Source organism: Pipistrellus kuhlii, unplaced genomic scaffold (genome assembly GCF_014108245.1).
Source record: "Pipistrellus kuhlii isolate mPipKuh1 unplaced genomic scaffold, mPipKuh1.p scaffold_m20_p_31, whole genome shotgun sequence".
Lineage (NCBI taxonomy): Eukaryota > Metazoa > Chordata > Mammalia > Chiroptera > Vespertilionidae > Pipistrellus > Pipistrellus kuhlii.
In genome coordinates, this window is record NW_023425531.1 from 340,463 (window position 1) to 481,179 (window position 140,717).

General features: G+C 52.5%; 6 protein-coding genes and 1 pseudogene across 18 annotated transcripts in view; 3 read left to right on the top strand and 4 right to left on the bottom strand.

Annotated features, from left to right (window-relative positions):
- Nucleotides 1–8,779, top strand: part of LOC118731488 (acyl-coenzyme A synthetase ACSM2B, mitochondrial-like) — a 21,763-nt gene extending 12,984 nt beyond the window's left edge. For 3 of the 4 annotated variants that reach the window (XM_045589329.1, XM_036460113.2, XM_045589328.1), the window contains 5 exons: nt 266–367; nt 3,570–3,697; nt 3,808–3,907; nt 4,952–5,071; nt 7,756–8,779. In XM_045589329.1, coding sequence (XP_045445285.1) covers nt 266–367; nt 3,570–3,697; nt 3,808–3,907; nt 4,952–5,071; nt 7,756–7,860 — 555 coding nt within the window. In that variant the 3' untranslated portion in view covers nt 7,861–8,779. Of the gene's footprint in view, nt 1–265; nt 368–3,569; nt 3,698–3,806; nt 3,908–4,951; nt 5,072–7,755 lie in introns of all 4 variants that reach the window. The other variant, XM_045589327.1, reaches the window with a different exon arrangement.
- A 16,711-nt stretch (nt 8,780–25,490) lies between these two features.
- On the top strand, nt 25,491–54,284 carry LOC118731509 (acyl-coenzyme A synthetase ACSM4, mitochondrial). The gene is made up of 14 exons (XM_045589326.1): nt 25,491–25,520; nt 32,147–32,386; nt 33,958–34,168; nt 39,475–39,682; nt 43,306–43,449; nt 44,101–44,257; nt 46,824–46,903; nt 47,879–48,002; nt 48,955–49,035; nt 49,151–49,252; nt 49,648–49,775; nt 49,848–49,947; nt 52,078–52,197; nt 54,131–54,284. Exons 2-14 carry the CDS (start codon nt 32,189–32,191, stop codon nt 54,215–54,217), a joined length of 1,740 nt encoding a protein of 579 aa, XP_045445282.1. The 5' UTR covers nt 25,491–25,520; nt 32,147–32,188; the 3' UTR covers nt 54,218–54,284.
- LOC118731680 lies at nt 44,532–44,630 on the bottom strand (annotated as a pseudogene).
- Nucleotides 54,285–55,355: 1,071 nt separating the features above from the next.
- THUMPD1 (THUMP domain containing 1) lies at nt 55,356–92,070 on the bottom strand. 2 transcript variants are annotated; one of them, XM_036460115.2, is made up of 6 exons: nt 92,046–92,070; nt 70,409–70,642; nt 68,929–69,103; nt 67,804–68,052; nt 56,282–56,704; nt 55,356–55,695 (listed from the first exon to the last, which is right to left on the bottom strand). In XM_036460115.2, exons 2-5 carry the CDS (start codon nt 70,634–70,636, stop codon nt 56,304–56,306), a joined length of 1,053 nt encoding a protein of 350 aa, XP_036316008.1. In that variant the 5' UTR covers nt 70,637–70,642; nt 92,046–92,070; the 3' UTR covers nt 55,356–55,695; nt 56,282–56,303. The 2 variants fall into 2 exon arrangements, with proteins under 2 accessions (XP_036316008.1, XP_045445286.1); XM_045589330.1 differs by lacking the exon at nt 92,046–92,070 and having other exon boundaries at nt 55,356–55,554; nt 70,409–70,744.
- Nucleotides 78,389–85,121, bottom strand: ERI2 (ERI1 exoribonuclease family member 2). Its single transcript, XM_036460110.2, has 8 exons — nt 85,021–85,121; nt 84,732–84,815; nt 83,126–83,253; nt 82,491–82,647; nt 81,076–81,176; nt 80,766–80,847; nt 80,156–80,244; nt 78,389–79,957 (listed from the first exon to the last, which is right to left on the bottom strand). The coding sequence occupies exons 2-8, from the start codon at nt 84,793–84,795 to the stop codon at nt 78,647–78,649; spliced, it is 1,932 nt and encodes a 643-aa protein (XP_036316003.2). The 5' UTR covers nt 84,796–84,815; nt 85,021–85,121; the 3' UTR covers nt 78,389–78,646.
- An 11,677-nt stretch (nt 92,071–103,747) lies between the features above and the next one.
- On the bottom strand, nt 103,748–135,943 carry DCUN1D3 (defective in cullin neddylation 1 domain containing 3). Its single transcript, XM_036460116.2, has 3 exons — nt 135,792–135,943; nt 106,836–107,371; nt 103,748–105,772 (listed from the first exon to the last, which is right to left on the bottom strand). The coding sequence occupies exons 2-3, from the start codon at nt 107,264–107,266 to the stop codon at nt 105,289–105,291; spliced, it is 915 nt and encodes a 304-aa protein (XP_036316009.1). The 5' UTR covers nt 107,267–107,371; nt 135,792–135,943; the 3' UTR covers nt 103,748–105,288.
- The window catches only part of LYRM1 (LYR motif containing 1), a 17,774-nt gene continuing 11,690 nt past the window's right edge, over nt 134,634–140,717 (top strand). For 2 of the 9 annotated variants that reach the window (XM_045589332.1, XM_045589339.1), the window contains exons 1-2: nt 136,182–136,404; nt 137,190–137,336. Coding sequence is in view for 1 of the 9 variants with exons in the window: in XM_045589338.1 (XP_045445294.1) it covers nt 136,607–136,747 (141 nt within the window). In the remaining 8 variants the exon portion in view is untranslated. Of the gene's footprint in view, nt 134,858–135,994; nt 136,106–136,181; nt 136,405–136,433; nt 136,748–137,189; nt 137,337–140,717 lie in introns of those variants that run through there. The other 7 variants (XM_036460117.2, XM_045589333.1, XM_045589337.1 and 4 more) reach the window with 7 other exon arrangements.

Sequence of the window (140,717 nt, forward strand, 5' to 3'; positions counted from 1 at the left end):
AAGTTCCCGGGCCTTGAAGGCAACGGGGCGGCTGCTCTCCTCCTGAGCTCCTGCAACCGGGTGGTCCCAGATCCTCTGGCCCCAGCTCCATGGGGCTTCCCTGACCCCCGCCAGGTGGGCAGGTTCAAGACCTGGCTCCACGCGCCTGGTTCCCCAGGTCCGGACTGGGTGCTCGGCCACCACTGGAGCCGAGGGCTCCGGGTGCCCAGCCGGCTCTCCGCTGCTGCCAGCCCGGCCTGGCTCACCCCGCCTGCTCCCTCCACAGGTCATCGACGACCAGGGCCGCGTCCTGCCGCCAGGCGTGGAGGGCGACCTGGCCATCAGGATCAAGCCCCACCGGCCCATCGGCATCTTCTCCGGCTACGTGGTAACGCGGCCCAGATGGGAGTGCAGACTCTGGGAGGGAGGAGGGCAGTCCCGGAGCTGTGGACTCCCAAAGGCAATGGCCAGGGTGCCCAGGGCCTAGGAAGGGTGCTCGCCAAGAAAGAAGGCCCTGCACGCTGCCGTCCTGAGCCTGACACTGCCCGCATCAGGAGGACGGCCTTCTCCATGCACAGGAGCTCCACATGGCAGAATGCCTCTGCCATGAGCCACATGCCACAGTCCAGACTCTCCCGAGAGCCCTGCACCAAGCCTCATCCCCTCCTCTGTGACATGGATCCTCTGCCACACGGTCCTCTGTCACACAATCCTGTCAAACGGATCCTCTGTCACACCGTCCTCTGTCACACGGTCCTCTGCCACACGATCCTCCGTCACACAGATCCTCTGCAACACGGATCCTCTGCCACACGATCCTCAGCCACACGATTCTCCATCACACGATCCTCCGTCACACGGTCCTCTGTCACACAGATCCTCTGACACACGGATCCTCTGTCACACGGTCCTCTGTCACACGGATCCTCCTTCACACAGATCCTATGTCACACGGATCCTCTGTCACACGGTCCTCTGTCACAGGGTCCTCCTTCACACGGTCCTCTGTCACACGGATCCTCTGTCACACGGTCCTCTATCACACGATCCTCTGCCACATGATCCTCTGTCACACGGATCCTCTGTCACACAGATCCTCTGTCACACGGATCCTCTGTCACACAGATCCTCTGTCACACAGATCCTCTGTCACACAGATCCTCTGTCACACCGTCCTCTGTCACACGGATCCTCTGTCACACGGTCCTCTGTCACACGGATCCTCTGTCACACGGATCCTCTGTCACACGATCCTCTGTCACACCGTCCTCTGTCACACGGATCCTCTGTCACACAGATCCTCTGTCACACGGTCCTCTGCCACACAATCCTCAGCCACACGGAACCTCTGCCACACGGTCCTCTGACACACGGATCCTCTGTCACACGGATCCTCCTTCACATGGATCCTCTGTCACACGGATCCTCTGTCACACGGTCCTCTTTCACAAGGATCCTCTGCCACACGATCCTCTGCCACACGATCCTCTGTCATATGGTCCTCCTTCACACGATCCTCTGCCACATGGATCCTCTGTCACACGGTCCTCTATCACACGATCCTCTGTCACACAATCCTGTCACACGGATCCTCTGCCACACAGTCCTCTGTCACAGGGTCCTCTGCAACACGGATCCTCTGCAACACCGATCCTCTGCAACACGGATCCTCTGTCACACGGATCCTCTGCCACATGATCCTCTGCCACACGGATCCTCTGCCACATGATCCTCTGCCACACTGTCCTCTGTCACACGGATCCTCTGTCACACGGATCCTCTGTCACATGATCCTCTGTCACATGGATCCTCCGTCACACGGTCCTCCTTCACACGATCCTCAGCCACACGGATCCTCTGCCACATGATCCTCTGCCACACGATCCTCTGTCACAGGGTCCTCTGCAACACGGATCCTCTGCAACACGGATCCTCCGCCACACGATCCTCCGTCACACGGTCCTCCTTCACACGATCCTCTGTCACACAGATCCTCTGCCACACGGTCCTCTGTCACACGGATCCGCTGTCACACGGATCCTATGCCACACGATCCTCTGTCACACGGATCCTCTGTCACACGATCCTCTGTCACACGGGTCCTCTATCACACGGATCCACTGTCACACAGATCCTATGCCACACGATCCTCTGTCACACGGATCCTCTGTCACACGGATCCTCTGTCACACGATCCTCTGCCACACGAATCCTCTGTCACACGGATCCACTGTCACACAGATCCTATGCCACACGATCCTCAGCCACACGGATCCTCTGTCACACAGATCCTCTGTCACACAGTCCTCTGTCACACGATACTCTGCCACAGGATCCCTGCCACACGGATCCTCTGCCACACGATCCTCTGTTATACAGTCCTCTCTTACACGGTCCTCTGTCAAGCCTCATAAGCATATCACCCTGAGACTCACCACAGAGCTGGGGTTTTCCTGTCCTCAGACCTTGGAACATTAGATACAGGTGTCCTCAGTCCGCCGCCTTGCTTTAGAGGTGAGGGCGCTGAGACCAGAGGTCACAGGCGCATGCGAGCTGCCGCTGCTGAGCCATGGGCGAGAGAGGCCTGCCTGAGCCTTAGCCAATCAGGAAATCTGTGGTATAGCTGCTGCCACTCCGTGTGTGCTTGCCGAGTGGCACACCGCCCTCGCACACCTTGCAGACACCACACTCATTAGCCCTCGAGGCCCTTAGGAACTCCCTGGAGCCAAAGTGCTTAAGTTCAAAGCTCTGCTCCCCCCTTGCCTGTGTGAGGAAGTGGCTGATGCTCAGCCTCGGTTTCCAAACCTGTGGACTGTGAATTGCAGCACCTAGTAGCATTGCCATGGTTCTGGAAAGGCTTAGACAGCGCTGGTGAGTGTGCGCGAAGAGAGAAGACTGAGATCCTCACTAGCACCCACGTGAGGTCCAGATGAGGAGAGGGAGCCCGGAGAGGGGGCCGGCAGGTGAAGGTGCTGGAGTAAGGGTCGGCCTGGGGTCAGGGTTTGGCCTCAGTCTCTGCTCTGCCGTCAGGAATGGCTATGGGCTTTGGACACCACAGTACACGCCTGTGTTCTCCACGTGGAGACCGGAGCCGAGCATGCCCTCTGCCGTCTCTGAACCAGAGACTGAATGGCCATCTGTGCCCACACGCCTACTCGTATACAAACACCCAGATGCTAAAGGGGTGAACCCCAAGCCTTCTTCCTGGTCAGCAACACCGGCCTCAGCTGTTATATTTCTGGAATTTTCAAATCTAGCAAAGGAGCATGAGAGTATCCCGTCAACCTTGGCTCCCTTAGATGGTGCCTGAAACGGAGCCGGAGTCAGGCTGACTCGAAGGGAAGGTGGCCCAGGCAGGGACGCCCTGGGCACGGGTCATGGAGGCGTGCACGTTCCCTTGGCCTCGGGCGGGGCAGGGGCACCTGGAGGATAAGTGATCCAAAGGGGACGCGAGCTCCCGGGGGGGAGGGGGGGGCCGCTCGGGCAGCCTGCCAGCGCAGGGTTCGCCTTGTGCCTGCTCGGCTGCTCATGCCGCCGGCCCGGGCTGGGGCGCAGGCTCTGCAGCACACGCTGTCTTTCTGCGGCTCCAGGACAACCCTGAGAAGACAGCGGCCAACATCCGGGGGGATTTCTGGCTCATGGGAGACCGCGCCATCAAGGACCAAGACGGCTATTTCCAGTTCGTGGGGCGGGCAGACGACATCATCAACTCCAGCGGGTGAGCTGTTCCGGGTGGGGAGTGGGATCCGGGTCCTTGTTCTGACGGTTCCAGACCTGGGCCCGGCCCAGAGGGGTGCCCGTCTCCTCTGACAGGTGGTTCCTTTCCAGGTACCGGATCGGGCCCGGGGAGGTGGAAGACGCCCTCATGGAGCATCCCGCTGTGGCAGAGACGGCTGTCATCAGCAGCCCAGACCCCGTCCGAGGAGAGGTGATGGGGGCAGCAGGCTGGGTGCAGACGTGGGCAACCAGGGCATAACGTATGATGGCTAAGAGAGTGTTCTCTGGCCACTGGACAGCCTGAGCCAACATCTTGGCCCTCCTGTGTACTTGCTGTGTGATCTGGGAGAAGTTGCTTAGCCTCTCTGAGCCTCAGTTTCCCACCTGTAAGATGAGGGATAGCTTGATGAGTAAAGTGTTAATATTTACAAGATTCTTGCAATGAGATCTGTCACATAGCAAGCACCTCAGAAGGTCTGCTGTTGTTGGCACTTGAATCAGAACTGACCCCTGACCGAAAGAACTGAGGAGGCATTTGATCCAAGAGATGGAGCCCCACGCCATGGGTTGCAGTGGGGCTGTGGGGAGATGGAAGACCCTCACAATAATGAAGGCTACAGCAAAGGTCCAGAGGGGTCTGCAGGAGCCTGGTGTGTGGAGAGGCAGTAAGGTGCAGAGGTGTGGGTCAGCGTTCAGCTGCATCTCTGCAGGTGCATGTGGACACTCATAACTCTGGCAGGTATGGGGCATGTCACCATGGAAACCAGAGCAGCCACTAGGCAAATGGGGCCCAAAGAGGGTCCTCTACTGGGAAAACTCTGTGCCGGGACGGAGCGAAGCCTCGGGCCTGGGAGGCTGCGTATGATTTCCGTGTAGTCCCCACGCATTAAGGAAGACAGTCAGACCTCCATGTCACAGCTGTGCACGTGGTGGCGTGGGGTGCACAGAGCTCCGGGTCTGTGGCCACAGCCTGTACTGTCTTCTCTTCGCTTAGCCAGCCTCTTCCTGCCTCTGTTGCCTCTGGGATGTGAGGTGAGCAGGTCTCAGGCTGCAGTCCTTACTGCCCACCCAGTAAGCCATTTGAGAGATTGGACTTTGGCCATTATTACCCCAGTGTCTCCCTTTTCTTGGCCCCAAGCCCCTGGAGGCACAGTGGAGAGGACACGGATCAGTGGCTGAGGAGGAGTCCTAACGCTGACTGTGCTACCCCGGAGTGCCCACGCGTCTGACCCTCTCGCCCTCGCCCGCGCCGCAGGTGGTGAAGGCCTTTGTGGTGCTGGCGCCGCAGTTTGTGTCCTGCGACCCGGAGCAGCTCACCCGGGAGCTGCAGCAGCACGTGAAGTCGGTGACCGCCCCGCACAAGTACCCGAGGAAGGTGAGGGCTGTCCCCAAGCCTGAGGAGAGACGGCCTCTCTCTTGTCCCCTTCTGGCCGGGGCCAGGACTTTATTCCAAAGTCCTGCCTGGCTGTGACTGAGAAAGTCCCCCAACCCATCCAGAAGCATTCTCGGTGCCGGAGGGCAGCCTCGCATCAGCTCACCCTGATTGGCACCGGAGGCTCTGGCACAGTTCCCGCCACACCGGCCACAGCCCCTCTCGGCACCGAGCTCTCGCTCTGTTACTCGGGTTCTCTGGGCTGCGAGCAGCAGAAACCTGACTTGAAGTTTCTCACACACTGATGAGTGCAAGGGCGAGTGCTCAGACACGCTGGGAACAGCAGGCAAGGGGGGTCAGGGGTGGCTCTTGCCCCGGCTCTCCTTTCGGTATTGGCCTTCTTCCTGGAAGTGCTCTCAGCAGCTCCACACACTCTTCCAGAGCTGTGCAAATCCCGGTGGTCCCCAAAGGACCAGCCTGCACATTGATTCTCATTGGAACATTTTCGGTCAGAGTCCACTGCTAAATCAATCCCTGTAACCAGGGGTGAAACACTCTGATTGGCCAGCTATGGGTCACATGGTCACCCCTAGAGGGCATGCAGGATGATGGGAGAAAGGGCTGCCCTACCCAGGTCAGGGACCAGTGAAGGAGGGTGGCTCCCGCGGTAAATGGAAGAGCCGTCGTCAGAAAAGGCAAAAAGCATACACTCCACTGTGTCTGCTTTCACGGGGCAGGGAGCCGAGGCAGAGGTGAGCACAGAAGAGTTTGCCCCAGGGAAGGGTTTAATTTCTCCTCTTTGGAGTCTGGGCGGAAGGTGAGAGCAGCCCCACGAAGCCCCCAGATCCTATGTAACCAGGTGCCCTCTAACAACTGGTCCGCACACACAAGCTGTCCTGGCGGGGTCTCTGAGAGGCAGACTCGGGGTCTGACAGTCAGAGGTTTGGAGGGAGTCTTTGGGGTGCTCTTGGGAAGGCAGGGGAAGGGATGGCTGAAGGTAGAGTTGCACTGTGATGTGGCTCAGTGGCTCAGCCAGCCCCTGGGAGTCTTGAAGCTAAGACGCCCTCTCAGTTTCCGGAGCAGCAGCTGGAGAAGGGCCTTACAGCCCCCGTAGGTCAGCCTGGATGCAGCTGCCTGGGGCGGGGCGGGGCCGGGGCGGGGCGGGGCCCTGGGAGGGGAAGGGCGGGGGGGGGGGCCTGGCAATGGGAAAGTGAGTCCTCCATTCCTGCAGGGACCTGGGTGGTACCTCAGAGTCCACCACACAAACTTACATTCACCTCCACTACTCACTCAGCAGTCTCTCTGTGCCTCACTTTTCCTCCCTGTAAAATGGGGATAATGGTGTCACCCCTCCACAAGTTGTTAAGAAGAACAGCTAATGTTTGTAGGGTACCTTAGCCAGAATTTAATAAGTATTTTAAAAGCGGCTCGGAATCGGACCACACCAAGCATATTATGAATTTTGACTTGTAGCTGAATATTTCTGAAGATCCAGTGGAGAGGTCGGGTCATACAGGGTAGCAGTGTACTGTCCCCTTAGAATGCCCACAATGGTTCTTCCCACACCTTCCTCCTCCCAGCACCCGCCCCCTCACACACACACACACACACACACACACACCAGCGCTCCTCTCCCTTCTTCCTGACACACACATCGCTTTCTTCCTCGCTGGCAGCCTCCTGAGTCTCCTTCTACTCTCCACTGACACCTCTAACCAAATGGTCCTGTTTTAGGTCAGACACTCTTTGTGGGAACTACTCAATGCTGCCCTGTAGCAAGAAAGCAGCCAGCCACAACTAAAATAAACACGTGTGGCTGTTGTTTCAATAAAACTTTATTTACAAAAACAGAAGGGCTGGATTTTGCCCTTGCCAACCCCCAGCTTTATCTAACTGTGATTTAACAAATTCTTTCCTTTACAAAGTTAGTCTTGCCTCATGGCAAGTCAGCTGCTAAAAGGATACTTTTCCCGTACCAGTGTCCCTATTATTACTTTCCTTAAACCCAAAACCATCTGACTTCTAGACCAGCGGTGAGTTCTCTTCCCCGCCCACACCCTGGGGTTCAGGAGAACTAGAGACGGAGGGTCCTGAACGTCGAGCATTCCTTCCCGGGTGAGAAAGGTGGAGTTGGAGAGGCTTTGAGTTCTGCTGAGGACACACCAGAGCAAATGATGGAGATGACATTGAAAACCAGGCTCCCTAACTTCAGCTGCCTGTTTGTAGTCCAGATCCAGACGCAGGGCTAACTCCGTGGGCTTGGCCCTGCCAGGAGCTCAGCCTGCACTCATCCTCACAGCGCCACAGGCTGTGATTCCAGGTGACTGGGCGGGAAGGATGAGTTTCAGGAAAGCCTCCATCAAAGCCAGGTAGAAGGTCTGGGAGAGACGGGGGCACAGAGAGTCTGATGTCAGGGCTCAGGTGTCTGTCTCCTGTGAGGGGTCAGTCCCCTGCACTGCTCTCCCTGCCCCCAGTTCGTCAGAGGCCAGTCAGCTCACTCTTAGGTCCTATTCACCTCACTTTCTGAACCTTCTTGCTTTACCTTCGTATGTCCTGGGAGTTTTCCTAGCTCAGCAGTCACTCACCTGGAGCCTCCCGCCCCGGAACTTCCCCTCACTTAGCAATTCCTCCAAAAAGCCAACCTGCGGAGTCATGGATGGCCAGCCCTGACCGATCTGTCCTAACAGGTGGAGTTTGTCTTGGACCTGCCCAAAACCGTGTCTGGAAAAGTCCAGCGGACGAAGCTCCGAGATCAGGAGTGGAGGAGGCCTGGGCCAGCCAGGGCCCAGTGACACCGGCAGGGGTTTCTTTGGGCCCTGCTCCCTCATCCCCTTCCTCCATTAGCAAAGGGTGCAGCCACTCTTTATCTGGGCTACTTAGATCTTTATAATATATTTTTCAACAATTTTTGAGATTCAAATCCAATTCTAATTACTTTAAGGCCTTTACTTGGGCTAATTTTTGTAACAGACAATTTACTGATTTTCTCGGAGGTCTTATAGTCGTTTTAACATGCTTCATTAGCATTTTAATTATTATGGAATTGCCAATCCTGTTTTTTCCTGGGTCAAATTCGCAGTCTTTCGTTTTGCAGGAAAAAACTGTCTTGAGTTTTTCATTTCTGTGGCTTTGGCAGAGAGTCAAGCTCAAAACTCTAAACGTCCAAAAAGTGGACAGTTGCACACATTTTGTTTTAAGCCAGGCTTCTCTCCCCGTGAGCACAGAAATCCCAGACGCGTTTCTAAATTTTTATGGCGAGAAAGGAGACTCTAAATCAGCGTACTGGGAGGGTGGGCTCCATATTGGCTTGCCTCCTGTCTCCCTTCCCCACACCCTGCTTGCTTTGGGGGAAGTTTTCAGTAACTTTCTGGCTGCGTGTCTTTTCATGCTAAATAGATAAAGACAGATCTTTTTTTTTTTTTCTTTTTTCTCTTTACGAAGTAATAACTAGCACTTAAGCTTATCCTTGCCAAAATCTGGTTATCATAAGATGTTCTTCGGTAATTTTTAAATAAAACTTTAAGTAATCTTTCTGCAGGAGAGCTTATAGCTCTGCCCTTTGAATTTCTCCACACTAGAGGTGGTTTCAGTAGTGGGATTTCATTTCTTATTACAGATTTTAGATTCCAAATATAAATTAAGATTTTAATTTGAACAAGAAACCACATTAAAGATGACCATGGCACTCTTTTTTCAGCCTGATTTAAAGAAGTACCTTTTGATATTCCAATTTCTAAGGACCCCGTGCTATTTATTTAACACAATTTGTCCTAAGGCAAGGTGGAGATATGCACTTCAAAGGGTAAGGTTTCAAAGGGTTTTGTCAGTTTGGGGACTAGCCAACAGCTGTTCGGGTGTTTGGCCAACAAGAGGCAATAAAACGCCCTGAGTTGTCTGGCAGTTAACAATCCTATTCAGGTTTGGGGGAAGTGCCATTTAGCCATTTTCACCAGGTAAGCTACATATGTGGCTCACCCTTGTTGAGCTGCCCAAGCTTCACCAGCCTTCTGGTGAAACTCTTGTAATTATTACATGCTGGAATTGGTTCCTGGCAGCAGGGAGTTAGGTGGACACTCGCAGAAACCCAGAGATGCTGGAGAAGAGTGAGTCCCTGGAGGGGGACGAGACTGGGATGCTCTGAGCTTGAGGTGCCCAAGACACAGCTCAGCAGAGATGTCCAGTAGGTGGTTGGGTCTAAAGCTCAGAACAGAGGTCCCTAGCTAATAGTTTCCCGTATGTGTGCCACAGCCCTGAGAGAGGGGGAAGTGAGAGGGAATGGGTGGCTCTCCAGGCCCCTCCCTGCTGACAGCAATGCTCCTCACAGCCACACCTGCTAGAGGAGAGCTGTTTTCTCCAGGCGTTGTGTACACAGAGGCCCCTTGCCACAGGGAGTCACCGCAGCCCCAGAGCCTGGGAGAGGGCAGGAGTCGTGAGCGGGCAGGGATGGGCCCTTCCTTCCTCAGCTCTTGTCTTCTCATATAAACGAGAGACCCTGGTTGTGTTGTGATAAAACCCATTTATTAAAGCAGTTATGAGAAGGAAAACCCCTATTTTGTAAAAAAAAAAAAAAAAAAAAAAAAAAAAAAAAAACCTGCTGTTTTTAAAAATGTTTGCTTTCTAGTCTGCTTTAGCCTGTTTGAATAATGATGAAGATAAACTTAGCTGTATGACCTTGTAGGCCAGAGACTAGATATGCTCATAATCTCAATACCATGCCAGGTGCATTTTTTAATTGGATAGAACTGTATTGTTTTCAGGGCTAGCATCAAGATAACCATTAAATGCACATAGGGCTGGTTCTTTAATAAAAAGGGAAGTTCTGCTTGTAGCCTTGCTTAGAATTTGAATTCATTTTCTCTGGACCCATCGCGTGATGAATAAAATAAGTCTCTCCAAACTCTCCTCCTGCATTGTTTGATTGTTCGGGAACTCTGTAATATAATTTGGTGCATTGGCCAGGAAAACCAACCCCGGTCTTTTAGCCTCTGGTGAGTGGACTGGCCTCTGGGAGGCGCCGCTCTGCTGATTTAGCAGAATTAAACCGGGGGTCTTTGGCCACTCCCTGATCTCAGCCCAGGACCCAACCAGCATTTGGAGAGAGCAGACAGACACTTCTGGACCTGTCGACAGAATCAGTAAGGTAGGGGCCCTGTCAGTTCAGCCCACTCGAATGAGTGGAAGGGGGAGCTTGATCACCCCAGAGGCCATAGAACTTCCTCAGGCAAATTAATGAGGAATTGGGTAGATTGTTGTTTAAACTCTGAGTGAATGTCTGGTGAAAGTGTGTGAGTGTGGAGGGAGAGGGCCTGCCCTCTCTTATCCTTTGTGTGGCTCCAGGACCTTGGTTACGGAGTCCGAGTGGGCCCCAACCTGCGGTTCCGCGATTCGTCATATGGCATAACGGTGACTCACCCCCACATGGAGGTGACCAGGCCCGGGGTTTATACGGGTGCACCTTAGCTAAGACGAATCTAAGCTCCTAAGGGACGCAGCCAGGCAGGCACTTGAGTAAGGATCTGTGAAAACAGGTCACCCCCTCCCTTGTCTGTCTTTCGCCACCGATCATCATGGGGTCGGGACAGAGTTAACCCACTGTTCTCCATTGCATGTTGAAACATTTTAAAAAGAGATTTGATGGAGATTATGAAATTAAAATGAATTCTGAAACACTGAGGAAATTCTGTGAAGTGGAATGGCCAGCCTTCGGGGTTGGCTGGCCCTTGGAAGGCTCTTTAGAGGAAGGATTGGTCAGGGTGGTGTGGAATGTAGTCACAGGAGACCCTGGGCACCCAGATCAGTTTCCCTACATAGACAGCTGGTTAGAAATTGCTCAGACCTTGCTGCCTTGGGTCCAGTTCTGTGTGTGCAAGAAGGGACAGAGTAAGGTTTTAGTAGCAGGAGTGGAGAGGCAGGCAGGGCAGGAGCAGATCCCTCAGAGGAATTTCAACCCCTTATTCTACAGGACCCCCCCCCCCCGAGTGTTACCACCTCCATATGAGCCACAGGCAGCACTAAGTGCCCCCCTGCTAGCCTGGAAGGTCTGGAAAGTCTGGAAACACCGCCTCCCTCCATCTCCCCTCCACCAGGCTCTCCAGAGCCAGTTGGGTGTCGCTTTCATTCAGCCAATCAAGGGCCCAAGCCACAACCGGCATGACAGATGCCTCTCTGGGAGATTCAGGGAGCCCAAGTGCTTGGTTAAGATGGAACCTTACAGGAAGGAAGGCCTGTCTATTATTATCAGCCCTTTACCACAAGTGACATTCTGAATTGGAAGCAACACACCCCAGGTTATTCTGAAAAACCTCAGGCCATGGTGGATCTCCTAGAAATGACTTTCCAGACCCAGACGCCCACCTGGGTGGACTGCAAGCAGCTCCTTTTTGCATTCTTTAACACTGAGGAGCGCATGAGAGTAATGACAAAGGCTCAGAAGTGGCTCCAGACCCAGGCCCGGGCAGGGACATTAGACACAGACAGATGGGCAAGGGAGGCCCTCCCCGATGAGGAACCTAATTGGTCCCCAAACTCAGAAGACGGGAAGAGCAGGCTAGAAAGATACCAGCTGGTGCAGCCACTGTGGAGAACAGTGTGGAGTTTCCTCAAAAAATTGAAAATGGAACTCCCATTTGACCCAGTAATCCCACTCCTAGGAATATATCCTAAGAAACTAGAAACACCAATCAGCGAATGCACCCAGCACAATTTACAATAGCTAGAATTTGGAAACAGCGTAGGTGCCCATCAGCAGATGATTGGATCAGAAAACTGTGGTACCTCTACACAATGGAATACTATGCTTCCATAAAAAAGAAGGAATTCTTATCATTTGCAGCCACCTGGATGGAATTGGAGAACATCATACTGAGTGAAATAAACCAATCAATGAAAGAGAAACACCACATGATCTCATTTATTTATGGATAATGAAGAACATTATAAACTGATGAACCAAAAGATAGATACAGAGACAGAAAAGCATCAAACAGACTGCCAAATTACAGTGGGAAGATTAGGGAGAGGTGGGGAGATAAGAGATCGATACTTGTGTGCATGCATAACCAATCGATGCAAAACTCTGGGGGGCTGAGGGAATGTATGGGAGTGTGATGGGGATGGGGGCAATGGTTAGATATGTACACATATAATACCTTAATAAAAAAAATTTAAAAATAGAATGTAGAACACTAATCCCAAAGTAAAATAAAGAGAAAATAAAATGACACTTTTTTAAAAAGTTAAAATAGTAGTAATAGTAGTAATAATGCTGATTGCAAATAAAACTGTAATAATTAAAAAGGTAAAATTAAGTGAGGAAAAAAGAAAAAAATAGTTTCTTAAGTAAACAATGCAAAAAAATGAAAATAAATAAATAAAATAAAATGAATTGAAACTTGTGATAATAAAGTTCATTCAATTTCTCTATTGTTCTATTTGGCACACCTGTTTCCCAGTTCAGACAGTATTGCAGTTCCCTGTGTTTCACTGCTCCTCAGTGTTGTAAGCTAGTCCTGACTTTTAAGCAGTTGGTGTCTTAATGTCTCATATTTCTTTATTTTTTATTACACCAGAGTCAATTTGTGATTCAGCCCCTGGGTGGCAGTGTTTCTTGGTTGACTTCCGGGTCTCTCGGGCCTCTCTAGCCTTCTTTCTCTGTGGCACTCAATACCCATTTGCAGAGGCTGGCAGGCAAGTCTAAGCAGCCTGCACATGCCAAAAATTCCCAGGCTGTCCCTCCACATCAGATCAAAACGGGTTGCTCTTTAGAGATCCCCCTATTAGCAGCTCTGAGGACCCCCTTCCACATTCATGATCAGGCCAGCCCCAACAGCCACGGACTTCTCCAGGCACAGACTTCTCCGGCCTCCAGCTCCCACAGTGCACACCTTTCTCTCCTGCCAGGACCAGAGACCTCACCCTATCCCTGGGGAATCTGACCTTTCCGTGGTGGAGTGAAGAGCCCCTTTGAATCCGAGTGTTTGCGCCAATTGGGGACCGGTGTTCTGGGGCTCACAGCTGTTCGGCGGTTGCTGCATTTGTGGATTTTCAGGCCTCCAACAAGATCCACTTTCTCTTTCAAGATGGCACGGTTGCCACGCCCTAGCCCTTAGCTCCAGGAGGCGACCCAGCCACAGTGAAGGCTGCCCTGTCAGGGGAACCCCGTACAGCAGTCCCCTACCTTCTCCTGGAGTTCGGTTGTCCCTTAGCTTGCTAACAAACACTCCCTGTGGGACCCTCAACTGTTCTTTCTTTCTGCTCTGGGACAGGCTCAGAACACATCTATCTATTCTGTGGCCATTTTCTCTGCTAGATCTCATTCTTAGATGGATGAGCCCCTGCTTTCCAGGCTTCCCAGCCCCCAGCCCCCACCCCTGCGTGCCCTCATTCACTTCTGAACTCCCAGGGTTCCCCTGCACGATGGCTGGCAAGTGTACAGAGCAAAGGATGGCCGGATCTCAAGGAGAACCAAACACATGAGGGTGAGGGGAGGTCTCACCCCTCTCACAGCAACACACACAGAGCACCACAGGGTAACGCCATCTTAGTCCTACAGCGACATCCATGCGCCTACCTGCCTCTAGGGAACACATTCACTTTAGGCGTACAGGACACAGTTATAAAAATCAATTTTCTCAAGCTGTGTACCTTGGCTATAAAGCAAATTTCAACACATTTCAGAGGAATGAAATTACAGAGCATATTTCTGGCCATGTAATCATGGTAGAAGTTACTGAGAGAAAGCTAACTAGAAATCCCCACATGTTTGGAAATAGAGAACCAGCATTATAAGTCAAATAGGCATAGAGAAAATCCCAGAGAAAAGAGGCTGTATTTGACTGGATGATGTGATCATGATAAAATGGCCGTCTCCTTCCGGCCTGGAATCCCCCTTGGTGTTTCAAGATTGTATGAGCTCAAACCATCCCTCGTGACCTAGACTTTTAACATCTAAAACAGGTGGATATGTCACCCGCCTACGTCACCCTCCTCCCTGTTAGCACGGGCTTTAAGAACTGTGAGGGCGAATACCCAAGCTGCCTCTCAGGAGAACTTTATTTTTACTCCTTAAAATATATTTGTATTGATTTCATAGCATTGAACCGTGGCCTCCTGGTCCATAGGTCGACACTCAACCACTGAGCCACACGGGCCAGGCTCTCATGAGCATTTAAGAGAGGAAGTTCATCAGCCTCTCTCAGGGGGTCAGGGACGTCAGCAGCAGGGATGGCCAGTGCCTGGGATAGACAGCACTGTGGCCACCGCTCCAGGTCCCGGGCCTGCGCTGAGCTGCCCGCGTGATAGGCACGGTGTCCCAGCTCTTTCAGGCTCAGGGCAGCTTAGCTCATTGCTTTACTAAATTACTAAAGAAATTGTACCCAACAGGACGCACTCTATCACTGCTATCAGGAGCGTCGTGTCTTTAACATTAATAAAAGGATACCACACAAAACAGCAAAACAAAACAGTAGTGTTCTGCTCAGCTTAGCTGCTGCTGCTGCCCCAGGAGCCTCGGCTGGCTTATCAAGGAGAGGGAGGGACAGCGGGCGAGAGTCTGACCAGCCCAAAGCGAAGGGGGGAGGGCCCGGCTGTAAGGGCCTGGGGGCTCGAGTGGGGACGAGGGCGATGAAGCAGAAGGCAGAGTGCCTGTGCTTGGCTGATGGGCTCTCCTAGAACCATCTGGTAAAAGCAGTGACATCTTTCACCAGAAGCTCAGCGTCCAGGTGACCCATCACCAAAAGGCCCAGTTATTTCTAAGCGATGGCAGCAATCATCTCTCGGTATAAAAGGTTACTATGCAAAGTGTCCCCTCGGGAGTTCCACGGGAGGCCGAGTTTGATCGCTCGCTATGACGTGTGCTGACCACCAGGGGGTGGTGCCGAACCAAGGAAGGCCCTCCTGGCAGCCAGCAGCTGCTAGAGAGCCTGCCTGTGCACGGACTTCATGCACTGGGCCCCTCGCGTGCCGAACGCCACGGGAAGCAGGTGTGAGGCTTTAAGGGAATCCAAGAAGCAGACAGAGAGGTTTGGGATGGTGAGTGAGGGCACCAGGTTCCTAAGAGGGCGGAAATGCAGTGCCAGCTGCCCACGGTGAGCGCCGCCAGGCCGGACTGTGTCTGTGGCCCAGAAGAGGAGGGTGGAGCAGGGCGATGGGAAGGAGGCCCTGCCTTCTACCATGGCAAGAGGAACAGGGATGCGGCCGCCACGTGGGTTTTCATGGCCGGTTCTTTACAGCAGGCCTGACGAAGCCCCAGCACACGGCGAGGCGACCTGCGTTCTGACTCATTTTCTTAGCAGCTCTAGGACTGGAACACTAACACCCCTCACTAATGAGGGCACTGGGGCTCCGCGGCTAAATGGTTTGCTTTGTAACTTGTTCACGAATTCAAACCTAAACATTGGACTTCAAGCCCCATACACTTCCTTCTTAACGGATCACCAGAGGGGGGCGTTCAAGGAGGAGAAACCTCGGTGTTTCCAAACCCGAGAGCCCTCAGGATGGCCGCCAGCAGCAGGAAGTCCATGGGCGGGAGCAGGGGCAGGCCCAGGACACGGGTCCGGCGGTGGCTGCTCACCCAGAAAGCTGCCCGCTCCTCTCAGATAAACACCGATACCAGCGTAACGGGACTGAGACAGCAGGAGGCATCGTCTGGCTCTAAGAAAGGATGCTTTGTGAATATCCTAAGAAACGAGCGCTAGAAGGACGTTAGATAATTATATCAGTGATGGCAATTTCTTCAACAAATGTTTATCACACCTGTGCGTGCAGGCACGTTCTAGCCCAGAGCAGACAGGAGCGGGTGAATGGGACCAGGCTCTGCTTTCGCACTTCGAGCAGGAGAGCAGAGTGAGCAAGGCCGCCAGACCGCCCCAGCGGAAGGAGGGAAATGAGCCGGAGAGGGGTGGTCCAGAGGCGCTGGAAGCAGTGACAGCTGAGGGGACTGATGAGCAACAACCAGTGACCTGAGACTCTTAGGTGATGCCTCCAGGCCTGGAACACTGCCAGGGGCGAGTGGGGGGCAGGGGGTGGGCTCATGGGCTGCAGGGGCGCGTGGGGGACAGGGGCAGATGGGGGGGCAGAGGGAGGACAAGTTGGGGCAGAGGCAGGTGTGTGGGGGGCTGGAGCAGGAAGCAAGCCTGGGGCAGAGGAGCTGGAGGGGTGGGCACATCACTAGAGAAGCTTTTATAAAATCCATGTTCCGGTCCTCTCAATCAGAGAAAGTAGTGCAGCCCTGGGACAGTGACTTAAAAGCTCCCTGGAGATCCTAGTGGCATCCAAGGTTCAGACTCCCTCCTCTAAACACTTCCAGAGAGCCTGGAGTCAGGAGCCTGTGCGGGGCTGTGTGTGCGGGGCTGTGCGGGGGGCTGTGCGCGGGGCTGTGCGCGGGGCTGTGTGCGGGGCTGTGAGGGGCTGTGTGGGGCTGTGTGTGAGGGGCTGTGTGTGCGGGGCTGTGTGTGGGGCTGTGTGCGGGGCTGTGAGGGGCTGTGTGGGGCTGTGCGCGGGGCTGTGAGGGGCTGTGTGTGGGGCTGTGTGCGAGGCTGTGTGGGGCTGTGTGTGGGGCTGTGTGCGGGGCTGTGTGCGGGGCTGTGTGGGGCTGTGTGTGGGGCTGTGTGAGGGGCTGTGTGTGGGGCTGTGTGTGGGGCTGTGAGTGGGGCTGAGTGTGGGGCTGTGAGTGGGGCTGAGTGTGGGGCTGTGTGTGGAGCTGTGTGCGGGGCTTAGTGCGGGGCTGTGTGCGGGGCTGAGTGTGGGGCTGTGTGTGGGGCTGTGTGAGGGGCTGTGTGTGCGGGGCTGTGTGTGGGGCTGTGTGTGTGGGGCTGTGTGTGGGGCTGTGTGTGAGGCTGTGTGAGGCTGTGTGTGAGGCTGTGTGGGGCTGTGTGTGGGGCTGAGTGGGGCTGTGTGTGAGGCTGTGTGGGGGGCTGTGCGGGGCTGTGTGTGAGGCTGTGTGTGGCTTTGTGCGGGGCTGTGTGCAGGGCTGTGTGCGGGGTTTTTGGGGGGGCTGTGTGGGGGGCTGTGTATGGGGCTGTGTGTGGGGCTGTGTGAGGGGCTGTGTGGGGGGCTGTGTGAGGGGCTGTGTGGGGGGCTGTGTGTGGGGCTGTGTGAGGGGCTGTGTTGGGGGCTGTGTGTGAGGCTGTGTGTGGGGCTGTGTGTGGGGCTGTGTGAGGGGCTGTGTGGGGGGCTGTGTGTGGGGCTGTGTGTGGGGCTGTGTGTGGGGATATGTGTGAGGATGTGTGTGAGGCTGTGTGAGGGGGGCTGTGTGTGGGGCTGTGTGAGGGGCTGTGAGGGGGACTGTGTGAGGGGCTGTGTGGGGCTGTGTGCGGGGTTGTGTATTTGGCTGTGTGTGGGGCTGTGTGTGGGGCTGTGTGTGGGGCTGTGTGTGGGGATATGTGTGAGGATGTGTGTGAGGCTGTGTGAGGGGGGCTGTGTGTGGGGCTGTGTGTGGGGCTGTGTGGGGGGCTGTGTGTGGGGCTGTGTGAGGGGCTGTGTGTGGGGCTGTGTGTGGGGCTGTGTGTGGGGCTGTGTGTGGGGATATGTGTGAGGATGTGTGTGAGGCTGTGTGAGGGGGGCTGTGTGTGGGGCTGTGTGGGGAGCTGTGACAGAACAGAAAGTCAGGGAGAGCTATGCCTGTGGCTGAGGAATGGTCTCAAAGAGCTGCTCTTCGAGAGCATTTGCCTGCAGAATGCTGTGAGCGTGTTGATGGCCAGGCCTCCAGGGGGCACCACAGCATCGCTGCCGAGACGGCCCGGGAGGTGGCACATCAGTGACATGTCAGACTGTTCATCTTCCATGGGCAGCGGAGTCTCCCCGGGCCACCCCGCGCCCGGCACCTCCCGGCAGGAGCTCAGGTGTCTTTGCAGCAACTTCATCCTGGCTGCGAAGTAGACCCATTGTAGAGATGGAAATCGAGTCTTGGGGAGATTTGGTGCCTGCACAATGCCGCACAGCTGTTAGCGCAGGCCTGAGTTAAACTCGGGCTCTCTGACCCCAAAAACCTCCGACTGTCCCCACCAGGCCGATGTGAGCCCCAGCCTGCTGCAGCCACTGAGGCCAGGCTGGATCTTCTTCCTTTACTTAAGTGCTGCTCTCCGGGGGAGGGCTGGGTTCTATCAAAAGCCTTCCAGATCCGGGCGAAGTGACAGCTGTGCTGGGATTGCCAGCTTCCCACCCCCAGCAGCGCCAGAGCCCCATGGGACGGCGCAAGTCCTGCCAATCCTTGGGGCCTCTCGCCGGGAACGGGTCTGCCACTTCCAGGCAGCTGCACAGACTCGGTCTCTCCCCGCACAGCTGGCTGCTTCCGCACAGTGCTCGGTCGGCGCGTCACAGGAGACCACGAGGGACGAGTGGTGAGAGCAAAAAGTGAGCAAACTCTGGTGCTTGCTGCCACGGGGCGAGGGGTACACAGCCCACACAGTTTGTCATTCATCCGACACAGCGGCACCTCCCTCCCTGGGTTTCCCACGGTGACACAGCACCAGCTCTGTTCATGCAGGACACGTGCCCCAGGGCGTGCGTGTGTGTGCTTTGTTTGTTGCTAATGTGTATATTAAAAATTAAAAACTCTGAGTCGGTCCATGGAAAATATGCCTCCAGGTACTTTTTTGTATCAAGGATCTGCCAGGCGGTTGATAAGATGAAGAATACCTGCATTCGGCCACAGTGACCTCTTGGGAGGAAAATGCTCCTGTAAGCAAGTCAGGGGTGAAAGGGAGTCCCTCCCTTCCCACGCCCCAAGAGCCTCACCGAGGAATGTTCCCGTGGGAGCAGCACAGTGCCTGATTAGCAAACATCCGGAACTGCCATGGTCCGGGCATTGCCCACAATGCCAGAGCTAAGTAGTGAGCAGACAGGGACAGGCAGAACTTCGTCCTTTAGTGAGCTTATATCCCAGTGCACCGAGGGAAAGCAGTGCCTCCAAAAGCATTCGTTGCACCAGTGTGCACACCCCACGCCTCCCGCTCAGCACCCAGCAAGTAAGTGAGATATCTGGCCAGCCAGCACCCACCTTTGCCTCAGATTTGGGTAAGTCTGAAGCCACCTGTGTGGCAACCTAACCCACAGCATCCGGGTGCTCCCCTGCCGGTCAGTAATCCGGCTTAAGCTCTTAAACACTGGTTTTCTGTTTCTCTTCGTAGGAGACCACAGCTCCTCTCCTTTGGGCTGCACCTGGGCCCGCCCGCTGGCCTGGAGACAGAGGTAGAGTCGCTGTTTTGATCACCACACCTGCAGCTAAGGTTTCCCTCCCCCAGGGAGCCCGCAGCTAAGACTCTCCCAGGGCAGTTATCTCCGCAGGCCAGCAGCCCCGGAGCAGAGCATGTGGTTCGTGGTGACACCAGCCTGGACTCCAATTTGAATGTCCACCTGGAAAATACTGCCGCTCGTGGTCGCTCTTGGCTCCTGGGCCATCCGTTCCCAGGGGACCAAGAACGTGCAGCTGCACCCTTTACTTCACCCAGTCACCAGGAGGCCCTGGCAGAGCGACCTCAGCAAGCACGGCTTCCACCCAATGCAGACAGGTTCCAGCTCCTGCTGCTGCTCCCCGAACGCAGGGAGGTCAGTGCACCCCATCCCACCTCATGGTGTGGTGCCGTGCTGCTCAGTAGAGCACACCATTGGCCAAGTGCCAGTTAATACGGCACTAATGTCAGCAAAGCTCAACCACAAACGATGGCTGGTTAGCTGGTCACCAAATGCCGTTCCTCACAAAAGGAAACCAGGACTCAACCAAGAAAAGGCTGATGGGAAAAACTAGGCATAGAAGTTCTCCCATCGTAGACACAGATGATCCTCACAGTCATTTGGCCTAGAGGTCAATTCCTCCCAGTGATACCAATAACAATGAAGATTGAACTACAACAAAACTGACACACAGTCCACAAAGGGGAGCACCAAGAGTGTCCACCTCAGGTAACTGGGGAGTCCGACCCACTGGGCCATATAGGACACCTAGCACACAAAGGTACCCTACCAACTCAGGGAAGCAGTGAAAATGGGGAGACAAAGAAACAGATCACAAATGAAAGAAATTGAGGAAAACAAATGACTGGTTAAAGAGTTCAAAACCATGGTTATAAGGTTTTTCAAGAATTTCCTATCCTTAAGGATATGAAAAAGGACCAACTAGAAATTAAACATACACTGACTGAAATAAAAAATATTATATAGAGATCCAACAGCAAACTAGAGGAATGCAAGAATCAAGTCAAAGATTTGAAATACAGAGAAGCAAAAAACACTCAATAGGAAAAGAAAAAAGAAAAAAAATCCAAAAATTTGAAGATAGTATAAGGAGCCTCTGGGACAACTTCAAGCATATCAACGTCAGAATTATGAGGTTGCCAGAACAAGAGAGAGCACAAGATACTGAAAACCTATTTGAAGAAATAATGACAGAAAACTTCCCCCACCTGGTGAAAGAAATAGACTTACAAGTCCAGGAAGCACACAGAACCCCAAACAAAAGGAATCCAAAGACACATCAAGACACATCATAATTAAAATGTCAAGAGTAAAAGACAAAGAGAGAATATTAAAAGCAGCAAGAGAAAAACAGTCAGTTACCTACAAGGAAGCACCATACTATTGTCAACTGATTTCTCAACAGAAACTATGCAGGCCAGATGGGAGTGGCAAGAAATATTCAAAGTGATGAATAGCAAGAACCTACAACCAAGATTACTCTACCCAGCAAAGTTATCATTCAGAATTGAAGGGCAGCTAAAGAGCTTCACAGATAAGAAAAATTAAAGGAGTTCTTCACCACCAAACCAGTATTGTATAAAATGCTGAAAGGTATTCTTTAAGAAGAGGAAGAAGAAGAAAAAAGTGAAGATAAGACCTATGATCAACAAATACATATATATCAGCAAGTGAATCTAAAAATCAAGTGAGTTAGCCAAAACCGGTTTGGCTCAGTGGTAGAGCGTCCGTCTGTGGACTGAAAGGTCCCAGGTTCAATTCCGGTCAAGGGCATGTACATTGGTTGCGGGCACATCCCTGGTAGGGGGTGTGCACGAGGCAGCTGGTCGATGTTTCTCCCTCATCAATGTTTCTAGCTCTCTATCCCTCTCTCCTCCTCTCTGTAAAAAATCAATAAAACATATTAAAATAAATAAATAAATAAATAAATAAATAAATAAATAAAAATCAAGTGAGTTAAAAACCTGAGGAACAGAATAAACTGGTGAATATAATAGAATCAGGGGCAAAGAAAGGGAGTGGACTGACAATTCTCAGGGAAAGCAATGTGGGGGGAGGTAATGGCAGAAGGTGGAGTGGGGACCCTGTAGAGGGGAGCTATAGGGGTATAAAGGAGAAATAATTGTAACAATCTGAACAATAAAGATTTATTAAATTTTTTAAAAGGAAGAATTAAAATAGGACTTGGCCCCAGGCAACTATCCAACCTCTCAGGGTTTAAATTGCCTTGTTTATAAAATAACGATACTATTGTGCCGACTTGGTAGGGCTTTTGTGAGGATTACACAGAACAACAGCACCTGGGATCCGGCGATGGCCGCGGACTGTGTGCTTGTAAAGGATAGCCGTGATTACCGTGTGGACCGGCTCCCAGTGCACAGCTCTGGGACTTAACTCCAGCACCCGGACCGTGTGCTCATAAGACCCCGAGGCGTGTTCCACGCTCTCGGCCTCGGACCAAGCAGCTGGCCTACAGCTTTAAGTGCAGGTTCCAATGTGATTCCCCCGCTCCTCTTTGGAGCCTAGGCTGGGCTCTAATTATTGCAGTTCCTCTCTCACGGGGAGGGAGCAGCTGCCAAGAGGCCCAGCTAATGGTCCCAGCTGTATGTCCCTGTGCCCCTGTGTCTCCTGCGTTATAGGCCCCTGGTGCTTGTCATCCCTGCAAGGAGTCTTGGCAACTTGGTGACACCGGGTGGTGGTGATGTGTTTTCTTGCTTTCCCAGTGTAAGCAAGAGCCCTGACGGGTGCCGGGGGACCCAGTTAGAAAACAACACGCTGCTCCCTGCCAGAGGGCCAGGGCAGCCCGCACAATCCAGACCTCGGAGGTGCTCCTGAGCGACCTGATCCGAGTGACCGGCTGGGAGGCTCTGCCCCAAAAGCCGGTGACGGCACCAGAGAGAGCCCCAGAGAAGTGAGATTCGGGAGCAGGTTGTCAAGGAATTCATGGTTTTTCCCGTTCACAACAACCCGGAAAGGGAAGATTGAGGACCGCCTCACTTCCCGGGCCTGAGGCGGGGATACAAGCCTGTGATAGTGCGGCTGCTACCTGAGCTGTCTGCCCAGCAGACCGTTCCAGAATAGCCTGTCTGCCCAGCCCGATGGCTTCGTGGTCACTTCCAGTCCCTTCCCAGCCGCCACCCCTACTCTGGCTCCTGTTAACTGGCCCTTAAACCAACCCAAAGCTCGTCTCAAGAATTTTCCAGAGTATAAATAAAATAGCCAGGCTCTTGGGTGGCAGGAGTGTTAAGAGGAAAAACAAAGGCCCGTATTTTCTACCACGTGGAGAAAGCCAATTTCTGGGGGTGTAGACTCGGGGGGGGGGGGGGGGGAAGGATGCAATCAGCCCACACAGAGAAACAGCCACAGCAATGATGTTTCGGCCCCGGCTTTCCTAAGGACCAGCTTTCCCGATCCCCCTATGATTTGGCTGAGCACACATTACCGATTCAGCAAACCGGTAAGCCCCATCCCCTGCCCCCCAGCTGTATCAATTAGAACTCTGACATGTACACCAAAAGCGTCTTGGACAATCTAGTATTGGTTCCTCCAGAGTCATGTGGGCCAGAAACAGACGTGAGTATCCAACCAATCTTTCTAGTTCACCTCTGGACACCACCCAACTCTCCTGTCTCCCCGGGACATTCACCTCCTGCACGCCTCCTGCACCACCGGAGCAGCCACCCTAAACGCCTCTCGTCACAAAGTATTTCCCGCCTTCCCGCCAGGACCTGGGACCAGAGCATCATCAACCACTCACTCCTGAGCCTTCCGCGTGTCCCACCGCCCCACACACTCAGGGCGCCACCTTCTTCTCTCTGTTCCCCGCCGGAGGCGCAGCCGCCCTGGCAGGCGCCAGCCCTCCTCTGTGGCCCAGGTCCTCGTGCAGGGCCCGAGGATGGTGGAGTCCGGCGGTTTTGTGCTTCCCGGGCCTGCTTCTACGTGGAGGGGACGTGGTCCTCGTCTGGTGAAGGGTCCACGCCCGCCCGCCTCCACGGAGCTCTGCGCGGGGCACGGCACTGCTTCTCTGCCCCAGACCTCCCAGAGCTTGCTTCCATCACATCGGGCCTGGCTGAAAGGCCATTGGTGATGGTGAGATGCAGGAGAAAAATCTCCCTCCGGCCTAAATATCAGAAAAAAAGTGGGAGTTTTCTAGGCAACTGGTCTGTATTTGTCTTAGACCCTGTGCCTGGTGACATGGTTTTACATAATCGTGATCATATTGTGTCAGACTATTGCCAAGCCGCTACACTCAAACACAAGGAGGCCGACAGCACACCAAGACGTAGCGTGTCAGGATGTCCTCCCATGATGAGAAAGGAGTTCCTGGCAGGGTGAGCGGAGTGGCTCTGACAGCTCAGCAGTCACATGGACACTCTCCCAGCTGTGTTCAGTGGCATGGCCCTAATGGGCAAAAACTCAGCTACAGTGGGCGTATTTACACCACAGAAATTGGCAAATACTACATACCAAGGCTTTTTTCTCTCAGAAAGCCAGCTGTCAAACATTCACCGGCACCTCCCTGTCCTGAGTGCGGGCAGTCCTCCATTATCCCATCATCTCTTGCTCTTGTTGGGATGCGCCCTTGGATATTCTTTCATCGGCTGCTTCTTGGTTCAGAGGTAAAGCCGGTGGGAGTAAGTCTTGCCCTTTCTTAGTTGTCACCGTAATGCTTCTCAGCCCTGTATCAGGTCCAGGCTACTTACCAATTCTGTCAGCCCTGGTGGTGTGGCTACATGGCTACAGCATCGGCACACACAGGAAGGTCCCGGGGTCTATTTCCAGTCAAGGGCACATACCTGGGTTGTGGGTTTAATCCCCAGCCCTGGTTGGGCTGTGGGCAAGAGGCAACCAATCAATGTGTCTCTCTCACCTCTCTCTCTCCTTTCTCTCCCTTCTTCCCTCTCCTTCCACTTTCTCTAAAAATCAATGGGGGAAAAATATCCTCAGTTGAAGATTAACAACAACAAAAATTCTGTATACAGTTTTTTCCTAACTATTTTAATTTCACTCAGTTTCATCAAGTTTTGTAAAGACAGATTAGAAATAAATTAATAAACTATTGCTGTTACTGCTGTTGATCAAAGGCTCAAAACCACCAGCCTCCCTGTTAACCACAGAGTGAAGTGAGAACGCTCTGCCTGCACTAAGGACTTCCGTGACCTGTCTCCTCAGCTCGTCACCCGCCATCGCCAGCACAGGCCATGTCCCTCCCTGGCCAAGCGTGCTCCTGTCCTCCTCCGCCCTGTGGTCCTTCCTGAGGTACCCGCCAGCTCCCCTGTCCTCCTCCTCATGATCTTGCCCCCTCGGAGCCTTGCTGGGTCTAGGAAGCCCCACTGGCCGCAGAGAGCTGCAGGGGCGTGTGGGAGGAGGGCACAGCTGCCCGGTTGGCCTGTGCGGCTGGCCGGCGCTGCCGTCCTCCTATAAGGACCTGTGACTGCACCAGGCACCCAAAGCCTCGTCCGTGACCTCGTCACATCCGTGCGGCCCCCTCTGCTGTACAGCCAACGAGCTCAGGGCCTGGGCAGGGTGCCCGGAGGCCTTGTCTAGCCCCCCTACCCCCGGGCTGAGCCGGGCTCCCTGCCCTCAGCCCCTTCGTCTGCATCGGGCAGCCTGTGAGGTGTGCTCTCTTCAGGAGGAAGTGCCATGTCTACCACCGTCACCAGCAGGTAACCAGTAGGCATCGACCTCAAGAACCCCGACTCCTGTTGCCAAAACCTGGCACTGACAAGGCACAGACAGGCAAAGTTCATGTTCACGCCAGCCGGCGACATTGTCACCAAGTAATTCCCAGCAGGACAGCTCGGGACAGACGCTGGCTGGCACTGGGCCGGTGCGCAACGGCAGCCAGGGGCCCGGGGGTTCAGTGGCATCCACTGAGCAAGGAGGTGAGAGTTCGGGGGTGAGTCCCCCAGGCCTGGAGCTCACCAGGCGGGCGTGTGGGCCTTGCCCCAGCCCCCACGTGCGGAGGAGAATCATTTACTAACACGACTCCGCTCCGCTGCCCCAGGCGTGAGCACTGCCCGCTCCCCCATCTGCACGGCTGCGCCCGAGAAGCCGCTGTCCCTTTAACACGGGTGTCAGGGAAACACAAGCCTCCGGGGAGGGCTCCGGGCCAGGGTGCCCACAGGGGATGGGCGGAAGGAGGGTGTCTCCTGGCAGGTGCCCAGCCCCTCGCCTCGCCCACTGCCCGGCTGCCTGGTAAGGAGCGGCCGCTGCCCACTGCCCAGCCTCTGCCCACTGCCCGCCTGGTGAGGAGCGGCTGGTAAGGAGCCTGGACGGTGGGGCTGAGGAGGAGACCTTGGCGCGGTCTCGGAGGGAGGGAAGGAAGGGGAGAGGTGAGTGCGGTGCGGTGGTGAGGGGCCCTTTGACAGGGAGGGGCCGGCCTGCGGTGAGGGCGGCGGGGATGGGCAGATCTGGGATGCGGTTCCTGGGTGGCTTTGGGAATGTGTGCTCCCGCTGGGGGCTGCGGGCCACGGCTCACCCTCAGCACTGGTCGCCCGGTGTGGGAAGTAGCGCCGGGGCCCACTGTGCCGACTGCACCACCCGCTCCGGGCAATGCGCGCCGAGCACACACCCTCCCCCGGCTCCCCTGCGGGCCCCTCACCATTGACCCTGCCGACCACTCAGACTAGAGAGCACCTGCCCAACTGCCACTCCGCAGGCGCTGTGGGAGATGTTCTAGGAGACACACTGATCCAGAATTTTCTGCCAGGATCATGTCTGAGCTCAAATGATCAGGTTCAAGCCGGGCTCACATGCCTGCCACGTTAATGGTGTGGAGTGGGAGAGGTGGCACCGGAGTCTGGGCTCTGCCTTGGAGGCCTGTGCACGGTCCCCCGCGGGGAAGTGCACAGCGGACAGAGGGAAGTCACTGCAGAGCGAGCTCCGGGAACAGGCACCCCCCCGTGTGTGTGTGTGTGTGTGTGTGTCCGTGTGTGCAGGCTGTGTTTGCATAAGCAAGGCCTATTTCACACAACAGGAACTAGCAGCGAATGGATGTTCAAATCAAGTCTGCATAAAACTCTAGTGCCTTTTGTATAAAAACATTTTTCATACGGAGACCAGAAGTAAACAGGGAAATGAACAAGTGTGAGCACACAAACTGTGACACAGATGCTATGATGTTTCCTTTGCTTTAGTGCATTCAGCTTTATGACAAATGTGCTTGTTATCAGACTGCATGGTTCCGGTGGGAACCGGCTCTGCAGGACAGCACTGTGCTGGGGAGTACTGAGGAGCGGGCACCACCGCGCTCTGGCCCAGAGGCGCACACAGAGGCGTGACGGTCAGCGGGAGCGTCTACAACCAGCGAGCTGGCTTCCTTCCCACTCCATGCCTTTCTTCCTCTCTCTCCCTTTCTTTTTAATTTGTTGGGGCTGCCTCATTGCTTTCTTTGCAGTATCTAATCCCTACCTTTCTCCTGAGACCTGGCAACACGCCCTGTACATTACGGATTTTTAAATGCACACTTTGGCGTGGTTCTGGAAACTGATCTGCTTTTGCAAATACACAAATAGACACAGAATACTGCATGCGACAGCACAGAGTCGTTTTCCCACACTGAAGTTAATTCTTAGGCAGGCTTTAAAAATGTCTATGGGATGGGTAGATATGGACTACTTGCTCATTTTTACAAAGCAGCAAGCTTGCATGGCAAAGTGTGGCCATGTACATACAGAATGGTAAGCAGAGACTTTGCCACACTAAGGGCTACACGCTCATCCTACATAAGAAAAGGCTAAATGCAAATCGACCACTGGTGGCGCAGGAGCTGCCCCCTGGTGGTCAGTGTGCTCCCACGGGGGAGGCGCTGCTGAGCTGAAGCTGGGCTTGGGGCTGGCCAGTGCGGGGGGGGGGGGGGGGGGGGGGGTAGCAGGAGCTCTCCCATTTCTGCAGCAGTGCTAAGGATGTCTGACTGATGACTTGGGCTCGCTCAGGCCAGGCTGAGGGACACCCTTCTCCCACCACCACCTCATGCCCTAAGTGCATGAATTTCATGCACTGGGCCTCTAGTTTATATATTATATATAAAAGACTAATCTGCAAAGTGTCCCCTTGGGAGTTTGACCAGGAGACTGGGAGTTTGGTTGCTTGCTACGACATGTGCTGACCACCAGGCTGTGGCGTGGAAGGAAGGAAAGCTTCCACTGGCAGCAGGAAGGCCTCCATTGGCCCCATCGCCAGTCAGGCCTAGAGACCCTGCTTGTGCAGGAATTTGTGCACCGGGCCTCTGGTTTAAAATCGTTTCAGATATTTGGCGTATTAATTTAATGATTTATTTAGAAATCAAAATGTGTCCAGGAGGAATGGGAAGTAAAAGCGATAATGAAAAGCCACGTTTCCACGTGGAGGAGGTGGAGAGGGAGCCGCACCGGGCGGCCGCTGCACCCTCACGTTCTCGGACCAAGCACGTCCACGGGCCAATCTTGAGTCTTTCCACGCATCTTGCACTTGGACCAGGAGAGGCCACACGCGGAGGCCAGGCGGAACGCCTCAGGCCTGTGGTCAGTCAGGGCGAGGGCCGGACCCCGGCAACAGGGCACTCAGAGAGGCGAGCTCTGAGCGCTGGTGTCCGCCCGAGGATCCACGGAGAGCCGGCTGCTTCGGATCACCGTGCTCACTGAGTCGGGCGGCACCGGGCCCGTGCTGCTGTGCCGCACACCGCAGGGAGCGTAGGGCGGCGGTGGCATTGCTCCCTGGCACAGATACCGGTGAAATGACACCTGGGAATGTGAAGCACCTTGGCAAAGGTCACCCAGAGAGGCACGCACCAGTGCACGTACACATGTGGTGTGCGTGTGCGTGCATGTGAACGTCCGTGTTTACGAGGGAGCTGGGCCCCCTGGCAGAAGGGCGCTAACTGCCAAGCCCTCTGCGCCCACTCCTGCACTCCTGTGCGTGCCCCTCTGTGTGTCTGTGTCTGTGTGTCTGTGTGTCTGTGTCTGTGTGTCTGTGTCTGTGTCTGTGTGTCTGTGTCTGCATGTCTGTTTGTCTGTGTGTCTGTGTCTGTGCATAGGGACTGCCAGGCAGTGAATGTGTGTCTGTGTGTCTATGTATCTGTGTGTCTGTGTCTGTGTGTCTGTGTGTCTGTGTCTGTGCATAGGGACTGCCAGGCAGTGAATGTGTGTCTGTGTGTTTGTGTGTCTGTGTCTGTGTGTCTGTGTCTGTGTCTGTGTGTCTGTCTGTTTGTGTGTCTGTGTCTGTGCATAGGGACTGCCAGGCAGTGAATGTGTGTCTGTATGCCTGTGTATCTGTGTGTCTGCGTGTCTGTGTGTCTGTGTCTGCGTGTCTCTTTGTGTGTCTATGTCTGTTCATAGGGACTGCCAGGCAGTGAATGTGTGTCTGTGTGTCTGTGTGTCTGTGTGTTTGTGTCTGTGTGTCTGTGTGTCTGTGTGTCTGTGTCTGTGCATAGGGACTGCCAGGCAGTGAATGTGTGTCTGTGTGTCTGTGTATCTGTGTATCTGTGTGTCTGCATGTCTGTGTGTCTGTGTATCTGTGTCTGTGTCTGTGTGTCTGTGTCTGCATGTCTGTTTGTCTGTGTCTGTGCATAGGGACTGCCAGACAGTGAATGTGTGTCTGTGTGTCTGTGTGTCTATGTGTCTGTGTCTGCATATCTGTTTGTGTGTCTGTGTCTGTGCATAGGGACTGCCAGGCAGTGAATGTGTGTCTGCGTGTCTGTGTGTCTGTGTATCTGTGTATCTGTGTGTCTGCGTGTCTGTGTGTCTGTGTGTCTTCATGTCTGTGTGTCTGGGTGTCTGCATGTCTATGTGTCTGTGTGTCTCTGTGTGTGTTTGTCTACGTGTCTGTGTCTGTGTGTCTGTGTGTCTGTGTGTCTGTGTCTGTGTGTCTGTTTGCCTGTGTGTCTCTGTGTCTGTGTGTCTGTGTGTCTGTGTCTGTGTGTCTGTGTGTCTGTGTATCTGTGTGTCTGTGTTTCTGTGTGTCTGTGTGTCTATGTCTGCATGTCTGTGTGTCTATGTGTCTGTGTGTCTGTGTGTGTGTCTGTGTGTGTCTGTGTCTGTGTGTCTGTGCACAGGGACTGCCAGGCAGTGAATGTGTGTCTGCATGTCTGTGTGTCTGTGTGTCTGTGTGTCTGTGTGTGTGTCTGTGTGTCTGTGTCTGTGTGTCTGTGCACAGGGACTGCCAGGCAGTGAATGTGTGTCTGCGTGTCTGTGTGTCTGTGTGTCTGTGTGTCTGTGTGTCTGTGTGTGTGTCTGTGCACAGGGACTGCCAGGCAGTGAATGTGTGTTTGCCTGAACGGCCACTCCCTTCAGACACCATTCCCAGCCGCAAAGGGGGCTTGGCGCTGCGCACAGGCTCTCAGGGCTCCGCTCCTCCAGCCGCAGGCAGGCCGGGGGCGGGGGGCGCGGGGGCTGTGCCAGAGCGACCTCCCCTGCGGAAGGCGGCACCGAGGGACCGCAGAGGGTGAGCAGGCCAGACCTGCGGGGCCAGCCGTCATCATGGGGTGGATGGCCGGGCAGGCTGCTTAAGTCTCCCGGAGCCTCAGTCTCCCCGTCTGTAGAAGGGGATGACGATAGCTGGCACTCAAGGAACGCGCCGTTCCCCGCGGCCAGGGCCGGGGCCGCTGTCAGGCCTCCACCACGGCACCTCGGAGCGAGAGACCACTGTGTGTTAGCAACCGCAGTCAGGAGTTCAGACCGGCGCCCGTGCGAAGTGCCGATGCAGGTCATGGAACAGAAATGACCGCGGAATTAGGACGGAAGAGGCTGGATTCCAGTGTGCAGCCAGGGAGGTGCGGCTGGGCCATGGCCCAGGCAGGTCTGAGGCGGGGGCTGAGGTGCGGGCCCGGACTCACACGGCCGCTCCGTGGCCCAGGCCCTGGTGGCACTGATGAGAGGCCCTGAGTGGCGTAGCTCACACAGAGGCGTTTTCTACGCACTATGCGTTTTACACGCCTTATCTTATAAATCCTCAGTGACCCTGGGGGGGGGGGGGGGTAACATGCCCATTGCGCAGGTGAGAACACTGAGATGCAGGAGGGATAAGTAATTCCTCCCAAGTCCCAGCCAGAGGAGCTGGGCTGGACTGAGGGGTTTCTAACCAGCTGTCATGGAGGACTGAGGGGAGGAGGGTGGCCAGGGCAGGAGAAGGCAGATTCTGAGGCCAAATGATCTGCTGTTATAGGAGAGGCGGTCAGGCAGAGGAGTCGGAGGAGAGTAAGGCAGACGAAGGGGGCCCGATGGTCCAGGCAGCGGGTGCTGTCTGTTTGGTTGGGGAGAAGCGAGACAGGACAGGGGCGTGAAGCCCTCAGCTGAGGGACAGTTATCCTTGCCTGATGCCATGTTTTCATCGACATGAGAAAGAAAGATGGATTGGGTGCCTCTCAGACCACCCCACCACACAGCTGAGTATGTGCCCTGACCAGGAAGCTAACCAGCACCCTTTGGTGTACACGATGCAGATTCAACCACTGAGAAACCTGGTTAGGAGGGGATTTTTATGTCTTAAGGCTAATCTGGTCACAGGCAAAATGGAGAAGGGGAGCCCAGCAGTGAGGAGGCTGGCAGTGGGGGAGGTTGGCACCAGGCGGGGGTCAGGGGGCTGGCAGCAGGTGGGGGCTGGTAGGGAGGCTGGGGGGAAGCTGGCAGTGGGGGCTGGCGGGGGGGGGGCTGGCAGCAGGTGGGGGGGGCAGGCGGGGGGTGAACTGGCAGAAGGTGGGGGGGGCTGGCAGCAGGTGGGGGGGCTGGCAGCAGGTGGGAGGCAGGCAGTGGGGGGCTGGCAGCAGGTGGGGGCAGGCAGTGGGGGGCTGGCGATGGCGGGGTTGGCAGCAGGTGGGGGAGCAGGCGGTGGGGGGGCTGGCAGAAGGTGGGGGCAGGCGGTGGGGGGGGCTGGAGATGGGGCGGTTGGCAGCAGGTGGGGGAGCAGGCGGTGGGGGGGCTGGCAGAAGGTGGGGGCAGGCGGTGGGGGGGGGCTGGAGATGGGGCGGTTGGCAGCAGGTGGGGGGGCAGGCGGTGGGGGGGCTGGCAGAAGGTGGGGGCAGGCGGTGGGGGGGCTGGAGATGGGGGATTGGCAGCAGGTGGGGGGGCGGGCGGTGGGGGGGGCTGGAGATGGGGGGATTGGCAGCAGGTGGGAGGCAGGCGGTGGGGGGCTGGCAGAAGGTGGGAGGCTGGCAGTGGGGGGCAGGCGGTGGGGGGGGCTGGCAGCAGGTGGGAGGCAGGCAGTGGGGGGCTGGCAGAAGGTGGGGGCAGGCGGTGGGGGGCTGGCGATGGCGGGGTTGGCAGCAGGTGGGGGAGCAGGCGGTGGGGGGGCTGGCAGAAGGTGGGGGCAGGCGGTGGGGGGCTGGAGATGGGGGGATTGGCAGCAGGTGGGGGGGTGGGCGGTGGGGGGGCTGGAGATGGGGGGATTGGCAGCAGGTGGGAGGCAGGCAGTGGGGGGCTGGCAGAAGGTGGGGGCAGGCGGGGTGGGGGCTGGCGATGGCGGGGTTGGCAGCAGGTGGGGGAGCAGGCGGTGGGGGGCTGGCAGAAGGTGGGGGCAGGCGGGTGGGGGGCTGGCGATGGGGGGGTTGGCAGCAGGGGGGAGGCAGGCGGTGGGGGGCTGGCAGAAGGTGGGGGCAGGCGGTGGGGGGGTTGGCAGCAGGTGGGAGGCAGGCGGTGGGGGGCTGGCAGGCGGTGGGGGGCTGGCGATGGCGGGGTTGGCAGCAGGTGGGGGCAGGCGGTGGGGGGGTTGGCAGCAGGTGGGGGAGCAGGCGGTGGGGGGCTGGCAGCAGGTGGGGGAGCAGGCGGTGGGGGGCTGGCAGAAGGTGGGGGCTGGCAGTGGGAGGTGGGGCTGCTCCTGCGGCTCTGAGGAGGGTGCTGTCCAGGGGTGCACCCTCCGGCCGCAGCCCACGTGGAGCCCGGAGCTCGGGGAGGACTGACCCTGCCCCTCCCGCAGGCGGAGGTGCTGCGGCAGCCAGGCCCCGGGCAGGTGGACACCATGCGGATGGCGTGGGCCCGCGGGGCGCTCGGGCGCCTCTGGCTGGGCCGGTCGGTGTGCCGCCACCTGCACGCGGGCCCCCGGCTCCGGGCCCTGAGCCTGGCGGACTGCGAAGCCATGAACCGCGGCGACAGGCCCCTGCCCGAGCGCTTCAACTTCGCGGGGGACGTGCTGGACCAGTGGGCCCGGAAGGAGGAGGTACGGCACCGGGCGCGGGCCCCTCCCTGGCCGGGCTCTCTCTGGGCCCTGGCTCCCCTCCTCCAGGCCGCAGGCCGCCGCTCTCCCGCTCACCGCGGCTCAGTGTGGCCCCCGCCCCCGCCCGGTGCCCCCGCGGCTCTCGGAGCCTGGGCCCCTTCCCCCGGGAGGCTGCCTCAGCCCCCGGGGGTTCGCTCGGTTGGCTGGTCCTCACCGCCACGGGAGGGAGTTCCCGTGGATCTCAGGGAGCGGAGGGAGACGGAGAGACAGACACGCCGATGGGTGCCTCCTGCACGCGCTCTGGCCAGGGCCCGGGCGGGGAGCAGCCTGCAACCGAGGTGCGTGCCCTTGACCAGAACAGAACCCGGACCTCTGGTCAGCTGGCCTCCGCTCCACTCACTGAGCCACACGGGCGGGGGCCACCCTTCCTGCTGTAACACCCTCCAACGCTGGCTGCTCTTCTGTGCCGAGCAGGGCATCTACAGGCGCAGTTCTCAGCGCCTTACCTTTCAGCACGCACCCGGGCAGGGTGCTAACACCCAGGGCAGGGGTGCTGACGCCCAGGCAGGGTGCTGACGCCCAGGCAGGGTGCTAACACCCGGGGCAGGGGTGCTAACACCCGGGGCAGGGGTGCTGACGCCCGGGGCAGGGGTGCTGACGCCCAGGCAGAGGTGCTGACGCCCAGGCAGGGTGCTAACACCCGGGGCAGGGGTGCTGACGCCCGGGGCAGGGGTGCTGACGCCCAGGCAGAGGTGCTGACGCCCAGGCAGGGTGCTAACACCCGGGGCAGGGGTGCTGACGCCCAGGCAGGGTGCTAACACCCGGGGCAGGGGTGCTGACGCCCGGGGCAGGGGTGTGGCTCCCGGGCAGAGGTACTGGCTCCCCGGGCAGGGGCGTGGCTCCCCCAGCGGTGAGTGACAGGTGGGTGAGGCTGAGTGAGAAAGCAGCTCAGTGCCTCCGATCTGGAGCCCTGAGCTCAGATGGCTGATGGTTGGGAAATAGTGACCTGAACGTTTACCTATTCCCATGGCCCGGGACGGGGCAGTCAGGAACCTGACCTTGTAGAAGATGAGCAACTTACCCACGGCCGCCTGTTTGGAGGGTGGAACCAGCCCCGCCCCACGGAGCAGTCTGCGGGGAGGAGGGCGGCACACCTCACACTGCAGAGGGCTGAGCGCGGGGCAGAGGAAAGAGAGAGAGAGAGAGAGAGAGAGGGAGAGAATGAGAGAGGGGGGGGGCAGGTAAGAGTGCCTGGAGGGCAGGCAGGGCGTGGCGCACAGGCTCTGCAGCACCGAACCCGACTCCTCCCGGTAGAAGCTCGGTGAGATGCTCCCTCCAGGGCCCATCAGTCCAGCTGATGCTCCTCCCAGCCCCGAGGACACGCCCGAGGACACACCGCCACGCAGCATCCAGCGGCCTGGGAGGGCAAGCACGGACTGTGCTCAGGAGGAGAGGATCCCCAGAGACCCCTGGTGCTGTGCCCTGGCCCCCCAGCGCGGGGCGAGGGCGGACCGGGTGTCCCTCCGCCTGGTGGCCAGTCCTGAGGCTTCTCCTCTCTCCCCTGGCCTTGGCAGACCGGAGAGCGGCCGGCTGGGCCCGCCCTGTGGTGGGTGAGTGGCCAGGGGGCCGAGGTGAAGTGGAGCTTCGGGGAGCTGGGCACCCTGTCCCGGAAGGCCGCCAACGTGCTCGCCCAGCCTGGCGGCCTCGCGAGAGGCGACCGAGTGGCGGTCATCCTGCCCCGCGTCCCGGAATGGTGGCTGGTCAACGTGGCTTGTATGCGAACAGGTCAGTGTCCGCGTTAACTCCATAACCACGGGCAGGGTGAGGCTGGAGGGGAGGCTTTCTGGTTGTTAGATCTGCCTGGAGTAAATCAGAGCTGACACTAAAGGCAACCGTGGTGTAATAATAATAATAATAATACCTTAATAATAACAGTAAACTACCTTCATGATAATAATAACAATAGTGAACTGCCTTTGGTATTACTACATTATTGCTTTGCAAGAGAGGAAACTGAGGCTCAGAGAGGTTAGGAAGTTTGCCAAAAGTCAGGCAGCTAGAAAGTCCTGCCACTGAGACCGCACACGGAGCTCTGCCAGAGCGTGTGGGGCCGAGGCCGGTTCTCGGTGCTGGGCTGTATCTTGCAATTCTCTGATGTGAGAACACAAAGCAGGGAGGTGTTTTAGAACGCAAGGGCTTATGAAAACACGATGGTGGGCCCCGCTGGGAACCCTCCTCCTCCTCCCAGCAAAAAGGTGAGTGAACTCAACAACACGCTTTCTCCGGAGGCGGCACTTACACTGAGCCCCATCCCTCAGGACAGGGCAGCAAAGCCGTGCCTGTGAGTTCCCATCTATTTTGTTTTGTTTTGTTTTTTGTTTTTAAATATATTTTATTGATTTTTTTTGCAGAGAGGAACAGAGAGGGATAGAGAGTTAGAAACATCGATGAGAGAGAATCATCCATCAGCTGCCTCTTGCACACCCCCTACTGGGGATGTGCCCACAACCAAGTTACATGCCCGTGATCGAAATTGAACCCAGGACCTTTCGGTCCACAGGCCTTTCTATCCACTGAGCCAAACCGGTTTCGGCTGTTTTTTTATTTCATAGAAGAAGGGAAAGGGAGAGAGAAATAGAAACATCAATGATGAGAGAGAATCATTGATCCCCTGCCTCCTGCACGCTCCCTACTGGGGATCGAGCCTGCAACCCAGGCATGCGCCCTTGACCGGAGTTGAACTATGACCCTTCATTCTGAGGGCCGACGCTCTGTCCACTGAGCCACACCGGCGAGGCTGGCCACCTGTTTTTGTAAGTTTTACGGTTTAATGGAATACCGCCCTGCGCACTCAGTTATGCACAGTGCCGGTGGTCCTCTGTGTCCTGCAGCAGCGGAGTTGCGCACTGAGACAGAGCTGGTCCGCACGGCCACAAAGCTAACTATCTACCACGGCCCTAGCAGAAAATGTCTGCCAGTTCCTGCTCTGGAGCATGGCGTGTTTATAAATCAGTGAACAATAAGAACGAGTACAGTTCTGTAGAGAACACACAGATGTTTGTTTCAACAGGGTCAAAAGTAGAAAGAATTGGAATCAGCTACATAAAGATGATCAAATAAATTATAACTGACCCGAGACTACGGCCTAGTGGCAATGTGTTATTGCTAACTGAAATTACAGCGCCTCAGCTTGATGGATGTCAGTAAAGGGAAATTATAAGGACGTCATCGTGATGTTTAAAAACAGGCTCTGACTGCTCATGTTAAATCAAAACAGCAGTACACAAAGTTTATGTCACACTCACTATGAAAAGGAATCTGCAAATGTGAGACCAGTGTGGGCTGGAAGAGTTGAAGGCGGCTTATTTGTTATAAAAATGTACTTAGAATTATTTTGCATGACTTATGCCATCTGTGAATTGTGAAGATTAAAAGTCAACCCACAAACTGAATAGTCAAAAGCATTCACTTAGTTAGAGGTTAAGCAGGCAGCTGGTTGTTTTCTAACAAAATGATGAAGTCTCTGAGTGGATTCGGGAATGCTCGCATCACCACCACCACCCCATCCCCTACAGCGTGTTTTCCTGGGGGCATGAGTGTGTGCAGGCTGCAACCAGCCGAGCGGCTCTCCTCGCTGCCCCGGGGACCCATCTCTGTCCAAAGCCGCTGGAGTGCTAGCAGTTCTGAGCCGGTAAGAACAAGTGGTTTGCAAAACAAATGACCTCATGTTTCTGAGGTGAGTGCACACCTGAGACCCTCGAAGGCAGTGGCCACCAGCCGGATCTGCCGACCACTGGTGCCCACACGGTCCAAAAGGCTGAAGGCCGCTGCTCTCAGGTGCTTTTTCTTAAATACATTGTTATTGATTGCAGAGAGGGATAGAGATAGAAACGTCAATGATGAGAGAGAATGCATGTGGGTGAGTGTGTGCACACATGTGTGCGTGTGTGTGCACACACATGTGTGCATGTGTGTGCAGTGTGATCCCCTGCCTCCTGCACACTCCCTACTGGGTTCGAGCCTGCAACCCTGGCATGTGCCCTGACTGGGAATCGAACCTGGGGCCTCCTGGTTCATGGGTCAAGGCTCAACCACTGAGCCACGCCAGCTGGGCTCCTAGGTGTCCTCTTACTGCCACATCGAATGTTTGTCTGTTTTCTCAAGAGGGGATGATATGTAAGAGCTTTCAAACATATTCTTTGAATCAAGTCTCCTTCCCAGGAATTCAGCTCTCCCTCCTCCTGGTTAGCTGCCTTCAGGGAACTCACCAGGAACAGGTCTCAGGTCCTACGAGTCCTGGGAGTCTCAGACCCCAGCCTCCGAGTCCGCCTCTGCCACTTGCTGACCCGCCCACAGCCCGCTGTCACTGGTTCTCAGTGAGATGCCAGGCACACGGGTGCTCAGTCAGGGCAAGTGGCTCTTCGCACACACACATACACACACACACTCACACACATTCTCACACTCACACACACACCCTCACAACACACACACACACACGCACACACTTTCACATTCACACACACATACATGCACATACATGCACATACATGCACATACATGCACATGTATGCACACACTCGCATTCACACTCACACGCACATTCTCACACTCACACAGACACACTCACACACACATGCATACACTCTCACACTCATGTGTACACACACACATACACTCATACACACACGCACACACAAGCACACATACGCATGCACACTTACACACACTCATACACTCATGCACACACACGCACACATACACTCATACACTCACACAAACTCATACACACACATGCACAGCACACATGCACACACTCACACACATTCACACTGCGCACACATGCACACACGTGTGTGCACACACTCACACACATGCACGGACTCACACTCATACACATATGTGCACACAGTCACACACTAACATACACATGCATGCATACACACATGCACATACTTGCATGCACGCACATGCGAGCTCAGATGCACACACTCTCTCACACACACACACACACACACACACACACTCAAGCTGCCTCCTTCCTGCTGACTCACTGCAAACAGAACAGCCTTCTTTCCACCACCTGCCTTCACCTCCTTCCCAGCCTCCCTCCTCCACTCCCTCCTAGGAGCTGGCCCTGCTCTGGCCACCAAAGGCTAGGAAGGCTGAGGGCCTGAGGACAGGGGAGCCAAGGAGCTGAGCTGAGGAGGGGCGGGGGGGCTGGGATGAGGACAGGGGGGTAGCTGGGATGAGGACAGGGGGGGGCGGGGGAGCTGGGATGAGGACAGGGGGGTAGCTGGGATGAGGACAGGGGGAGCTGGGATGAGATGGGGGAGCTGGGGGTGAGAACTGGGGGAGCTGGGATGAGGATGGGGGAGCTGGGATGAGGATGGGGGAGCTGGGATGAGGAACGGGGGAGCTGGGATGAGGATGAGGGAGCTGGGATGAGGACGGGGGGGTGGGGGAAGCTGGGATGAGGACAGGGGGGTGGGGGAAGCTGGGATGAGGACAGGGGCCTGGGATGAGGCTAGGGGTAAGAGCTGGGATGAGGATGGGGGAGCTGGGATGAGGATGGGGGAGCTGGGATGAGTAGTGTGGTGCTCTGGCACAAAGCGGCCGCTGGAAGCCGAGGCGTGAGGGCAGGCTCTGCAGCTCACCAGCCCGTCTCCTGGGCCCTCGCTGGCAGCCACTGTGGCCATGTGGCTGGGTGGAACAGTGGCCCCAGCCTTTCCTGGCCACGAGACTGACAATCAAAACATTTGGGACACATGCCCCGATGACACTGCGGGTCCACGACCTGCAAGAGGGCCGGTCATCAATGAACACAATGGACAGGAAACAGGAATTATTAGGGGCAGGCAGGGGGGGGGGGGGGGGGTCTGGACAGGAAACAGGAATTATTAGGGGTGGGCAGGTGGGGTCTGGACAGGAAACAGGAATTATTAGGGGTGGGCAGGTGGGGTCTGGACAGGAAACAGGAATTATTAGGGGCAGGCAGGGGGGGTCTGGACAGGAAACAGGAATTATTAGGGATGGGCAGGTGGGGTATGGACAGGAAACAGAAATTATTAGGGGTGGGCAGGGGGGGTCTGGACAGGAAACAGGAATTACTAAGGATGGGCAGGTGGGGTCTGGACAGGAAACAGGAATTACTAAGGATGGGCAGGTGGGGTCTGGACAGGAAACAGGAATTACTAAGGATGGGCAGGTGGGGTCTGGACAGGAAACAGGAATTATTAGGGGCAGGGCAGGTGGGGTCTGGACAGGAAACAGGAATTATTAGGGGCAGGCAGGTGGGGTCTGGACAGGAAACAGGAATTATTAGGGGCAGGGCAGGTGGGGTCTCTTTCCAAGCGAGCCCTGGCCTCGCCTGCTTTGTTCAGTGTCAGGTGCACCTCCTGCCGGCCAAGCACCAGGACAGCAGACGGCCGCCGAGGGCAGGGAGGGCCCGTCCAGGAAGCACTGTGGAGGCTGCGGGTCAGAGTCCCAGCCCTGCCACCCCCACATGACACGCCTAGCCCAGCCCGCTGCGCTCAGGAGCCTGGGTGCACGCCCCTCACCGCGGTGTGGATGGCTTCCACAGCACACGCCCTCCCCTCCGGATAGTCACTGACATTGTGATACCGCACGCATGTTCTAAAAGGTGTGCAAACATGAGGTAAAAGGAATTCTAATATTTCAGTATTTTTTTTTTTAAGTTTTAAATTCTCTTCTCATGCCCTGTGGATTATCTTGCAAAACTCACTTTGGGAACCACTGGTTAAAGATGTCCATGAGAATGTCATCAGCAACAGGGCAATGTGAGTGTGGCCTGATAATGAGCAAATGTCCCATGAAACCCTCACAGCTACGGCCCTCTGTTGTGATGCCTCCTGCCTGCCGGACACACAATCTCCCCGTTCACCGGGCAGAACAGGGGCCCGAGAGGCTCAGTCACAGGCTCACGGTCACAGGCAGGAAGGCCAAGGTCAGCTCCAGGCCGGGGCCTGGGCTCTGAGCACAGGGCTCTGGGCCCCTCCCCCAGGACGAAGCCGAGCGGCCACAGGCCATCTCCCTGGGGACCAGCCCGCTCAGCGGCCTCTCCTCCCCAGGCCTGGTCTTCATGCCCGGCACCACGCAGCTGACTGCCAAGGACATCCTCTACCGGCTGCGGGCCTCCAAGGCCAAGGGCCTCGTGGCCAGTGAGGAGGTGGCCCCCGCAGTGGAGGCCGTTGTGTCCGAGTGTCCTGACTTGAAGACCAAGCTCCTGGTGTCCCCGCGCAGCCGGCCCGGGTGGCTCAGCTTCCAGGAGTTATTTCAGTGAGTACCCCCCCCCCCCCCCGTCACCCCCCAGCCGCTCGGAGCCTCCCTGTCCGAGGACTCCGCAGCACTGGCGGTCCATCTGGGATCCTTCCTTGAAGAGGATCGCCTGCTGGGAGTCCTGAGGGCGAGGAAGGGCAGCTCCGTGTCCTCTCCCAGTGCCACCTCGGCCTGTGGTGAGTGCTGCTTGTGGCCTCCCTCGTGGCCCACACTTCCCACACGCCGGCTGCCTGATGCCCTCCAGCCTCCCTTTATCCCTCAGCCACGCCCTGCCTCAGGGCCTCTCCACCGCTGTCTCTGCCTGGGACGCTTCCTTCCTGTCAGATCTCAGCTCCAATGTCTTCTCCTCCTTGAGCCGTCCCGGCCACCCATCTAGGCAGGATCCACCCACTCCCCATCGTGGGTGCTCTTCTCTTCACACCCTCGACGCTCCCTGAATACCGAGTCCGACACTTGCCCCGTGTACCGGTTAGCTCCCGTACCGCAGAGATGGGCAAATTAGGGACCATGAGCCAATTCTGGCAGGGTGCCTGCTCTTGTCAGTAAAGTTTTATTGGAACACCACCACGCGCATTGTCTGCACATTGTATACATCTCACCAGAGCCATGTTGAGCAGATGCAACAGAGACCTTAAGGCCACAGCTGAGCTGCTCCTGTGCGGTCGCTACAGATCAGCTCACTGACTCCTGCCCCCTCCCGCACCCCGGGGCCGTGGGCAGAGGTGTTGTTGGCCACGCTGTTCCCTTTCCTCTGCAGTTGGCGTGTGAGCAGTACTTACTGAAGGAATGGCCGGAAGGGGTCACGTCCCCCATTCCCTCCCATGTGCAAAGGGCATGGCTGCTCTGCCTGGTGTCTCAGGGCACTGAGGACATAGCTTGTGTGGGAAAGTGCTTCAGCCTGCGAAGGGTGGGGATGCTGATGGGTGGCCTGATCCCTCAAGCAGCTGTTGGTGGCGATGCTGAAAGCCATGGCTCAGTAGAAATGTAAGGAAACATGGAACCCTGTCCAGTGACAGGCAGACTCCTGGGGGGAATGAGGTTTTATCCAAATAATGATGTGAGTCAAGTCCGACCAGCCAATTCCCAACTCTCTCCTCGGGAGCAGGCGGGACCCTGGGTGTGAGGCTGAGTGGCGAGGCTCGCAGAGCGGATGGGAGCCTGGGCCAGGGGTGATGGTTGCCCTCCTGCCATCCTCACAGCGGGGTCCTCCGCGCAGGCCTGACGCACAGCCCACAGGGAGAGGCAGCATGCAACCAACACGCGTGTGCTCTGTGTCCCCATCAGGACCGTGTGCCCTGTGCACGCGCGGTGTAGAACACGTGAACAGACAGGATGAGGGAGATCAGAGTATGGGCCAGGCGGCGTCCTCCTTTCCCGTCCCCCTGTCCTGTCCTCCTGTCCCGTCCCCCTGTCCCGTCCCCCTGTCCCGTCCCTTTGTCCCATCCCCCTGTCCCGTCCCCCTGTCCCATCCTTCTTTCCTGTCCCCCTGTCCCGTCCCCCTTCCCCATCCCCCTGTCCCATCCCCCTTCCCCTCCCCCCTGTCCGTCCTCCTGTCCCGTCCCCCTTTCCCGTCCCCCTGTCCTGTCCCCCTGTCCCAACCCCCTTCCCCGTGCTCCTGTCCCGTCCTCCATGCGGTTCCGGACTGGACTCTGATCAGCAGGACTGGAGCCGTGATGCCCGCAGGCATGAAGCTGACGCAGAATGGGGCAGGGCTGGCCTCCCCTCTAAGGGCCTTACTGCTCAGCCGGACCTTCACCTACAAGCCAGGGGGCCGCTGACGAGGGTTTGGGAGGGAGTCCGGGTCAGTCCGGGCCTGACTCTGGATGGCGGAGGGAGCAGCACCGAAGGCGCGCAGGACCTGGCATTGGATGGGCCTGGAGGACGGGGGCAGGGGCCAGCTGAGCCCTGGCTAACTGGCGGCTGGGGGTGCCCTCGGGGAAGGGTGCCCGCTGGGCAGGCTGAGAGGGCCGTGAACAGCCAGACCCCGCGGGGAGGTGTGTGTTTCGGCTCAGAGCTAAGGGAACAATCTGGAAGCATCGGCATCCAATCGGTCCCCAAAGATACGACTCCGGTCTCCAGGAAGGGGCAGCAGGCAGATTACTGCTTGACAATCTCCTGTCACTGCAGCCTGGACTTGCTCTGCCTCAGTGAAACTGAAGCAAACACAGGGAAAGCCTGTGTCCAGCGCCTCTGAGCGGACTGAGGAGCATCCAGAGGGGCGCGCGCACAGGCGGGCACTGTGTGTGCTTTGCACTTTGCGGGGAGAGGCCCACAGGCAGGACAGCACTGTTTTGTGAGCCACTGTTGGCATTTCCATGGCAACCTGTTCGGTTCATCAAGATGAACTACAATGGTGTCCTCAACCCTGTCCCTTCGGCCAGGACCTCAAACCACCACACTAGTCTCACCGCGTGGAGGGGTTTTACCAGGTGTCTGCCGAGCAACCAACACCGGAACCGCACCGCGGCCCTCACCGGCTCACCCTGGCCGGGCCGGGCCGGGCTGGGCACCTCACTGCCCTCACCGCCTGGCTCTCAGCGGGACCAGGGACCAGGACGTCCCCAGGGGGTGCCTGTCCCGCAGCCAGGACCAGGGCAAGGTCTGCGCATCCACGGGAGCCAAGCAGAAGCCACAAACAATACCACTTGTCACCCCACGTGGCTGTGGTGAGAGCTGGCTGAGCGAGTGGTTTGGTGGCTGACAAGGTTCCAGGCCACCTTGGGTGTCTGCCGCCTGGGGCCCCTTGTGGCTAGGTATTCCAGCAGCATCCGAAGGCCAGAGAGGAAGGCGGGGGCAGCCCTTTCTCAGCTCTTTCCAGAACAAGGAAACGTCCCCCAAAAAGCCCGTGAGTCTCTCTGACTGGAACCGCCTCCTGTGCCATCACTAGCCCGCATCTGGCTCAGGTTAACAGGTCTCAGCCACCCCCTCCCTGGCCCCAGGCCCCAGTGGAGCCATGGCTGCCACTGACCTGACAAGATCAGTTTTTCCAATGCAAGGAGGGAAACAATTAGCGGTGTCTGTCAGCAATATTGAAGATATTAAATAAAAACTTGGATTCAAATACCAAAAATCTCCCTATAAATTATAAAAACTCCTAGAATACTAATAACAATGTATAGACTCAAAACTTTTTTTAAAATTTCATAGATTAAATAAGTACTGAGAAAAAAAATGTTTAAATAAAGTACACATCTCTTTTAAAATATTTTTACTGATTTCAAAGAGGAAGGGAGAGTCATAGAAACGTCAGTGATGAGAGGGAATCATGGACCAACTGCCTCCTGCACGCCCCCCACTGGGGATCAAGCCCATGTGCCCTGACTGGGAATTGAACTGTGACCTCCTGGTTCACAGGTTGACACTCAACCACCGAGCCATGCCAGCTGGCATTTTGCTCTTTTTTTTAATTGAAGGTGACCTTGGCCATGCCTTTGGCTACAGGTAGTGGAGCTTAGAGAGTGGTAGCTGTTAACCTCAGCACTGGTCTGCAAACCCTCTCGGGAGGCTTTGAACTAGACTCTGAGCCACTGATGGTCTTCGGGACCGAGAGGGTGCTGGTGCGAGCGAGACGCGGGCGCTGGGGGGGCTGCAGGGTCAGCCACATCGGCGTCCCTGCCTTCCAGGTGCGCCTCAGCGGAGCACGGCCCCGTGGACACAGGCAGCCGGGAGCCGGCGGCCATATACTTCACCAGCGGGACCACCGGCTCGCCCAAGATGGCCCAGCACTCCCACGGCAGCCTGGGCATCGGGTACACTCTCTGCGGAAGGTAGGAGAAACGCCGCCTCTGCGGTCTGCCCTGCTTGCTGGCGTGCGTGTCTGACTGCCTACTGGACAGCCTGCTGCGTGGATAGCGCCCACGTGACATGTACAAAGCGCTCTGGGCCCTGCCAGCCTGAGCTCCGGAGCGGCCCCTCGCAGGACCTGCTGGCCCAGCCTCCACGGGAGGCTCCGTCTGGCTCCTCTCCGCCAGGTGCACTGACGCGCCCAGGAAGCCTTCCTAGGTGTCCCCACCCCGTCACCCACCCCATCACGTCCTCACAGCACACCTCTGTGCGAAACCACCACAATGACTCACACTGACTCAACCTGTGCCTCCTCCCCGTCTCCTGCTAAAACTGAGCGGAGAGCTGGCCCGTCCGGCTCGCTCTGCTGGGAGAGGGTGCCAGCAGACGGTGTCTGCTCAGTAAATATCTGCTGCATCAATGGACATGCTCCAAGCTCAGCCTCCCACCAGGTTCACGGACCCACTCTCAGATCCTAGGGTTTGGACCAGTCTTCCACCAAAGTGGGAGGTAGACGCATTGGTCTCCTTGGGGCTTCTTTTGACCCTTCTTTGTGGTCACTGAGGTTCCTCCCAGTCCCTGAGGGCGCCGATCTGTGCTCCCTGCTGCTCTGTCTGCCTGCTCTTCATCCGCAGGCACTGGCTGGACCTGAAGCCCTCGGACACCATATGGAACCTGTCGGACACCGGCTGGATCAAGGCGGCCATCGGCAGCGTGTTCGCTCCCTGGCTGCAGGGAGCCTGCGTCTTCGTGCATCAGATGGCCCAGTTTGACCCGGACACTCTCCTAGACGTAAGTGGTGACTTCTAGCTCCAACTCTCCTTTGTCTGCCCCACAAAGAGAGAGAAAGGGGTGGATCCCCAGAAAAGGGGCGGGGGGGGGAAGACATGGATCAGTTGCCTCCCACACATGCCTGACCAGAGATAGAAATTAAACCTGCGACGTGGTAAGTGTCCTGACTGGAAATGGAGCTTGCCACCCTGGGTGCTCCAACCCACGGCACACACTGGCCGAGCAAAGTCGCTTCTTGGTGAGACACAGACTCATGGGGCTTTTTTTTAAAAAAAAAAATATGGAATGCCTCACAAATTCGTGTGTTCTCCTTATGCAGGAGCCATGCTAATCTCTGTATCATTACAATTTTTAAAATATATTTTATTGATTTCTTACAGAGAGGAAGGGAGACGGTTAGAGAGCTAGAAACATGGATGAGAGAGAAACATCGATCATCTGCTTCCTGCACACCCCCTACTGGGGATGTGCCCACAAGCAAGGTACATGCCCTTGACCAGAATCGAACCCAGGACCCTTTAGTCTGCAGGCCAAAGCTCTATCCACCTTTAATATATTATCTATACTAATAATAGAGTAAGATGCAAATTGACTGTATCTTTGCGATGCCCACCAGCCAATCAGGAATGAGTATGCAAATTGACCCAACAAAGATGGTGGGTTAATTTGCATATACAGGCACCATGACAATGACATAGGTCTCTGGGCAGCATGGGAAAGCAAGAAGGCGGCTCCGGCCAGAGCAAAGGCAGTGCTGGCAGCCAGGAGAAGGAAGGCCCATTCTTGCACAAATCTTTGTGCAGTGAGCCTCTAGTGCTTAATATAATATTATGTAAGATCTATTACTAATATATCGATTGTTAATATTATTCATTGATATATTAATATAATGATAGGTTATGCAATTAATCATATTTAATATAACATTACATAAAATATTAAAGTAAGGGCATTCTTGCCCTAGCCTGTTTAACTCAGCAGTTAGAGCGTCAGCCCTTGGACTGAAGGGTCTTGGGTTCAGTTCTGGTCAAGGGCACCTACCTTGGTTTCAGGCTAGATCCCTGGCCCCAGTTAGGGTACATGCAGGAGGCAACCAATCGATGTGTCTCTCTCATATTGATTCTCTCTCTGAAAAATAAAAAGAGAACATTCTCATTTTACAAATACAATGTGTGCATTTTAAGTGCTATGAAAGCGTTTGTGGATTTACACTATTCTTAGTCAGAGACATCCACTTACTGAGACCAGCTGGAACCCAGGAAGCAAGCACACACAGTAGAAATGCTTGCTTACAGGCGAGAGTCATACTTGGTCCGTGACACCCAGGTGGCCTAGACACCCATCTGGAGAGCGTGCTCCTCATGCTTACATTCAATGCAGATGGACCCTCGGTCATGGGACAGAGTGGCCCTGTCTAGAAAGAGGACCTTGACACATGAGTGTTTCTCCAGATGTGCAATGCCTTTGGTTTTAAGGAGCTCGGGCATACTGAGCCCGGCCAGCCTGAAGCAGCTAACCAAAGGCCTGGGAAGGCCTTGCTCGTGCATTCCACCAGTCCACTCAACAGGACCGAAGTCTATAGAAGCAGGGCTGGGAAGGCATGGGTAGGTTTGTTTACAGAGCCGGGTCAGTGCTGTCCAGGAGTCAGCACTTCAAAGTCCCCCAGGAGAGGTCATTTGCGGCCCCAAAGTAGAATAAACCAGTTTGGGGTGGTTCTCAAATTCAACAGTTCACCTTTTGTTGAATTTGATTGTGCATGTCTGTTACTGTAACATATACATACTAGAGGCCCAGTGCACAAATTTATGTACCAGTGGGATCTGGCCAGCCCAGCTCCATTCAGGGTGGATCAAGGCTGGGCCTGTTGGGAAGAGGAGATGGTGGGAGGTTAGGCAGCCAGCCTGCCTGGATCAGGGCCTGATCAGGGCCCCCCCGATCAGGACCAGGCCAGCTGGGTGAAGGGGTCGAGATTGGCCGGCAGGCCCTGCCCCTAATTGGGGTGGGGGGCAATCAGGTATGGGACCAGCTTGAGAGAGGGGCTGGGGGCCAATCAAGATAGTAGGGGCCCATCGGGGGCATGGCTGGCTGGCGGGGAGAGGCTGCAGAAGGTTGCCTGGCCAGCCCTATTGGGTGGGTGCAATCAGGGGCGAGCCTATCATGGGGAGGGCAGGCTGATCGGAGGTGCGGCTGGCTGGGGGAGGGGGAGGACGGGAGGGGGCATTTGGTCGGCAGGTCCTGCTCTTTATCGGGGTGGGAGAGTCTAATCAAGGACAGGCTGGCAGGGGGAGGGGTTGAGAGGTTGGCTGCCAGCCCCACCCCCTGATCAGACGGGTTTGGTGGCCACAGTGGGCATCATAGCAACCGATTGTTAGGTCGTTATGGCCGTTACGGTAGCTGCCTTTTTATATATATAGATTCCTTCCAATAATTGAATATTCCCTACAGTCACTAGTATTTGCTTTGTTTTCCCTGTGAGATGGACACAGAGGACTTGGGGCTGTAGACATCAGCTCTGGTCGTGCCTCTCACCAGCCACATCTGACACCTGTGTCTCTCTGTCATCCAGACTCTCACCACCTACCCCATCACCACCCTGTGCTGCGCGCCCACCGTGTACCGGATGCTCGTGCAGAAAGATCTGGAGAGGTGCGTGACAGGAACCTCCATCTGCTCTGCCAGCCAAGCTTACGGAGCCACAGCCTCTCCGGGCGCCCTGGCCTCCACCCACTGGGCGGGACCCCTCCGCAGCGAGCATGGCAAGGATCTGGGAATGTGCCAAAGCAGGGCGTGCCGAGGCCAGGGCCTCCGGTGTGCACAGCGGCACTCACCAGCCAGGCAAAACTACCAGCTTAAAGATCACCCGCCCTGTTCGGTCCAACATTTAATAACTCACCCCAACGCCTTGGCAGGGCCAGATCCAGCGATTTCGTGGGCCGGACATGCCCCACTCCTGCTGAAATCTCGGGGAAGTGGGGGACAAAAAGGCCCCCAGTGTAAGAGTAACAGGGGGAGCCTCAGGGGACATGGAGCGTTTTCCAGGGACAGCCAGAGCCCTACAATTCCACCCCCTCCCTCACCCCCTTCCCTTCCCGCACCCCCTTCCCTCCTCACGCCCCCTCCCCGCACTCCCTCCCCACACCGAAGAGACAAGAGCACCTCATGGCCGCAGTGTCAGCCTGGGAGCACCTGCCTGTGAAGCCTTGGGGGGCTCTCAGCCTCAGTTTCCCCCAGAGAGGGGCTGGGGCTCCGAGACTCTGCTTGAGCCCTGCACCACCCAGCACCCAGCCCGGCCAGCACCGTCCGTCCCGGCGAGTGCCCACAGCCTCCCCCCCCAGCCCGCTAGGGCCCCCCTCCTCGCTCCCTGCACCCCTCCCCAGCCCACCAGGGCCCCTTCCCCTCCCCCCTGCACCCGCACCAGCCTGCTAGGGCCCACTCTGCAGGGAGCTGCCAGGGAGCTGGTGGTGGTGTACAGGGTAGAACAGTGGGGCAAGGTGGAGTACAGGCACAGCCCGTGCTGCCCACAGCCCGTCCGCTTGTCGCTAGAACATCCCCATGACCTTGTGCAGAAAGCCACTGAGGTCCCCCCCACACCCAAGACCTCACTGGCTCTCTGTCCCTCAGGTACCAGTTCCTGCAGCTGAGGCACTGCCTGACAGGCGGGGAGCCCCTCAACGCAGAGGTGCGGGAGCAGTGGAAGCGGCAGACGGGGCTGGACCTGCACGAGGGCTACGGGCAGACGGAGGTGGTAGGTGTGGGGCCAGCTGAGCCCGTCCTGCTGGAAGTTTCCAGGGTGCCCCTTCCCTGCCAGCAGTTACCCAAGCTTCTGCATTGCCAGTCTGGGCTGGAGGGGATGGTGATGGTCCTTAGTCTTCCTGACTGCCCCGAAGTCGGGGGGGGGGGGGGGGGGGGGGGGGGGTGCAGAGGCTTACTGTTGTTGCTGTTGTTTCTTAGCGATTGATTTGGAGAGGGAAGCATTGACTTGTTCCATTTAGTTGTGTATTCGCTGGTTGAGTCTCATATGTGCCTTGTCTGGGATCGAACCCACACCCTTGGCATATCGGGACGCCGTTCTCCGAGGGAGCTACTAGCCAGGGCTCCGAGCTCCTCTTCCCGTCGCCCTCCAAGGACCAGGAGGGGCGTGCCACAGGGCCTCACCTAGAGCCGGGGTCGGCAAACTCATTAGTCCGCGGAGCCAGACATCAATAGGACGACTGACATTTCTTTGGAGAGCCACATTTTTCAAACTTAAACTATATAGGCAGGTACATTGTTCTTAACTTAGAGTACTCCTAAGCTGGCCTTGGCTAAAAACTCAAGGGGCCAAAGAGCCGAATGTGGCTCAAGAGCCAAGGTTTGCCGACCACTAGGCCTAAAGGAATGGTCTTCACGGTGTGGGCCTCAAACCTGCAGTGTGAGCAGCATGTGGGAATTGGGTAGAAACACAAATCCTCAGAATCCTCCTCCCCAGACCCCTGAGTTAGAAACTCTGGGATGGGCCCAGAACCAGCGTTTTAACAAACTGCAGGCGGTTCTGACAAACACTCCGGTTTGAGAACCACCAATCTAAAGTGCTTTAGCAAATGAGCTCGCATACTGGGAAAACTGGGAAAAACTGGGAAAGTCCTAGTTGCATTGTCGCATATAAACAGCCGCTGAAAAGGCATCTTTGTTGCTTACGTAAAATGTGCTCCCCACAGGGCATCATTTGTGCCAACCTGAAAGGGCAGGACATCAAACCGGGCTCGATGGGGAAGGGCGTGCTGCCCTATGACGTCCAGGTGGGTGCCATCCGGCCGGCTCAATAAGGAACGTCACAGCGTGTAACGGTTCCTGGCCCATTCCCATTGTGGGAAAAGAAAACTTAAAGAACCTACATTGATTCTTTCATTCCAGATCATAGATGAAGATGGCAACATCCTACCAGCTGGCAAAGAAGGAGAGATCGCCCTCTCGCTGAAGCCTGCCCGGCCCTTCTCTTTCTTCTCGGAATACGTGGTACGAGAGCGCAGTGCACGCTCCTCAGCTTCCACAGGAAAGCTGGCGGGACTCACAGGCTCGGGCCCAGACTTACCGCCAGGCTCTGCGTGGGACCCGGCAAGTCCCCGCACCCAGCCTCCTCTGTGAGAGAGAGACTTCTGTCTCCGCATTTTCTGTAAACATCCGTCTGTGCGTTAGGCACTGGGCGGCTGTCCTCAGTACGGACAGGCTGCTGGGGGGGACGAGGCCCTGGAGCTGAGAGGTGATGTGTTACACCCTTGGGCCCGTGTTCTACACCAGAAGCTGCTTCTGAAGAACTCCCTTCTTTCAGGGTTAGGATGTGCGGGTGCCAGTCGCTTCGTGGTGCCTGCTCTGTTCTGACCACATCAACCCCGTGCCATCTCTGATTCCAGGACAACCCGGGCAAAACCGCTGCCACGGAAAGGGGGGACTTCTATGTCACCGGAGACAGAGGCGTGAAGGACAGCGACGGGTACTTCTGGTTTGTGGGCAGAGCCGATGACGTCATCATCACCTCGGGGTTGGTACATCAGCGGCAGCCGGAGGGTCCCAGGGGGGAGCCGGCCTGAGCTGCAGCCCCGCCTCTCCCCAGGTACCGCATCGGCCCCTTCGAGGTGGAGAGCGCGCTCATCGAGCATCCCGCCGTGGTGGAGTCGGCCGTGGTCAGCAGCCCGGACCCCGTCAGGGGAGAGGTAGCGTGAACGGCGCCCACGGCGGCAGCGGCTTCACACGTCCAGGTTCTGCCCGTGTGGCCACTCGAGTGAATCAGAGCAGCCACGTAACTCTCAGTATGAGCCACACGTGGCAACATGTCACTGGCATCCACATCCCATGTGGACTGTGTCCCAAAGGGGAGGGATTGGATTCTTTTGGTGGCAAGTGACAAAAATGCAACTCACAGACTTTTTTTAAGGAATTTATTGCTTACCACAGGGAGGCCTACGGACAGCCCACCCACGGCTCACATGCAGTTGGCAAGCCCTGGAGTCTCCATTCACTGCAGCGGCTCTCACCCTCCTTATGCCAGTCCCTCAACACAACTCCTCATGGGCGGTGACCCCACCCTCCTAATGCCACCGCTTAACACAGCTCCTCATGGGGTGGTGACCCCACCCTCCTAATGCCGGCCCTTAACACAGCTCCTCATGGGGCGGTGACCCCACCCTCCTAATGCCGGCCCCTCAACACAGCTCCTCATGGGGTGGTGACCCCACCCTCCTAATGCCGGCCCTTAACACAGCTCCTCATGGGGCGGTGACCCCACCCTCCTAATGCCGGCCCCTTAACACAGCTCCTCATGGGGCTGTGACCCCACCCTCCTAATGCCGGCCCCTCAACACAGCTCCTCATGGGGCGGTGACCCCACCCTCCTAATGCCACCCCTTAACACAGCTCCTCATGAGGAGATGACCCCCAAACATAAAACTATTTTTGTTGCTACTTCATAACTGTAATTTTGCTGCTGTTACGAATCCTAATGTAAATATCTGTTTTCCGATGGTCTTAGACGCCCCCTGTGAAAGGGTCGTTCAGCCTCCAAAGGGGTTGCGACCCACAGGCTGGGAACCGCTGACTTACTGGCTCTGCTGTACTCATGGTGCCTCCAGTGGGGGCCGGCGGGGGGGAGGAGGGGGGTGGTTACTCGACAGCAGCCAGGCACGGCTTCCCCACCTCAGGGAAGGGGTCGGGTGACGCGGGCTGCCAGACCAGCTCATGTGCTGGTCACTGAGGCAGAAGTCAAGGCCCAGAGGTTAGGGTGACCCTCCTCAGGAGGCTCAGGGCAGCTACCCAAAGGGGGAGCAGACTCTGCACCAGCAGGCATGCACACGGTCATGGACTTAGAACGTTTTCTCACAGAAACACGGCCGACAGGAGACCTGGCCGGGTGGCCAAACAAGGCGATGGCAGGAAGCTTGGGGGTGACGGCAGGCTCGGCTCTAGGAGGAAGGGAGGCCTCTCCTCACAGACGTTTCCCACACTCCGTAGGGCAACCCTGGACCACTCTACTCAGTGGGTTCCTGTCTCCAGAATACTGTCCCCCTGCCACCATCTTCTCACCCTCTCACCATAACTGCTTTCAGCTGAACTTCAAAAGGAAACAAATTAGAGTCAATGTGTGAATTAAATGTAAACCATACTTGCTAATCTTAATAATTACCTAACTGTGGGTCTTAAATAGTATACAAAGTGAAAAATAGCAGGCAAGCAAGATCTTTCAAAGTCGGTCAGTCCTCCCAGCGGTCCCATCTCCCAGCAAACACCACCCCTCCTCCTCCCAGCCTTTCACACACGTTCTCCGGAGCCGCCACTGCCACTCACGCTCCTGGCGGTGCAGGTTTGACAGTGAGAGGGCACCTGTGAGATGCAGTGCAACACACGTGTGATCTGCGAGTAAGAAACCATCAGCTTTACTGAACTCTGGCTCCCGCTCAAACTGTTCCTGTGGGCTAGCCCTCCAGCCTCGCTGAAATCCTTTTCACCAGCGTCACAATTCGACGCAAAAGACTTTCTTTTTTGCCATTGAAGCAACATTGCCGTTCAGACTCAATCGCTGCACTCACCCCTCAGGGGTCTTCAAACTACGGCCCTCGGGCCACATGCGGCCCGCAGAGGAGTCTGATCCGGCCCGCCAGGTTTTTTGGGCAGTGAGCGCAGCCGAGGTGTTACAGTAGGAATTAGTAGTTCATATAGTCCGGCCCTCCAGCTCTCTGAGGGACGGTGATCTGGCCCCCACTTTAAAAAGTTTGAGGACCCCTGCGAATTGCTGTTCACGAACCCTGAGTTCCTGGGGCCTGACTGGCTTCCCTCTTCCTCTCCCGCAGGTCGTGAAAGCTTTTGTGGTCTTATCTGCGCCCTACAAGTCATCCGACCCCGAGCAGCTCACGCGGGAGCTGCAGGAGCACGTGAAAAACGTAACCGCACCGTACAAATACCCCCGGAAGGCAAGTACTCTGCCCCAAAGCTGAGGGTATGCGACCGACCAAGGTCTCCGCCAGGAAGTATAGACTAGGTGTACCCGTCAATAATGCGGATTCTGTAATCAAAGAAAACACAATAGTTTCAAGAGAAACATCAGAAGTGCTTTATTCAAAGTAATGTCCATCGCTAGCTACACATTTCCCCCATATTTCAGGTAACTGGTGGGTACAGTCCCAACAGAACTTTTCTTGTTTTGAGGCAAACCATTCAGAGACCCCATTTTCCACTTCTTCGTACGTTTTGAAGTGCTGCTCAGACAGTGCATGTGCCATTGATCAGAAAGAACAAGGGGTCATCTGAAGGAGCAAGGTCTGGTGAATACAGCGGTGGGCTAATACTTCCCAGGCAGGATCTTTTAACGTGACTTTAACCAGTTTAAAGTGTGTGATGATACGTCATCATGAAGCAAAATTACCTTGCAGTGTCATCTGGCACATTCTGGTCGTTTTATGATCAAAGCGTGGTTCCAATTGATTATTAGATGTCGGTAGTGATCAGTATTAACAGCTTCTCCTGGGTTTAGCAGCTGATAGTACACTACACCTTCCGGGTCCCCCAAATGTCTTCTTTCCGAAGCGATTTGGCCTGGCAGTCAATGTTGATGGTTGACCTGATCAACCCATGATTTTGTGCGTTTAGGATTCTCAAAATAAATTCACTTTTTATCGCCAGTCACAATTCGATACAAAAAAAACTTTCTTGCCGTTGAAGCAACATTTTATGGATGAACATTTGTTTTTTGTTCAGTGGATGTTTCACCCATTTTCCTTCCTTTAAAATCTTTCCCATTGGTTGTAAATGATTAGAAACTGCTGATTTAATCTTTCTGCAAGTTGTTTTTGAGTTTGACATGCATCTTCATCCAATAATGCTTGTAATTGTTGGTCTTCAAAGTTTTTTGGTTGACCTGGATGTTGTCTTTAACATTGAAATCATCACTTTTAAAGCGTTTAAACCAGCGTTCACAAGTATCTTGAAATGGAGCATGTTCACCATAAGCTTCCCAAAGTATACGATAACTTTTTCTTCAAAATAATGAATTAAAACTTCCCACAAATTCTTTTTTGGCACAAAATTCAACATTTTTAAGTTTAAAAATATCTATGATGTTAACACCTTCAGCAAATTTGACATGAAGTTTTGAAGCTTGCTGTCAATACAACAAAATAGCATACATATCAAATTACATATATATCAACATACGTGTAACTCCATCTATTGAAAAAAATCCACATTATTAACTGGTACACCTAGGAGATCTTATTAGCTTTTTATTTAATTTTAATTTTTTTAAATCTTTACTGTTGAAAGAATTACATATGTCCCGTTTTTTCTCATTATAAACAGAAGATATACATTTCAATTTGTTAAGCTCTAGGAGCTTTGCTTTAAAATATATATATATTTTTTTAAATATATTTTATTGATTTTGTACAGAGAGGAAGGGGGAGAGAGATAGAGAGTTAGAAACATCAATGAGAGAGAGTTATCGATCAGCTGCCTCTTGCACACCCCCTACTGGGGATCTGCCCGCAACCAAGGTACATGCCCTTGACCGGAATCGAACCCGGGACCCTTCAGTCCCTAAGCCGACGCTCTATCCATTGAGCCAAACCGGTCCTGGCTGCTTTAAAATATTTTATACTAGGACACTACAAATGCTTGATAAACCAGAAATTTTAATTAACTCTATAGTACTGAGTAACTAGTAAGAAGCCTCATAGGACTAAGTCAGTCCCATTCCATATGAGGGGGGGAAATGGTGGCAAATTGTTCCTAAAGACAGTACCAGATTCAGCTCCAGAGTGCTCTTGGGCCTAATATACTTGGAAATTCAAAGCACAGGCCTTGAACTGTCAGTTGGAATCAAGTGTCTCACGATGTTTTGGTGAGCAGGTGGAGTTTGTCGAGCAGCTCCCAAAGACCATCACGGGGAAAATCAAGCGCAACGTCCTCAGAGACCAGGAGTGGGGACGGACATAGCCGGACGAAAGCGAGGGGGAAGTACCGACACAGTGGCTTTGTTTCCTGGTGGTTCAGTGACAACTCTCTTAAAATGCTAAGATTTTTTCCTGGCTGAAAACTCAACTGAATCCATGTTTTGTACTTGGCCAAAAAATAAATAAAATCTAAATATTGGGAAGAAAACTGTTATGATAACTAAATCGACACAGGCAATGACTATGATTAATAGTGTTTAAAATTGCAGGGATCAAATGACTGCTTTGGAAATATAAAATGAACAATGAATTTATTTTGTGCCTAATTAAACAAAAATGATTAGAAGTATTCTGAGAGAAATGTCCAAGACAGATTCTGCTTAATATTTTTACATATTACTAATTCTTTAAGAGGGATTAAAATATTAATGTTAAAACAAGAAATAAACACGTAATTCAAAAGCCAGTAAGTAAACCTAATTAAGTACTAGATTACTAGTTATCATTCTGAAGTAAATTCACTATAAAATATCTGAAACTTGGACCACTTAAAAATAATTATTAAAAATAAATTTTTGTATCCTTACATGTTAGGACAGTGTAATAACTTTTATCAATACACTCGAGACCGGGTACACAAAACTCATGGCCTAGGCCTGGCCAGCGATCAGGGACCATCAGGTTCCCCACCTCCCTGCCCTCCTTCCCTTGCTCCCTCAGTGCTCCGCTGCCACAGGTCACCCACCATGTTCGGCACCACCCCCTGGTGGTCAACGCATGTCACTGCGAGCAATCGAACTCCGGCCTCCTGGCTACACTCCAGAGGTTAGCCTTTTATAGATATAAAAGACAATGTGACATATAAACATCGTTTGCTCTGTCTATACAAAGCAAGAGATTTATTAAGAGGCAGAAAGAGAAAAAAGAGTACAGAACACCAATCTTTATTGAACAATTTTATTTTGATTTTTTTCTAAAAATATCAGGAACTATAAAAAAACAAACTCGATATTTGGCTGTACCAAAATCAGCACAAGTAAAACTAAAGCAATGCAAGTAGAATAACATTCAGAAATCATGTTTCATTAGAGAAACATGTTTGAAAGAAGCAAGTTTAATGCTCCTTTTCTCCACAGAACAAAACGAGTTTATTGGACCACAACACCACAGTGTACTTTTCAAAACTGACAATTTTTTAAAAAGGAAAACTTAAAGCATTCAATTCTAACCTGGAACCTTGTCACTTATAGAATAACATGCTCAAGTGTCAGTGAACATGAAGTTGGTAACCTTGAAAATGAGTCTCACTAGATGAACTCAGATTCCAACAGAACACAGCCCTTCCAGCTGGGAGGTCAGCTCTGGTCACACTCAGGTCTCCTGGACATAAACACACACAGTGGGGAGTAAAACAAATGGCTACACCTGGACTTCCTGTAGTAGCAGCTTTCACGAAATCAAAGGGTCCCCGCTCCGCAGGTGCAGTACGGCCACTTTAATTCCAAGTCCCAGAGTCTGGCACTGTTGAAATAAAAATAATCTTTGACTTGGAGCAAGTCTGATGAAAGCACCAGAATCCTATCCTGTTCCCCAAAATGATACTTTGAATGCTCTTATCATTCTTCCAAATTAATTTCAACCTATTAGGAGCTGGCATCCTAAGTATGTAAGGACATGTACAGAAGTCCCGGCCTCGCCTGCATTAACAGCCCTGTCTATTCCCCTGGCCCATCCAAATCTTCTGTGTGGTTTGCCAACACATGCTCACTAGTCCCTAAACCGGCGGCTCTCAACCTGTGAGTCATGACCTCTTTCACGACCATCAGAAAACACAGATATTTACATTACGATTCATAACAGCAGCAAAATTAGTTATGAAATAGCAACGAAAATAGTTTTATGGTTGGAGGTCACCACCACATGAGGAGCTGTGTTAAAGGGCCTTGGCATTAGAAAGGCTGAGAACCGCTGCTCTGAGGAAACTGTCAGCAGGCTGCTCCTGTGAGCACGTGTTATGCAAGCACAAGAAGTTCAGAAACAAAACTTTCAGTAGCAATTTTATATGGAACCCCAGCAACAGCTCGCAGAATCCCGTAGAGAAGCTCACCTCCGACATCAAACGACTGTTCCTATAAGAGGTTCTTTTCATTCGACTCAGATCCTTCTGCGACTCGACTTGCAAGTTCAGGTTTAGCTTCTCCCTCGCCTGACACAGGTTTTGCCTGCCCCCGCTCCTCACTATTCTCTGGCACCTGCTGGCCATTTTTTCCTTCTGCTGGGTCATTCTGATGTGATCTGTCACCAGCTTCTAACTTAGCTTCTTCCCCATTTCCTTGGGCTGCCTGCTTGGGGTCAGGCGGCCGTGCGTCCGGGGTGCTCTTGGCCACCTCCTGGAGGTTATACTTCCTGAACAACACGTAATCCTTCACAACACTCAGGCAGCAGACGGCTTTGATGATTTCCACTACCACTGTGTACTGCGGGTTGGTAAGATCCACTTTGTTTTCCGAGTTGAGGCTTCCTACAATTCCTGTAACGAAAAGAAGAGGGAAAAACAGGCTGAGAGGACACCGTGATGCTTCATGGATACAAAACATTCTTTCATCGCTGCCTGGGACTTGTTAAACCAAAGCACGTACCACGCCCCTCTTCCACACAGGCTGTCACAAACCCTGAACTCTTCCAAAAATAAATGCAAATGAAACCCTGAGACATTTAATAAGAGGACTTATTTTCCAAAGAAAAATTTAATCTCGGTTTGGAAAAGTCTTAATATCTAACTATCAGAAAACCTCATATCTAACATACTGAAATCAGTTAGGTTTGATATTATTTTAAAGACATTTTAATATATTTGCTCTACACTAAAAAATGTAAACCATAAACCTTTAAAAACTTTTTAAAAAATTATTTTTCAATTATAGTTTACATTTGATATTATTTTGTATTAGTTTCAGAAGAACAGTATAGTGGTTTGACAAACACATAATTTATGTAATGGTCCCACCAACCCCCACCCATATTGCCCACCTGACCTCATTCATAATCATACTAGTGGCCCAGTGCATGAAATTTGTGCAGGAGGTGGAAGGACGGTGTCCTCAGCCCAGCCTGCACTGTCACCAATCTGGGACCCCTCAGGGGATATCTGACTGTAGGTTTAGGCCCAATTCCACCAGGCCTACACCGGCAGTGGGACATCCCTCTCACAATCTGGGACCACTGGATCCTAACTGCTTACCTGCCTCCCTGCCTGGTCACCGCTAACCACTCTGCTTGCTTGCCTGATCACCCTCAACTGCCCCCCCATGCCAGCCTTCTTGCCCCCAACTACCCCCTCTGCTGACTGCCCCCCCTCCCACCAGCCTGCTCGCCCGCAACTGGCCCCCCTCCCCGCCAACCTGATCATCTCCAACTGCCCTACCCTCCTGGCCTGATTGCTCCTAATCACCTCTGCCTCGGACCCACCACCATGCTTTGTCCGGAAAGACATCTGGAAGGTCTCCTGGTCTAGTTAGCATATCACCCTTTTATTATTATACTAGAAGCAACTGCAGGAAGATTCGTGCTAGAATGGGCTTTCCTTTCCCTGGCTGCCAGCACCACCTTTCCACCCCGGCCCAGCCCCTTTCCACTCCGCCCCAGAGCAGCCCCTTTCCACTCCAGCCCCGCCTTCCCACGCTGCCCAGAAGCCCTAAGAGATAGGGGGGTGGGGCAGATCGCCTGCATCCTGCCCGTCCCATCACTTGGTGCCTGTGTATGCAAATTATCCGCCATCTTTTTGGGGTTAATTTGCACATCACTCCTGATTGGCTGGTGGCATAGCAGAGGTATGGTCAATTTCCATGTTTGTCTATTATTAGGTAAGATACTATTGACGATATTCTTTACATGGTATTTTACATTCCTGTGACTATTCTTTAACTACCAATTTGCTTCTTAATCCCTTCACTTTTTCACCCAGTCCTCCAACCCCTCCCCTCTGTCAACCATCTCTGTTTGCTGAACCTATGAGTCTCTTTAGATTTATTCTGTTCTTCAGATTCCACATGTAAATGAAATGATAAGGTATGTCTTTTTTTTTTTTTTTTTATCTCTCACTACATGGAATCTCTCCATTACTTTTTAAAAAATATATATTTTGTTGATTTTTTACAGAGGAAGCGAGAGGGATAGAGAGTTAGAAACATCGATCAACTGCCTCCTGCATTCCCCCCATCCCCCACCACTGGGGATGCAACAAGGTACATGCCCTTGACCAGAAACGAACCAGGGACCCTTCAGTCCTCAGGCCAATGCTCTATCCACTGAACCAAACCGGTTTTAGCTGGTATTTGTCTTTCTCTCTTTTTCACTTAGCATAATATCCTCTAGATCGGAGGTTCTCAGCCTTCCTAATGCTGCGGCCTGTTAACACAGCTCCTCATGTTGTGGTGACCCCAATCATAAAATTATTTTCGTTATTACTTCATAAACGTTATTTTGCTACTGTTATGAATCATAATGTAAATATCTGTGTTTTCTGATGGTCTTAGGCGACCCTGCTAGCAGTTCTCATCCTATGGTTCGTGACATTAGGAAGGTTGAGAACCACTGCTCTAGATCCATCCGTGCTGTCACAAAAAGTACAGCCCAAGAAGGGCTCCACCGTGTGTTATGTAGATGTATCATAGCTTTTTTACACAGTTGTTTATTAATGAGCACTTAGGTTGCTTCCATATCTTGGAAGTAATGCTGCAATGAACATGGTAATGCATATATTCCTTTGAATTAGTGTTTTGGACTTCTTTGGACATATTTTCAGAAGTGGAATCACTGGGTCATAGGGCAATTCTTTATATCAATAGATGCAGAAAAGCATTTGACAAAACCCAGCACCCATTTATAATAAAAACTCTCAAGAAAGTGGGAGCAGAGGAAACATATTCTATACAACACAGAGGAAATATGTAAATTGACCATACCTCTGCCACAAAGATGGCAGCACCCACAGCGGAGGCAGGAGGTTTCCATAACACAAGATGGCTGGGCCCACAGTGGAGACTGAGTTCCCTTAACGAGCAATCACCAGGGACCTGAGGCTGCCCCCACCCCGCCTGCCCTGTGGGGCTTGACAGGGGACTTCAGGCCACGCCCCCCACCCAGCAGGGTTTGAGGGGGGACCTCAGGCTGTGCCTCCCACCTTGGCACTGAGCCGGGGGACCTGAGGCTGCACCCACTGCCCAGTGGGCTTGAGAGGGGATTTCAAGATGTGCCCCCTGCCCCAGTGCTGGGCAGGGGGACCTCAGGCTGCTCCCACACCACCACGCTAGGCCAGAGGACCTGAGGTTGAGCCTGCCGCCAAGTGGGGCTTGACAGGGGACCTCAGGACACGTCCCCCACCCAACATGGCTTGACGGGGACCCTCAAGGAGGGCCCCCCACCCTGGCCTGGGCTGTGGGACCTGAGGCAGCATTTCCTACCCGGCAGGGCTTGACAAGCCCAACGGGGGGAGGGAAGAACGGCCAGCTCTGGGTCTTGCGAAATTATGAGGTGCACATGGGGGGGCAGGGACCAGACTCTGACAGGAGGAAGATTTTCACATGCATTTTACTAATTTTCTTCCATCTCTGACATTTCTATTATAGAGAAAGGGCAAATAGCAATATTAAAATATTTCCTGTAGGAGAAACAAAGACAGCGGCATAGGTAAATGCCTAACTACAGCCTCACACAATTTCAAAATATACAACTAAAATATAAAGTGGAGGAGGAGGATCCAAGATGGCTGCACAGGTAAACACCTAACCGCAGCCACACACAACAATTTCAATAAAATACAACTAAAATATAAAATGGACATTACCCAGAACTACAGGAAAGTCGACTGGAAATTCTACAACGAGAAGCAAGGAGAAAAGCAGAAGGAAGCGCGGAGGAGCTGTAAAAGCCTAAGGTACGGAGACACGCGGCGCACGCGGAGAGGACAGAGCCGGAGAGGAGGGGGAGGCTGAGTGCCAGGCTGGCGTTCCCTAGCGGGAAGGAGATAAAAGCTCCAGACTGAGCTGAGCCCCTGGGGACCCAGGTTCAAACAGAGGGAGCCGGGGCTGTGAGGCGGAACCCCGGGGGAGCGGCGAAAGGCAGAGCCCCGGAGGCGCGCACATTGCGCACAGAGGATGGACTGTTGACTCTGCTGCTAGATTGCCCTAGCGGGAAGGAGACAAAAGCTCCGGACTGTGATGAGCCCCAGTTCTGACTGCTCTGAACCCCAGTTCTAGGCCAGACCCCGGGGACTCAGGCTCATCCAGAGGGAGCTGGGCTGTAAGGCGGAACCCCGGGGGAGCGGCGAAAGACAGAGCCCCCGGAGCTGCGCAAATTGCGCGCAGAGAAGGGACGGTTGGCTGTGCCGCGGGATTGCCCTGGCAGGAAGGAGACAGGGGCTCCAGACTGCTCTGAACGCCACCTCCAATCCCACTTCCAGCTGAGCTGAACCCCAGTTCCAGGCCCATTGGGGGAGAGACTGGACTGTTTGGTGGCAGGCGAAACTCGAAGGCACCTCACTCTCTGAGGTGCTTGCAGCAAGTACTGAAGGACCATGAAGAATACTGAGACTCGGGAGCCGCATAGGACGTGGCTGACGGAAGCCAAGGCTGTAGGCTCTACCATGAAACTCCGCCCCATCAGGGAAGCTGCGAAAATGCCCAGACAAGGAAATAGATCACAAACGAAATGGAGAACAAAAAGCGACTGGATATAGAGTTTAAAACCACACTTATAAGGTTGTTCAAGAATCTCCTAGAAAGGCAGATAAAATAAATGAGACCTATGAGGATATGAAAAGGGATCAACTAGAAATAATAAAGGATCAACAAGAAATAAAGAATACATTGTCTGAAATAAAAATATTATACAGAGTCCTAAAAACAGAATGGAAGATCGCAAGAATCAAGTCAAAGATTTGTAACATAAAGAGCCAGAAGACACTCCTCCGCAAAAGCAAGAAGACAAGAGAATCCAGAAAGTTGAAGATAATGTAAGAAACCTCTGGGACAACTTCAAGTGAACCAACATCAGAATTATGAGGGTCCCAGAAGATGAGAGAGAGCAAGATATCGAAAACATATTGAAAGAAATAGGGAAAGAAAACTTCCCCCACCTGGTGAAAGAATCAGACTTACAAGTCCAGGAAGCGCACAGAACTCCAAGCAAAAGGAATCCAAAGAAGACCACACCAAGACAAATCATAATTAAAATTCCAAGAGCAAAAGACAAAGAGAGATATTAAAAGCAGCAAGAGCAAAGCAGGTAGTTACCTATAAAGGAGCACCTATACGATTGTCAGCTGATTTCTCAACAGAAACCATGCAGGCCAGATAGGAATGGCAAGAAATATTCAAGGTGATGAATAGTAAGAACCTACAGCCAAAGATAATCTACCCAGAAAAGCTACCACTCAGAATCGAAGGCCAGATAAAGAGCTTCACCAATAAAAAAAAGCTAAAGGAATTCATCACCACCAAACTAGAATTATATGAATTGCTGAAGGAGGTTCTTTTGGAAAAGTAAATAAAGATAAAAACTATGAGCAACAAATATAACTATCAACAAGTGAATCTAAAAACCAAAAAAATTAATAAAAAAAAAATCTGATGAACAATATTAACTGGTGAATATAATAGAATCAGAGGTATGGAAGGGGAGTGAACTGACGATTCTCGAGGAAAAGAGAAGATGGGGATGTGGGAAGAGACTGAACATAAACTGTGCACCTATGGATGAGGACAATGAGGGGTGGGGAAAGAGCAGAGGGTGGAGTGGGAACCTGGTGGAGGCGAGCAATGGAGGAGGGGAAAAAAGAGGAACATCTGTAATAATATGAACAATAAAGATTTTAAAAAAATAAAATAAAATAAATAAAGTGGACATCATCCAGAACTACAGAAAAGTTGACTGACTGGAAATTCTACAACTAGAAGGAAAGAGAAGGTTGCCCAAACCGGTTTGGCTCAGTGGTAGAGCGTTGGTCTGCGGACTGAAAGGTCCCAGGTTCGATTCCAGTCAAGAGCATGTACATTGGTTGCGGGCACATCCCCAGGAGGAGGTGTGCAAGAGGCAGCTGGTCGATGTTTCTCTCTCATCGACGTTTCTAGCTCTCTATCCCTCTCTCCTCCTCTCTGTAAAAAAAAAAAAAAAAAAAAAAAAAATCAATAATATATATTAAAAAAAAAAAAAAATCAGAGGAGCTTTAAAAGCCTAAGGTACGGAGACACGGTGTGCATGTGGGGAGAGGACTGAGTTGGAGAGGAGGGGGCGCTGAGTGCCTGGCTGGCGATCCCTAGCGGGAAGGAGATAAAAGCTCCGGACTGTGCTGAACCCCAGTCCTGACTACACTGAATCTCAGTTCTGAGTGAGACCCTGGGGACCCAGGCTCATACAGAGGGATTCTAAGCTGTAAGGCTGATACTCAGGGGAGCGGTGAAAAGCAGATCCCTGAAGTCGCGCACATTGCGCACAGAGGACAGACTGCTGACTGTGCCGTGGATTGCCCTAGCGGGAAGGAGACAAAAGCTCCAAACTGTGCTGAGCCCCAGTTCCGACTGCACTGAACTATACCAGACCCTGGGGACCCAAGCTCATACGGAGGGAATCTGGGCTGTAAGGCGGAAACTCGGGAGCAGCGAAAGGAAGTCCCGGAGGCGCGCACATTGCACAGACTGTTGACTGTGCGGCTGGATTGCCGTAGCAGGAAGTAGACAAAAGCTCTGGACTGCACTGAACCCCACTTCCAACTGCACTGAACCCCAGTTCTGGGCTCATTGGGGGAGAGACTAGACTGTCTGGTAGTGGGCGAAACTCGAGGGCAGCTTTCTCTCAGAGGTGCTTGCAGCGAGTACCAAAGCAGCAAGTACCAAAGGACACTGAGGAACACTGAGACTCAGGAGCCTCATACAGCAGGGCTGAGAGAAAGCCAAGGCTGTAGGCTCCACCCTGAAACTCTACCCCATCCATGCTGAGCACAGAGGTTCTTAAATAAGGCTGTCTCCCAGCAGAGACACAGTTGATCCTCACAGCCAATTGGCCTGGAGGTCAATTCCTCCCAGTGATACCAACAACAATTAAGACTTAACTACAAAAGGCTGTACACACAGTCCTCAAAGGGTGCACCAAGATAACTGGGAGGCTGACCAACTGAACCATATAGGACACCTTAACACACAAAGCCACCCTACCAACTTAGGGAAGGAGTGAAAATGCCGAGAAAAGGAAACAGATCACAAACAAAAGAAATGGAGGACAAAAAGCGACTGGATATAGAGTTCAAAACCACGCTTATAAGGTTTTTCAAGAGTTTCTTAGAAAAGGCCGACAAAATAAACGAGACCTATGAGGATATGAAAAGGAATCAATAAAGAATACATTGTCTGAAATAAAAAATATTATACAGAGTCCTAAAAACAGAATGGAAGATCGCAAGAATCAAGTCAAAGATTTGGAACACAAAGAGCCAGAAAACACTCCTCCACAGAAGCAAGAAGACAAGAGAATCCAGAAAGTTGAAGATAATGTAAAAAACCTCTGAGACAACTTCAAGCGAACCAACATCAGAATTATGGGGGTCCCAGAAGAAAAGAGAGAGCAAGATATCGAAAACATATTGAAAGAAATAGTGACAAAAAACTTCCCCCACCTGGGGAAAGAAATAGACTTACAAGTCCAGGAAGCACACAGAACCCCAAGCAAAAGGAATCCAAAGAGGACCACACCAAGACACATCATAATTAAAAATCCAAGAGCAAAAGACAAGAGAGAATATTAAAGCAGCAAGAGCAAAGCAGGTAGTTACCTATAAAGGAGCACCCATAGGATTGTCAGCTGATTTCTCAACAGAAACCATGCAGGCCAGACAGGAATGGCAAGAAATATTAAAGGTGATGAATAGCAAGAACCTACAGCCAAAAATACTCTACCCAGCAAAGCTATCACTCAGAATCGAAGGCCAGATAAAGAGCTTCACCAATAAAAAAAAAAAGCTAAAGGAGTTCATCACTGCCAAACCAGCATTATATGAATTGCTGAAGGGGGTTCTTTAGGAAGAGGAAGAAAATAAAGATAAAAATTATGAACAAATATGTAACTATCAAGTGAATCTAAAAACCAAGGGAATTAAAAAACCTGATGAACAATATTAACTGTTGAATATAATAGAATCAGAGGTATGGAAGGGGAGTGAACTGACGATTCTCCGGGAAAAGAGGAGTAGGGGGTGCGGGAAGAGACTGAACATAAACTGTGCACCTATGAATGAGGACAATGGGGAGTGGGGAAAGGGCAGAGGATGGGGTGGGAACCTGGTGGAGGGGGAAAAAATGAGGAGCTTTTGTAATAATATGAACAATAAAGATTTAAAAAAAATAATAAAATAAAATAAAGTATTTCCTCTAAGTAATCCCGTTTTAATGTGCACGAATTTCGTGCACTGGACCACTAGTCTCTACATAATAAAGGCCACATATAACAAACCCATAGCCAACAGCAAACTCAATAAGAAAAAACTAAGTGTTTCCCTTAAAGTCAGAAAAAAGACAGGGATGTCTACTTTCACCACTCGTATTCAACACAGCACTAGGAGTCCTAGCCACAGCGATCCGACAAGAAATAAAAGACATCCAAATTGGATAGGAATAAGTAAAACTGTTATTATTTGCAGATGACACAATACTGTATTTAGAGAGCCCTGTATATTCCACACAAAAAAAACTACTAACACTAATAATGAATTCAGTAAGGTAGCAGGATACAAATAAATACCCAAATATCAGATGCATTTTTATATGACAGCTAGAGGCCCAGTGCACGCATTTGTGCACAGGTAGGGTCCCTAGGCCTGGTCGGCGATCAGGGCCAACTTCCCACAGCCGGCCCAGCCCCACTCAGGGCCTGCCAGCCTGGGGGGAGGAAGGCCACAGGAAGCTGGCTGGCCGTGGGAGCACACTGACACCAGGGGGCAGCTCCTGTGTTGAGCATCTGCCCCATGGTGGTCAGTGCTCATCAAAGCGACTAGTCAACCGGTCATAATGGTCACTTAGGCTTTTAAATATATAGATAATGATCTATCAATTAGGAAAATTAAAAACACATCCACTTACAACTGCATAAAAGATACCTAGGAATACATTTATTTTATTTTATTAATTCCAGAGAAGCAGGAAGGGAGGGGTAGAGAGATAGGAGGGAGGAAGGGAGGAAGGTGGAAAGAAAGAAAGAGAGAGAATCATGGCTGTGAGAGACATGTATCAATCTGTTGCCTCCCATTCTTGCCCCAACTGGGAGTTGAACCTACAACCTAGATATGTGTCCTGACTGGGAATTAACTCCATGAGCTTCTATTGCATGGGTTGACTATCCAACCAAATGCCTCACACCAGCCAGGGCCCTAGGGATAAATTTAACCAAGGAGGTAACAGAAAATGATAAAACATTGAAGAGAGAAGATACTAATAAGTAGAAATATATACTGTGCAATCTATAGATTCAACATCATTCCTATCAAAATTCCAATTCATAAGTAGAACAAATAATCTAAAAGCTTGTATGGAAACACAAAAGACCCAAATAGCAACAGAAATCTTTTATTTTTTTAACTGATTTTAGTGAGAGAGGAAGGGAGAAGAGAGAGAAAGATAGATGTAACAGAGAAACATAGATCGGCTGCCTCCCATATGTGCCCTGACTGGGGACCAAACCCACAACTTGGATATGTGCCCTGACCAGGAACTGAACCCACAACCCTTTGGTGCATGGGACCACACTCCAACCAACAAAGCCACATGGACCAGGATAGCGACAGGTATCTTGAAAAAAGAAGACAAAGTGGGAAGTATCACACTAGCTAATATCAAACTATACTACAAAGCCATTGAAATCAATACAGCATGGCACAGGCATAAAAACAGACACATAGATCATGGAACCAGAGAAAGTCCAGAGATAACCCCTCCCCCCCCCAATCCAGTCAATTAACCCTTTGCACTCCGAACCATTCTGGACATTGGCTACCAGCTACTCGACGCTAACGGCGGAAACGTGCGTTGAATTAACTCAATTCCCCGTAATCACTAATAAACTGCAATGTCCCCTGAGAGGGGACATCCGAGTGATATGCTAGAATTCCAATGTCCCCTGAGAGGGGACAGCGGAGTGCAAAGGGTTAATCTTTGATAAAGGAAGCAAGAACATACAATGGGACAAACACAGTCTCTTCAATAAATGATGCTGGAAAAATTGGATGAATAGATGAAAAAAAGTAAAAAAAAAAAAAAAAGAAAAGAAAACTAGACCATTTTCTTACTTCATACATAAGAATAAACCAGCCCTAACTGGTTTGGCTCAGTGGATAGAGCGCTGGCCTGTGGGCTGAAGGGTCCCAGGTTTGATTCCAGTCCAGGGATTGCAGGCACATCCCAGTAGGGGGTGTGCAGGAGGCAACTGATCAATGTTTCTTTCCATGGATGTTTCTAACTCTCTATCCCTCTCCCTTCCTCTCTGTAAAAAAAACACAACAACAATATATATTTTTAAAAAACGAATAAACTTAAAATGGATCAAAAACATAAATTTAGAGTCTTGAAACCATAAAAGCCCTAGAAGAACACAAAGGATTAACATCTCGGACGTTTCTCTAGAGATATTCTTCTGACACCTCTTCTCGGGCAAAGAAAAAATAAATAAATGGAACTACAGCAAACTAAATAATTTTGTACAACAAAATGAAGAGACAATTTACAGAATGGGGGGCATAATCACCAATGACATGTCTAGTAAGAAATTAATATCAAAATTTATGAAGAATTCAGACAATTCAAAACCAGAACAAACAACCCAATTAAAAAGTGGGGCCAGCCAACGTGGCTCAGTGGTTGAGGGTCAACCTATGAACCAGGTGGTCAGTTTGATTCCTGATCACTGCTCATGCCTGGGTTTCAGACTCGATCCTCAGCATGAAACGTGCAGGAGGCAGCCAATCAATGATTCTCATTATTGATGTTTCTATCTCTCTCTCTTCCTTCCTTTCTGAAATCAGTAAATATATATATGCAAAAGTAGGCAGAAGACCTGAGTAGACACTTCTCCAAAGATAACACACAGGTGGCCAATGGATACATGAAAAGATGCTTGCCGAAACCAGTATGGCTCAGTGGATAGAGCGTCTGCCTGCGGACTGAAAGGTCCCAGGTTCGATTCCGGTCACGGGCACATCCCTTGGTTTCGGGCACATCCCCAGTAAGGGGTGTGCAGGAGGCAGATGATCGATGTTTCTCTCTCATTGATGTTTCTAACTCTATCCCTCTTTCTCTCTGCAAAAAATCAATAAAATATATTTTTTAAAAAGAAAAAGAAAGAAAAGATGCTCAAGGTCACTAATCATCAGAGCAATGCAAACCACACAACAATGAAATATCACCTCACACCTGTCAGAATGGTTATCATCAATAAATCAATAAACAAGAGCTGTCGAAATGTGGAGAACAGGGAGCACTCACTGTTGGTGGGAATGTAGACTGGTGCAATCACTTTGGAAAACAGTGGAGTTTCCTTAAAAAAAAAAATCCATACAAACAAGAACCAATGTAAAATCACTGAGAAATTTACCTGCCAATTCTTTGATAACTTCTTCTCTATTCACATGACTGTTATTTCGAGCTTTATACACAATCTGAAATGTCCCTTTATTTGGAGCTTTAAACCAGGGTTCCAAAAAAGTTTCTGCGTATTTTTTCATATCTTCTAAGAAAGCCTTGCACGTGCCCGAGACGGGTAACATTCGCAGAATCACGCGGCTCTTCTTCTTCTTGGTTGTGTGCATGTCCTGGAGAATGTGATGCACCAGCCTCTCAGGCTCTACAGGAAAAGGAAAACACAGCACGCAACTTGAGAATCTAAGTTTTCGGACATTTCAAAGCCTCTTCAAACTCTCTAAAATGAATTTTCATCGTCAGTGACATAAGTTGACAACAGAGTATAAGATGTGATCATAATGCATTTTAAGTAAGTCTAACCAGCCATGTTTTCCAGCTAGTATTTCTTCAATGCCTACTATGTACTAATGCCATATCTAGTATTGTAACTCTTCAGCATTACCGCTTTTATCAAAAACAACTGTTCAGGAAGATAGCGGAGTTACATTTTTATGCTATTTGACTTATTCAAAGATAAAACCATACTGTTTTCCTATAAAAAATGGTAACTATCTAAATAACGAACATTAAATAGTACACATTTTACAAAAACAAGAATCTGCAAGCCACTTAAAAAGGTTTCAATACTCCAGAAACTAAGTGTGTACATAAATCCCGACCTCAGCCTGGAGGAGCCCAGCAAGGCCAGGCGGTGGTCCTCAGTCACATCCTAACAACATGCAAATCTGACTGGGGCAGCTCAGTGCTTCCTACACGTTTAAATTATTTAACTGCATTTTAAAATCTAAAAACTTCTCCAGAATTCCAACTTCTTTTGAAAAATCAGACCAGGACCACATTCCCTAGAGTCGGAAGCCATTCCAAATGGGCTGGAGCTAGGCAGCGGCTGCCGCTTTTAGACAGCCCATGTATTTGTTACATACAAAGAAAATGGCAAGCCTGTTTCTACTCCTGAGCCAAAGCTATGTCTACCCCCCTCCTGCCTTTCCAGGCCTCTGCTGGGACTGCAGAGGGAGCAGAGCTCTGTGGCAGGGAGAGATCACAGGGCCGTAACCTCCAGGGGATCAGCCAGACACACCTATCCCGAGCGTCCTGATGAAGACGACATTATTCGCTCCGCTCTCCACGGACTGGAATCTTCTCAGCCTCATCTCTGCGGACGCTTTAATGTCACCCACTTCTTTCTTCAGGGCGGCCTCCGCATCGTCGTCCTCGCCCTCGCTCCCGGAGCGCTGCTGATCCTGGTCTGTAAACTGTTTGCACAAAACTGATGAGCAGAGAAGCGGAGAGCTCATGTGGAAAGCCGGAATAAACCACTATGTGAAACCCAGGGGCAGGCAGCTCTATACTGACAACAGAACTTTTCGCTTCTCCCAGAGGGAGGACTGTGGTGCTTATCATTTAAAATGTTCCCAGTCAGGGGCAGAGAGAAATGTGACCATCGGATAAACCACTGCAGGGTGGGCCTTCATCCCACCCCTGCCACCTTTGTGCGGACACTCTCCCTGGTGCGGTGGACCATGCTGTGGGGGAATTAAAAAGGAATTTTTCGCGTTGTAATGAAGAGCAGGAAACATTGCAGGAGCCTGCTGGCGTGGCAGTTAGAAAGGAAGGCCAGCTCTGCCCTCACGGAGCTGCCATCAGCACTGGTGAGGGCCCACATTTCGGCCTCTGCCACGCATCCCACGCACGGGAGGTGCTTATGCACATAGGCAGCTTTTTAGTCACCTTAAGAAGTGCTGTCTGCCGAAACCGGTGTGGCTCAGTGGATAAGAGCATCGGCTTGCGGACTGAAGGGTCCTGGGTTCGATTGCGATCAAGGGCATGGACCTTGGTTGTGGGCACATCCCCAGTGGGGGTTGCAAGAGTTGGCTGATCATGTTTCTCTCTCATCGATGTTTCTAACTCTCTATCCCTCTCAATTTCTCTCTGAGTAAAATCAATAAAATATATTTAAAATAAAAAAAGAAAAAAGAGGTGCTGTCACTATCCTGTTACCTAAGTCAGCAGAGTAACAGGCACGCCCAGCACCAGCCCTCCTGCATTCACACGTCAGTCCAGACCCTAAGCCAGGAACAAGATGACTGGCAAACGGCGAGGGCAGTAGGTTTGAGGTGCTCCTGGCACAGAAGTTCTTCCTCGGGGAATGTGTTCACACACGCAGTGGGGAGCAGCCGCGCTCACACTAACCCGGTCCCGGAGGCGCCATCGGGACAGGCACCGCCACAGCCCAGTGCTGACGGCAGCGCACGCGGGGCCGCGCGGACCGGCAGGCCAGCTCCCGGCCCGGGCCGGCCCGGCCCGCCCCGCCCCGCCTCCTCCGGCCCCGCACGACACAGGCGGCCGCACACACAAGCCCGGGCCGCGGGGAACAACCGGAAGCGACAGCGGGATGGCGGCACTTCCCGCCAAAGACTCCACGCGCTCCGCCACCGACCACGCCAGGGGCGGGGCGTCAGCGGGCACGCCCGAGCCACGCCCTCCCATAGGCCACGCCCCGCTGGCGCAGGGCCCGCGCATGCGTGTGGCGGCGGGCGGCCTGGCCCGCGCCGGCCTACCTGCTCCGGCCCGTACAGGTCGTCGCCGTACTCGCCGAGCAGGCTGTAGGCTTCCTCCACGCACTTGCGCTCGTTCATGTTGCAGGTAATGAGGACGCCCTGCAGCCCGGGCTCCAGCTGCCGCGGGCCAGCGCCATCGCCGCGCCGGGCGCGCTTGGCCGGCACGTACTGCGCCTTCCCCTTGCGCTTCCCGCCGCCACGCGGGGCCGGCTGCGCGGGGCTGGCCATGGGCGCTGTTCCCGGCGGTGCAGCCACCCTCCCGCCGCTGCGGCCCTCCCGTCGGCGCCGGTGCCACTCCGGACACACGAAGTTCCCCGGAGCCCGCCTCCGAGCTGCTTCCGGTCGCGCTGGTCCTAAAGCCCGCGGTCCGGTGGGCGGGGCGGCGCCCGGCCCCGCCCCGGAAGGAGGGGTTCCGGGGGAGCCGCGGCCTCTCACCTTAAAGCTGGTCTCTAAGGGCATGGAGATGGAGCTTGCAAAGCATGGCTTCATTTACGTATTCATATTCACTGACTCACTATTTATTAAGCGCCAGGTCCCAGGTATCGCCCTATGCTGAGGCAGAGGCTGTTAAAAAGCAAGACACACTCATTGCTCCTGCAAGCCGCCGTTTCCCAGAAGTCAGCGGGCCTTCCAAACATCCTGCCTGTTTCCTGCTCCCTTTAGGTGCGCTTACAACAGCCTTTCCTTTAACTCTCCTGGTGCAGGACCCCAGCCAGGGGTGCGAAGAGAAACAGGACACAAAGGACAAGGGTCTCCTGCAGTCGGAAACCTGATTCTCACAATGAGAAGAAAAAAAAATACAAGGAACCTTAGCCAGACTTATTACCATAAAATTGTCTGTCTCTGTGGGAACACCTTAATTTGTGAAATACATTTATATTAATACCAAAAATACTGTCTGTCAGATTCTTCACACACTGGCCTTACAACAGGGACAGTAAGTACCCTTTGGGGAGTTACTGTTCAGGGGCACTTGGTCTGGGCAGGAAACCACATTCCTCACCTTTGGTTCTAACCCCCAATCTACCAGTCTTTCCGAAAAGCATGTCAACACTGATTTTTTGCTTCTTCCTATAGTTTGAGAGCAGCCTTTACTTTTCAGAATGCCATTGGTGGCAATGGCATAGCACAGGTTTCTAGAGGTCGTTGGTTTGGCTCAGTGGATAGAGCATCGGTCTTCGGACTGAAAGGTCCCAGGCTCGGTTCTGGTCAAGGGCATGTGCCTTGGTTGCGGGCACATCCCCAGTAGGAGGTGTGCAGAAGGCAGATGATCCATGTTTCTCTCTCACTGATGTTTCTAACTTTTTATCCCTCTCTCTCTATAAAAAATCAATAAAAATATATTAAGAAATTGGTAGTTACAAAATAGTCATGGGATGTGACGTACAGCAGAAGGAATATAGTTAAAAATACTGTAAAATACTGAAGAATAGTCTCATTAGGTGGACGGTATTGCTGTGGTGTCGAAGCAGAGAAGGAGCTGGCTGAAACTTGTTTTATTTATCCTTTCATCCTAAGTGCCTAACATAGAGCCCTGTTCATATTAAATAACCAAAAAATGTTGTCAAATTGAATTAACACACACACACAAAAAAAAAGATAATCAAGGAAAGGTTAAGAAGGAAAATACAGCCAAGTCCTGACCTCATGGAACCAAGCTAGAAAAGGGCATTGGTCTTGTTACGCCCAGACTTCGTGATCCCCAAGGACCACCAGGGAGCCGAGTCCGATGCAATAAACAAAAGAGCCTCTTCCATGCTAGCATGGGCTCTGTCCCACTCACGCCGGCAGCATGGCGGAAGAGAGCGAATTTCGCCCAATCTAGGGGTTTTACTCCGGTCAGTGGTGATGTCACTGCCTCGGCTAACCCTGATTGGTTGGGTGAGGACTAGGGATAACTCTGCCCTGCCCTCTCATTCCCCCCTTGTCTAATGTGCCTAGTCAAATCATTGACTCAGCCTACTTCCTTTCAGCATAAACAACAAATACAGTTACCAAGACCCTTAGTACCACAGTTCCCATCAGTATTGTCCTCACTGAAGTCCAGTTCCCCTCCTGCAGGCATCAGTTCTCCTCCTGGCCTGTAGTTGCCAAGATCAAGGCCATGCAGGAGCTAGGAGTCATGTAGTCAGGTCTGGGTGCCATCTACTTCAACAGCAGTGGGTGTGCTCAGGATAACAGTGTAGCATCCCTTTGAGTCCTTGGGCAGTGAATTTCTTTACCCACATTGAGTTCCGGGGCTACAGGGTCTGCGGTGGGCACTGGCAGTGCATCTGGAACAAGCAAACTAGAGCCTGTAAGGACTTGAGCAAGGGAATGGTTACCATACATGATCCCCTCCCAAAAAGGGGAAACTCGTCCCAGTAAGGGGTACACCTGGCCCTTCAGAGGGTGAAGGACAGGGGGTTGGTCCAATTTTCACCGATTCTAGGACACATTTAGTTAAACTCCTTTTCCAGAGTCTCACTTACATGTCCTAAGGCTAGAGCTATACTCTGAGATACCTTAGCTACCAAGGTGGGACTGTTATCTGATACTGGCAGCCCGAATCTAGGTATAATCTCCTGGAGTAATCTCTTGACTACTATAGAGGTAGTTTCCATTCTAATGGGGTATACTTCAATCTAATCTGAAGTGTCTACAGAAACTAGACCTTAATGCTGGTGGTTTAATCTCTGAAATCCACCTACCAATGCTCTCCTGGGGAAGTTCCTTGTGACCCAAATTCCCGGGGGGACCCCCTTACCTTGCTTAGCATTTACTGTGCACAGACAGTACTTCTAGCAACTCTGCCTCACAGAAGTTCAGAAGTCTTGGTGACACTTAAGTGGGTAATCTGGTGTCACTGGGCAACTCTGACCTAGAGCCTCTGGGACCAACAGTCTTGTCATCTGGAGGGTCCACCCATCATCTGGTCTGTCAGGGGTTTGCTTCTGTTCAGCCGATTCCTTCTGGCTGCAGTTGGTAACCCTCTTTTCTCTGTGGATGGCACAGTGTCTCCATCAAAGGGCCTGGATTAAGGCCAAAAATTCTGGAGCTGTGCCCAAATGGTGTGGTCCAGGGTGACTACCACTGCCCTTGCATATCAGGTCCCATCCTGAACGTAACTGCTCCCATCTGAGAACAGTATCTTGTCATCTGTTACCTCTGTTCAGTCATGAATGGGTTCTTCCATCATCATCTGGAAGCAGGCTGGCAGGGTTGATGGTCACAGTCTTGTGAAACCGGACACAGGGCTGGTCCAGGAGAAAAGCTTAGCTCCTGGCCCAGAGTCTGCTTATCTGCCTCCTTCACCAGCAATGCTGTGGTGGCCACTGCCTGGAAGCACGCTGGCCACCTTGCTGCCACAGGGTCCAGTCTCTTAGATAGGCAACAGGTCTCTTCCAGGGACCTAGAATCTGAGTGAGAACCCCTTTGGCAATGCCTCTTACCTCACTCATGTAGAGGTGGAAGGGCTTCACGACGTCTGGCAAGGCTAGGAAAGCTGCTGAGATGAGAGCCTTCTTTAGCTTCTCAAAGGCCCGTTGTTCCACCTTGGACCAGTTCAACAGCTGCATTCCCCCAGTACGTGTTCCTTCCGAGGACCAGTCCTTCTTGATGTCCAAAGAAAACAGGCAGTTTGTCCGGTGGCTTCCTGGGCTGATGTATGGGTCCTATTGGCTCTCTCAAGACTAAATACGCTGCCCCAGTGCCCATCAGGAAACTAACAGGCTTGCCTCTCCTAGCTAACCTGTCAGGACATTCTTTTTATAACTTTTATAAAAATCTTATCCTCCAAAAATACATAACCATGCCTCAGATTTTAAAGAAAAGGCAAGGGAGGAGGGAGCAGGTCCAGTACCTGTTCCCAGGCCTCCAGCTGCTTGAAATTTAAAATGCCACATTTTTCCTACAGATACAGATTTATCTGCATTTCTAAGCCCCCTTCTACTCCCTCCTGCAGAACATCGGTGAAAATTGTCCAAGCAGTCACGGGGGTTAAATTATACAAATAATTGTTTTAACACAATTCTAAATAAATTATAAACCTTTGTGATGAAGTCTACTTAAATCTATAAAGTAGACACACATGACTGAAACCAAAAATGATTCCCACTGTTTAAACAAAATACAAGATGCAGGTACAAGCCCAAATTCAAACTTACAATGCAAAGCAAAACAAAACAAAACAGATCAAATATAAAAGTTTCATGTTACATTAAACATTACTTCAGAAAAACTGACTTCAAAAAATACTGCATCACTGACTTAAAATAATATTTTTTTAAGTTTAAGCATTACATACTTTTTCATCTGACAAATGAGAATAAATCAATCCTTGAGATCTTTGATCATTACTGCTTATTCTTAACATATATAATACAGTTTAGCCTGCCATATTCTAGGCATTTAGTTACTGCAATTAACTTTTCCTAATTCAATTTATATTTTGAATTTTTAAAGCTGGCAAGTCAAATATATTTGGCAATTTTTAGATTAATAACATTACATTTCTAACACATCCTGCTTACTTAGGGTAAAGTTTCAGCAACAGATCTGGTCATACATTTTTTTCAGATCTCAAAATTTTTTTCTGAAGTTCAAACAAAGTACTGAATAATCTCTTTGCAGGAGAGCTGTCCTGCACTCTCTGGCCTCCCTGAGACCTCTCCGCACCAAAGGCAGTTTACTAAGATTCAAGACAATGTAAGAAAAAAGAATGAATTTTGTTCATAGGTCAATCACAATTCATACTTAAGTAGCTATATGACTCTGCTTAGCTGATACCAATGACAAAGACTAAACATTGTAAGCAAGGCCATCTGGGCATCTTCACCAAGGAATCACCTGCCACTCCCTGCAGATCACTGGAGTAGCATTCAAATGCAAATGAACACATTCTTTAGCTGAAGACTCTCTGTCATTCACATAAATTTGTCACCATTATCATCTAGTTTCCACCTCACAGCGGAATTTCAAAAGCTGCTTACAATGACTTGGGAAACTACTTTTAATTTATCTCCCAGTTATCTCCACCACTTTTAAAGCTCATTCTGTTCACAGAAAAGGGTTTTAAGCACAGCCCAAAACTATGCGCACTGTTTTGAACTGGCCTTATCCCTTTACTGAGCACAGAGATTCACCCTTGAGCTCTTCTCCCGTACCCAAGGCCTCCATGCCAGCACAGCGCCCCCCCCCCCCGGGCCCAGGTGTCCAGAGAGAGGCTGCTATTGCCGCCATCCCAGCCATGCTACTCAGGTGGCCCCTGAGGAGGAAGTGTGGGTCGCCTCAGCTGCTTCCCAGCTCCGCCTCCCCTTCTCCAGGCAGCCAGCAAATTAACCCAGGTGCCTGCCCCCTAAGCGAGGCCACCACTGCCCAGCCACACTCCAACGTGCAGACTGAGCCCCGAGGGAGCCCCCACTAGGACCCAACGCCACAAGGGGGCCCCGCACCACCACGTCGGCCACACTTCGTCGGCTCCATCCTGGGGCGCCATGTCGCCCACAGATACCAAACTCAGACCTGGGAAAGGTTTCCGCAGGTGAGGCAACGGCTCATGCCGCTCACCTCGTCCTGGGAGAGGCTTCCATTCATCTCCCCATACGAGGGTCTCTCTAGGGCCCTCCCAGGAGGTCAGAACGTCTTCTGATCCTCCTGCCCATGGTCCTATTGCACGTCTGCCAGACGTATTCGGGCACCAATTCCATGAGGGGTTTTACGTCCTTCCAGAGCTCGCACACAAAAACACAGACACACACACACTTTCCGCGGCCAGTCAGATTCTCCGGATCAGGGTCCCTCATGGTACTGGCTGGGGATCCCCGACGAGCCCCCATATGTTACACCCAGACTTTGTGATCCCCAAGGACCACCAGGGAGCCGAGTCCGATGCAATAAACAAAAGAGCCTGTACCATGCCAGCATGGGCTCTATCCCACTCATGCTGGCAGCATGGTGGAAGAGAGCGAATTTCGCCCAGTCCAGGGGTTTTACTCCGGTCAGTGGTGATGTCACTGCCTCGGCTAAACCTGATTGGTTGGGTGAGGGCTAGGGATAACTCCGTCCTGCAGGGCGGAGTCGGGAGCTCATCCTTGCCCCGCCCTGCCCTCTCAGTCTCTCTTTCTTCGGGCTACATTTCAGTTGCCCATATACTGCCCTCAGGCACCAGGACCTTAGAAATTAGCAAACAGATAAAAGTAAAAACACTATATAGTTTGAGCCCCAAGTATATATTTTTCAATTATGATTTACATTCAATATGATTTTGTAATTAGTTTCAGGTATACAGCATAGTGGTTACACCTAGCGTGGGCCCTGGCTGGGGTGTGTGCAGGAGGCAACCAATCGATGTGTTTCTCTCAAATCGCTTTTTCTGTCTTTCCTTCTCTCTTCCACTTTCTCTAAGAAATCAATGGAAAAATATCCTGGGGTAAGGATTAACACAAAACAAAACACACAAAAATGATTTAATAATTGTGAGAGTAGTGTTTCATTGTAAGGAACCAATGTACATGCCCTTGACCGGAATCCAACCCGGGACCTATCAGTCCGCAGGCCGACGCTCTATCCACTGAGCCAAACCGGTTTCGGCTGATCTTGTCCTCTTCTTATAAAGACACTAATCCCATGATGGGGTCTCACCCTCTGACCTCATCTAACCCTAATCACAGCAAAGAGCCCACCTCCAAATACTCTCGCATTGGGGGGGACACTGCATTCGGTTTGTAACAGAGGCATTGGTTGGATTTGAACCAAGAACCGTCTGGTTCCAGCCCCTTCTCCTGACTACTATGTGTGAATTTCTGAAGAAAATTCTGGGTCACCCAGTTACTCTCAGTGAAAGCAAAGGGCTAAGCCTTCTCACTAATCTCTTTTACCTGCATATTTCAAAGTAGTGCAGAAATGTCCCAGAGAACTTTCACAGTGGAGAATTCGCAGAAGAAACCAAGTGGGCCAGTACAATGAGGCACAAAAGTGCCATCAGAACCCTCGAGTTCAGGGGCTATGGTTCCCACGCTCCCATTGGCCCATGTTGCCTTCAGCCCTGGCTTGCAGCTCTAAGTACCAGACATGGTAATCATAGGGCTTCGAATATTGGACTTTGTGGGGTGGACCCTCCAGGCACCCAGCCTCCCTGCTTCTATGGAAATAACTTGATCATGTTTTCACTTACTTGGCTGAGAGCTCATAAAGAGACCAGGTCTAAGTACATTAGGGTTCAATTCTTATATTTTCCATAATCTGTGCCAATGTATGCAAATTAACCCGCCATCTTTGTTGGGTTAATTTGCATTTTTCTCTTTTATTAGTGTATCAATAGACTAGAGGCCCAGTGCATGAAATTTGTGCATGGGGGTGGGGGTGTATCCCTCAGCCTGGCCTGCACCCTCTCCAATCTGGACCCCCTAGGGGATGTCCAACTGTCAGTTTTGGCCCAATGGAATCAGGCCTAAACCAGCAGTAGGACTTCTCTCTCACAATCCAGGACTGCTGGCTCCTAACCACCTGCCCTCCTGCCTGATCAGCTTCTAGCCCCTTCTGTCTGCTAGCCTGATCATTCCCATAACCGCTCCCCTGCTGGACCAATGGCCCCCAAATGCCCTCCCCTGCTGGCCATCTTGTGATGACATGAGGCATCACGTAAGGGTGAGAGGACCACCTAGGCTCTTATTAGTATAGATAATAAAAGGCTAATATGCAAATTGTCCCCTCGGGAGTTTGATCACTCGCTATGATGTGCGCTGAGCAGCAGGGAGCGGCACAGAACACGGCAGACACCCAGTGGCAGCAGAGGGGCAGGAAGGGAGAGAGGGAAGGAAGAAGTGGGGAAGCCAGGAACCTGATGTGCCCTGATCATTGGCCTAAGGACCCTAATTGTGTACAAATTCCGTGCACTGGGCCTCTAGTATTTAATAAATGCACTTTACAAAATATTTCACTTGTGGTTCTTCAAAGTATGACAAATTTGGCAAATGCCAATATATAAATAAAACAGTGTAAGGCATTTTAAGATTTCCCATGTTTAGGAATTCAAGGAACCATCAGGATTCATACATGAATAAAAGACAGAAGTTAGATAGCTGGTGACTGAAATTAGAAGTCTGTGAAATTTGTTTCTCTATTTTCGGTGTGTGTGTGTGTGTGTGTAACAGTCCAAGTGCTCAGATAATGCTGTTCTTGTAACCTGTAGCCCTATATGCTTTTTTCTTTACACTGAAGTCACACTAAAGTAAAAACATAGTTTAGATATAAAGTTCATCAATTCCTCATTGAAGGTCTGAGTCTCAAAGAATTTTTAGTAGAAACATTTACCTTTTGGTCACAAACATGGCTTGTTTCTGGAGAACTAGAGTTGAGTGCCCCTGAGGAATGAGACCAAATCGTGATGTTGGCCCTCTCCTTTTTAAGTGTTTGTTCCCATTTGAAATAACCACAACGTTTTCTGTTTTCCTGGTGTTTCCCAATAGGGCAACAGTAGAAGACTTTCCCATGGTTGGGTCCATTGTTGGAAACAACGAGTCTCTTAGACCTCCGGCCACACTTGCATAACGGAGGTGTCACCTTCCCCCTCTTCCAAGGCTCCTGGAGGTTAACTGTGGGAGTGAGGGCAGAGAGGCGCCGAGAGCTCACGGGGGAGCCGTCATGTGACGTGGGCTTTTCTTCAAGAATGGTGAAGGGCTGCTTTGTAGGGAGGGGGAAGCCCGGGGGGCTGGGTGGACTCCTTCTAGGACCACCTGGAAGACATTCCCCCAGAACTGAAGGGTAAGACATACTGGCCTTAATACTGTTCAAACGTTTGCACTCAGGTAATTTAAAGTTAGAAACATCTGATAGTGGATCTTTGGCTTCTTTTACATTATAAATAGTAGTATGTGGACTCTTATACACAACGGACTTGGAGATCTCAGGTTTTTGAGGAGTCTCTTCTGTGCTTTCAAAGTTCTCATAATTTAGCAATTCCGACTCTTTTAGAACCACTAACCTTTCTCCAGACTTTAATGAAATAGCTAAGTTTGAGTCACTAACGAGAGGCATGTAATCTATATTTTGCTCAGGCTGAGATGCCGGCAGTAAAGCTACGTCCTCCCAGTCAGTCAACATAGGCAAACAGTCAATTGCAGAACTCGTCTCCACATCAGAAACATGATTGACAGACGGAATGGTAGTTGAAACAAGCACCAAACTGGAACCCATTGCCGAAGCCCCTGATCTGGAATTAAATCCGTGATGTTCGCCTTTTCTTTGCCTCTGCACAGGCGCACCGACGCCAGGGCGCTGCAGCTGCCCCAGAGAAGTAGAGGACTGAGGAGTGGAGAGAGAGAAACCGTTTCTGACGCTGCGAAGATCCACTTTTAAATTGCTCTTTGGTTGTAACTCATCTTGGTTTACTTTCATGGAATTCATACCAACAGACCTCACTTGAACGTTTTCATGATAAAGTATTATATTTTTAGGCTCCTTATCACATGTGCTGGGACCCTGACTGCTTCTGCTGCAGGCTGATGTTTCTTCAACTTGACTGGTATTCAAATTTCTGCCCAAAATGTTGGGATTCTTCTTAGTGGGAACCTATGATTCCACAAACAAATCCAAGAGCTTTAGCAACTGTGCATTCAGAATTTCTTTAGTACACATGATATGACAAAAAAAGAAAAATGCCATCAGTGACTGACATAAATTATTATGCTCATGACGTCTATGTTTCAACGACCCTACAATTACTTCTGAAATTTGCCATGAAAGAATAAAGGAGTTGGTGCCACCAACCTTGTTCAAGGACCTGGTAATTTTCATTAAGCAGCCATCCCTGATCATTTTCCAAGCAAGAAGTGCAGTGTTCCGAGAATCATCCAATCCTGAGGAAACAAACATCAAACACTATCACTAAAAAGAAATACAGCAACACCCACCACTTAAGTGGAAATGGGACTGTTAGTTTTATGACCTTCGACTGGTTTTGATTGGGATAAGTGGGCCTGCGGAGAGCTCCGGTCGCCTTGCCAACGGAAGACAGGGTCTCCCACATTTACCAGGAAGAGGGGACATTTGTCAGACAGTTCACAACAATGTGACCAAGACTCTGAGGGGCCATGGTTTGTGAGTTTTGCTTAGTTTCCCACTAGTCCATTGTATTATTTGGGCATTTGTTTAATTCCATTTGTTGGCTAATTCTTTTCATTCTTTTTTAGCAACTGGACAGCCACTAGATGGCAATCTTTATCTTACACACAAATGGTCATTTGTCTTAGAAATAATTTAAGTTGTATAGATTAGAAGGATATTCCTTATTAGTGACATCACAAAAAAAGAGATTCACATAAAAGACTTTATTAAAAAAATTACTTACATAATAAAATGATTTTCAGTTTATACTAACCAGAATGTTCCCGTCCCAGGAATTCGATCCCCACCTCCTGCAAGGCGCCCCTCAGTCCTTTTGGTTTTCTCCTATAGAAAACCTAATAAATAAATGGAGACGTGTAAGAAAATGATTATTATTTGGAAGACGGTAGTTCTAGATTTGAATTGCTTATTTTTGTTACGTTGTCTTTACAGGCTATAAGGAATGTATTGTATTTATGTGAATGTTTCAAAAGAAAATACTTTATTTGTAGAAATCCATACCTATGTGTGGAATAAAGTATAATCATTTTTCAAAAGAAGGAAAATGAAACTTTGACCCTTACCTTGTAAGTTACTCTGAGATCAATCCAAGAATTTAGGAACACAGGTTTAAACAGCTGTTTTCTTTTACACTCATACTCCAGGCAAACACCCAAGTCCCAGTCTGCATTAAGTATATTGAAAAAGAACAAAGCAATGATGCCCGCATTTTTTATGCTATCATCATTTATAAATAAAGTGCTGAAAAATGATATAAAATAGTAAAATTTAGAATCACATTTTATATATATAAAAGCCTAGTGACCAGAAAGGCGGAACAACCAGAACAACTGGAAGGACTGGTAGCTATGACGCTCACTGCAGCAGCCAACCAGCCCAATCCCCAATCAGCCTCCCCCACCGCAATCGAGGGCATGGCGGGCCAGCCAACCTCCCATGGCCTCTCTCCCTGCTGGTCTGACCTGATGGGCCCCACCCCAATGGGGTTGGTGGCCAGATCCCACCCGTGCACAAATTTGTGCACCAGGCCTCTAGTATGTGTGTATATATATGAGAATATTAATATAGTTAGTATATAATAGTAAGATTTAATATATTATAATAGTAATATAGTTGGTATATAATAGTAAGATTTAATTGCCTTGTTAATATCTAACAATTATTCACTTTACATAACTGTTAAGAAATTAAGATTGGTAACTATGCTTCAAAATGATTTATTACATATCCAATAAGACATACTGAATATTTCAGAAAGAGTAAGATGTGAAATTATAAGGCCTAAAGGCCTATATGGAGGTTATCTGCTTTTAACATTCTAAGAGAATATTCATGTAATAGAGAAACTAAACGTAGCAACCAGAAACCAAGTACACCTATTACAGCTAAGCAGCAACGACACACTACTGCTATCATTCTATTAATGGCAATGCTGTATCACAGGCATACAAAAGATCTACTTTAAATGGCCCGGTTTTTCGTTAATGTCAACATTAGTGTGAAATAAAAAGGTGCCAGGTTCGATTCCGGCCAAGAGTATATGCCTGGGTTGTGGGCTTGATCCCCAGTAGGGGACATGCAGGAGGCAGCTGATCAATCATTCTCGTTCATCACTGATGTTTCTCTCTTCCTCTCCCTTCCTCTCTAAAATCAATAAAAATATATTAAAAAAAAAAAAAAAAAAAAAAGCAAAGGATATGAGGTGAACAAGGACTCTTTTTATTCAAGATTGTATAAAATAGCATGATAAGAGATTTCACTAAATAATCTTTACCTGGATTCAGAGGAACAATCAAGATTCTTAAAGTTAAGGCTTAAAGTTTTTAGGCATTCAGAATGGTAATTTAAAAAATATGAATAAATTTACTTTTCTATTGGGACTTGGATTTCTTTCCTTGGCCCAGAGGTTAACAAGTATAATTCTTACCAGATAAATAGTTACATATTATGTAAGAGTGATGCTACAAACTTTTCTTACCTGACCAAGTAACAAATGCACACAATTTTACTTCTGAGGTAGGTAGATCTGAAACTCCAGTAGCAAAAGTAATTTTCTTCTGTTGCTGAATCTTCTGAATCCACTTACTGAACTGCGATAAGCAAATCTTCAGAGGGACCCCTTCATCAACTTGAGCCTGAACAATCACAAAACCTGAGTTCACAATCACACTTCACAATTACTGACCACATAGCGGGTAGTTAGCACTGTGGGGCATATGACAAAGAATTCACCTAGTGGAAATGTGTTGTAACACATGGGGAAGAGCTAATTTAATGATTAGAACTCTGAAAAGTAAGAAAATTCGGTTACCAATCTAAATTGCCCAGAAAATAATTATCTAGACCACCATAAAGTATGTACACAGATAATAATTTAATAAAATAAATAAATAAAATAATCTAGACCACCAGAAATTCAATGTATTTAATTTCCATAAAATAGATTTGATATTCGTTTTTACCACACTATTCTAATTCTAATCTAAGCTCCAAATGGTATATAGGTTTTATTTTCTTTTTGGAACTGACTTCTGAATTTTAATATTTGCATCATACCTGCTTGTTTATTGTCTGGGGGCTGGGCAGTAAGAAGGGAAGTGAGGACGGGCATACCTGCTTTATGCCTGTCAGCTCCATGCAAAAGTCAGAAAGAATTGGATGTTCCTGAGGCTGAACGTAAGCATGGAACTCAGATTCAATCTCTCCAGTAGATGTGCTCATCAACACTGCTGGAAATTCAACTACGTGAAAGAATCACCATTTGACACTTAATAAATTACTGTTTCAGTAAAAACATACTAAAATGACTAAAACACTGTGATGTAATGGTTATAAAGTTATGCCAAAGAATGTCAAAATATTAAAGTTGAGTATGTACTTAAAATTCAAATAAATTTTCTCCATTAAAAGCCATATGGAAGCTGAAGCCGGTTTGGCTCGGTCTGCAGACTGAAGGGTCCCAGGTTCGATTCCGGTCGGGGGCATATACATTGGTTGCAGGCACATCCCTGGTGGGGTGGTGTGCAGGAGGCAGCTGGCCGATGTTTCTCTCTCATCGACGTTTCTAACTATCTCTCTCCCTTCCTCTCTGCTAAAAATCAATTAAAAAAATATATATATATATTTAAAAGCCATATGGAAGTAAAAATGTACTTATTCCTTTTTGCAAAGGTTTTTTTTTCTTCCAGTTTCTACGCAATTTAGATTTTGAATGCAATCCTAAAACGATTATTTTTCCTAATTTTTAAAATGTCATTGGCTCACAGAATCACAGACTTCAGACACACAACTCTATCGGACACTGTCTGCATTGCATGTTCACCACCAGATCACTCTGACGCCCCCGAAAACATTCTGGATGGTGACACGTCCCGGCATTAGGGTTTTGCCCCCCCTTTTTGGGGGAAGTCGGGTTTACAGTAAATACTAGTTCCCAGCCGTCCTGTTCTTTCCCGCGGGCCTGTGTGCTGTGCACGCACACACTTTACACTGCCTGCTTGCACACAGGTGCACACTCACTGATCTCCATACACGTGCACTCACTGATCTCCACACGTGTGCACACTCACTGATCTCCACAGGTGCACACTCACTGATCTCCACAGGTGTACACTCACCGATCTCCACACATGTGCACTCACTGATCTCCACACACGTGCACTCACTGATCTCCATACACGTGCACACTCACTGATTTTCACCCACGTGCACTCACTGATCCATATGTGTGCACTCACTGATCTCCACACACGTGTACTCACTGATCTCCACACGTGCACACTCACTGATCTCCATATGTGTGCACACTCACTGATCTCCACATGTGCACACTCACCAATCTCCACACAAGTGCACTCACCAATCTCCACACATGCACACTCACTGATCTCCACACGTGCGCACTCACCGATCTCCACACATGCACACTCACTGATCTCCACATGTGCACACTCACCAATCTCCACACAAGTGCACTCACCAATCTCCACACATGCACACTCACCTATCTCCACACACGCGCACTCACCGATCTCCACACACGCGCACTCACCGATCTCCACACATGCACACTCACCTATCTCCATACACGCGCACTCACCGATCTCCACACACGCGCACTCACCAATCTCCACACATGCACACTCACTGATCTCCACACGTGCACACTCACCAATCTCCACACACGCGCACTCACTGATCTCCACACACGCGCACTCACTGATCTCCGGGCTCCAGGCGCGCTCCCCACCCGCCCAGCACGTGGCCTCGAAGTCCAGGACCATCAGGTAGGCGAAGGGCTGCTCTGCGAAGGCAAAGGGGGGTCCCCGTCACCGAAGGCAAAGGGGGGTCCCCTCCCCCGTCACCGAAGGCAAAGGAGGGGTCTCCCCCCACCCCCCGTCACCGAAGGCAAAGGGGGGTCCCCATCACCGAAGGCAAAGGAGGGGTCCCCTCCCCCGTCACCGAAGGCAAAGGGGAGTCCCGTCACCCGGGGACCAGCCGCTACTTACCGCGTCTGCCGCCCGCTGCCGTCCCGCCCGCAGCGCCCCGGGCCCGGGTCCGGATCAGCCCGAGCCGCCTGGAAGGATGGGGACCGGTGACCCTCCTGCCCCGCGGCCCCCGGCCCCGGAGCCCCCAGTGTCCCCAGCTCCCCGCCCCGCCCCGCCCTCCGGGTACCGCGCCAGGCTCTTGGTCGCCATTCCCGCTGCCGTCCTCCGCCGCCGGAAGTCCCCGCGTCCACTTCCGCCCGTCCCCGGCGGCGCCGCCTCCCAGCCCCGCCCCCGAGCCCCGCCCCCCTTTCCCCCCGCTCCCCGCGTCCCCCGTCCCCCCGCTCCCCGCGCCGCGCCCCCCGCCCCCGGCCCCCCGCTCCCCCGCCCCCCGTCCCCCTGCCCCCGAGCCCCCGCCCCCCAGGTCCCCGGCCCCGGCCCCAGGCCCCCCGCTCCCCCGCCCCCCGGCCCCCGCTCTCCGTCCCCCTGCCCCCGAGCCCCCGCCCCCCAGGTCCCCGGCCCCGCCCCCCGGCCCCCCGCTCCCCCGCCCCCCGGCCCCCTGCCCCCGAGCCCCCGCCCCCCAGGTCCCCGGCCCCGGCCCCCGGCCCCCGGCCTGCGAGGAAGGGCTGCGGGGAGGGGAGGCCCTGTGGCGGGGCGGGGCGTGGTGGCGGCCTGGGTGCCGTTACTTTAATCCTCCCGGGATGCGCTGTTAATGACCTGGAGGCGGGATCTGTCCACCCTCCCGCGGCCCAGCGGCGCCCGAACCCCGCAGCGGAGCGGTCCCCGCGGCCGCCGGGCGCCCGGGAGCAGCACGGGCCCCTCCCGTCTCCTCTCCTCACCGCCGCACGTCCGATGCCCGGGGCCCGGGGCCGTCCTCACCCAGTGAGCTGGTCAGCCGGGCCGGACTGCTCCTCTTCTCTGAGGCGCGGGAAGTGTTCTCCTTAAGCTTGCAGCTGTCTCTTCCTCCTCAGCAGGAACTCACGTTCGGTTACACTAGGGGTGTCGAACTCAATCAGAGAAGGGGCCAAAATCTAAAATCCAGCCTAAATCGCCGACCGAATGGTTTACTGAACAGTCATAAACGGTCATTGTGATGGAAACGCAGCGGAGTGCAGTGATGACAGCGCGGTGCGGGCCACATTGCAAGGCCTGGCGGGACGGATTTGGCCCGCGGGCTTTGTGTTTGACACATGTGGGTTACACTGTCTGGCGAGCAGGCTTTGATGCTGGAAAACCCCAGACTTGGCTGTTAGCCGCTCCTTGTCCTTGGACGTGACCGTCACCTGAGCGTTTCTCCGCACAGACCTCCTGGCTCACCGCCCCCGCCCGGCCGGGAGCCAGGTTCTCAGCCGCTGCAGGTTTGGCGGTGGATGTGCTCATTGCAAACAGGACCTAAGGCTCCCAAAGAGAGCTGGGAACTATTCACAACACGTGCACATGTCTACAGCCACGTCTGATAACGTCAAATATACAGAAATATGTAATTCATAGTACCAACTCGATCTTACTTATAAAAGTGTTTGCAATCTAGCCGAAACCGGTTTGGCTCAATGGATAGAGCATCGGCTTGGGGACTGAAAGGGTTCGATTCTGTTCAAGGGCATGTACCTTGGTTGCGGGCATATCCCCTATAGGGGATGTGCAAGAGGCAACTGATCGATGACTCTCTCTCATCGATGTTTCTAACTCTCTATCCCTCTCATTTCCTCTCTGTACAAAATCAATAAAATACATTTTAAAAAAAAGTGTTTGCAATCTAGACATAAAACATTTAAATTAATATTTAAATATGTAATTTCTGTCACATTAAATACGTATCCACATGTAATGAAAAACCATGAATTCCTCTCAGTAGCTCTACTTTCAATTAGATTCCACAGGGCTCATTCTGACTTCCTCCCTTTTCATGTTTGTAATTTCCTTCTCTGCAGAACCTAACTCCAGTATCTTCAGCACGCCCCACCCCACACCCTCCGCTTCGGCCTGGCTCAGCCATTACGCACATTATGCCAGGCACCCTGCTGCCCTCCCCTCCTCACACGGACACCTGGCCTGCTCAGCTGAATCCTGTGATGCCACTGGGATCCCTCGGCATTGATGTCTTCCTTCACCCTAAGCACTTTCTGACTTGATGCTAGGTCACTGCAAGTCCCTCCCCACTGCACGGATGCCCTCCTATACTGTTGAGGCTTTGATACCACATTGGTTTCCTGTGTGTATTGCATGCCTACCCAATCCTGGCCGTCTGCCCTGTAGGATGTCCTCTTCGCCCTTCTCAGGTTCTGACAGCCTTTGCTTGGCAACCGTATAAACCCATACCTCACTCAGTTCCACCTATCAATCCCACACATTTTTGGTTGATTTATATAAACTAGGGCCCCCAATTCATGCACCCTGAAAGGAACTGTGGGCCGTGAGGCTGTGGTGGGCACAGGGGCAGGTTTTGGCCCATCCTCCACATCCCCACCTGGCCCTTCCCACTGTGGTGAAGAGTGATTGGGGCAGCATCAACAGCGGGTGCCGGCAACAGCTGCTGCCCTGATCACCCCTCAGGAGCAGGGGGAGGTGGAGAAGTCCTTGGGCAATCAGGACTGGCAGCCCCTACTTGCACCTGCTGATGGCACCGAGCGATCAGGATCTGTGCTGGGCACTGGCAGCAGGTGTGAGCAGGACTGGCACCGGCAGAGGGTGTGAATGGTGGCTCCGGCACTGGCAGCGGGTACAAGTGGTGACTCTGGCACCAGCAGCAGGTGCAAGCACTGGGTAGGACCATGACGCTTGGGAGCAAAGATTTTTAGTAACCACCAGAGGCTTGTCCTGATATCAGCAACTAGGATCCCACCTTAGTCTGGTGCCCCTGCTCACCTACTCCACCGTTGGCCATGGCTGATGCCCGCCATGCTTCTCGCTCTGCTGCCTACGCCCACCATGTTCCAACACGCCCCCTGGTGGTCAGCACGTGTCAAAGTGACCAGCTTTTCAGTTGTTCCGCCTTTCAGTCTATTTGCATATTAACCTTTTATTACTTAGGACTAGAGGCTCGGTGCACAAAATTCGTGCATGACGGGGAGATCCCCTCAGCCAAGTCTGCATCCTCTCTAATCTGGGACCCCTCAGGGGATGTCTTACTGCTGGTTTAGGCCTGATCCCAGATTGGGCCTAAACTGGCAGTCAGACATCCCTCTCACAATCCAAGACCTCTGGCTCCTAACTGCTCACCTGCCTGCCTGCCTCATCGCCCCTAACCGCCCCCCTTTGTGGGCCTGGTCACACCCAACTTCCCCCCTCTGTCAACCTGGTTGCACCTTACTGGCGTTCCCCCCCCCCCCCCCCCCCCCGCCAGTCTGGTCATCCCCCAACTGCCCCTGCTGGCCTGGTTGCCCCCAACTGCCTCCTCTGCCGGCCTGGTCACCCTATGCAGCCTGCTGTTCAGTCATCTGGTCGTCTTTCATTAACCCCCCTGCCGGCCTGGTCGCCCCACACAGCCTGCTGTTTGGTCATCTATCTGGTTGTTTAGGTTGTGATGGCCCCTGGCTTTTTATATATTAGGATTGGTACATTCCTTTAGGAGTTAGTAATATTTTTCAGAATGTCACATATATATGACATCCTAAGAAAATAGATGTGAAAGTATATCTATGCAAGGACACTGATAATACTGTTTATAATTAAAAAAAAAAAAAAGAAACAAGTGTCATCAATAGGGATTTTTTTTCAGGTAAATTACAAGTTTTTAGGAAATTCAGAGAATGGACTATTAAAATTAAAAAGTCATGGGGAAAACAGCAGTAATAGCATCTGTTTATTAGGCACAAGCTTCAGTCTATTGTGCTTGCACTGCCTCACTGCTTTTTCCAATTTCATGAGGTAGAATTACAATAACTCTATAGTTGAAGAAACTGCATCTTAGGGAGGTTCAGGCATTTGTCCAGATAGTAAAAGTGGCGTTTGAACTCCAGTGTGTGAGTGAGTCCAGGGTGTGAGCGCCTCACCACTATACTGTGCTGCCTCTTCATTACAATGAAACTGGGAATTATCTCTTGAGTACAGGATAGGTGATGTTTATTTTCATTGATTGTCTTTCATCTATTTTACCTTTCTCTATTGTCTGACTCTTTAATAAGCAAAATATATATATATATATATTTATTTATATATATAAATATATATATATATATATATATATATATATATATATATAAATATATAATCTAAAGTGTCCCCTGAGGAGTTTGATCAGGAGTCAGGGAGTTTGATCACTTGCTATGATGTGTGCTGGCCACCGGGAGACAGTGCTGAACAAAGGAAAGCCCTGGCTGGCAGCTGGAAGCCCAGGAAGGAAGGCCCCAGCCAGCAGCCAGGCCTGGAGACCCTACCCATGCACGAGCTTCATGCACCTGGCCAGTAGCACTTTAATAACCGGAAGTGAGTGCAGAGCTCTTCAAAGGAAGGGTGGAGCGTCAGTGAATGCCCTGATATCCTAACAGGGGTCCTCAAACTTTTTAAAGTGGGGGCCAGATCACGGTCCCTCAGAGAGCTGGAGGGCCGGACTATATGAACTACTAATTCCTACTGTAACACCTCGGCTCCGCTCACTGCCCAAAAAACCTGGGGAGCCGGATCAGACTCCTCTGCAGGCCGCATGTGGCCCACGGGCCATAGTTTGAAGACGCCTGCCCTAGGATAAAGTCTAACTCCTTAGGTTAGACCATGTGATCTGTGGTGTGACTCCTGCTTTTCTCCTCTCATATCCCTACTGCTCTGCGGCATGCAATCTTGGCTCTGGCCAAACCAAACTATATGTTTAGATAAATGTTTCCTCCTAACTGGCTGATTTTATTTTTATCTCAGTGAAGTTGTCACTCAAACACTCTTAACCCTCAAGGTGATCTTATAAACCCATATTCGCCTCTTGGCTCCTAAACCTTTACTAGTGTTCCGGTGCATGGATTCGTGCACCTTGAAAGGAAATTAGAAGAAATATTTTAATATCACTATTCACCCTTTTTCTATAATAGTGTCAACCAAATTCACAATCAACAATGACAGAAACACACACGTGTGATTGGCACCATCAGAGCTTTATATGTTTTGCACATACTCAAGTCAGCTTAGCCTTTTGTAGATATAGAATAAACATGCTTAATTAGACTAGCTTTCTGATGTACCTGAACTTCTCTTTCAGGTAATTGTCTGCAACACAGCAATAAATATCAACAGGAAGCAGATTATTATTGCAGACCAGCAGGGAGAACAGGAGTAAAATATTTAACTGCAGCAGTGTTTTGACTATATTCTGCAAAGTGAAAAAACCTGAAGCCATTTTCAAGGTCCACCATTTCTTACTTCTTTTCAGTTGGGTCAAGTTTCTAAGCTTTCTAAATCTCCATTTCCTGGCTAATGAAAAGAAAATAGGATTCCATCGAGTCTCCTATCTACCTACTCCAGGTCTTCTATGAGGATCAAATGAGATGAGGCATGGGAAACGCTTCACAAACATTTGGTTAAAGTGTAAAATGTTTACACCTGGCTATAAAGCAAGTCATGTTTCTGGACTGAAGAAACTGGAAGGAGGCTAGTTGCTAGGGAGAGGAAGCTGGGTGTTGCTATAATAGATTGATCGCCTCCAACTGCCCTCCCTTGCAGACCTGATCCCTCTCAACTGCTCTCCCTTGCAGGCCTGGTCCCTCCCAACTGTCCTCCCCTCCTGACCATCTTGTGTCCACATAGGGGCAGGATCTTTGACCAAATGGGGGCAGCCATCTTGTGTGTTGGAGTGATGGTCAATCTGCATATTACTCTTTTATTAGATAGGATAATAGGAAAGGATATTTACAAGATGTAAAGTGATGATCTCCAGATGGGACCAGGATTAATTTTTAATTTATTGCTTATTAACCTTTCTACAAGTGAGCATATATCAATTTTTAAAAAACATTCTTTTAAAATGGCTTTCCAGAAGAAAACGTGTTCATCTCCTCACCGTCCATTCCTTTTGTTATGGGAAGCTGCTCAAGAACCACAGGAGAAACCCAAACCCGAGGCCGTGCACCCCCCCTCCCCCCGCCATGGGCTCCCCCGTAGCACAGGCTGCTCCCCCTGGGCCCTCCCATGGCATGGACACCCACTGTGCAGGGCAGGCAGGGATTTTGCTAAAGCCCTTAGCCAGCGCTGCTTTGGCGTAGGTTTGTTTGATATTATAATCTGATCCTGACACGTGCTCAGACGTTAGCATATAGTGTCATAGTCAATCCTATTGAAACATTGGGGTCTCTGTTTTCCCTCCTGCTTGTGGACATTATGTTCTTATTTCTTATGAATCCTAGGATCCCAACTCTGGAGAAAGCAGGACACAGAAATGAAAAATTAGTGGCAATACAAAAGGGCTTTACATGCACAGTTGAGGGTTGACATATACTGTGTTAATACAACTACAGTCTCCGCATGTAACCATGTCACAGCCAGCAAATGATGAGCTTGTGACCGCACACCACGTGGGGACTGCTCTGCTGTCATGTGCGGGCCGTGCCGCAGCGCACTGTTCGCTTGCGGTGACTGGTGAATGCAGTTACTTGACCTATTCGGTGCAAATTAATTAATTAATTAATTAATTAATTAATTAATTTAAATCAATCTTTATTGTTCATATTGTTACAAAGGTTCCTCATTTCTTCCCCCCTCCACCAGGTTCCCACCCCACCCTCCGCCCCCTCCCCAACCCCATTGTCCTCATTTATAGGTGTAGTTTATGTTCAATCTCTTCCTCCCTCCCTTTCCCCGATAGTAAATCCCTTTTCAGATAGTAAATCAGTTACTTAGCATTTTCTCATATCAATAATACCACCACATGCCCAATGATACATTTCACACAAAAGACATTTCCAAATAGGTCAACCAACCTCATCCAGGCCCCACCCAAGGCACTCACAGATCAACACCCCAGCCCTATACTAACTCAACACATCCAGATCTAAGCCTTCATCACTTGATTCAGCAGACCCTCAAGTTCCCACAAAAGTTTCCAGCCATGTCTGAGAGGCAGCCGTGGGGCAGGGGCAGGCGAGAAGCGAGCTGTTCCGGGCCTGGCTGCTTCGGGCCTGGCCTCTGTTGCTCTGGTTCGTTCCACAACCAGCTGCTCCGGGTCTAGTCACCGCCGCTCCTGACCTAGTTGCTCTGGACCTGGCTGCTGCTGCTCCGGGCCTGGCCGCACCCGACCCGGCTTCTCTCCGGGCCTGGCCGCATCCAGCCTGGCAGCCGCTGCTCCGGGCCTGGCCCCACCAGACCCGGCTGCTCCGGGCCTGGCAGTTCCCAGCCTGGCAACCGCTGCTCCGGGCCTGGCCGCACCAGACTTGGCTGTTCCGGGCCTGGCCGCTCTCAGCCTGGCAACCGCTGCCAGACCCGGCTGCTCCGGGCCTGGCCGCTCCCAGCCTGGCAGCTGCTGCTCCAGGCCTGGCTGCTCCCAGCCTGGAAGCCGCTGCTCCGGGCCTGGCTGCACCAGACCCGGCTGCTCCGGGCCTGGCAGCTCCCAGCCTGGCAGCCTCTGCTCCGGGCCTGGCCACACCAGACCCGGCTGCTCCGGGCCTGGCTGCTCCCAGCCTGGCAGCCGCTGCTCCGGGCCTGGCCGCTCCCAGCCTGGCAGCCGCTGCTCCGGGCCTGGCCGCACCAGACCCGGCCGCTCCGGGCCTGGCCGCTCCCAGCCTGGCAGCTGCTGCTCCGGGCCTGGCCGCATCAGACCCGGCTGCTCTGGGCCCAGCTGCCCCAGGCCCGGCCACTCCGAGTCTGGCCGCTCCCAGCCTGGATGCTCCGGGCTTGGCTACTGCTGTTCTGGACCTGGCTGCTCCCAACCTGGCTGCTCTGGGCCCCGCTTCTCCGGGTCCGGCCACTCCGGGTCTGGGTATTCCTGGACTGGCTACCCTGGGCTTGGCTGCCTCCGCCTCAGGTCTGGCTGCTCCAGTGCTGGCTGTTGTTGCTCTGGTTCTGGCTGCTGCTGCTCTGGGGCCTGGCCGTTGCTGTTCCGGGCCCGGTTGCCATTGCTTTGTGCCTGGGCACTCTAGGCCTGGCTGCCGCTGTTCCAACATCCTGTCCTTTTTTTTTTTTTTTAAACGCATTTATGTTGCAATGTTGGCTGGTGAGTTGAGTTCTGACTTAGTCTTTGATTTTTCAAGATCTTCTTTGTATTATTTCTTAAGTAATTTTACTATCTTTTGCTCTCACTTGATTTCTTCACATTGAGAACTTTGGTTTCTTCCTCCTTGTCCTGGGAGCTCAGCAGGTTGGCCTGTGGCACCCCTTTGTGCTCCGTGGGCTCCCGCGCTGCTCCAGCCTGTTGCCGGGGTCGGCGCCGCCCAGGAAGCAGCCCCCGGCCCTGGCTCCGTTGCCCGTGCTCAGAGGTCGATGGCTCGGGGGCACCCCCCCCCCTCGGGGCCCCGTCGCCTGGCTCCCTGCTGGCGCCCGGCTGGCTGGTGTCCTGGCTGGTGTCCGGCAGGGGCTCCTGCTCCCTGTCGCATTCCTCCAGTCTGGAGCTTTTTTTTTTTTTTTCTCCTTCCCGCTAGGGCAGTCTAGGATCAGAGTCAACAGACCGTCCTCTGCGCGCAGTGCGTGCGACTCTGGGGACTCCGCTTTTTGCCACTCCCCTGGGATTCCGCCTCACGGCCCCATCTCCCCATGCCCAAGCCTGGGTCCCCAGGGTCTGGTCCAGGACTGGGGTTCAGAGCAGTCCGGACTGAGGCTCAGCGCCGCCGGAGGCTTTGTTTCTTCCTGCTAGGGTAATCCAGCATCAGAGTCAACATTCAGTCCTCTGCACGCAAAGTGCGCGTGACTCCGGGGGCCCTGCTTTTTGCTGCTCGCTTGGGATTCCGCCTCACAGCCCCGTCTCCCCCGCCGGAGCCTGGGTCCCCAGGGTCTGGCTCATAACTAGGGCTCAGCGCTGCCGGTTCAGGGGTTCAGCCCAGGCTGGGGGTTCCATTTCCTTCCCGCTAGGGAACACCAGGCAGCACCCAGCCCTCTCCTCCTCTCTGGCTGTGACCTCTCCGTGCGCGCGTGTGCGAGCGTGCAACGTCTTCGTACCTTAGGCTTTTTTTCAGCTCCGCTGATTTTCCTTCTGGTTTTCTCTTTCCTTCTTGTTGTAGAATTTTCAGTCAGTCGACTACCTGTAGCTCTGGGCGATGTCCACTCTATATTTTAGTTGTATTCCATTGAAATTGTTGTGTGCTGCTGCGGTTAGGTGTCTACCTGAGCAGCCATCTTGGATCCTCTTCCTCGGTGCAAATTTAAAATCCAGTAACACAGCCCTGGCCCGTGTGGCTCAGTGGATAGAGTATCAGCCTGAGGACCAAAGGGTCCCAGGTTCAATTCTGAGCAAGGGCATGTACCTTGGCTGCAGGCTCCTCCCTGGCCTGGCCAGATCGGGGCTCATGCAGGAGGCGGCCTATTGATGCGTTTCTCTCACATCGGTGCTTCTCTGTTTTTCCCTCTCTCCCCCACCCTCCCTAAAAATCAATGGAAAAATTCCCTCGGGTGAGGATTTTAAAAAAAAATTACAGTAATATAGAAAGCGTTTCATACATAATTTTAATTACACAAATGTGTCTACATAAGTAAAAATAAGGTTAACTGGCCAATTTTTTGCCATACACATTCTGAAAACCTACTTTCCACTTTAACGGACACCCCCTCACTGGAATTGGTCCGTTATTTGAAGAGTCTGCCACTCCACAAGCTTTCCACAAGTCCGCACCGGCCACACTCTGCCCGGGTGAGGGCTCCCTCCCTGCGCCCTCCAGCACTGCTGGCTGTGGATGGAAGGGAGCCATCGTGCAGCACATCTCATCGTGGCCTTCATTTGCAGCTCCGATAAAGGATGCTGACAATCTTGTCTGCTGGCACCTGTACGTTCTCTTTGCAGAAGTCTGTTCCAATCTTGCACCTTTTTTAATTGGAGTATTTTGGAGTTGTGTAAGTTTTTATGGATTGTGGCTGCTGGCCCCTGTCAGCTGTCACTGGCCATGGTTCTCCTGTGGGATGGTGCCCTGTGCTGGGCAAAACGCTTCGGCTCCTGCCAGGAGCACAGCACACCTCCAGCCCAGGCCCTCGGCCCTAGCCCCTTCCCTGTGAGTCTGTCTAACCCCATCTCAGTGCTGGGTGATGGTCCAGATCTCACAGACCGCTGTGAAGGTGAGAGCATGCATTCACAAACATGTTGTCTGAAGTATGGAGATTACAGAAGAGTCTGTTAGAAGAAAATAGACTTTTGTTCCTAGGCTTGGAACAAAAACTGGGCAGACTATATGGCAAGATTATCACAGTATTTATCTCTGGTTATGGGATTGGCAGATTAAGTTTTACCAGTTTTTCTGTGTGTAACATCAATATAGTGCTTTTATAATTAGAAAACATCTATTCAAAAATAACTGTCAAGTTTGGACACGAGAGGCAGTTTCATCTTCCCATGTGACTTCCCAGGGCCCGAAGAGCCAGGAGCGGGAGCCTGACCGAAGAGCCGGGTTTGGTGGGGACGCTGCACCTGGCAGCTCCGTGGGGAGGCACCCAGAGCACCCACCCCGAGCACCGAAGCCAGCAGCTGGGGGCTCCGCCCGTGGCCTCCGAAGTTGTGGGAGCTGGGGGCTGCGTCCCTCCTGAGAACTTGGTCCTGGGGGACCAGTCTGCCTTTGGGACGGACAGGCTGGGGTGGCGCCTGAGCTACATGCCTAGCGAGTTCCTTACCCCCAAGTCCGAGTCCTCGGCTGCACTAAATGAGTCTTTCCTCTCCAGGTGGCTGTGAAAATGTAAAGATGGTTTGTGGAAGTTGACAGATGGCGTGCTATATATGAGTTTTCCCCTCTCTGAACCTTTTTCCTCACTTTTAAAGGGACATGAACTCCTACTTCAAAAGCTGTGGAAAGCCCACACTGCAACTGAGGCCCCTCTCCCGTGTCCGAGCACCGCACTGAGGTCCCTGTGCTCCCAGGCCCAGCCTGGCGGTGGCATTCCTTCTGGGTGGGCGGGGATGGGGGTTCCTCAGGGGCCCCCCTCCAAACCCTGCAGCAACAGGCAGGACAGACTGGGCCCGAGGTGTACACGCTCGCACGGACACCCCCCTTTTGGAAGCCAGGGTTGCCTCTTGCAAAACACACATTTCATTCCCAAGTGCTTCTGTGCCTCCCCACACCCACACAGCCGTGCAGCATGCAGAGCTGCCAAGGCAGCTGCTGAAGAAGCAATGCCTGGGGGGGGGGGGGGGGGGAGACACACACACGGAGGGAGCAATTCCAAGGGCTTCTATAGAACTCTGGCCCCTCACATAGTGGGGTTGCTCAGGGCACTCGTCCATGATTGGTTCCCTGTCCTTTTGCCCCCCTTTTTGTAAGAAATAACGAAGACTTGAAAAATACAGAAGTTAAAAGCCCATCCAGTCCCACCAGAGTTGGCTGTCACTACTTTACCCTTTCCTGTCACACTCTTCCAGCATTCAAAGGCAGAGTTCACAGCTGCCAACATTCCAGCATGGAGATGTGCCCCTGCTAACTGCTCCCAGTGCCACGGAAGTGGTTCCCGAGGGAGCTGCCACTACCACCATCATGCCTGCACCTCTGCACGTACTGTATCAAGAAATTCCTAGAAGTGAAATGATTGGGTTAGAGTAGGAACACTAAAGGCCTTTGATCCCAGAAAAGTTTTTCATGAATTTGTTTCAAATATTGCCAATATGATAAGCCAAAATGGCTTTCATTATAGGCTTACTTTCCAGGTTTTTTGTACCCTGCACTAGATACGATGTTTTCCAGAAGCTTTTTAGCTCATTGTTTTTCTTCAGTGAGTTATCAATGCCCTTTGCCCATGCTGTAGTGAAGAACCTTTCCATAGTGAGTTTCTAAGGTCTATGGATTGTGTATTTGTCCATTGTAGAAATGTTTCCAATTTGTTTTTTTAAGTTTTAGAAGTTTGTTCTTTTATGATCTCCTTTCCCTATTTTGCTGAGAAAGTCTTGATACAGAGATCAATTAAAAAAATAAATCTTTATTGCTCATATTACAATTGTTTCTCCTTTATCCCCCCAAAGCTCCCTTCCACCTGGTTCCCGTTCTACCCTCTGCCCTTACCTTCCCCCACCCCCGCCATTGTCCTCATCCATAGGTGTACGATTTTAGTCCAGTCTCTTCCTGCCCCCCCAAACCCCTTTCCCCATGATAATTATCAATACACTCCCTTTCTTTGCCCCCGATTCTATTATATTCACCAGTTTATTCCGTTCCTCGGATTTTTAATTCACTTGATTTTTAGATTCATTTGTTGATATATATTTGTTGATCATAATTTTTAAAATCTTTTTTCTTATTCTTCCTCATTTTAAAGAATACCTTTCAGCATTTCATATAATACTGGTTTGGTGTTGATGAACTCCTTCAGCTTTTTCTTATCTGTGAAGCTCTTTAGCTGACCTTCAATTCTGAATGATAACTTTGCTGGATACAGTAATCTTGGTTGTAGGTTCTTACTTTTCATCACTTTGAATATTTCTTGCCACTCCCTCTGGCCTGCATAGTTATAGGTAACCAAGTGCTTTTCTCTTGCTGCTTGTAAGATTCTCTGTCTTTTGCCCTTAGCATTTTAATTATGATGTGCATTGGTGTGGTCCTCTTTGGATTCCTTTTGTTTGGGGTTTTCTGCACTTCCTGGACTTGTAAGTCTATTTCTTTCACCAGGTAGGGGAAGTTTTCTGACATTATTTCTTCAAATAGGTTTTCAGTATCTTTCACTCTCTCTTCTTCTGGCACCCCCATAATTCCGATGTTGGTACACTTGAAGTTGTCCCTGAGGCTCCTTACACTATCTTCAACCTTCTGGATTCTCTTCTTCTTGCTTCTCCCTAGGAGTGTCCTTTAGCTCTAGCTCTTTGTATTCCAAATCTTTGACTTGATTCATGTGATCCTCCAGTCTGCTGTTGGATCTCTGCATATTTTTTATTTCAGTCAGTTTATGTTTAATTTCTTGTTGGGTCTCATTAATTTTATTGGCCTTTTCTAGGAAATTCTTGAAAAACCTTATAATTGTGGTTTTGAACTCTATATCCAGTCTTTTGTCTCTTTTGTTTGAGATCTATTTCCTTGTCTCGGCATTTTTACTGCTTCCCAGTTGGTAGGGTGGCTTTGTGTGTTTGGTGTCCTATATGGCCCAGTGGGTCAGCCTCCCCAGTTACCTGAGGTAGACACTCTTGGTGCTCCCCTTTGTGGACTGTGTGAACAGCCTTGTTGGAGTTAAGACTTGATTGTTGTTGGTATCACTGGGAGGAACTGACCTCCAGGCCCATTGGATGTATCAGCTGTGTCTACTCCGAGGTACCTTCTGTATTGGAGACAGTCTTATAGGATCAGACTTGCAAAATTGCAAAAGCCTCTGTGCTCAGCTTGGATGGGGTAGAGTCTCAGGGCTGAGCAGACAGTCTTGGCTTCCCATCACCCCTGCCCTTGTGCTCTCGCCTGTTTCTGCCTGACTTCTGCCTTCCGTGGCTACCGAGTTTCCGCCTGACCGTCCAGATTCCACGTGCAAGAGCACGGGTGCCCCAAGGGCTCACCCGGAATTGGGTTGGGTCTCTGTAGGCTGGAGCTTCTGGCTCCTTCTGCTATGGAGAGGCCGCAGCAACCCAAGGTCAGACCTCTCTGCGTGCACTCACTCGTGCACGACTGTAGACCCTGCCCACTGGATGCCTTTCTCTACAGTCCAGACTCCACCTGTATGAGCCTGGGTCCACAGGGTTTCGGCCAGGGTTGGGGTTCAGTGCAGCCGGGGGCTTCCTTTCCCCTCCCGCTAGCCAGGCACTCAGCTGCCCTTCCTCTCTGCGCACGTGTCACCCTACTTCAGCACTTTGTGGTTCCCCTGATCTGTGAGCCTCTCTCCTTCTTTCTAGTTGTAGATTTCCCACTCCATCAGCTTTCCTGTGGTTTGGGATGATGTCCGTTTTATCTTTTAGTAGTTGTTTTGAAATTGTTGTGCGAGGCGGCAGCTTAGGTGCTTATGTAGGCCGTCTTGGTTTCTCAATTTAATATCCACTAACAAGTATACCGTATTTTTCGGACCATAAAACACACTTTTTCCCCCCCAGAAGTGGGGGGAAAAAGTCCCTGCGTCTTATGGTCCAAATATAGCCTACACATATACTTTAAAAAAAAAGTTTTTTTACTTGCCCGGCTCTGTGTGGTCTCTGTGTGCTTGCCCGGCCCTAAAATGGTTCTAAATGCTGCTGTTTACTTTACAGGGTTGATTACATGTGTTTATGACTGTGATGTTGGGTTTTAATGCACATAAAATGTTTTAGGACACTATTTGTTTCAGAATCTTTTTTTCTTCATTTCCCTTCTCTAAAAACTGGTGCGTCTTATGGTCCGGAGCGTCTTATGGTCCGAAAAATACGGTATGTAATTTTAATGGTTCAACTTACCATGGTATATCTTTATTCCTCCTGGAATTTATTTTGGCTGTGATAACTTTCCCCAAATATTTACATTTTACCCAATTCCCCGTCTTTATTAAAAGACAACGCCCCCTTTATTACGTAAGTCCATGTACGGAAGAGCCAGTGTGGTGTTTTTCTTGTCTTGTTGCACACTAGTTCCACATTATTCTGTAGCTTCATGTTTTATACTAGCAATTTCAGTAGCACCTCCCAAATAAACACAGCAGGGCCCTGGAGAGTCCCCATCAGTGGGGATTACAAACCCTGCCTGTAGGTGCTTGGCTGCTGACGGCCTCTGCCATGTTCCTCTGGGCCTTTCTCCAGCAAAACCCAGGCGAGGGCCATGGCCTCCTCAGGAGTCAGCAAAGCAAGGAAATGGAGGGGCGGCCTGGCTCCTGGCCTGCCCCCCTCCCCAGGCAGACCAACCTTCCGGACCCGGAGCTAGAGTGCTTCCAGAGCCAGCCCAGGCCTTGCTGCAGCTGGACGAGGACCGCGGCCAGTGCACAGCAGCTCTGAGGGCCTCGGCGCTGCTGCAGGTCTGCCTTTCCTGCTAACAGCCCACAGCAGTCGCGCTTGTCCGGTACCTGTGCTCGTCCGGTAACATGCTGCTGGCCACCACTGACCGGCAACCTGTACTTCAACAACTACACTGACTAGCTCTGGGCGCTGCACCAGCACTCGTTCTTCCCTTTGCTACGCCCCACCTCACTTGGGAGGCCTGCTGGGTGTGGGGGGATTGGGGGCAAAGAGGGGCTGGTGCAGAAGACAGGAACCTATGAATGGAGTAAGTGCTTGCTCCAGAGGCTTACTTTTCAAGTGAGGGGAAACCGCCTCTAGATGTCCTTCCAAACGCAACTGGAGGAGAGCACTGCAGCGCACTGAGAAAAGTTCTACCCTCTTCGTGGGGTAGAGAGGTCACGGCATGGCTCCTGAGCCTTCCCACCAGGAGGGAGGAAGAGAAGCACAGCTTGTTCCACCTCTGCACTGACCCCGGCACGGGGCTGGCCATCTTTGGGAAGGCCAAGGGCCTCCATCCAAGCGAGTGGCTGGCCACTCGCTTCCCTGACTACTATATAAGCAGTAACCAGACAGGAAGTACAAGGAAAGGAGGCGAGAGGCCACGAGTAGTAGCTAACTGGACTCCTATGTCAGCGCCAGATGGGCCATCAGGAGCCATGCTGGTCTGAGCCTTCCGTCTCCCCCAGATGTGGCAGAGAGGGAAATTGGGCCGGAAGGGGGGCAGGGGCCTGGGGAAGGGTATGTGTGCATGCCTCCCCCTCGCCTGGGCTCTGGAGACTCACCGGACATCCTTTTGGGAACCTTAAGTGTACACACCTTAGGGGCTTCATACACACTTCGTGAGTCCTCACTCGTCTTCTGATTTCACAGGTGAGAAAAGGAAACTGATTTCACTCACCTGACAAAGGTGACCAGCAGTGGCACCTGACGGCTCAGCCTGTGTCCTCTGCCTTCATCACTGCCACCTGAGAGGGCTGCCACCACGCAGCACGGAGCGCACTTACCTCCTGCTCCGCATGGGAATTCGCCGTCTGCCGAGCTCACACGTGCCGAGGGAGTGGCCCTGTGAGGGCTTGTTCGCTTTGCCTCCAGTCCTGGGACCGCAAAGGCAATTAAGCTTGGTGAGTGGGACTCTGGGTCCTATACTATCTGGACTTTCCGAAGCACAGGACTGCCATCCAATTTCCCATTGGAAGGTCTACCATAGGGTAAATCCTGCCCGAGAATAAAGCCACTGTTATTTTGTGTTTTTTTTTCTTCCAGAATTGTCAATCAAGTAAACAAATTTATTTAAACACAACAGCAGGTAACCTTCCAAATAAAAGATCAAAAGAAATAATTAGACAAAGACAAAAAAATTGTGTGTAACAAGTTAATAAAAATATTCAGTGGGCCATTTGGAGAGCCTAACAGTGCAGAGAATACAAACAAAAGTATTGATTTCAGTCAACAAGTTTGTACAACCTTAAGAAACACTGATCACAAACCAAGAGGAATCCACAAAGGTGGAGGGTCACGTGAGTAGTGGACTCATCACCTCGGCGGGGTAAGGCAGGGTGTCTGTAAGACCAACTCACCCAAGCCCCCTTTGCCTACTGCTTCAAATTCCCCCTTTGAAACCTAGGATTATTCATTAGTGCAACGGGTATGAGCAATTAATCCCACTCCAGGCTGGGACCAGGTCAGAGGGAAGACACTTCTCCCGGAATATGTGTGCTGGGTCCAGCTGAACGGCTTGCTTTGGCAATGTCCCAGACCATGCTGGCGGCGGAGAGGGAGCGGGCAGTGCGGGCAGGCTGAGCTTCTGAGGAGCAGGAGGAGGCGACGGCCAGCACCTATGGCCGCTCAAAGCCACCAGAACCATCTGGTTGCTGAACCAGAGCTCCAACAACTGTTCTGTCCCTCCATAAGGAAAACACCGCTATAGCTTCCCTCACATGCAGGCCAGTCCAGGTTCCCTAACCAAATGCCACAATTACAGCTTCCCACAGGAATCACTGAGGGAGGGTGGGAGCCCTCCGCACCAGGCAGAACAGACGGGAGGGTCCGTTTCACACGTTCTGTCCTCAATGCATCCCAGTGAACACCTGAGAGTCCTTTCAGCTATGCCCGTGACCACGACGGCTAAGTCCTCACTAACCAGAGACCAGGAAATGGGAACAGGAGCTGACAAAGCCAACCTGGTAGCGCCCTCAGCCTCGCCTTGGAATTGGGTGATGGGTCTCCCGGCTGCACTGCCCTGAAAACACTCCTGCAGCACGGACAGTGCTGAGGCAGACCTGCTTTGGTTTGTAAGCTTCTGGACCCAAGTCCTGTTCCTAGGAACCTCCGCCGCTGCCTGACCCAGGGTGGGAGGCCTGAGCGGTGGAGTCCCACTGCGGCTCCAGCCCCCGGTGGCCGGCACTGCTTCAGAGACCAGCTAACACTGTGGCTGAACCCTTTTAACACAGAAAACAATGCCTGGTACATTTTCAACTGATATCCAAAAGCGTGGCTGAAATTTGGATCTTTACTCAAATCTAGATTCTTCTTATCAAGATCAGTATGGAGTCTTGGAACCAACTCCTACAAGTGGGTCCCTGCGGTATGGATGAGGCGCTGCGAGGCCAGCTGGAGCCCAGCATGCCACTGCAGGAGGCGGGGCTAATGGTGTATTCCAATGTGCACGGAGGGGAAGAGCCACTCAATGAAGCAACACTATCCCATCCAGCTTTCTAACGGCTAACTGAGCAATTAGAAACAGAAGCCACAAAACCATCTGCCAAAACCAATGCATTTGCCACACAATAATTCAGTTTGTCGTCACCCTCAGATATGTGCCTATTTTCAAAGTGGCATCCACATCCTGGAGGGAGGGTGCCCTGGCCTGGCGCAGGGGCCTGCAAGTGGCCTCTCCCACATCATTCCTGCTCGGTCGCAAACCCATTTCCAGGGAAAGGGAAAGGGGTGTTCCACTTCCCAGAGCGTCACGAAGCCCTGCACGCCACCGTGGGCCCCTCTGCAGCGAGCCCGCTTCCCGTGGGCACAGGCCCGGCGCCCGCCGAGCCCCACACAACTGCAGCCAGGGGGCCCTCTCGGAGGAACCTGAAGTCCCGCCCTGACTGTGCCCTTTTCTGGTCCTCATTTGCATTTTTGTAATAATTATCATTGAAATATAATTGAGAACTTCTAAAAATAGTTCTTGTGTGTGCCCAGGAAAGATGAACAATTAAAAACAAAACCCCTCACTCTAGTCCACCTTAGGAAGGGATGCCTTCCTGTAGGCTGGGGAGGGGCAGCCTCAGGGCCCTCAGACCTGGGCCTCCTCCCTTGTGCCTGGGCTAGGGGCACCTGCCTCCCACTTACCCCCTCCCCACCCCAATCGGAACTGAGAAAACCAGGAGGTTGCAGACAGTTGGGTGAGAAGGTGGTCTAAGAACTCAGTTTGGGCATGCTGACTACAACTGAACCCACAGAACCAGCTGGGGTCCCCAGAAAATATACAGGACCTGGTGTCAGGCTGAATGAGGCAGACACCCACCCTCCCAGCGTCCCAGCAGCATTGCTGACGGCTGTGCTGACTTTCTAGTTCCCCATCCACCGCTGGAAGCATGAACATCCAACTCCAGTGACATTCCCTGTCAATGTCAACTTCAGGAACACATCAAGGGCAGAAACTCCTCAGACACCGTCTGTCAAGACGGGATCTGACTCCCTAAGGCGAGCCAAGGTCCTAGGACCTGACACCTGCAGCCAGGGCGAACACGCCAACGCCCCACGGACAAACTCGTCACCTCAAAAATATAAGTGTTTCATACGTTTATTTAAAAGACTCCCTTTCCACCTGGCCCCAAGCCCCTCCGCCCCCCTTCCAGCACAGGCTCGGAGGACGGGGTCCAGGGGAAAGGACAGCCCTCACTGAGCGAGGTAGGACAGCCAGCTCCTGGGCAGTGTCCCCAGCTGGCCTTGGGGAGTGGGCGCAGGAGTCTGGGGACTGGGCTCCCTATTGTGAGGAAAGAGCTGAGAAAGTCATCTTCTCGTTAGTGAAATGGTCTGCACTCAGATTCAGAAGCTCCATCCCTTCGCTTCCCGGCCCTCCTCTCCCTCCTCTCGGGCCAGTTTTAGCAGGCAAAGGGGAATATAGATACATATATGTGTACATATATATTTAGATAGGTAAGATATATACATATCCTATATATGTACATATACATATGTGGGGAGGGGAAGGAGAAGAGGGCAATGTAAACCTAAACAGCCATCACATCACCCCGATGGCCTGACATCACAGACAATAAATAATGCCCGGGGTGAGGGACGACACGGCGCAGCAAGAAGGAAGGGCACACGCTCGCTAGTAAAGACGCGCTACGCTGGCAGCGTTTGGGCCAGCCAGGCTGCTGCACTTGCCAGACAAGCAAGCTCATGTATCCACGTTTTCTAAGGAAGTATTTAAGCAGAGCTCCATACCACAGTTTTCCTTCGGGCCCGGTGGCTGGCAGGCAGTTTCCGACCACCAGGAACAGAAACTTTGGCTCCAAGGTAAATGAAAAAAGAAAAAAAAAAAGCATTTCCACTTACAGCATGAAAATACAGAAAATTTCATAAAAGAGAAACACCTGTCAAAGACTGCTTCCAGCCAAACTGAGGTAGCGCTGCTTTCTCTGCCCTCGGAGCTCTGGCTGCGGGTGGCTCCAGACTCCGCTCACTTGCCTGGCAGACCGCGTGCGGCGGGCGGCGGGCATCGGCATGAAACGCAATGCAATGGTCAGAGGGACGTGCGGGGAGCAGGTGCGGGCCAGCTAGCGGGGCGGGGTGGGCTGTCACCAGAGGACACGTTTGGCGGCCCTGGCTCTCCAAGGGCTTTAACTCACAAGGAACTAATGCAACGTGGGTAACAGTTAACACTGCTAGTCAACTCCGGGTAAATCTTTAAAAATTATCACAACCGCAATTCAACATGTAAACAGCACCGCACACAGCACAGACCTGCCCCGTGGAGGCACAGACCTGCACTGGTGTCTAATGTCAGCTAAGTGGACCGCTGGTCCCGCTGACGCCCTCCCCCCACAAACATCTATTTGTGCAAGAAATGGCAGGCTTACTCTATCTGAATGCTTAAAAAAAAGATACATAACATGTAGCCAGGTTCAAATGTTTTGGGGGACCCCCCAAAAAAGGAAATAACCAAAATAACCAAAAAGTGAAGAAAGTGCCTAAAACATGATACAGCATTTTAGAGCCCTTTCAGATACAAGGCAGAGAAAGGTGTAAAGTAGAAAATATCCGGATCTTCGGTAATTTCCAGAAAGGTCCGTTCCTCGGTGGGCTCCGGGGCCGGAGCACTAAGTCTGCTCCTGGGGACACGAGCCCCCGGGCCCTGAGCTGCGTGCGCCGCCCCCCGCGCCCTCCCGCTTCCTCCGCTCCATCTCCCACTCCACGAAGGTGTCGAAGAGGCTGGGCCAGGCTTCGTCTTCGCTGTAGTTGCTGAGGTCGGGGCCGATCACCTGAGTGAAGTTTAGGAACATATTCCAAGTGTCCCGGGAGATGCCCTTGACCCCCGAAGGGTTCTCTGTCAGGAAGTGTAGCCACTGGTCCAACACGGGCGGGTTGTTCTGGGTAAAGACTAGCTTCCACAGGGCAATGGCTATTTCCCGATGCAGTGACCGCTGCCCTTCTTCAGAGTCTAGGCCAAACTGAAATGTAAACCGGTACAGGTCCTTGAACTTGTCCTCTTGTTTGGCTTCGGTCAAGAGGCTGGGGAACCGCGCACAGATCCCATCGATGCTGTCTGCACTTATTGCTTTGCAGCCATCAAAAAACTCCTTCCTGCAACAGGAAGTAGGGGCACAATTAGTCACCGTAACGGGAATCAGTTCCTGTGAGGCAATGGCGTGGAGAGCGCGCCATGCAGCCGGGGGCTGTGGGAACTGGACTCGCCCACCTCGGAAGTGCTGAGACCACCACGTCACTCTTCCAGGTGGAGTGAGGACAGGTTACTATGTCACCGCTTCTAAAGCGCCTGCCTGTCCATTCATCTCTTCATCTTCCCACAGCCCGACGCCAGCTCCGTGCCCTGCTCCCCTTTCTGCAACAGGGGCTGTGCTTCCCTCCTCCGAGGGGCCCTTCCTGCTCTCTGATGTTCTGTGGGCTGTTTCTGGAATATTCTTGGTGACTGCCAAGGGACCAAAGATTCTGGATGAACCTGGGTAACTCCCACCAGTGATCAAAATTCCCTCTTATTAAGAAACAAAAATCGTGTGTGTATTCTGAACTTCCGTGTAACACCTTCAGCTCACAATCTGGTCCACACTGATCACCATCCCAGAGGCTGTTGCACCACTAGAGGAAAGGCCTCTGAGGTCTGCTGGGCAATCTACCCCAGGGTTAGAAGTTACGGGAGTTCTCAAAGCCTATTCGTATCCACCCCAGCACTTCGCAAACCACACCTTGGGGTAACCCTGTCACGCCCTCCCCTCCAAACACCCTCCATGAAGTGCCGACTTGCTCCCCGGCCAGCGAGGCCCTGGTGGAGGGGGCGGAGGGGCTACCTGCCTCATGCAGTGACAGGCACATCCCAGGGCACTCCCCGGCCGGCACGCCCGGTGCAGGGCAGTAGAGAGGGAGGAGGGGAGCGGATGACGGAGGGAGTGGAGGGTCTGCAGCAGCAGTGAGGCTGGGCTGTGATGTGGCAGCAGGGCTCAGCACGGATCACGCCCTGCTGAGCTTCAGTCAGGGAGGGTCAGTGCCCAGTCACCAAGGCTGGACAGCCTAGAGAGCTCTGACAGAGAGAGGAAGACCCAACTCCAGGAAGCCAGTCCCGCTCTGCCCGGACAAACCACTGCCAGGTGCGCTCCCTCCTCTGCTCACCTGGAACAGGATGGGGACTCACCTGGTGAATTTGCACATGGTAGCAGCCTGGAACTTCCAAGCCAAGAGCAGCACTCGAAACTCCGTGGGGTCAACACAGAGGTCATTGCAAAAGCGCTCCATGCCTTCCTCCAAAATTGCATCCTCCCGCTCATCCTTGTAGCGCCTGAACAGTTCCTCCAACCTCTGCAAGGAAGACTCCTCGGCACAGGACTTGGGCTCCCTCCCAGCATCTCCCGAGGACGTGGGCAGCTGGCAGGCCTCCGTGGCAGCCTCTGCCTTCTTGGTCCCATTGACGAGGATATCCCCTCCTGGCTTGCCACAGGCCGGCGGCTGCTCCTCGCGGTGGCCTGCACCCCGCCTGCTGTGTGACTTGCTGCTGGGGTCACGGTCTCCATTCTTGCTGCCCAGGGTCGATGAGGGATTCTTGCACTTGGTGACACACTGGCCCATGGTACTGGTGGCCTGGCCTCTAGAGTGGTCCCCTCTGGATCAGAAGCCCTCGCTGCCACCGGCCCTTGAATCTCAACATGCCATCAGCCAGAGGAACCAGCCAACCTGGGAAGAAATGAGAGAGCACTCACCACTGGATAGAGACAGGACATGCAAGCTCTCTCCAAGGACCGGACCATACACGAGCCACCACGAACCAGGAGAGAGACTCCAAGTTCATCACCACCTCCCTTGTAAGCCAGCTCTATACCTTCACCTTGGAAATGCAGTGGCTAGAGCACATATGGAGAACCAATAAAGAAAATTCCTGACATTCTTCTAGCAACACAATTTACCAAGAGGTGCTTCATGTGCAGAATGCGTGCAGGAAATCTAGTTTGCCAGAAATATTCCAAAGGAAATGCTTCTTGCCCACTGGCCATCATTTAAGAGAGTTATTTGGACCCAAGGGAAGCCCGCAGGGGCACATGAAACGTCCATCTCTGGTCTCTACCGCCAAAACCCTCAGGTTTCCGTTTCAAGCAGGGAGAAGGGGCGGCCGCGGCCTACAGGCGAGGGGAAAGGTGCACACAGTTAAGACTGTAGGCAGAGTCCTAGCCAAACAGCAAAGTAAACTGTGTGTTTGGTCTTCTCAGCGTTCTTCCCGGGACTCCCGCGGAGCTCGTGAAACGCCCTTCCTCGCGCCTTAGTCCACTCCAGGTCCCAGGCCCCGCCCCGGTCCTCCGCCAGGTGGTGTGGAGGGAGAGTGGAGACACGTTCACTAACTTTGGATGCTGGTAGGCTGCAGGCTCGGGCCTCCAAGAGGATGTCACCACCTTAAAGGAGGGCAGATTTACCCATATCCAATCTCTAAATGGGAGGATAGTTGCTACATGAAAGAGAGAAGTCTGCATGGAAACATAACAAACTCACCATGGCGGTTTATTACCTATACCGGATGCCCATTGCACAAAGATTCATGCAAGAATAGGCCTTCCTTCCCCTGGCTGCCAGCACCGGTTTTCCTCTGGCAACTGGAACCCAGGCCAGGCCTTTGCTCAACGAGGCTTGTCTTCTCTGCTCCGGCCATAGTGGAGAAGCCAAGCCTCTTCAGTCTTAAGTCTTTGCTCGGGGCCGAAGCCTTCAGTCTTCAATCTACACCTGCATATGCAAATTAACCTGCTACCTCGGTTGGGTTAATTTGCATGCTCACTCCTGATTGGCTGGTGGGCATTGTGGAGGTATGGTCAATTTGCATATTTCTCTTTTATTAGTGTAGACTAGAGGCCTGATGCACAAAATTTATGCAAGGGCCTTGGTCCCGGTCACTGCCCACTGCCGCCACCACTACAGCTACGGCTGAGGGCTTCTGCCTTGGCCCCCGATAATTAAAAAGGTGTTTTTAAAGAATTGCTAGAAATTTCTAGGCCAGGACTGAGGTGATTTCTCTGAAGACCTTGTCTACTCAGGACTCCTACTTTTAACTAGTCCTCTAGAAGTAGAAAATCCATCTACAATTTATTGTAGTACAGGTCACTGACTTACGATGGTGCAAAGCAATATGTATAACAAATGACATGAGACAACACTTTGTTATAAAACAGGCTTGTGTTAGATGATTCTGTGGACTACTGGAAGTATTCCGAGCACGTTCAAGGCAGGCCGGGCTAAGCTACGATACTCGGTAGGGTAGGTGAATTAAATGCATTTAGACACGCTATTTTCAGTGTGCAGAGAGTTTATCGGGACATACCCATGGTCAGTGCAGGAGCATCTGTACTCAGAAAAGGTTACCCCTGCTACAACAGCCGTGAGCCAGAGTATAATGGGGAGGCTGGCCAGCCAGGCCAAGGCCCTGCCTCCAGCACTAGGGAGCTTTCATGGACCTCCAGGCTCCACATTCCAACTCTCAGGAGAATGCAGCAGGCATGGAGCTGTGAGCCGTACACAGAACTGTAGCTTCCTGCAAACAGTGTGGGATAACTCAGTCACCTTCAACAGGAATCCTAAGGGCATCAGGATGTGCAGGTTTAAAATGGAGGCCAGAGCCATTCCTGCAGTTCCTGGGACTCCGTGTCAGGGCGTGGCCCATTCCCGCCCTCCGAGAACAGAGAACAGGAACAGAGACATGTCTACACACGCCCTTCAAAACCTCCCAGTTTCCCCGCTTCCAAACCACTGGAACGCACGATAAGGGCTTACTGTGGGGAACGACAGACCCGGCTTTAAGAGTAGCATAGCTACTAAGACACAAGCCCAGACTACTAACCTTTTAAAAGGTAAGACCTACATTCAAGAGAAGCAACTGTTCAAGCTGAATATCTCAAAACAAGCAGGACTACGCCAGGAGGAGTCTGATCTCCAGATTGCTCCTGAAGGCTAAAGCTCGGACAGAAACAAAGGCCCACACTTCCCCTCGCTTGCTCACTGCCTGCCAGCTCCCAGTTCCCGGAGCACTGACTCACCAGGCTGCTCACGCCTGCGCAGGAAGACCCAAGTACCGAGAGGCTGAGAGGTTTCCTGGCCTCCATGTGACCCACTTATCCCGTCCACACCCCACGCCACCAAGCAGACGCCTCACTACACAGCTTCCTATTAAACCTGGTGCCCAGATCTTCAGGTAGGAGGGGCAAAACAGGAGGCCTCTGACCCCCCCCCCCCCACCAGCTCCACGTTAAGAGCATTTGAGATGATCTGACACAGCAGACCCAGCTGAAACCTGAAGGCTTTAACATGCTGAACAGATGAGAAAGGAAAGAGGAAGATCAACTGAGCCAGATGATCTATCAGCACAAGCCAGCTCACATCCCTTCCTCCATTCCAGTCCCGGCTCTGAACACAGCCTCCCAGGGGAGGGGGAGGCGAGAAGGATTCAGGTCTGATGGTGAGGACACCTCACCCCAACCGCTCACTGCGCTCCTTCCCAGCGCGCCTTCCCTTCTTAGGAAACAGTGCTGCTCCCAGGCCTGCCCATGCTGCCCGGTGCCAGCCCCCGTCCTGCAAGCTGCGCCTCCTTTAGGTGTTTAAAGCTGGCAATTCCCCTGGGCCAGCTGGCTGCTGGCTAATGGCTGACAATAGTTACCAATTACTGACCACTGGACCGCATGCCGGGCACTGTGCTGGTAAGCCTTTATGGACATTAAGACTCTCTCATCCTCACCACGACCCACTTAAAGCCCACCCAAGACCACAAGCACTGAACCTGGTAGGTGTGGCTTGAGAAACTCTGACCCTTACCACCAGGCCACACTGGTGCCCAGGTCAGTGCTAGGGAGAGCCCAGCAGATGGGCCCGAGTGTCACCACGGCAACCCCAGAGCAGCACTCTCCGCAGCCTGCCAGCCGCTGGAAAGGGAGCAGTGGTTTGTGCCCAGTGGGCTCACCGGGCATCCTACCCACGGCCCTCTCCCAGCGAGCCTGCCCATGATGCAGCAGCCAGATGCCTGGGGCTTAGCCCCGGAGGTGGGGATGGAGTCAGCCCACCAGATGGCTCAGAGCTCCAAAGTCCAGCTCTCCATCACTTTTTGACCCTGAATCTCCTCAGCCTGTAAGAGGGTCATCGGCCTCACTGCAAGGAAAGGCAGACCAAGGGACCTGTCGCACTGCCCCTCCCGAAGCATGTGGAGGGGCAGCTCCCACCAGCCGAGTAGTATATGGCCAGCCTAACAGAAGCCCTGGCTTGTCCCACCTGGACATGGGCTCCACCCAGCCTCTGCTCCCCAGCCCAGCAGAACCTCACCCTGCCTCGACCGTCTGTCACTCGGTCTTGTTCACAAACAGTCTCAAACCCAGTGCTGCTGCTGCTCAGAGGCACGGCTGAACGCCGGGGGGACAGGCTCCCCAGTAGAAGGACAGCGAGGTGTAGGCTGTGCCCTGCCATCTTCTCATCCTGGCCACTCCGTCCAGCGGGGCAGCCCGCTCCTGTTCCCTCCCTTCCCCTCAGGCCAGCTGGACTGCCCGCCACTCACTCACACTTTAATGGCACTGCCTTCCCAGGCCGTCTCCAGCTGCATCTGGGCAGTGCCAGTGTGCAGGGCCAGTGGGCAGTGCCGGTGGGCACAGCAGCAGAGACCTCAGTACAGCATCCCTAAGGAACATCACTGCACATGCTAGTATGTCACACACACACACACACATGCAGCGCTGCGGAGTCACTACCCCATTCCACAGGAAGAGAAATGGAGGCACACCACAGCCATGGAGCTTTCCAGGGAAGAACAGGAGCGGACAATCCAGAGGTGAGCGCTGGGGCAGACAAACCTGGTCTGGCCATGGGGACGCCAGCAAGGGGCTGTGAGCAGGTAAGGGTTATGGACAGCTGGCCCTCCATGGGGTCATCCGCCAGCAGCCTGTCCCGTGCCTGCTCACAGGTGCCACTCACAGGGAGCACTCAGCAGTCACGCCCCCTGGAGCAGCGCCCTCTCGCAGCCAGTCCAGTTCTGTGGGGCGGGGTGGGGGACGGCACTAGCAGGTGCGTGGGTAGCTCCCATTCTTGCGTGCCTGTCCCCTGCCTCCACCAAGTGGCAAAGCTGAGTTGAATGGAGCAGGGACAAGGGGTGGGGGGAAGGGAAGGCAGAAAGGTAAAAACCACCTGAAACCACGTGCAGGCACAGCTGTGGCTTGGGGCTACAGAGTGGAAGGCGGGAGCCGCTCAGCCTTGGCTGGACCAAGATCAGCCTCAGCAGCCGCTCCCTCCTCCCCTCCTCCCTGCACATCAGCCTCTAGCCCCCCCCCCCCCCCCCCCCCGCCCCGTCCCCATCAGCCTGGCTGCCGTCCCGGGGCTGGTCAGTGAGCGGCCCGTCTAGTCCAGGCCGGTGCTGGCACTGCTAGGCTCGCAGCCTGGGCTGCAGTCCCTGGGGATACTCTGGACCAGAGAGGAGTAGGAAGCTGTTTCTGCTCTTGGGCAGGCCGTGCAGCGCCCCTCAGCGCATCCGCGCATCCGCCTGCCAACAGCAGGCCCGTTACACTGCGTCTCTGGCTGGAAGCTGGGCGCTGTCTCCTGACCTTGCAAGTGGCAGCCCAGGCCCGAGGGGAGGTGTAAGCTCCTGCTGCCAGTTGGCACATGGAGGCGGTCAGGCCTCACACACCGACCACCTCACTGTCCACTTTCCTGCCACTGTCTCAGGATTGCAGCTGTTGGTAACTGACTGACAAACATTTAACGAGTAAGAAAGGCAAGACAGGGAATTGTGAAGTGAGTCAGAGGAGGAAGGAGCCCATGCAGAGATGACAAGTGCCTGCATCCACAGGGCTTGGAGGGTACATGAGTTGCTGGCGTCCAGACATGCTTCCAGAGCCACAGTTCCTCTGCAGAGGCCTCAGGTTCGCCACAGAGTAACTCGCCAACCTCCTAAACGTTTGCTAGTTCATTAAGAAAAAAGTCAAAATCCATTAAGGCCGTGTTTGCCAGTTTCTTCCCAGAGGGCGGTGATGGAAGCCAACTGTGCCAGAGAGGAGAGGGACAGGAAGCGACCTGCACCATAACAGAACACTGCTTCCACCCTCCCCCCTCCGGCCCCCCGGGCCCGGGCCAGGCGGGAGGCCACAGGCTTTTCTCCGCTGCCCATCCCGATGCGCCCCAGCTGCCCATCCAGCTCAGGAAACAACGCGGGAAGAAGGACGTGCCCTGGTATCCCAGCAGCCACAATTCATACTGTGGGTCTGTCATGCAGTCTCCTTCACGAACACATATGGATGGCACACAGAGACCCATGCATGCACACTTTAGGCACATGGAACTTTTACCAAAACTGGAGCTGTACAGTACATTTTTTTTTTTTTTTTTTTTTTTAAGGAAGAGAGAAAAAGAATGAGAAACACTGATGTGAGAGAGAAACATCCACCAGCTGCCTCCCACACATTTCCCCACCTGGGATTGAACCTGTCACCCAGGAATGTGCCCTGGTTGGAAACTGAACCTGCCACCTTTTGCTATATAGGACGAGGTTCCAACCAATTAAGCCGCCCGTCCAAGGCTGTATATACTATTTTGCAAACTTTTCCATTGACACCTTTCTATATCGATATTCTCACCTCATATAATGCTTTAAAAACAACACAGTAATTCGCCTGACTGGCATGGCTCAATGGTTGAATGTTGACCCAGGAGGTCTGATTCCTGATCAGGGCACATGCCTGGGTTGCAGGCTTGATTCCCAGTGTGGGGCATGCAGGAGGCAGCAGATCAGTGATTCTCTCATTATTGATGTTTCTCTCTTTCCCTCTCCCTCTCCCTTCCTCCCTCCCTCCATCTCTCTCTCTCTCTCTCTCTCTCCCTCCCTCCCTCCCTCCCTCCCTCCCTCCCTCCCTCCCTCCCTCTCTCTCTCTCTCTCTCTCTCTGTACACAAACGTACACACACACACACACATATATTTAAAAAGCAGTCATTCAATGGTAGCAATAGCGTCACTACTGATGTACCAGCCACTTCATGTAGCCCAGAGGCTATTTATGGCCTACACGTCGATCTGTCAAAACGTGGTGCTGCACTGCCAAGGGGCACATGGCGGCGGGCTCTGTTCAAACGTATTTCAGTCATCTGAGTTTCCCACGGAATGGGAACACCACGACTAGTCAATTCAATCCCACTGCTGGACAGTCAGCTTGCTTCCAACAAACAGCAGACTCTTATAAACACTGGGATAATAAACAGCAAATGCAGCTAATAAACTGAAACGTTTATAATTATTTCCTGAGGGTTCCTACAAGTGGAACTAATGGATCATGAAAAAAATTATATATATATTTCAATATGAATTTTAAAAAAGTAGTGACAACTCATTATGGCAGTCTACACTGAGTGGCCAGGTTATGATCTCTGAATGCATAATAATCTGGTCACTCGGTAAATATATCTATATTATAAAACCCAGTGGCCCTAACGCCGTAATGACCAAAGACTGGTCACCAGGAGGCTGCATGCAGGGCGAGGCACATGCGGGTGGGCAGGGACTTGACTCTGGGTCCCACAGCGTGGCAGGGTCTGGGGTCCCAGGTCTTGCATGATTTTGCACGCTGGGTCACTAGTCTCTACTAACAAAGGGTAATATGCTAATTAGACCGGACATCTTCTGGGTGACCTTCCGGACATCATTCTGGACAAAGCCACAGTGGCGGGTCAAGGCAGAGGCAGAGAGGGGCAATCAAGCAGGCAGGGGAGAGTGGTTAGGGGGATCAGGCCGGCAGAGTAATCAGTTAGGGGCTTCAGGTAGGCAGGCAGAGGCGGTTAGGGGCGATCAGGCAGGCAGGCATGAGAGGTTATGAGCCAGTGGTCCCAGATTGCGAGAAGGTGCAGGCCAGGCTGAGGGATATCAGTGGGGTATTTAGTGCACCAGTGGGGTCTGGCCAGCCTGGCCAGGGGAAGGGGACATGGGCGGCTGGCAGGCCTGCCTGCTGGTCGAACTCCTGGTTGAAGGGACAATTTGCATATTAGCTTTTTATTATATAAGATATACACTGAGTGGCCAGATTATTATGAGTTCCGAGATCATAGTAATCTGGCCACTTAGTGTATTGTAGTATGTATTTCTCCCAACATAATCTTGAAATACTGGCTACCCAATTACATTTCTTAAAAAAAAAAAAAAAAAAAAAAAAAATCCACCGAAACCAGTTTAGCTCAGTTGGATAGAGCGTCAGCCTATGGACTGAAAGGTCCCAGGTTCGATTCCCGTCAAGGGCATGTACCTTGGTTGCAGGCACATCCCCAGTAGGGAGTGTGCAAGTGGCAGCTGATTGATGATTCTCTCTCATCGATATTTTTAATTCTCTATCCCTCTCTCTTCCTCTCTGTAAAAAATCAATAAAATATATATATTAAAAAAAAATCCTTACCCAAAGCACAATAAAATATTATCTTTCAGGAAAAGTATCAAGCTGCCAAAGGAGATGGACAACAGGTGAGGAAGCCATGTGCTCCAATGTAGATCCCGTCAAAAGGCTGCAAATCCAGTAACTCCAAGGATTGCAAGACAGCGTTGGAAAATGATGGGGCCGGGCAATGGGCAGGAAGAGGTTATACATCATAAAGTTTCAATTTCCCCAACTTATTCCCGCGTCCCCTAAAAAGAAATGCCGACACCCATCGTAAGGTCTAATGACTGCTAGCCCCTTATTATACTGACCCAGCCGAAACTGAGGGGATCACCCTCCCGGGAAGCACAGGGCTTATGCAATGTGGAACTGCGGGGCCAGCAATGGCGAACAGGCTGGCCCAGCTTGTCCTCAGGCCAGAGGCTTAGTACAGGCTTCCTCGCCTCAGACTGGAGCAGAGCTACTCCTGTGTGCAGTCAGACTCGTCACCTCCCAGCACCCGGCTCTTCCTTGGGTGATTACCCAGCTTTCACTACAGGATCCCTCTCCCTCCCTCTTGGCCAAGGAGCAGGGTGGGGCTCCTTATGGACATGTGACTCAGGCTCACCGAAGCTTCGTAAGCCGGCTCCGCTGGCTGGGTCAGGAATATGCAGGCGACCAGCCAGCCCGTGAATTCAGCACCGAAAGCTCAGGAAGTGGGAGCTGCTACCGTCATCTGATCAGGGACAATATTGCCTTCCGAAGGGTTAAACAGCCCCTTCTTACGGAAGAACCAAGAATAAAACACCACAAAGTGACACAGAGACCGAGAGTCCAATTGAACCTAAAGTCAGACCAAAGCCTCCACATCAGTTACGTAAGCCAACAGACTCCCTCTGCACAGGCCAGACGTCAGGCTGTCACAGCAGTCCCCGCCCAGCACAGGCGCTTCACCTGCTCACAGGACAGAGACGGAGAAGGTCCGACACCTGGGCATTCTGATTCCCAAACTGAGACCACCTTCCCAGACCCCGGTTTCAGCTCAGCAGGAACTCGTATCTGTACACCAGGACCAGTGATACCAAACTTGAGTCAACTGCCAAATCCCACACACCGTCACCACCAGGGTGCGCTTGGAAAGACGAGCCACAAAACCTTCCCAATTTCAAACTGCAACCTCAGGCCTCCTGCAGCGGCTCCGCAGCAGAGCTCTGGAGCGCTTTCTGTCCTGCGTGCGCTCCTGTCCTCTTCAGGGTCCCAAGGGGAAACCTCCGCTCTCAGAGCCGCACGGAAGTCTCTGTGCAATGACAGGAGCCGTCTTCGGCTGAAACAGGTCTGATCTCACCACAGCCATGAAATGGAAAGACCAGATTTGGCCAGAGATTCCTGTTGGCTAGAACCTGAGCTCCCCCCGCTCCCCCCCAGGGAGCTTTGTTGTTGTTTAATAACAGCTACTGATTTCACAAATGAAAATGTACCACTGGGTACATAACATGTAAAGATAAGCAGATAATTCAACCAAAATGGAGTTTTATACCTGACAGCTGGCAGCACTGTGTTTCAGGCTTCGCAAATCAGACATCGGTCATCCAGCCCCGCCCCGCCCGCTTCTGCCAGAGCCGCCGCCACCAAGCGGCCATGGCATGCTGTCCATTAGAAGGCTACAGCGAAGCCTGGTTCAGAAGCACCATGAGAAAACCCTATGCCACCAAGCCGCGGTGCCCTGGCCCTTCGGGCATCGCGGAAAATGGGAAGACGGCCGCGGACGCTGACATCACAGTGCACACGCTCCCTCGCAAGCTCCCCGAATGTGTCCCTGACTGGGGACCATGACCTGGCCGCAGCTTTGCAGAGGGGCATCGGGCTTCCCGCTCGGCTGCCCTGCCCTCCGGAGCCCTGCCCGGCCCCTGCCCCCAGCCCCTGGCCCCCAGCTCCAGCAGCGGGCGCCTCCCCACCCGGAGGGCAGGCCCTGCTTGGACACAGAATGCCCAGCACATGCCTGGAAGCAGGGGAATCAAAGGTTCCGGTGACACATGGGCCTCGGTTCCCATGCCGAGATGCTTCCCTGTCCAACCCACCTAACCTGATCCAGCACGGCGCCCCTGCAGGAGATCCTCATCGGCTCCCGCTGCCAGCTCCCCCCCTCGGGAGGGGCAGGGTTGGTCAGGCCTGCTCCTGACCCTGTGCCCTCAGCTACGCGCAGAGGGCGCTGGGTGACAGCTTCCGGGTGAGACTGAGAGCTCGGTGAAGGCTGTTCACGTACCCCAACGTGTTCCCCAGGCTGGACAGAGGAGCCGCCACACTGGGCGCCGCTCCGGCACGCTATCCTGTGGGCGGCCCTTGAACACATGGGTTTGCACTGAGTGGGTCCACTTATTTGGATTTCCCCCAATAGATCTGTACTGCACTCTAAGCATGTTTTCTCTTTCTCAGGGTCTTAACAACACACCAATTCTGGTTACGTGGTGACATTACCAAATACTCAACGGAACAGGTGGTGGCAGTTCTGGCAAGAAGCGGCAGGGCTGGGCTGGCTGACCAAGCCTGAAACACCATGGTGCCAGCTGCCTGGTACAAGGAGGGGGGCCCTAAGGGTCCTTCCTTTCCCTTCTCAGGAACCGGTTCCTATCATCCCATTCCTCCTGGGCCCTGGCTGCCGGCACTGCACCCATCAGTCCTCAGGAGGGACCAGCCCAGCTTCTCCGCCAGCACTGCACATGCCTCTCCCCAAACACAGCAAAAGCCAAACTCTGAAGTTACAAAAGGAGACGTTTATCCTGACACGCCTCCTTTTGAGCTGCGCTCCAATCCGCAGGAAAATTCACATTAAAATGGCCATCACATCCTGGCGGTGGCTCAGGTGTTTGGAGGGTGCCCCATTCACCAAAAGGTTAGGGAAAGTATGGGAGGCCACTGATTGATGTTTCTCTCTCTCCCCCTCCCTCCCTCCCTCTCTAAAAATAGATACACACATCCTGGGGAGGATTAAAACATGACTACACAGCAGCCACCGCTGCCCCCGTTAGCAAGGGAGAGCCGAGGGCGGGAGCCTGCATGTGGCATTCATTCCAAGCTGCCCCCGGGTTTGCCAGGGACGAGCTCCAGGGAACGTGTGCTGGTCTGAACTGGCCCCGCTCACCCCGTTAACAAAGCATCCCACTCGGGTGTTTGCAGATGCAGGAGAAGCCAGCAGGCTCCTGAGTGAGGCACACCACGCACAGGGGACCCCGCAGCCCTCTCCTTGGGACATCTTACTCCCTTCACAGTCACTAAATGTGCTTGATGACAGAGAGGCTGTCCACCCAGGTGGCAGGACCTGGTCCACAAGGATGAGCCACTGGGCCATCGGTCCTCCATCTCCAGGGCCACTGGAAACAAAGGACCACTTCTCAGTGACAGCAAGAAAAGGCCAAGGATGAAGTTCTGACCAGGACCATAGACCAGATGCAGCTGCCAAAAAGCCAAGGGCAGACTCCCCTTGCTGCGGAACCACGCGAAATTCCCAGCTCCGGCTCTCCTGCCCCGCCAGTGATGGTATCTGGGGTAGCAACACCAGTGGCTTCGCTAGGAGAATCTATATAATAAAAACCTAATCGGCCGGCACCGGTTTGGCTCAGTGGTAGAGCGTCGGTCTGCGGACTGAAAGGTCCCGGGTTCGATTCCGGTCAAGGGCATGTACCTTGGTTGCGGTCACATCCCCACTAGGGGGTGTGCAAGAGGCAGCTGGTCGATGATTCTCTCTCATCCATGTTTCTAACTCTCTATCCCTCTCTCTTCCTCTCTGTGAAAAACCAATAAAACATATTTAAAAAAAACGAAAAACATATTAAAAAAAAACAAAAAAACAAAAAAAAGTAATCGACCATTACTGCGAAATGACCAGCCACTATGATGTGCACTTACCACCAGTGGGCAGGCGCTCAGCACAGGAGCTGCCCCTGGTGGTCAGTGCGCTCCCACAGGGGGGCGCCGCTCAGCCAGAGAGGGCTCACAGCTGGCAAGTGCAGTGGCGGTGGTGGGAGCCTCTCCCGCCTCCGGGGCACGCTAAGGTGCAGCAAGCCAAGCGGTAAGGAGCAGCGAGCAGGCAGGCAGTTAGGAGCAAGGGGTCCCAAATTGTGAGGGCGCAGGCTGGGCTGACGGACACCCCCACTCTCGGCCCTTCCCACAAATTTCATGCAGTGGGTCTCTAGTGATTCATAAAAAGAGCTTCAAATTTTAGGCCTAAAATAAAAAATAAAAATAGGCAGAATTAGAAGTTAGTTTTAACACAGTATGTTGAAAATTGTAAGTCTCAGCACTGCAGCTGGGACAGGACCCTCTCTGTAGCCACATGACTGCTCAGTGAGCCACACACACAGCCCAGGCTTGCTGACAGTGGGCGGCCACCAGCCTCAGTCCAGGGCCCACCGGTGAAAGGGGACACGGCTGCGTCCCCGCCTCGCTGCAGTGGCAGCAGGCCTGCCGCAGACAAGGCAGAGACAGTAACTCGCTGCTTTCGGACTAAAACCACAAATATGACTCACTTTTCAGAAGTTAAGTCAGCTTAACGGGAAAACCCTTTAAAGTATGAGTAAGTCACCACCTGAGCATCTCTGGCCTGACACCATTGGTGATGAAAGTGAGGTACCAAGCTCTGAGCGGCAGGGGCTCCCCTCATTGAGGATCGCTCTGCGCACCTCTGTGATAACAAGGATTGACCTCCATGGATGGCTTAGGCTGCTGTCTTGGCAACGACACAATAAAGACTTCCCCCAGGCTCCTGGGGACCATCATATCCAGGGAGCCCGTCTGCCACCGCCAGACTCACCCTGCTCAGGGACCATCCGGGGCCCCCCAGCGCCCCACCAGGCCAGCCTCCCGGGCGCTGACCGCAACTCTGCAGAAGAGAAGTCAACCTCCCAATCTTGCTTCTTCAAGGCCACACATTTTATAGACCCGGGAAAGGAAAACATTTCATTTACAACTTCTTTTGACTGAATTAAAAAAGTTGTCTGAGACTATGTGGACCCAGCATGTCAGACTCGTGTGGGCTGTAAACACACACCCTGGGAGGATTGAAACATGGCTACTAGAACGTCCCAGCAGAGTCCACTAGGAATATTTTTTTGGCCCAGCCAATATAACGGTATGTAAGAAACGTTTTAATAAAAATTTTGTAACTTAATTTTTATAATTTAGGTTATAAATAATTATTAATAACAAACTACAACGTTCGCTAACGACTGATTACTATCATCCTGTTGCATTCACCTCCCTTACTCGCAGGCGCACCATCTCCCTCCACTAATACCATCAGGGAATATTTCACCAGCCGATGGCCACATCATTAGTCTTGGACTGATCTGTTTGGTGTACGTAACAGGAAATATTTCGCTTACGGAGAATAAGAAAAATAGGTTTATTCGAGTTACGCTTATTATTTGGGCAGTTATTCAGTGTCTGGTAAGTTGATGTTCAAGAAAAATATTAATTTTTATTAAAAGGATCTATTATTTTGTTAAAGATGACTCATGTATTTCAGCCCTTTGTATCCAGCATATCTCTATGAAATAAAGCCACGGTGACCAAGACAGGACACGAGTGGACCAGCAGCCCAGATCTCTGCGTGACCATATAAGGCGGGCACCCTTCAGCCCACTCACCCGCGTGGAACATGAAGCAATAAATTTTCATAGATCAAGGCAAACTGTAAATTCTAATCCTCGAAAATGCTCCAGCTGAGGCCGGCCATTTTACTGCTTGTCCTCAGAAATAATTTAAAGTGCTACTTCCCCCACCTCTCTGCCACTGGGCCACACACACACGCGCGCGCGCGCGCGCGCACACACACACGCACACACGCACACACGCACACATATATACATACGCGCACGCGCACACATACACCCCGGAGCAAGTCATATTTAACAGGTCCCCCTCACCTACAGAATGATATGCTAACTCAACAAAGCACACAGGCCCTTCTGCACTTGTCATTCTCCCCTCTCACCCCACGCCTCTGCGGCCAGCTCAGGCCTGACCTCCCACGCTCCTCTTGGCCCGCACACCTCCTTGATAGCACGGACACTTAGTACTGACTTCACATTTGCTAACTGTTCTGTCGTTGTTAGGTTGGTTTTCCTACCACACCATACAGGTCCTTTAAAACAAGATCCACAATAGGTGCTCGAATTTATTGGAATGAATATTTGGCAACACACCTATAAACACATTTCTTTTTTCTGAAACACCAGTCTCCACTCCAGACTACATAGACTTCACTTGGAATTCAACAGTGGCTCAAATTCGGAGGCCAACGTTTCTAGTTGACCAGACTGGCTTGTGTTTTAGAAGCACCAAGGAATGATCCATATTCCGCCGGGAAAGCTGGCTCCCTGCTCACATGTCTAGCCTGAGAACTACCACAGTCCGGTTCCTTGTAGAAAACATCTTGTATGTGTAGTGAAAGCTGTCAGAGGGTGTCGTGAGAAGCTGTGTTCTGTTAATCTGCTATTGTAATCAAAAGCTCCTTTGCTTAAGTCCATCAGCTGTCAGAAGCGTCACCTCAGAGGCCCTCAGAGCCGGAGCTGAAAGGGTCAACCTAAGAACTGCACGCGTGCAAGGAAGCTGGAAACCAGAGAAGCGGCGGGAGGAAGGAGACACTGCTCCCTGCCAAGTGGGCCAAAGCGCCCAGGCAGCTTTCACCTGGCGCGTGACTGGGTCTTCTCTCTGCCAGGCCGAGCACCGACTGTGAGCTGGGAACTTAGAAAGCATTTGCTTGAATAAATTAAGCAGTTCCGGTCCTTTGCCTGAAGAGGTTTAAAGAAAGCGTTTAAAAGAGTCCTCAGTTACATACGTGTATCTTTTCACTTGAAGTTACCATGAACGTTCCGTTTCCAACAAGCTGAAAGGGCTGTTTTAGGAATGAAGACCTAAAAGCCATGACCTGAAAGGTGAGCCTGTCACGGATGGCCCCTGTGCTGGACACAGGCACCGATGGCTCGAGCTTTCGGACTTCACCATGATGTCTGCACCTCTCTTGTTCTAACTAACTTACATTTAATCTTCTCAAACATGTGCTCTTGGATGCTCGCACTTCAGTGGAGATTATCCTGCCATGGAGATAATTATTTGTGTGACTGGGAAAGAATATTCTGTCATGTGGCTCTCATCTGCAAAAGCCCAACTATCCCGCTGCCCACAGGAGATCATAGCCAAGGCTCATTGATCCAATAGCAATTTCCCCAGAAGAGAGTGAAATAAACAACTTCACTCTGTTTTGCAAATCCTAACCTATAGACTGAGGGCAAATGTCCCACCCCTGCCCAACATCCCCTTCCAGAATTTTTCCAGAGATACCAGCAATTATCCATCTAATAAAGAGGGAATATGCTAACTGACCCTCACACCATCACAAAGATGGCAGCACCCACACAGCCAATGAGGGAATATCCTAATTGACTGCCCCACCCTCAAAGATGGCAGTGCCCACAGCCAATAAGGAGGGAATATGCTAATTGACTGCCTGAAGAGGTTGCCAGCTCACAAAGACGATGACACCCACAGCCACAAGATGGTGGTGCCCAGTCCCCTCAGCCCTGCTGCCTGCCTCTGGAGTGCCCCAGTCCCCTCACCCCCCAGCTGCCCAGGGCTAGCCTGAGGCATAGGCAAGCCTCAGATGGCGGCTGCCCAGCTGTCCAGGGCCGGCCAAGGCTCAGGTAATCAGGGCTGGCGGAGGCTTGCACTGCCCCGGCAGTGACAGCAGCAGAGATGTGATGGGGCGTTGCCTTCTCCTGATCGCCAGGTCACCTCCCACCCCTGAGGGCTCCTGGAATATGAGAGGGGGCAGGCTGGGCTGAGGGACCACCCCCTCCAGTGCATGGATTTTTATGCACCAGCCCCTCGTCCATAATAATAGAGGTGTAACATGCTAATTAGATTGGACATCCTTCTGGATAAAGCTGGGGCTGGGAGGGAAGTCCGGTCTCGGGTGCCAGAGGGAAGACGGTGCCGGCAGCTGGGGAAAGGAAGGCCCACTCTTGCCAGAATTTCATGCATTGGGCCTCTAGTCTATCAATAATGACTAATGCCCGCGCCAAGGGGAATGGACTATTTCAGAAACCTGAGTACCGAGGTCTTGTGGGTCTGTGCAAAGGATGAATGTCATGAAGTGGGTTTCAGTGAGAAAAGAAATTTTTAACCCTGCAAATACAACCTCAAGTAAAGACGTTCTCCCTTTCTGAATGTACCAAACAGGTCAGGAGATAAGACAGCATGAACCCAAGCCTAAGTTCCAGCGTGAGGGCTTGTGGCTTGTAACAGGTTCCACGCAGGTGGGGAACCTGAGCGTCTTTTTGTTTTGTTTTGTTTTGTTTTTTCACTTGGCCGACTTTATTTCTCCGGAAAAACAGAAAGATAACGAACGTACCCTTGCCTAAAAAGGACCGTGGACAGCGTGGCCGACACGGAGGGCAATAAATACACACGGACGTTCAAGTACCGGGCGGCGAGCAGAGGCCCGAGCTCTGGCGCCTGACCGCACTGCCAGCCCGCCCTCGGCCCCACACCCCTCAGCGACCCTCCCCTCCGCCCAGGGCCCAGGGCTGGGCTCCGGAGCAGGACCTGGAAGAGGAGGTGCTGTCTGTGTCTTGGGGCAGAGAATCCACCCCAGGCCTGGGGGCGGGGGTGGGTGGAGGTGCGCCCAGGAACGGGTGTGGGTGAGGGCTGTCCCCTGCCCATCCCGTGGCCAACCTGGGCACCGGGAGGGGCAGAACCCCTCCACACATGGAGGCAGGATGATGTAGCCCTAGCTAGTGGGGGGAGGGTGGGGCAGGCCTCGCAGCTCTGTTGACCTGCTGCCGACCCATGGCGGTGAACCTGAGCGTTTTTTTATTATAAAATCAAGTAGAAACTTTGTATTAAAGTAATGAAGGGGGGCTGAAACCGGTTTGGCTCAATGGATAGAGCGTCGGCTTGGGGACTGAAGGGACCCGGGTTCGATTCCGGTCAAGGGCATGTACCTTGGTTGCGGGCATATCCCCAGTGGGGGGTGTGCAAGAGGCAGCGGATCGATGACTCTCTCTCATCGATGTTTCTAGCTCTCTATCTCTCTCCCTTCCTCTCTGTACAAAAACAATAAAATATGTTAAAAAAATAAAGTAATGAAGGGGGAGAACAATTTTGGGCTATACCACTTTGCTCTGTTTTTACCTACTTTTTACTAGATAGCTCATGTGTAGAGAGATAGCAGCCTCGGAAATACCTTTATAGCAATCTTTTAAACTACAATGTGAAACATTAACTTTTCACAAGGAGCTGTGCCAGATGCAGAGCCCTTTATGCCGAGGTAATTATAGAATACCGGCAGCCACCAATGCAGATAATATTATAGTGTCAAGACACGCAAAATGTCTAGGGAACAAAGTCAAGAGCCGTAGGCTAGTCTGACAGCGGTTATCTTAGCTATTACACCGCTGAGATTCCAGTTTCATTCTGGGTTTTACTCAGGAAGAAAGCACCTCCCCCAGAAGTTTGTTTCATTTCTACAACTGCTCCTTTTACTTCTCAAGACCCCCCTATGCCGCCTTTCAGGCGATAGGACAGGAAGTTGAAATGGAATTTAAACAAAGCTTGCCTCCGATGGTGAACTTCACTTTAGGGCTCAGAGCACATCACCGTTACAGCAGTTACCGACAAGAAGTAGCGTACAGGTCACTAAAATGGGGCAGAGACTCGCTTTCCAGAGCCTGGACTACAGTCCATGAAGCATTCGAGGGAAGGGTGGCTTCTGCCCCACCCAAGAGAACACGTCGGAATCCTAACTCATACAGAGGCATTCCAACCCCAAAGACTGGAAGGAACTAAAGAGCAGTCCAGGTTGTGGGGAAATTCTAATGGTGAAAGAGAAAGCTGTATCATTCATTTTTCATTATTTCCTCTGTATTTTTAAATGCTACACAATCTGCTTATGGGTGTTTTCACCATGAGTGCACCAGCAGAAGTTGGTCTGTTTGCCTGAGTTAGGCGGTCTTTAAATCCACCCAGCAAACCCCACCACTCACACTGCCATCCCCACAAGACTCCCTACAGGGAGTTTAATCCTGTATGCAGTTTTCAGGATTCAGTGAGATCTGCACTTGAAGGCTATGGCATTGCGCAGTGTGAGAATTCCGAGCCTGAGCTTTAGAAACAATCTCATCATGCCTACACAACCTCTGTGACCTCACATATTTAACTCCCAACTCTGTTCATGTACTACTTTCCTTAAAAACACGGAAGTCAGATCCACTGTGTCATCATCCTAAACAACACTATCCTTGAAGTCATGGGAACATGCATTGTTTTCATTCATCTGCACACAAATACAAAACTAGTAAACCCAGTGTCCACCTAAAAACCATCTCCCGCATCATCAGCAGCACAGAAACACCCTCAAGTGCTCTATCCAGCAGCACACATACACAAATGGAGCTGCCGCCACCCTGAGAAGTGATTTAGTCCCTGGTGCTCTTTACAAAATTAAATGTGTTGGGGTGACACTGGCTAATTATATAGGTTCCAGGTATACAGTAACACACCATCCGCACCTTGTATTGTGTGTTCACCTCCCTCAGTCAAGTCTCCTCCATCGCTATTATTCCCCTTTAGCTTATCCTGCCTCCTCTCATTCCCTCTTCTCTGGCAATAACCATACCATTGTCCAAGTTTTCTTTCTTTCTTTTTTTTTTTTAAAATATATTTTATTGATTTTGTACAGAGAAAGGGAGAGAGATAGAGAGTTAGAAACATCGATGAGAGAGAGTCATCGATCAGCTGCCTCTTGCACACCCCCCACTGGGGATATGCCCGCAACCAAGGTAAATGCCCTTGACTGGAATCAAATCCGGGTCCCTTTAGTCTCCAAGCCGACGCTCTATCCATTGAGCCAAACCGGTCTCAGCCCATCGTCCCAGTTTTCATTCGCTTAGTCCCTTCACCTTTTTTACCCAGCCCCCAACCCCTCCTCTTTGAAAGCTGCCAGCATGTTCTTCGTATCTATGAATCTGTTTCTATTTTGCTAGTTCGTTAGATTCCACATATAAGTGAGATCATATGATACTTGTCTTTCTTTGACTGGCTTATTTCACTTAGCATAATGCTCTCCAGGTCCCTCCATGATGTTGCAAATGGTAAAACTTCCTCCTCCTCCTCCCCCTCCCCCCCCTTCTTCTTTTTTTTCACAGCCGAGTAGTATTCAATTGTGTAAACGTACTGTGGCCATTTTATTTAGTTATCTATACTTACTAGAGGTCCGGCACATGAACTTCGTGGGGAGGGGAAGGGGTGCGCAAGGGGGATGTTTATACCCTTCAGCCTGGCCTGCACCCTCTTGCAATCTGGGACTACTGGCTCCTAACTGCTCCCCTGCCTGCCTGCCTGCCTGCCTGATCGCCCCTAACCCCTCATCTGACTGCCCCTAACTGCCTCTGCCTTGGCCCCCACCATGGTGGCTTCGTCCAGAAGGACATCGGGAATGTTGTTCGGCTGTCCAGTCTAATTAGCATATTGCACTTTTATTATTATAGATAGGCACCTGGGCTTCTTCCAAATCTTGGCTACTGTAAGTGAACATAGGGTGCATGTACCCTTTTGAATCAGTGTTTTGGGTTTCTTCTGATAAATTCCCAGCAGTGGGATTACTGAGTCGTAAGGCAGCTCCATTTTTAATTTTCTGAGGAAACTTCTTACTGCTTTCCATAGTATAGTTGAAATACTTTAAGTCACAGTTAAGCAAACAGACTCCAAGAGCCGGCTACACAGTAAGTGGTGGTAGAGTCCAGACTAGAACTTAGGACTCAGTTCCAACAGGATGGTCCCACCAGAGTAGCATGTCCAGGTGGGTGAGCTACAGGGAGCTTAGAGATCCTCAGCAGCTGGAAAGCCCTTGGTCAGGGAGTCTGGGCTTTCCATTTTCTCTGAGAAACAACACACACAGCGTAGTATCGGACAGCCCCTTCTCAAGGAATGGGCCAGCTAATAAATCTGGTCCTTCACACTGACAGAGACAAAGCATCTCCTGCGTCCGCTTCTCATTTTCTGACGCAGCAGAATCCCAGGCCTGAGTCGGCCCCATCGCTGCCCACGAATGCTCTGAAAATCTGAGGAGGCAGGTTCCACCTCCGCGCTTTAGGCTGGCTATGGAACAAGTGCAAGTCTCCATTACAGCTGTTCCTGTGCCATCCAGATGCCAGAGCAGGTTTATTTCCCACACACTATGCCACATAGCCCCCCTGCAAGGGGAGAGCAGTATAGAGCTCCTGGCCCTTTGAGAGATGCCAATCCTTGTTTTCAGCTATGCATGCATTTGGCTAGTAATAGCTAACTTCATTAAACTTCACTTATGTGCCAGGTACTGTGCCCTATCCTCCAAACGCACTGTCTATGTGAACCCTAGAAATGACTTACTGTGATTATTCTCACTGTACACTTAAGGAAGGGAGGCTTACCCATGCGAAGTCGTAAGTGGGGAGTAGGGTTCAGACTCAAACCCAGACCGACTGCAGCCCGACGCTCTTAACTGATGCCCTACATACACTCGACTCTTTCCAAAGTCACACTGAAAGGAAGCATGAATTCCGTATGCCAAGTGGCCCGAAAGTGACCCGGAAATTCTGTGCCCACAATCCCTACCTGCGCTGTGCACCTCTCCCATGTGGCTGCTCCTGGGTTGTATCACATGTTCTGGAAAATTATGCCTCTCCCCCCCCCCCCCCCCCCCCCCGGGGTGGTCTCAGGAACCTTGGAGTCTGAGGCAGGCACGCAGGTATAGTTTGAGGCTCCCCAATCCTGGCTTGTTTCTGAAGTGGGGCAACCTGGTGAGACTGAGTCATTAGCTTGTGGGTGGGCACTAACTCTAGGCAGTTCATCAGAAATGAACTGAACCAAATTAATGGACACTCAGTGCGTCAGAGAATTGTTGGAATGACATAGTTAACAACCCCAAAGGAAGAGATCCACATAAAACCAACTTAACCAATGTCTTAGAGGCACTTCACTGCCTGGTGTAACCATTAGATTTACCACGCTCACTGGCCCAGCCCGGTGCCCATTCGGTACTAGCAGGGACTCTGACGCGACGGACAGATCCACAGAACCTGTTAAATGACGGTTCTTTACAAGACCAAGACCTCATCTCTCCTGCTAAAGAGAACATGGATGCTCTTGAAGTTTGATGTGGATTTTATTTAGGTGAGCATGTTAGCTGTGGTTTACTTCAGTGACTGTAGCTCTCGCGAGATAATCGTGTCCGCCTCAAGGTGCTCCCTGTGGACAGCCCACATTATGAATGACAACAGCCACCACCTGAGCAGGAACTGAGCAAATATGGATGGACTCACACTCGAACAGACCCAGGGATCTGACTCTCCCTCTTGTTACTAACTGTCCAAACCCAGGCAAAGGAGACTCATCTCTAAAAAGTCAGGCCAGTGCTCCACAGCCACCCATCGGGACTAGCTAGCGGATCTTAATGGCCGATCAGGTCCAAGCAGCCGTGTCCTGCAGCCCCCCCCCCCCCCCCCCCCCAAGGAACACACACTCCCGCCGAAGAGAAAGCGGCTGAGGCGGGACCCTACCCAGCACCACAGGCCGCAGCTCCTCGCACTGGGCCACCTTCTGGGCTCACTCCTTGCCGCCTCTCCCCACAGCAAGTGCCCTGTGAGCATTCTCCATGCACTTCCCAGGGACCACAGCAGTGCTCCTGACCCTACAGATCCAGTCCACAATGCCTCCCCCCCACAGAACCCCCGTCTCCCTGTCTCTAGAGCGGTCTGCACACTTCTCTCCTCCAGTTAGGGAACACACAAGCAAAATTCTCCTTCCACAGGCATCAGCTACAACCAACCGTTTCAAGTAAATGACAAGTTATTTCAAAGAAAGCTGACTCGGAGAAAGAGGAACTGTGGAAATGTTCTTTAACAGAGACATGGAATGGTCACTCTGATTCCACTCACCCGGAAAAGGAAGGTCGGGGGTGGGGGTGGGGAATGCCTCCCAGCACAGCATGCCCCACCCCCACTGGGACCTAGCACCCTCAGGCGGTGGCATGCCCCGTCTGCCCCTCCTGGCCAAAGAGCAGCCACTCTGGCAGTCATCAGGCAGAGACAAAGCGAGATTCAACGGAAAATAAATTTGCCTCCGGTTTTGAAAAGGAGGTGGTCCTGGAGTTTCCCACAGGGCTTCCCTGTCCAGGTTCCAGGGAGGGTCCCTGGGAAGAGGAAGCATTCAGCGTGGCATTTTGCAAAGGTTTTCTCCACAGCGAGCCCATGGCACGTGAGGAACGTGGACCGAGGACTCCGCTCCTGTGCGAAGTGCTCCGTCCCTTTCAGCTGGTGCTGGCTGGTCACCACCCCGCCAGCCTCAGTGCACGGGCTGAGGGCGGGCCTCTCCTTCGAGAGAATGGCAGTTTGTGACAACGTTTGGTACGGACCGGAATTCAGACCAACCCCGAGGGGCCAACCAACCCGAACGGAGTGCGCGGCGAGGCGCGAGGGAGGCAGCGTGTGAGAAAACACGCAACTTGGGGCGATCCTCGTCCTGCGGCCGCAGTTTCTTGCTGAGCAACTTTAAAAGCAGGTTTCCTAACCTTCCTAGGTTTCCGTTTCCCCACCACATCAATGCTTTCAACCTGTTTTCAGTCTCAAATGTTCTGCTTGCCTGACATCTTAAGGGAAAAACCAATATAACAGAATATAAAGTAACTGTCACAGAGTGAAGCAAAATGTGGTGAAATGGAAGGAAGACATCAACCTCCTTTCCCTACAATACTCCAGCAATGCCTCCTGAGAGGGGTCCCCATGGCCCGGTTTGAAAAAAGAACACACTGGATATGTTCTAAGATTCTACGAGGGTCTTTTTTCTGCTTTTTCCTAACCTAAATTCAGTATACTTAATGCTATGACTTAGTCTTGTTCAGAATCAAAATTATGGGTCACACACCAACCCACTTTAGGCGAACACTGCAGAGTCCTGACCCTTTACCACCCAGCAAGAGCTCAAAGCCATGCCTCCACGCTGCTGTCCGGATAGAATGGAAGCAATCTGCAAGTCACATAAGGAGGCAAGTCTTTCCGACAGTCTCCTAGACTGACAGATTGGGGCAGTGGCTAAACCTCTCCAAGGATGAGAAGTCCTGCCCTGTGCAGTGTGGCTACAAGTCCTTGTCAGTTGTCTGATCACGATCTACAGCCTCAGGACAGAGGCAGGCCAGGCTCCAGGTCCTGGGGCTTGCCTTCTAGCAGAGCGGGCAGAACAGAACAGGAAATGGACGAGGCTTCCCCACACTATAACCAGGCTTCCATGCTGCAGCCTAGCCCAGCTCCCAGGACCCTGCCTAGCAGGCCCAGCCCCCAGGACATCAGGGAGTCATCAGCCCCAGGCCTGCCCCGCCCTGCAGTCAGGGGGGTAGGTGCTGCCATACGTGGTTTGTTTTGCCACAACAAAAGCAAGTCATCACTCAAGACTGACTTGTAATTCTATTCTGATGTATGGGATTGCAATAGGTCTCATCTGCATGTTTTAGAGATGATTTGGCACTTTGCCCCTTCCATTTTCTACTTTCAACAACACAACTTCAAAGAATTAGACAAGAGTTTTAGCCACTTCCAACCTTTTCTCTCATTATTTCATTAAGTTAATACGTTAAATTCTACTTTTAGTCATTCGTTAAATGGCCAGGTGTGGTGGTAATCTCCTTGCTTTCCCCAAAGAAATAAGACCCTCCATTGCCTAGAAAAGCAGATCCAGAACTAGTGAAACTTGATTGGAATTCAAAGACACTAACTCAATTAAAATGCAGTTCTCCTGTGCAGTGAGCTTCAGGACATGCTGGAAGAACTGGTCAGGTTCCCTGGTACCAACCTCTGTAAACACAGAGGCCAGTGTAAGTGAGGGCGAGCTGGGGCCGGGCTAACTGCAATTACCCTGCTTCCATAGAGTTACCCCTCTTCACTCCCCAACGGGCAGCAGCGTGTGGGGAGCTGGCGCCCTGCAGCACGTCCACCAGAACAGCAGCAAAGCCTGAGGAACTGGACGCTAAGGCCACGCAAACAGCCACATGCAAGTGGCACCTACCGGCCCACCTTTCAGCAGTTAGTCCAGGAGTCCCTCAAGTTTAAGACACAAATTCACTGGCAATCTAGACTAACCAGACCAGCTCCTACTAAGTTCCTTTAGATTTGTGGAGTCTTTATTGAAGCACGAAGCATGTTTAGTGGCCAATGTAGGAAGCAATGGGGTCTCCCTGCATTCGAGCCCCCTCTACCCATCCTCCCCATTCAGAAATTATTCAAGAGCCACCAGTCTCCAACTGGCTGATGACACCTCAGCCTGCAGACTATTTTCACACTTGAGTTATAATAAACCATTGCTATGAAGATGAATAGAGGACAGTTTAATAATCTATTGCCTAGAGCAGTGGTCAGCAACTCATTAGTCAACAGAGCCAAATATCAACAGTACAACGATTGAGATTTCTTTTGAGAGCCAAATTTTTTAGACTTAAACTATATAGGTAGGTACATTGTTATTACCTTAATTAGGGTACGCCTAAGCTGGCCTTTGCTAAAAACTCAAGGGGCCAAAGAGTCATATGTGGCTCACGAGCTGCAGTTTGCCAACCAGGGCTAGAGAGCGTTTGTAGTCCAGCATTAGGATACAAAGTCCAAAATTCTGTAACACAGGCCAAAGCCAAATTATGTATGTACTAAAGGCCTGGTGCAAAAAATGAATGCACTTGGCCAAGCGGGGGTGGGGGTAGGGGGAGAAGGTTCCTCAGACCAGATTGCAGATTGCCAGAGGGCATAGGCCAGGCCAAGGAACCCCACCAGTGCACAATCGGGCCGGGGAGGGACGCAGCAGATTGGCCAGCTAGGGAGGGACCACAAGAGGGCACAGGGCATGTCCAGCCCTCTCGCCCAGTTCCAATTGGCCAGACCCTAGCAGCAAGCTAACCTACCGGTGGGAGTGTCTGCCTGCTGGTGGTCGGTGCTCGTCATAGTGAGCAGTTGAGTGGCTTTAGAATATCATTAGCACATTATGCTTTGATTGGTTGAACGGCTGGCTGACTGGACATTTAGCATATTAGGCTTTTATTATATAGGACTAGAGGCCCGATGCATGAAATTCATGCAAGGGGGTTGGCCCTCACAGCCACAGTGGCTGCTCTCAGCTTTTGTAGCCGCTGAGGCAGCCCCGGCTTCATCCAGAAGGTCGTTCGGCTGTCTGGTCTAATTGGCATATTATGCTTTTATTATTATAGATTATTATAGATGAGAATTACAAAGGAATTCTCCATTCCTGAGCTACACTGCAGTACAGAGGGGGAATCTATTGTTTGCCTCACTCCAGTTGTGCACTCTAGTCACTTGCTTGCTAACTAAAAGACTCTTTTTGCCTTCAAATTGGAATTCAGTAATTCAGTACCAGGCTCTATTCCATCCCCTTCAGCAACCCCAAGACTGCCCAGGAATCTCTACTCAAGTTCTGACAGTCCACCTACCCACGCTACTAAAGTACTAGAACCTACAATTTCTGATTCATTTCCCTAAACAATGAATGGTTTTCTTTCTAATACTGACTTTACTACAAATAGATCAAACAATGTGTAAGCCTTCCAACTACTTGGCTCAAAGAACCAATTCACCCAAAGAACACACTAGTCACTGCTGTGTGGTTCAGAAGAACACGTCCAGGAGGGGCCCTGCCAGTGGACAACCTGGTCAAGGTGAGGTGGGAAGTAGCTGACTACTGGAAATGAATGGCCCCAACAAATGGCAAAAGGCAGTTGCATCCCTTGGTTACATGGAGTCCAAAGACACAGACAGAGTGGGCCTGAGCCCACCACAGTCATTTATCTGATATGATCCACCGAGCGAACTTTCGGCACCAACCCACATCTCAGCTGAGCGTTACAAGTCACTAGGCAAACTGGACATGAGTAGAAACACTGCAACATAACACCCACCTCCCTGAAAAAACAACTTTAAACTTAGATCTCCATTGTCATCTTTACAGAACAACAGGAGCACGTTACCATTTGCCCACCCTCACCCCTAAATTCATGCATAGCTGGAAGCAAAGGAGGATTCAAATACTAAAACATACTTGGGGTACTTGTCATACAGTTTTAAATAGTAGCATACAGGCTGTAAGGAAGAAGGTATGCTCTCAATTATGAAGGTTGAGATTTACCTGCCAGAAAAAGCCCACGTGACTTCAGCCACCTCCTTTCCCATTCTCAGCTGGGTGACTGCTTTATTCAAGTTGCAATAGCCCATCAGTAGCTCCTCTAGGAAAGGCAGTAGGAAGGATCAAAAGGAGCACCCATCTTGTTCTTACGTGCCCACCTATTGTGAGCCCAGCCCCTCCTCTCCCACTGGGCGCTCTTCACTCTCCCCTTTGCTCACGGCTCTGAGAACTGCTCCCCACTCCACAACCCTCCACCTCCCCTCCTTCCCGTCCCTCCAGAACCTGCCTCGGCCACTCCTGCTAGGTCCTGCCTCTTAGCAGCGCTTTTTAGTTAAAGCTCAACTCAGTGTCACCTCCTCGGAAAGGTGTTCCTGCACTGCACGCCATCACTCTGCATCACCACTCGTTTTCGTTGGCTTCATGGAAATCTGGCTTACATGCCTTTTTATTGTGTATTCCCGCCCGGAACCTGATGTGCGATTCCTAAGAGCGGACATCACGCATGTGTTCGCCTTTGTATGCCCAGGGCCCCCAACACCAGCTCAGCCTGTAGCCGCTCACAAATGCTTCTTGAATGAATGAATTTTGGACATTTTATTCAATGACTCCAGATCAACTAAGGTGAGAGCAGCAGCCATCCTTTCGTTGTTTCTGTGAAAGACCTCAACATGCTGTTACTTGTAAAATCAAAGCATTACATTGTTTTATCAGACGCGGAGGAGTAGGTTAACAGTTCTCACATCAATATGCTCTCCCTTTAACCTAAGGAGCCCCAAAATTAGACACTATCTCTTAAAGTTCTTCAGAAAACAGTTCCAGGTTCAACAGAGGATTTCCAAAGAAAATATCAACAACGAAACAGGAGCCATCACCGTCACTGTGAAAGCCGGGTGGCAGGCTGAAGGGGCACATTTCTTGGTGTATGTTTGTCTGTTCTGTATGTTTTTTTTAAAGCCAACAGAACAACAATAAAGAGACCTTTTTCCCAGTCATTCTTTGCTTTCTTCAAGTAATTTTTTCACATCTGTTGTTGGTTTCTTTTCTTCTTTAAAGCAAAACTAAACAGGTCACATTTTCTCATTTAAGGTCACCTATACAAAGAAAATCGGCTAAATAAGATGGGAATCAGAACTAGCCGAATGTGTCCCTGAAACCTTGTGGGCCAGACACAGATAGGGGGTGGGGGGAAGGCGCTACTGTCCAAGGGTAGAAACAGAAAAGTAATATTGGGTTTTCTGTTCTCTGAAATGCCGTGAGGTGTGGGTGGAGAGAAACAGAATCCAGAATTAGCCTGACATCAAGCCATTCTGGAAAGAGTTGGCACCATGCACATTCCTCACGCGGAAAGTATTCGGAGCAGCAGACTGATTCCGGGCCGGGCCGCTCAGGAATCCACCGGGAAGGCCCCTCTGGCGGAGGGAGCTCCGGCCTGGGTGCTCTCCACGTGGCAGCCTGTGCCCGAGCACTTACAAAGCTGCCTTTACCGGGAGTCCTGGATGGAGGCTGAACCCCACATCCAAAGGAGGGGGAAAGGCACCGAGTTCCATAAAGAAAAACACACACCTCGATAACCACAGAGAACTGCCGTGGCAGCCAGGGCTGAGTTGGGGAATGGGGGTAAGACGTGAAGGCAGGGGGTAAGGGGTGAGGGCAGGGGGGAGGTGAGGGCAGGGGGAGGGAGTGAGGACAGGGGGTAAGGGGTGAGGGCAGGAGTTAAGGGGTGAGGGCAGGGGGAAAGGGGTGAGGACAGGGGGAAGGAGGTGAGGGCAGGGGGAGGGGTGAGGGCAGGGGTGAGGGAAGGGGGGAGGGGGTGAGGGAAGGGGGGAGGAGGTGAGGGCAGGGGGAGGGGGTGAGGGCAGGGGTGAGGGGGTGAGGGCAGGGGGAGGGGTGAGGGCAGGGGGAGGGGTGAGGGCAGGGGGGAGGGTGTGAGGGCAGGGGGGAGGGTGTGAGGGCAGGGGGGAGGGTGTGAGGGCAGGGGGGAGGGTGTGAGGGCGGGGGGGGGGGTGAGGGCAGGGGGGAAAGGGTGAGGGCAGGGGGGAGGGGGTGAGGGCAGGGGGGAGGGAGGAGGGCAGGGGGGAGGGGAGGAGGGCAGGGGGAGGGGGTGAGGGCAGGGGGAGGGGGTGAGGGCAGGGGTGAGGGGGTGAGGGCAGGGGGGAGGGTGTGGGGCAGGGGACAAGCAGCACGTTTGTCACGCCGCCCTTTACAATTCAGGATTCGGGCAAAGCCTTCCCACCTCCTACCCCGGCCGGATGGCGGTCCCACAGCGAAGGGCAGAGGAAGGCCTCGGTCGAGCCCCTCCACCGGCTGTTACTGATTAGAGGGCGGGGCGGGCGGGAGGACCGGCGGGAGGGAGCGGGTCCCCCCGCCGCGCTCACCCACAGGACGGCCCGCACCGGCGGCGCTGGCGGAGGCGGGGCCGGGCCAGGTTTCCGGCCTCCTCTCCCCCCGGAGCCAGTCCGGACGAGGCGCCGACTTCCACTCCCCGGCCGCCCTCGCGGGGACCACCCGGCCCTCAGCGCGCCCTCCTCCTCCATTCGGGCCCGACACTCACAGTTGCTCCAGAGGTTCCTCCAGGGAAACCCTTTCTGGCGAGGACGGCGGCCCGGCGGGTCCAAAGCACCTACCATCCCCGCTCGCGTTCCCAGACTCCCGGCTCCGCCGCCGCCGCCGCCGCCTCAGCCGCCGCCACCTCTTCCCCGGCGGCCCACCGGCCGCGGCCGCCCCGAAGCCCCGCCCCCCCATCGCCGGCGCAGCATCACTTCCGGTAACCCCGCTGCCGCGGCTCCGAAGAGGAACAGAGGGGCGGGGCGGGGCGGGGCGTGCGTCACGACGTGCGCACGTCGGGAGCGTCGCCGAGGGATCGTTGTGAGTGCACAGGCCAGGCCACGTGGAGGCGGGCGGCGGGCGTTGGGCGGAACCACCGGGGCCGGGGGCGGGCGGCGCGCGGGCCGGGAGGGGCGGGGCGCCGGGGCTCCGCGGCGGCGGGTGTGCGGTTCTAGGGGCTCGGCGGCCGCAGACCTGGTCGGCTCTCCCGTGTCCGCTCGCGCTGCGGCCCGGCCGCTGGGCCCGCCTGGCGTGCGCCGCGCTCCGTGGGCGCCCGCGCGGCCTCTTCGCGGCGCGCGGCGTCCAGCGCTTCTGAGGGGAGGGAGCCGGACCGGCGCGGCGTGAGTGCGGGGACGGGACGCGGGCTCCGGCGGAGACTGCGGGGCGGCCGGGCTCCGGCGGAGACTGCGGGGCGGGCGGGCTCCGGGCGTCTGGGGTGGGGCGAGGGGTCGGCGTCGCTAGGAGACGCGCCTGTGTGACCCCAGCCTGGCGGGGCGGGCGGCCGCGGCGGGAGGCGCCCTGGGCCCCTGGGCGCCGGCGCGGATGGGAGACCGCGGGGCCTGGCGGGCGGAGCTGGCCGGGACGCGGGGTCGAGGCCGCCTTTCTGGGGCCGGGAGAGCCGCGCCGTCCCCGCGGGGCGCCCGGGCTGCGCGCCGCGGCTTCATTGGCGGCCGAGAAGGCGAGGTCAGTGGGAGGAGGCCGGCAGCCTGTGCCCGAGACCGCGGCGCCGGGGGTTGCGGAGGGGAGCGCCGCCACACCTGCAAGGTGGCTGCGAGGAGAGGAAACGGGCCGGGGGCTTTCTGGGGGAGCCGCAGGGAGGGCCCCCGGGGAGCGGCGGGGAGGGGCCTGCGGCCGGGACGGGGCCCTGGCTGAGCGGGCGCGGGAGGAGGAGCGGGCTCCGTCGAGCAGCCGTGGCCAGGCCCGGTCTGTGTTTGTCCCGGAGGTTTAGGGGCGGGGGTGCCGGCCCAGACTCAGGCTCAGAACGCACTGGGGCTGCTGGGTGTTGGGCGGCGGCCGCCCGGAGCCAGGGAGGAGGCGGTGCTGCAGCCGCCGTGGGAATGGAGAGCTAACTTCACAGCGCGCTTTGTTTTGTTTTGTGTTTAAAAGAGAACATTTATTTTAAAAGTTACAGAGACAAAAGAAGAGCCCTTGGAACGTGAGAGCGATCATGGCAAAGGCACCCTCTTTGGAGGGGCTTCGGAGGGGGACTTGCTGAGCCGCCGCGGGCGGGACAGGAGGGGGACCCGCGCTCCCTGTGAACGCAGTGGACCGGGTGAGTGCTCCTGACCCGGTGGAGATGCTGAGAAGCTGCGTTTGCGGGGCAGGGAAGGCACAGGCCGTGAACACAGGCGGGGACTGGCTTCCAGGTGGCCTGGGCTCCGCACTCCGGGGGCTCTTGACGTTGGAAATTACCCGCGAAGGAAACACGGAGGCCCCTTAATATCCTGGAAAAGGGGCCCACTCCGGCAGCGTCTGCTCCCCCTCCAAGCCCCCGCGGTGCTTTGGGACTGGTGCCCCGTGTTGGGCTGTGTGTCTCAAGCCAGCCTGGCTTGGCTTGCTGTGTGTCCCCCTCAGACGAGGCTTGGTATCCTGGCTCCTAGTGCCCACGGGTGGCCCGCTGGGTGGGAGCAGTGTTCCTGGGATGCCAGCCGCAGCCCAGCAGCTTCTGCAGGGGTTTTGGGCCCTGCTGCCACCGCATCTGGTGTGGTCAGTCTCATCACATCGGAACAGGGAGGCCTGGGCTCAGCCTCGTCTGCGGTGCCGCCCAGAGGCTGGGGAGGGGGGGCCAAACAGTGCTGCCGGTAAACATTGTTCAGCCACTTACTAACATTTAAAAAGTGGGCATTTGAGGCGTTGTTTCCCAGCATGTTGTCAGTTTGGCTCAAATAAACATAAATTTTTTAAATAAATAAAAATTGGACATTGAAATCCAGATTTTCAGCTTCATTTGAAAAAAGATTATGTGGCGGTAGCAGCAGCCGGAGTTCCTACCCGCCGCCAGAGTTCTGCTGCTTTCCTGTGTGTAGTGCCCTCCCCTCCCCTCCCCCACCCCCCACCTACCTGACCCCCGGACATGGGTGTGCGAAGTGGGTGGAGAGCTGTGCAGTCCGCATGGAGCCACCGGCTCCCTGCAGCTGGTTACGTCAAACATCAGGTCCCGCTCCTCCGGTGCTCTCACCATGGCTCACTGCCACGGGCTGCCCGTGCCCAGGGGCATTCAGTCTGCGGTGGAGCTGGGCGGTCCTGGTGCCAGTGGTCTCACTGAGACGGACAGTCGTTCCCACGCGAAGGAAGGACCTTTGTGTGGGAAGGAGCTCGTGCCTCGAGCTGAGCAAAGTGGATTTGATGGTGAGGGTACCTGGGAACTACCATGGCAGGAGGGTCCTGCCGCGGGGAGGCATGCACCAGATGGTGGGTCAGCCTCGGGGCTGGAGGGCCAGCTGTATCTAATGTTAGGGGGAAAGTACTTTTTCAGTTTCCTAACCAGATCCTTAGAAATCAATCCGGAAGGAGGGATGTGAACATTCACTTAAATGTAAGTGTTTGGTTTGTGGACTTCCCTAATTCCTGTGATGAGTTACAATCCCGAGTAGCTATGAATGAAGGAGCGGGTTTGATCGTTGGCATGGAGTTGGTCTTTATCTGTCTCCAGCCCACACACACTTCCCAGCTCCACTGACTGACCCCTTACCTTGTCTTCACCTCAGAACACGCAGATAAGGACCAGCTTGCTTTATTGCCTGGAAGTCAGAACGTTGGTTTGAGCTCCAGGCAAAAAGGATTGCTATCCTGGAGGGGGAAACAGCTGAAATGTCCCAGATACAGTAGCCTGTGGTGTCCCCTTACCAGTGCAGTCTCGTGTGTTCCCTGCCTGGTATATTTAGAATGGGTGTGCTTAACCCATGACATCTTGTTTGGGAGAGTTTAAGTCTCCAGACGTCAGTAGTTCTGTTTTTCCCTGTGTTCTAAAGATTCCCATATTACAGGGCCTGTCCTTTAGGTAAACTAAAACATGACCTGCCCTCTGTCCCTCATAGCAGTTGTGTGAGTTGGGACCTCCATTGTCGCTTTCTTTGTAAAAGACACTGTTCAGAAAGTAGCTATGATGTGATTGAGTATGCCACACAAGCTTTGAGATTTGCAAAACTGGGTGGCATTTATTGTACTTCCCTTTTGTGGATTCCAGTAACCAAAGCCTGAACCCTGGCAAAAAAGTCTGGAGTGTATGTGTGTGAAGGGGAGGGAGGAGGCAGGGTGGTTGCCAGGTTGATGGAGGGCAGGAGGACGGAAGTGGAGGCACAGTTCAGCTTGAAGGCCATTGGTCTGAGTGAGGATGATGCCAACGGGATATGGATGTACACCAGAATGCAGGGAGGATCTCGGACCTGGGAGAAAGTGCCCTGAGGATGAACAAGGAGCAAGAGTAAAGGAAGGAGAATAGGAAGGAAGCTGACCCTGCTGCTGGTGTTGGCATCTGCGTTGTATTTCCAGTAGGAAGTGTGCTCTGCGGTCTGAAGATAAACGGTGTCTCCAGCAGGGCAGACATACGAACAATAGTCTGTACGAAAGGGGTTAGAATGAGCAGAGGGAATCAGCGTTAGGAAAACCCATTGCTACCACAAAGCAGCACGTCTGCATCAGGCCTCCGTTTCCTTCCTCTCTGCAGAGGGCTCAGCAGATAAATGCGGCCTGGCCTCCGTCCTCCTGCTCAGGTGGGTGTGCCCTGTTAGCGCCCCAGTGCTAAGTGTTTGCATGGAATATCTAATGAATGATTCTCACTACAACTCTGAAGGAGGTTCTATTGTCGCCCATTTTACATTTAGGAATATGGGGCTCTGGAAGACCCCCAGTGCGGAGAAGTCTGGATTTCTTAGTTTATTACTTGCATTAATCTGCCTCTTACAGATGTGGAAAAGCTCCAGACTGAGACAGGCATTACCTACTCTGCTGCCAGGGCCAACTGGCTTCAGTGTTCGAGCATGTCGGCTCCTTAGAGTTTCTTCAAATGAAAACTTTTGGGTTTAGTTTTGACTCCTTAATCATTTGAGTGTGATGAGCCCTATTTCCCAAAAGGATTATTAAAAAAAAAGTATTGAGAACCCCATTTTCCTTGTATGTTTGGTTCTAAGTTTCATAGAAACAAAGAACACCACTTTGGTCCAGTGGATGAACCCTAAGGGGCCTGAAATGAACTGAGGGAGGCTTCCTCCAGCCCTGCCTCTCACACTGCCTGCGTGGGATGGACAAGGCTCCTCCCCCGGAGCACGGAGCCCGCAGTGGCTCAGCACCAGCACTGTGGGGGGAGTTCGTGTTTCTAAATGCACCAGGCCTCCATGGGAAAACGGGGCCCACACGGCACCACCTTTCCAAGATGCCTCAAAGCCATGAGGTACGGGAAGAGAAGTTGGAGTGCATTCGTCCTGGGGAGGAAAATGCCCCAGGGGCAGGTCCTGAAAACGAGTTGTTCCGAACTTTGCTTTTCTGCCCTTGGTTTGTCTGTACACTGTCTCCAGTAGAAGGCAGAGCCCCCTGAGGGTTCAGCGTTGGGCATGTTGACATTCCTGAGACCAGAGTCGTGCTCTCAGTTTGTCGGAAAAAGGGGATGTGCATCTCTGCTCTTGGTGCCCGTGTTCATGCTGCGAGGCCTTCCACA

Bases quoted from the DNA above. Each gene is read 5' to 3' on its own strand.
- DCUN1D3 (XM_036460116.2), bottom strand. From the start codon at position 107,266: ATGGGCCAGTGTGTCACCAAGTGCAAGAATCCCTCATCGACCCTGGGC. The intron at 105,773-106,835 runs GTGAGTCCCCAT...TTCCTGTTGCAG, and splicing joins ACCATGTGCAAATTCACCAG to GAAGGAGTTTTTTGATGGCT.
- ERI2 (XM_036460110.2), bottom strand. From the start codon at position 84,795: ATGGTCCTGGACTTCGAGGCCACGTGCTGGGCGGGTGGGGAGCGCGCC. The intron at 81,177-82,490 runs GTAAGAAAAGTT...TACTTAATGCAG, and splicing joins TGCATTTGTTACTTGGTCAG to ACTGGGACTTGGGTGTTTGC. The intron at 79,958-80,155 runs GTTGGTGGCACC...GTGGAATCATAG, and splicing joins TTACCAGGTCCTTGAACAAG to GTTCCCACTAAGAAGAATCC.
- THUMPD1 (XM_036460115.2), bottom strand. From the start codon at position 70,636: ATGGCCAGCCCCGCGCAGCCGGCCCCGCGTGGCGGCGGGAAGCGCAAG. The intron at 69,104-70,408 runs GTAGGCCGGCGC...TTGTGCAAACAG, and splicing joins ACCTGTACGGGCCGGAGCAG to TTTACAGACCAGGATCAGCA. The intron at 68,053-68,928 runs GTGTGTCTGGCT...CTTTTCCTGTAG, and splicing joins CATCAGGACGCTCGGGATAG to AGCCTGAGAGGCTGGTGCAT.
- LOC118731509 (XM_045589326.1), top strand. From the start codon at position 32,189: ATGCGGATGGCGTGGGCCCGCGGGGCGCTCGGGCGCCTCTGGCTGGGC. The intron at 48,003-48,954 runs GTAGGTGTGGGG...TGCTCCCCACAG, and splicing joins GCTACGGGCAGACGGAGGTG to GGCATCATTTGTGCCAACCT. The intron at 49,776-49,847 runs GTTGGTACATCA...GCCTCTCCCCAG, and splicing joins GACGTCATCATCACCTCGGG to GTACCGCATCGGCCCCTTCG.